The 144,179-nt window shown below is 44.0% G+C and overlaps 2 protein-coding genes across 6 annotated transcripts; one reads left to right on the forward strand and one right to left on the reverse strand.

Moving 5' to 3' along the window:
• Positions 1-21,360: 21,360 nt before the first annotated feature.
• PRNP (prion protein (Kanno blood group)) lies at positions 21,361-41,651 on the reverse strand. 2 transcript variants are annotated; one of them, XM_086333505.1, is made up of 3 exons: positions 41,602-41,651; positions 39,063-39,160; positions 21,361-25,469 (listed from the first exon to the last, which is right to left on the reverse strand). In XM_086333505.1, exon 3 carries the CDS (start codon positions 25,457-25,459, stop codon positions 24,665-24,667), a length of 795 nt encoding a protein of 264 aa, XP_086189631.1. In that variant the 5' UTR covers positions 25,460-25,469; positions 39,063-39,160; positions 41,602-41,651; the 3' UTR covers positions 21,361-24,664. The 2 variants fall into 2 exon arrangements, with proteins under 2 accessions (XP_086189631.1, XP_086189630.1); XM_086333504.1 differs by having other exon boundaries at positions 41,487-41,651.
• LOC147360745 (uncharacterized) lies at positions 40,158-48,629 on the forward strand. 4 transcript variants are annotated; one of them, XR_015139395.1, is made up of 4 exons: positions 40,831-40,994; positions 41,391-41,665; positions 46,437-46,508; positions 48,138-48,629. XR_015139395.1 is itself a non-coding variant. In XM_086333506.1 (2 exons), the coding sequence occupies exon 1, from the start codon at positions 41,013-41,015 to the stop codon at positions 41,658-41,660; it is 648 nt and encodes a 215-aa protein (XP_086189632.1). In that variant the 5' UTR covers positions 40,158-41,012; the 3' UTR covers positions 41,661-41,665; positions 48,138-48,629. The 4 variants fall into 4 exon arrangements, 1 of the variants encoding a protein (XP_086189632.1); XR_015139394.1 differs by having other exon boundaries at positions 40,158-41,665; XR_015139396.1 differs by lacking the exon at positions 46,437-46,508 and having other exon boundaries at positions 40,813-40,994.
• The last annotated feature ends 95,550 nt before the right edge of the window (positions 48,630-144,179 follow it).

Genomic DNA, 144,179 nt, shown 5'->3' on the forward strand with positions numbered 1-144,179 from the left:
AGTTTTCATCCCAAAGCCAAAGAAGGGATATGCTAAAGAATGTTCAAACTACCTTACAGCTGCATTCATTTCACATGCTAGGAAGGTTATGCTCAAAAACCTTCAAGCTAGGCTTCAGTAGACAAGCTGGGCTTAGAAAAGGCAGAGGAACCAGAGATCAAATTGTGGACATTCATTGGATCATAGAGAAAGCAAGAGAATTCCAGAAAAACATCTACTTCTGCTTCATTGACCACACTAAAGCCTTTGACTGTGTGGGTCACAACAAACTGTGGACAATTCTTAAAGAGATAGGAGTACTAGATTACCCTACCTGTCTTCTGATAAACCTGTATAAGCAACAGTTAGAACTGGACATGGAACAACTGACTGGTTCCAAACTGGGAAAGGAGTACGACAAGGCTATATATTGTCACCCCGCTTATTTAACTTCTATGCAGAGTACATCACGCGAAATGCCAGGCTGGATGAAGCACAAGCTAGAATCAAGATTGCCAGGAGAAATATCAACAACCCCAGATACGCTGATGATACCACTCTAATGGGAGAAAGTGAAGAGCCTCTTGATGAGGACGAAGAGAGTGAAAAAGTTGGCTTGAAACTCAACATTCAAAAAACTAAGATCAGGGCATCCGGTCCCATCACTTCACGGCAAATAGAAGGGGAAAATGTGGAAGAAATGACATATTTTATTTTCTTGGCTTCCAAAAATCACTGCAGTGATTTTTAGTGACTGCAGACATGAAATTAAAAAACACTTGCCCCTTGGAAGAAAAGCTGTGACAAACCTAGACAGCATAGTAAAAACCAGAGACACCACTTTACCGACAAAGGTCTGTATAGTCAAAGCTATGGTTTTTTCAGTAGTCATGTATAGATGTGAGAGTTTGACCATAAAGAAGGTTGAGTACTGAAGAATTGATGTTTTGAATTGTGGTGCTGGAGAAGACTCTTGAGAGTCCCTTGGACAGTGAGGACATCAAACCTGTCAATCCTAAAGGAAATCAACCCTGAATATTCATTGGAAGGACTGATGCTGAAGCTCCAATACATTGATTACCCTATGTGAAGAACTGATTCATTGGAAAATACTCTGATGCTAGGAAAGATTGGAGGCAAAAGGAGAAGGGGGTGACAGAGGAGGAGATGGTTGGATGGCATCATTGACTCAAGGGACGTGAACCTGAGCAAACGCTGGGAGATAGTGAAAGACAGGGAAGCATGGCATGCTACAGTCTATGGGGTCACAAAGAATCGGATATGGTTTTGTGATTAACAAACAACAGCAACAGAAAATACTGGAGTGGGAAACAGCTGAAACTTCTAACCGAAGATTCAAAGAGGGGCAGAGAATGCCGGAAGAGGATACCATGTTGAAGTTCCTCATTTAGTTTCCCACCACTTTTCTAATGTCTCTTATGTTTTTGTAAAGCATAATATTTAAAGCATAATTTGATCTGTGGTTTTCTTCTCTCCCTAATATGCAGGGAAATGTCCAAAAAGAGAAAGTCTTCCCCAGAAATCCAGCCCTTCACTTCCCCTGGATTTCTTTCATACTTTTACCTGAAACAGGTGAGAGGGACCATCATTGTGTCAGGGTAATGAAAATTTCATTTATCCACAGTGCCCCTCATTTTCAGGGGAAGCCTTAGGGATGCTGCCAAGACAGCTAGTGTGAACTCAAGACCTGGGTTTTAATTCCACTGTGCCATTCTCTGCCTTTAGTGACTTCAGTTATCATCAGAGGAGAGCTTAGCCTTCTTTGTCATGTAAGTAGCTTTTTTGTCTCAGAAAACAGACAATATATTTACTGAGCATCCGTGGGGCAGGTGGAAGTTCACCCTGAGAGTCAGCTTTCACAACTGTGTAAGAGGTATCACTCATTGTCCCCCACCAGTCAGTCAGTCAGTTCAGTCGCTCAGTTGTGTCAGACTCTTTGCGACCCCATGAATCGCAGCATGCCAGGCCTCCCTGTCCATCACCAACTCCCAGAGTTCACTCAAACTCACGTCCATCGAGTCGGTGATGCCATCCAGCCATCTCATCCTCTGTCATCCCCTTGTCCTCCTGCCCCCAATCCCTCCCAGCATCAGAGTCTTTTCCAATGAGTTAGCTCTTCGCATGAGGTGGCCAAAGTACTGGAGTTTCAGCTTTAGCATCATTCCTTCCAAAGAACACCTAGGGCTGCTCTCCTTTAAAATGGACTGGCTGGATCTCCTTGCAGTCCAAGGGACTCTCAAGAGTCTTCTCCAACACCACAGTTCAAAAACATCAATTTTTCAACGCTCAGCTTTCTTCACAGTCCAACTCTCACATCCATACATGACCACTAGAAAAACCATAGCCTTGACTAGACGGACCTTGGTTGGCAAAGTAATGTCTCTGCTTTTCAATATGCTGCCTAGGTTGGTCATAACTTTCCTTCCAAGGAGTAAGCGTCTTTTAATTTCATGGCTGCAATCACCATCTGCAGTGATTTTGGAGCCCCCAAAAATAAAGTCTGACACTGTTTCCACTGTTTCCCCATCTATTTCCCATGAAGTGATGGGACCAGATGCCATGATCTTCGTTTTCTGAATGTTGAGCTTTAAGCCAACTTTTTCACTCTCCTCTTTCACTTTCATCAAGAGGCTTTTTAGTTCCTCTTCACTTTCTGCCATAAGGGTGATGTCATCTGCATATCTGAGGTTATTGATATTTCTCCTGGCAATCTTGATTCCAGCTTGTGCTTCTTCCAGCCCAGCGTTTCTCATGATGTACTCTGCATATAAGTTAAATAAGCAAGGTGACAATATACAGCCTTGACATACTCCTTTTCCTATTTGGAACCAGTCTGTTGTTCCATGTCCAGTTCTAACTGTTGCTTCCTGACCTGCATACAGATTTCTCAAGAGGCAGGTCAGGTGCTTGGTATTCCCATCCTTTCAGAATTTTCCACAGTTTATTGTGATCCACACAGTCAAAGGCTTTGGCATAGTCAATAAGGCAGAAATAGATGTTTTTCTGGAACTCTCTTGCTTTTTCCATGGTCCAGTGGATGTTGGTAATTTGATCTCTGGTTCCTCTGCCTTTTCTAAAACCAGCTTGAACATCAGGAAGTTCACAGTTCACATATTGCTGAAGCCTGGCTTGGAGAATTTTGAGCATTACTTTACTAGCGTGTGAGATGAGTGCAATTGTGCAGTAGTTTGAGCATTCTTTGGCATTGCCTTTCTTTGGGATTGGAATGAAAACTGACCTTTCCAGTCCTGTGGCCACTGCTGAGTTTTCCATATTTGCTGGGGCTTATCAAACATTGCTTGGTGCTGTTGGAATCACAGAGTTCAATACAAATCTTACAAATCTCTCACCTGAAATACAAAAAGATTTGTATTCAGTTCTATGATTCCAACAGTGTCAAGCAATGTCCATGGGGCCACATGTCCATGAGGCCACAAAAGGGTCAGATATGACTTAGCTACTAAATAACAAGCTAAGCTCTAAATGCAGCTTTGAGTGCATGGGCATGTGTTAGCCTGTTAATTACTGGCCTGTTAGAAATACTAATGAAGGATTTACTAATATGAAGATATCTAACAAAGGCTGAACGACAGAATATTTCCAAATAGGAAAAGGAGTACGTCAAGGCTGTATATTGTCACCCTGCTTATTTAACTGATATGCAGAATACATCATGAGAAACTCTGGGCTGGAAGAAGCACAAGCTGGAATTAAGATTGCCAGGAGAAATATCAATAACCTCAGATATGCAGATGACATCACCCTTATGACAGAAAGTGAAGAGGAACTAAAAAGCCTCTTGATGAAAGTGAAAGAGGAGAGTGAAAAAGTTGGCTTAAAGCTCAACATTCAGAAAACGAAGATCATGGCATCTGGTCCCATCACTTCATGGGAAATAGATGGGGAAACAGTGGAAACAGTGTCAGACTTTATTTTTGGGGGCTCCAAAATCACTGCAGATGGTGATTGCAGCCATGAAATTAAAAGATGCTTACTCCTTGGAAGGAAAGTTATGACCAACCTAGGTAGCATATTGAAAAGCAGAGACCTTACTTTGCCAACCAAGGTCCGTCTAGTCAAGGCTATGGTTTTTCTAGTGGTCATGTATGGATGTGAGAGTTGGACTGTGAAGAAAGCTGAGCACTGAAGAATTGATGCTTTTGAACTGTGGTGTTGGAGAAGACTCTTGAGAGTCCCTTGGACTGCATGGAGATCCAACCAGTCCATCCTAAAGGAGATCAGTCCTGGATGTTCATTGGAAGGACTGATGCTAAAGCTGAAACTCCAGTACTTTGGCCACCTCCTGCAAAGAGCTGACTCATTGGAAAAGACTCTGATGCTGGGAAGGATTGGGGAAGGGGGAGAAGGGGATGACAGAGGATGAGATGGCTGGATGGCATCACTGACTTGATGGATGTGAGTTTGGGTAAACTCCGGGAGTTAGAGCCCTGGCTTGCTGCAATTCATGGCGTCGCAAAGAGCCAGACATAACTGAGTGACTGAACTGAATTGAACTGAACAAAGGCTGAAGAGGTTGGTTCCAGAGGCTGGGTCTGTGATGGCCTTCAGCCAGGAGAAAATTGAAGCACCATCAGGACAATTCATATTCGGTGGGAAAATTGGTGGTCAAGCTGCAGAGCCAAACAAATTAACCATGCAGGGAGAGGTCACTTGATGTCAGTGGCTTTATTGGGATGAGATTCACCAGTAGGTGGGAATGCTTTTCCAACATTGTAAACAAACGCTTTTATTGAAGCACAACATGCATATGGCAAAATGTACATTCCATAAGTGCAGGGTTCAATAAATCTTCACAAAGTACAGAACCTTATGTAGCCTGCAGAATATTCTAAACCCTTACACCCACACCCACCCACCCATCCAACGGTATGCTGTCCTGACTTCTGATGCTCAAGCTAGTTTCACCTGCTTTTGTATTTTGCACAAATGGAATCATGCAATAAGTGCTCTTTTGCTGCTGGCTTTTTTGCTCATCATCATGTTTGTGAGATTCATCAGTGTTGTTGCCTAGAAGTGTTATTTTTCAGTTCTCATTCCTGCATGATATATGATTATATGAGTAAATCACAGTTTATCTCTTCACCTCTTGATGGATATTTGGGTTGATTCTCACTTGGACCTATTATAAATGCAGGTGCTTTGAAAATTCTTATGTACATCTCTTGGTGAACATAGCTCTCATTCTTGTTGGGTAAAACCCTCAGGGGCAGAGAGGCTTGGTCATCAGATACGTGTCTTTCCAGCTTTAGTTTTTACTAAAACTGCAGCTAAGCAGTTTTCCAAAGTTGTTCAACAAATTTAGATACATCTGCATGAGAGGTCTCCAAGGTTCCTCATGCGTCTGCTGCATGCTGGCCCCACTGTACAGAAGACTTCCTTTAATTCTTCCCACCATTGTGGGAATGATGCTCAATGGAGAAGTTTTGCTGCATTGTTTAAATAAACAGTAACAACAGCTTGGTAAGTTGTAGCAGAGTTAACAAAGTATAAAGGTTAGGGGAGATTAGGCCTGACTTTGTCCTGCTAGTTGCAGGGGTTCTTAAACTGGCAAGGCAGTCCATGGATAGAATTTGGAAGATACATGAACTTAGGAAAACCATCACATCTTTATTTCCACTAACTTCTACCTGAAGGTGAAGGCACCCCACTCCAGTACTCTTGCCTGGAAAATCCCATGGACGGAGGAGCCTGGTGGGCTGCAGTCCATGGGGTCGCTAAGTGTCAGACACGACTGAGCAACTTCACTTTGACTTTTCACTTCCATGCATTGGAGAAGGAAAAGGCAACCCACTCCAGTGTTCTTGCCTGGAGAATCCCAGGGACGGGGGAGCCTGGTGGGCTGCCGTCTATGGGGTCACACAGAGTCGGACATGACTGAAGCGACTTAGCAGCAACAGCAGCAGCAGCTACCTGAAATGCAGATTTTCCTCCCTGAAAAATGCAGGTAGCATGTCACCATTTTCACTTCTTCCCCTTAGAAAAAAAAAAAAAAAGAAAAGAAAAATGCAGGTAGCAGACACAGTATCATTAGCTATACCTGTGACCATAACCGGCTAGAATCACAGATGTTTTCAGGTCACATTACAGGAAGGGTGACCAACTGTCCTAGTTTGCTAGGGAGTGAGGAGGCTCCTGGGACATGGGATTTTTCAGTGCTGAAACGAGAAGTATGAGGCACACCAGAACAAGTTGATGACCCTGATTCCAGGTTTAGCAAATCTCAAAATATCGTCTCTACTTACACTTATCACTTGAGGTCATTAGGCCTGCTAGTAGATCTTATTTAGTGACTTTATAGATATTTACATTTAATCAGTGTAAAAATGTTTTGATAACTCTATTTCAGCATAATTGGTTTCCTGTGTAACCTCTATATTTTATGAATTTAAAAACATTATTCTGAGTAAGGTCCATAGGCTTCATCAGACTCACAAAGAGGTCTGGCAGGGAAAGACATTTCAGCTGGGTCTTGATGTATAAACAGGAGTTTGTCAGATGGAGAGGGGGCCAGGTGGAGGGAACAACATAAGAAAAGAAACAGAAGGCTTCCCTGGTGGCTCAGTGGTCAATCCCTGATCCGGAGGATCCTACATGCTGTGGAGCACTTAAGCCCATGTGCCACAACTACTGGGCCTGTGCTCTAAAGCCTCGGAGCTGCAACTACTGAGACCATGTGCCTCAACTACTGAAGCCTGCCAAGCCCTAGAACTTGTGCTCTGCAACAGGAGAAGCCACTGCAAGGAGAAGCCCATGCACTACAACTAGAGAGTCTCCTCCTGCTCTCCACAATTGTAGAGAAAAGCCTGTACAGTCAAACATAAATTACAATAAAAAATTTTTAAAGGAAAAGGAAGGGAAGCATCTTAGGAGTGCCTCTAAGGTACAATAAGGTAAGAATTCATGATGTGTTTGAATACAGTTTTTAAAATTAGGCTTGGGGAAGTGATGGTAGTTGGTTGTGATTGGTAATATTTGTAATACACAAAACAGTCCCTTGGCTCAGTTTATACGATGCTAGGTACCAGGCAAAGGTTATCAGAGTGTAGAGGAAGTGGTGATCATTTTGGTGGAGGTCTGCAGAGATAACGGCTTAGAAGGAAAACAATGAGACTAGTTTTGGGAAGGAAGTGAGGATGGGCAAGACAGTGTCTTATTTTAGGTGTGCTTATGACATCACCCTTATGGCAGAAAGTGAAGAGGAACTAAAAAGCCTCTTGATGAAAGTGAAAGAGGAGAGTGAAAAAGTTGGCTTAAAGCTCAACATTCAGAAAACAAAGATCCGAGTCATGGCACCAAAAAAAAAAAAAAAAAGAAAAGAAAACAAAGATCATGGCATCTGGTCCCATCACTTCATGGGAAATAGATGGGGAAACAGTGGAAAGTGTCAGACTTTATTTTTCTGGGCTCCAAAATCACTGCAGATGGTGACTGCAGCCATGAAATTAAAAGACGCTTACTCCTTGGAAGGAAAGTTATGACCAACCTAGATAACATATTCAAAAGCAGAGACATTACTTTGCCAACCAAGGTCCGTCTAGTCAAGGCTATGGTTTTTTCAGTGGTCATGTATGGATGTGAGAGTTGGACTGTGAAGAATGCTGAGCGCCAAAGAATTGATGCCTTTGAACTGTGGTGTTGGAGAAGACTCTTGAGAGTCCCTTGGACTGCATGGAGATCCAACCAGTCCGTTCTAAAGGAGAGCAGCCCTGGGTGTTCTTTGGAAGGAATGATGCTAAAGCTGAAACTCCAGTATTTTGGCCACCTCATGTGAAGAGTTGACTCATTGGAAAAGACTCATGCTGGGAGGGATTGGGGGCAGGAGGAAAAGGGGATGACAGAGGACGAGATGGCTGGATGGCATCACCGACTCAGTGGACGTGAGTCTGAGTGAACTCCAGGAGTTGCTGATGGACAGGGAGGCCTGGCGTGCTGTGATTCATGGGGTCACAAAGAGTCGGGCACGACTGAGCGACTGAACTGAACTGAATGGCAGGCCAGATAGCCACTGAGAGGGCTGTAGGGAGGAAGGCACAGAGAGGGATAATTGACATCTTTAGTGTTCTGCTGGATTTCTTTCACAATTGTTTCTGTGCTGCAAATTTTTCCATATGACTCAGTTTTGTGGTCTGTAGGAAAGGCTAACACTGAACAGTGCATTCTCCTTTCTAGCCCTGAATGGTGGTCATTGTAAGGGGAATGATTCATCCTGCAGATATGTCTCTACTAGCAGTTCACAGACCACATCCACCTCTACCATAGATGTCCTTGATTTCAAGGGTTTTTCAAGGGTTGGAAAAGATCTTCTCAGCCATTCACTTTAGCTGCCATATGGAAACATTTAAAACTTTTCAACTACATGAACCAGTGCCCCTCTTCCATCTTTTCTGATCTCCTGACCTCAAGTGGTCAGGAGAATTGAAGAACCAAAGAACTGATGCTTTTGAACTGTGGTGTTGGAGAAGACTCTTGAGAGTCCCCTGAACTGCAAGGAGATCCAACCAGTCCATCCTAAAGGAAATCAGTCCTGAATATTCATTGGAAGGACTGATGCTGAAGCTGAAATTTCAATACCTTGGCCACCTGATGCAAAGAACTGACTCCTTGGAAAAGACCCTGGTGCTGGGAAAGATTGAAGGCAGAAGGAGAAGGAGACGACAGAGGATAAGATGGTTGGATGGCATCACCAACTCGATGGACATGAGTTTGAATAAGCTCCAGGAGTTGGTGATGGACAGGGAAGCCTGGCGAGCTGTAGTCCATGGGGTCGTAGAGAGTTGGACACGATTGAGCGACTGACTGAACTGAACTGACCTCAAGTGGAAGTGACATGTAGATATGAAATGACACACAGGGAAGGAGAATCAGATATAAACTTGGGAGGAAAAACCAAATGAAATGAGCACCAATAGAGGAAAAGCCAAAATATCACATGCTTTACTCAGATGGGTTCTTAAATGGTATAGCAAGGCCCCTGAACAAGGAAAGCAGGTCAAAGTAAATAAAACATGGAGGTACAGAAGGGTGGGTCCTTAATCATCTGTGTAACTTCTCTACTAGGTGGAAAAGAAACAACAGGGCTACCTCTGCTGGGCAGATTGAGAAGTCCAGAGAAATGCCATCTTTGGGGAAAAGGGTAAAGTTTCCACCAGGTGGATGAAAGTTGTTGCAATAGTTTGCTGGAGGAGTGACTTGTAATCTAATAGAAAAGGCAGTCATCACAAAACTGGTGCATGAAACAACTTCCAGGTCCTCCAATCGTTTATCAAAGACCATAGTTTTTCTTGAGGAAATTTTAGTATTTAACGTTGAATAAAGGGGGTTGAGCTTTTGGCACATTATTTACCTGGTAACAGGTTTATTTTACCTGGTAACAATTCTGTCACCTCTTGACACCAGCATGTCCTCTAATATAACATATTGCAGGAGAGGCAAGCAGGTTTTAAATTCAACCACTCTGTGGTTAAATATTGTGGTGCTCGCCTTTTTAGAGGGAGAGAATTTTGTATAACATTTTTCAACTTTCATTTAATAGGCTTTGATTCTATGGCTAGAAAAGGCTTTGGACTCAAGGCTTTTAGGAGAAAAACAAGTGGGCTGAAATATTCTTATAACAGATTAAATTTCAAACAAATGCTCAAATCTCCCTCTACCCATTCCTCACTTCTATTCTTAGGTAGGTAATTCTATGTTTAAAATTTTTTTCATTTAAATATAATTCAAATACCATGAAATTCCCCGTTTCACACTGTACAATTCAGTGATATGTAGTCTACTCACAAAGTTGTTCACTATCTCTTATTCCAGAATATTTGTGTCATACCAGAAGAAAAGCTCACATTCATTCAAAGTCACTTCTCATTACCCCTTCTTTCCAATTGCTGGCAATGAATAATCTACTTTCTGTCTCTATGGATTTGACTCCTCTGGATATTTCATATGAATGGAATCATGCAATATTTACCCTTTCGTGTCTGACTTTTTTTCACTTTAGCATCACGTTTTCAAAGTCCGTTTATATTATAGCACAGATCAGAACTTCATTCAGTTTTCTGTGGTTTACACTTGTCACTGTGGAGGGCATAAATGCTCCTCAATCCGATGTTATGGTTTGATAATTGCAAACTAGGAGACACTGAATAAGATAATGTCTCTGTTGTTCAAGTACCCTTCAGGTGATTTTGTCAAAAGCAAGGTTGTAGCTTTCACAGGGCATTTCCCATAACTTGGCAGGACAGAGCCAAACAACCCAACCTGGTTTATTTATTAAGCTCATCTTCTGGCAGGTTCTGAGGAATGTGGCTGCCCTAGCTGTGGGAGTCAGATGTGCAGCAGAGCCAGAGTGGGCCTCCTCCATTGGTGGCAGTGAAAAACCATTCTCCTAAAGTTCTCAAAGCTGAGAATTCTGGTACATTAACCCGGGAGGGATCTGGGCTTGTCTGAGTATATCCTCATTCATCAAAGGTCCAGAGATGTTTCTTGAGGAAACATTAGCCCTGCCTGATGGTTTTAATTGGAGGTGGGAAACCTTTCCTTTGGACTTTCCTGATGGCTCAGCAATAAAGAATCTGCCTGCCAATGCCGGAGACACAGTTTTGATCCATAAATCAGGAAGATCCCCTGGAGAAAGAAATGGCAGGCACTCCAGTATTCTTGCCTGGAAAATCCCATGGACAGAGTACCCTGGCACTATAGTCCATGGGGCTGCAAGGAGACACAGCTTAGCAACTAAATGATAACAGCAACAACCCTCTTAGGCTAGTCTGGTCCACAACATTAGCCTCAGTGTTTGCCTGATGCCATGGAAATAGCAAATGCACGATGTTTTGTCACCTCCTGGAAGGCAGTATGGAGAAGGCAATGGCACCCACTCCAGTACTCTTGCCTGGAAAATCCCATGGATGGAGGAGCCTGGTGGGCTGCAGTCCATGGGGTCACGAAGAGTCGGACATGACTGAGCGACTTCCCTTTCACTTTTCACTTTCATGCATTGGAGAAGGAAATGGCAACCCACTCCAGTGTTCTTGCCTGGAGAATCCCAGGGACAGGGGAGCCTGGTGGGCTGCCGTCTATGGGGTCGCACAGAGTCGGACATGACTGAAGCGACTTAGTGGCAGTAGCAGGAAGGCAGTATAGAGAAAAGATTCTTCAGATTGGTTGGAGAGAAAAGACATAGTTGGAGAGAAAAGGCCCCCTTGGAGGGTTGGAATAAAAGGATATTCAGAGACATGCAGGGGATGGGGGAAACATGGTTGGACAAAGAAGAGAGTGTCTCCTTTCTTACTGAGTTCCTAGTCTAGACAATGGGAAGACCACCTGGGTGAGCCTGGAATCTGTGGGGTTCTCCCTGCACATTGAATCTGGGGCCTTGGGAAGATGAGCTGGGCCTAAATAAAACCTGAGTGGGAGCATTCCATATGTGGGCAGATACCATAAGCATGGTGACGGGCGAGCATAGCATTCAGAATTTGGCAGCATGAGGGAATAGAATCTTGCCAACTTTCTATAGTATCCCTTCAGTTCAGTTCAGTTCAGTTCAGTCGCTCAGTCGTGTCCGACTCTTTACGACCCCATGAATCACAGCAGCCAGGCCTCCCTGTCCATCACCAACTCCTGGAGTTCACTCAGACTCACGTCCATCGAGTCAGTGATGCCATCCAGCCATCTCATCCTCTCTCCTCCCCTTCTCCTCCTGCCCCCAATCCCTCCCAGCATCAGAGTCTTTTCCAATGAGTCGACTCTTCGCATGAGGTGGCCAAAGTATTGGAGTTTCAGCCTTAGATAATTCCTTCCAAAGAAATCCCAGGGCTGATCTCCTTCAGAATGGACTGGTTGGATCTCCTTGCAGTCCAAGGGACTCTCAAGAGTCTTCTCCAACACCACAGTTCAAAGGCATCAATTCTTCGGTGCTCAGCTTTCTTTACAGTCCAACTCTCACATCCATACATGACCACTAGAAAAACCATAGCCTTGACTAGACGAACCTTGGTTGGCAAAGTAATGTCTCTGCTTTTGAATATGCTATCTAGGTTGGTCATAACTTTTCTTCCAAGGAGTAAGCATCTTTTAATTTCATGGCTGCAGTCACCATCTGCAGTGATTTTGGAGACCAGAAAAATAAAGTCTGACACTTTCCACTGTTTCCCCATCTATTTCCCATGAAGTGATGGGACTGGATGCCATGATCTTCATTTTCTGAATGTTGAGCTTTAAGCCAACTTGTTCACTCTCCTCTTTCACTTTCATCAAGAGGCTTTTTAGTTCCTCTTCACTTTCTGCCATAAGGGTGGTGTCATCTGCATATCTGAGTCTATTGATGTTTCTCCCGGCAATCTTGATTCCAGCTTGTGCTTCTTCCAGCCCAGCGTTTCTCATGATGTACTCTGCATATAAGTTAAATAAGCAGAGTGACAATATACAGCCTTGATGAACTCCTTTTCCTATTTGGAACCAGTCTGTTGTTCCATGTCCAGTTCTAACTGTTGCTTCCTGACCTGCATACAGATTTCTCAAGAGGCAGGTCAGGTGGTCTGGTATTCCCATCTCTTTCAGAATTTTCCACAGTTTATTGTGATCCACACAGTCAAAGGCTTTGGCATAGTCAATAAAGCAGAAATAGATGTTTTTCTGGAACTCTCTTGCTTTTTCCATGATTCAGCGGATGTTGGTAGTTTGATCTCTGGTTCCTCTGCCTTCTCTAAAACCAGCTTGAACATCAGGAAGTTCACGGTTCAGGTATTGCTGAAGCCTGGCTTGGAGAATTTTGAGCATTACTTTACTAGCGCATGAGATGAGTGCAATTGTGTGGTAGTTTGAGCATTCTTTGGCATTGCCTTTCTTTGGGATTGGAATGAAAACTGACCTTTTCCAGTCCTGTGGCCACTGCTGAGTTTTCCAAATTTGCTGGCATATTGAGTGCAGCACTTTCACAGCATCATCTTTCAGGATTTGGAATAGTTCAACCAGAATTCCATCACCTCCACTAGCTTTGTTGGTAGTGATGCTTCCTAAGGCCCACTTGACTTCACATTCCAGGATGTCTGGCTCTAGGTCAGTGATCACATCATCGTGATTATCTGGGTCATGAAGATCTTTTTTGTACAGTTCTTCTGTGTATTCTTGCCACCTCTTCTTAATATCTCCTGCTTCTGTTAGGTCCATACCATTTCTGTCCTTTATCAAGCCCATCTTTGCGTGAAATGCAAAAAAGCAAAATGGCTGTCTGGGGAGGCCTTACAAATAGCTGTGAAAAGAAGAGAAGCGAAAAGCAAAGGAGAAAAGGAAAGATATAAGCATCTGAATGCAGAGTTCCAAAGAATAGCAAGAAGAGGTAAGAAAGCCTTTCTCAGCGACCAATGCAAAGAAATAGAGGAAAACAACAGAATGGGAAAGACGAGAGATCTCTTCAAGAAAATTAGAGATAGTACCCCTTAAATTATAGCTAACACTCAGTTTTATATCAATTAACTCATAATCAGTGTAACTCTAAGCCAGGTGTGTTTGCAGTGTATTTGTGTGTGGATACAAACCAAAGGGCAAATTTGTTTGGTTATGAAGCTCTTTGTGTGAGCCATGGGGGCATGGTGGCTGGGTTTCAGGGTCTGTATCCAGAATGGAAGCATTTCTGTTTGCTCTGCAATGGGCACTATGAGATAGGTACCCTTGGCAATTCTAAGTGGATTGGTGGGCAGTGGCTCAGTCTATTGAAGGAATAGTGTGATCCTGATAAGGGAATAGAATGTGACTGTGAGGCTGCCATTAAGGTTGTCTTAGTCCTGGGACTGCCTTTGAGCGCTCTTGAGACTGACACTAACATACTGCTATGACATTTCTTGATAGGTGTTGGAGTCATAGTCCTTAATACCTCAAAATGACTGTATTTGGAGTTAGGGCCTTTAAAGAGTTAAAGTTAGGTTAAAATGAAGCCATTAGGGTGAGCCCTAATTCAATTTGAGGAGTGGTGTCCTTACCTCAAATCCAATTTGAGGAGTGGTGACTTCACTTTCACTTTTCACTTTCGTGCAGTGGAGAAGGAAATGGCAACCCACTCCAGTGTTCTTGCCTGGAGAATCCCAGGGACAGGGGAGCCTGATGGGCTGCCGTCTATGGGGTCGCACAGAGTTGGACACGACTAAAGCGACTTAGCAGTAGCAGTAGCAGTCCTCACCTCAAATACAATTTGAGGAGTGGGTTACCATTCCCTTCTCCAGGGGATCTTCCTGACCCAGGGATCAAACCCTGGTCTCCTGCATTGCACGTGTATTCTTTACCGGCCGAGCCACAAGGGAAGCCCAGTCCTTATAAAAGGGCTTCCCCAGTGGCTCAGCGGTAAAGAATCCATCTGCAATGCAGGAGATACAGGACACGTGGGCTTAATCCCTGGGTCAGAAAGATTGCCTAGAGGAGGAAATAGCAACCCACAGTATTCTTGGCTAGAAAACCCCATGGACAGAGGAGCCTAGAGGGCTATAGTCCATAGGGTCTCATGATAGAGCATGAACTGGTCCTTATAAAAAGAGATTAGGACACAGAGACACAAAAAGGGACGACTGTGGGAAGACATAGGGAGGCCATCTACAAGTCAGAGAAGAAACCAACCCTGATGATACTTTAATCTCAGACTTCCAGTCTCCAGAAGAGTAAGAAAGTAAATATCTGTTGTTTAAGCCATTCAATCTGTGGCACTTTTTTTTTTTTTAATGGCACCCCCAGAAAACTAATCAAGATGGTATATTCAACAAGAAAGGCAATGAAACAAGGGCCTGTAAGGTTTTCTTAAATGATTAGGTTGAGTAAGGGTGCTAAAGAATAGAGTTACTGAAAACTTTTATTTTTACTCGATATAAAGATTAAGATAATGATCTTGATTTTGTTTGTTTACTGTTTGTTTTTAGAGAAGGAGGAAAGGGGCAGATTTGCCAGGACAGTTAGGGAGAAAGAAGCCCCCAGTCCCAATCACCCTGGTGGCCTCCAGCCTAGGGGCTCTGGCACGAGGTGACATGTATGTGTTCTAGGGCTTAGGGAACTATGGTTTGATTAGAGAGGGCTACTAATCTATGGGCCCTGGCTACAGGTCACTTCTAAAATAATATGAGAGAAGTGTGTATGGGACAGTGAGTGATGGAGGAATCAAATAGGGTAGGAGGTATTTTAGGCTGAATTTGCTTTTAGGATTTCTGACCCTTCCTTCAGGTTCCCCTTGGATTCAACTGAGTCCCCTCAAGCTGGAGCCCTGCAGAAGACTAGGAGGCACCCTTGACAGAGGCCATGAGTTGTGCACAGTGCCTGAGGTGTCGGATCTTTGAGCCAAACCCTTATATATAAACACAAACCAAGGCAAAGAGTTTCCACAATGTGCTTCGGTGAACATACTATTTGTGTGGGCTTCCCTGGTGGCTCAGACAGTAAAGAATCTGCCTGCAACAGAGAGAGGGTTTGATCCCTGGGTCCAGAAGATCCCCTGGAGGAGGGTACGGCAACCCACTCCAGTATTCTTGCCTGGAGAATTCCATGGACAGAGGAGCCTGGCAGCTATAGTCCATAAGTTTGCAAAGAGTCAGACATGACTGAGCAACTAACATTTTCACTCACTATTTGTATGACCTTGAAAAACTGACAGAGTGTCTCTGGATTTGATATTTCCCATGGGCAGCTAACTAATTCAGCTTGTTTCAGAGATAATACACAAGCTGACTTCACTGCTGCCGGCAGGAGGTTGATAGGTAAGAGGAATGTGCTCTCAAAGCACGAGAGGCAAAACTTAGGGCTAAATCAAGAGAAGGTAAAGACTCTCTATTGGTTACTCCCCACCTCCCCCCAGCTCCTGAGACTTCAATGCTTATTTAAAGTCTTGGCCATGGTTAGAAGAGATGACTTAGGCTTCTAGGTCCTTGTTTCTTGGTGTGGTCCTGGGACCACTGGGACCACACATCACCTGGGAGCCTATAGAAATGACAAATCTCCAAGCTTACATCAAACATATGGCCTCAGAACTGCATTTTGACAGGGTTCTCGGGTGATTTGTGTGCACATCTGAATTTGAGAAGTGCTGCATTTGTGGCCTGGCTACTATTCCAAGTTTAGCTGAATCTCTCACTAGTGGTTGGCCTCAGGACTCACCAGTGCTTCCAGTTTTTCAGGCAGCAGGTATTAACTACTTCCTTACATCTCCTTTGCTTTTCATCCCTAGAGCTCTCAGCTCTCTCCTCCTCAGGGAGCATTCCAATTAGATTTTTAGTCTCCTAACTGCTCTATTTTTCAGGGCCAGGTTGCCTTCTATTCCATGTACATCTTCCTGTAGAGCAGTGGAGCTCCATTTGCAATCTCCACATCAACAGCAGCATTGCCAGGGAGTGTGTTAGAAATGTAAATTCTCTGGTCCTACCCTGCACTCTGGAATCAGAAACTCTGGGGTGGGATGCAGCAACTTGTGTTGAACGTCAGGTGGTGCTGGTAGAGGCTCCAGTGTGAAATCCTGAGGGAGCTGTTCCAGTGAAGTTTCACAGAACCAGCATGGCATCATCTGGGAACCTGTAAGAAATGCAGAATCTTGGGCCCCTGTCAGGTGCACATTCAAGTTTGAGGCACACTACTCCAGGGAAAGAACAGAACACCAGCTCTCCAGGAAGGGGAAATTGTAGCAAGGCAGAGTTGAAGCTCATAGGCTGAATGTGTGTAGCAGAAGGTGTGGCTTCTTGGATAACAGGGGTAGGCCTCACAGGAGTGGGGCAAAGGATGGGTTTAGTTCCTCCAATTAATGCAGGAGAAGCTAAATCCTCCAGGAGTTTCAAAGAGCCAGAGAGGAACTGACCATTCTCAAGTGGAAATGAACTATGTAGGTCAGTTGCTTAGACCAATGGAAGGTCAGGGCCTGAGCCTGGGGAAGCTCAGGTTCTGGCCATATTAAGGTTCCCACTAGAGTGAGAAGCAATACAGACCCAAAATTTCTTCCAAGGCAGAGGACACTTCTTTGGCTTTAATTCCAGAGAGAGAGGAAGGGAAAGAAAGTTTGACACCTGACACTTCTCCAGAAAAACCTTCTGTAAGAGTTAGACTCAGTTATTTAAAATTGATATTTTAATTTTTTAGTAAAAATCCTTTAACACAAGGATCCAGATTGGAAAAGAAGTAGTAAAACTCTGTTTGCAGATCATGTGATCCTCTATATAGGAAACTCTATAAAGAGGCCACATAAAAATTACTAGAGCTAATCAATGAATACAGTAAAGTCACAGGATATAAAATTAATACACAGAAATCCCTTGCATTCCTATAAACTAACAATGAAAAATCAGAAAGAGAAATTATGGAAACAATCCCATTCACCATTGCAACAACAACAACAAAAATACCTAGGAATAAATTTACCAAAAGAGACAAAAAAAAAAAACAAAAACAAAAACAAAAAAACCCGCATGCAGAAAACTATAAGACACTTGAGAAAGAAATCAAAGACAACACAAACAGATGCAGAGATATACCATGTTCTTGGATCGGAAGAATCAATATAGTGAAAATGAGTATATTATCCAAAGCAATCTATAGATTCAATGCAATTCCTATCAAACTAATAATGGTATTTGTCACAGAACTAGAACAAATACTTTCACAATTTGTATGGAAACACAAAAGACCCCAAATAGCCAAAGCAATCTTGAGAAAGAAGAATGACACTGGAGGAATCAACCTTCCTGACTTCAGACTATACTACAAAGCTACGGTCATCAAGACAGTATGGTACTGTCACAGAAATGGAAATATAGACCAATGGAACAATATAGAAAGCCTGGAGATAAATCCATGCACCAAAGCCTCTTGATGAAAGTGAAAGTGGAGAGTGAAAAAGTTGGCTTAAAGCTCAACATTTAGAAAACAAAGATCATGGCATCCGGTCCCATTACTTCACGGGAAATAGATGGGGAAACAGTGGAAAGTGTCAGACTTTATTTTTCTGGGCTCCAAAATCACTGCAGATGGTGACTGCAGCCATGAAATTAAAAGACGCTTACTCCTTGGAAGGAAAGTTATGACCAACCTAGATAGCATATTCAAAAGCAGAGACGTTACTTTGCCAACAAAGGTTCGTCTAGTCAAGGCTATGGTTTTTCCTGTGGTGATGTATGGATGTGAGAGTTGGACTGTGAAGAAGGCTGAGCACTGAAGAATTGATGCTTTTGAACTGTGGTGTTGGAGAAGACTCTTGAGAGTCCGACTGCAAGGAGATCCAACCAGTCCATTCTGAAGGACATCAGCCCTGGGATTTCTTTGGAAGGAATGATGCTAAAGCTGAAACTCCAGTATTTTGGCCACCTCATGCAAAGAGTTGACTCATTGGAAAAGACTCTGATGCTGGGAGGGATTGGGGGCAGGAGGAGAAGGGGACGACAGAGGATGAGGTGGCTGGATGGCATCAGTGACTCGATGGACGTGAGTCTCAGTAAACTCCAGGAGTTGGTGTTGGACAGGGAGGCCTGGCATGCTGCGATTCATGGGGTCGCAAAGAGTCAGACATGACTGAGCGACTGATCTGATCTGGACCTTATCTTTGACAAAAGAGGCAAAAATATACAATGGAGAAAAGACAGCCTCTTCAATAACTGGTACTGGGAAAACTGGTCAGCTACATGTAAAAGAATGAAATTAGAACACTTCCTAACACCATACACAAAGATAAACTCAAAATGGATGAAAGACCTAAATGTAAGATCAGAAACTATAAGACTCTTAGAGGAAAACATAGGCAGAATAGTAAGATCCTCTTTGACCCCCTTCCTAGAATAATGGAAATACAAACAAAAATAAATAAGTGGGACCTAATTAAACTTAAAAGTTTTTTCACAATGAAGGAAACCATAAGCAAGGTGAAAAGACAACTCTCAGAATGGGAGAAAATAATAGCAAATGAAACAACTGAAAGGAATTAATCTCCAAAATACATAAGCAGCTCAGTAACAAAAAACAACCAAATTTAAAAAATGGGCAGAAGACTCAAACAGACATTTCTCCAAAGATGACAGATGACTAATAATTACATGAAAAGATACTCAACATCACTCATTTTAGAGAAATGCAAACAAAACTACAATGAGATGTCATCTCATATTGGTCAGAATGGCCATCATCAGAAAGTTTACAAAAAATAAATGCTGGAGAGGATGTGGAGAAAAGGGAACTCTCTGACACTGTTGGTCATAATGCAAACTGATACAGCCACCATGGAGAACAGTATGGAGTTTCCTTAAAAGACTAGAAATAAAGTTACCATAGGTGAGTGAAAGTTGCTCAGTCGTGTGCAACTCTTTGCAACTCCATGGACTATACAGTCCATGGAATTCTCCAGGCCAGAATACTGGGGTGGGTAGCCATTCCCTTCTCCAGGGGGTCTTCCCAGCCCAGGACCAAACCCAGGTCTCCCGCATTGCAGGTGGATTCTTTACCAGCAGAGCCACAAGGGAAGCCCAAAGTTACCATATGACTCAGCAATCTCACTACTGGGCATATAGCCTGAGGAAACCAGAACTGAAAAAGATGTATACACCTCAATGTTTATTGCAGCACAATTTACAATACCTAGGACATGGAAACAACCTAGATGTCCAACCATAGACAGATGAATGGAAAATGAAGTTGTGGTACATATACACAATGGAATATTACTCAGCCATAAAAAGGAACATATTTGAGTCTGTTCTAATGAGGTGGATGAACCTAGAGCCTATTATACAGAGTGAAATAAGTTAGAAAGAGAAAGACAAATATCATACATTAACACATATATATGGAATCTAGAAAGATAGTCCTACTTGCAGGGCAGCAAAGGAAACACAGACATTTTGGACACAGTAAGGGAAGGAGAGTGTGAGATGATATGAGAGAATAGCACTGAAACATATACCATATGTAAAACAGCCAGCCAGTGAGAGTTCAATGTATGATGCAGGGAAACCAAAGCTAGTACTCTGCAACAACCTAGAGGGGTGGGTGGGGAGGGAGGTGGTAGAGGGGGTTCAAGAGGGAAGGGGCCATATGTATGCATGCATGCTAAGTCACATCAGTTGTGTCCGACTCTTTGCAACCTTATGGACTGTGGCCCACTGGGCTGCTCTGCCCATGGAGATTCTCGAGGCAAGAATACTGGAGTGGGTTGCCATGCCCTCTTCCAGGGGATCTTCCTGACTCAGGGATTGAACCCACATCTCTTATGTCTCCTGCACTGGCAGGTGAGTTCTTTACCGCTAGTGCCACTTGGGAAGCCCTATGCTGACTCATGCTGATGTATGGCAGAAACCATCACAATATTGTAAAGTAATTATCCTCTATTTAAAAATACATATAAAATATAAAAAAATTTCTTTAGCACAACTCAAAGGAATTAGAAGTAACAGGAAGAAAACATGGTAGCCTGAGAAAAATACAGATGTGTATCATTCACTTCGGCCCTGTAAATACCTTGCTTTGTATAACTGACATCTTTTCAGTGGGGTATTCTTGGGAGATTATGATTGGCAGATAATGAATAGTCTATTTTTAAATAATCTTACATATGGCCAAAAGGACAGCATGAAAATAGTCCTAGCACTTCTTATGTTAAAGATTAACTTTGAGTAATGCTTTTGAGGATTTTATGTCATTTTTATTTTGTGAATTATGGGATATCAAGATGTTGATTTTTAATCTTTTCACTTTTAATGCAAAGTTGATCCTCTGTTCAGATACTGAAGGACACTGGCATTTGCTAAAGTATTAATAAATGTTATGATTTCAACCACTATCATTTATTATTTCTTCCGGCTGTTAGTGAACTACAGTTGCAGAAGAAAACCTCTGTGAAGGAAAACTGGGAGCTGGCACCTCATACTTGGGAAGGAGGAAACATATGAAGAACCATTTGAAAGCCTGTAACAAAGCAAAGTAGCCATATTGACCGTACAGTGTTGAATTTCAATTCAATGGGTGTTGTCACCAGGCCTCACAGTTTATGACCTGAAATGGTGTCAAGGGTGGGTACAGGCATAAGGTAGATACTTTGTTAAGTCTCATCTTAATCACGAAAATCCTCTATTTCAAAATCCTGGTCAGAAAAAATCTTCCAGAATGCAAGGACTGTTTTCCTCCGCTATAGTAGTAACTTTGACAGGTATTCGTGGAAAAATATGAAAAGGTAGCAGAGAACAGCTGGCATGTGACTGGGAGTAAGGCTGAGGCAGCATCAGGAGAAGCCCTCCTGCCGCAACTGGCAGTGTGAGGACTGAATGTGCCACTTTTCTCATATTAACCCCCCAAATGAAGCTGCCAATATGGTGTGCACACTGGTGAAAACAGCCAGACACTCCGTGGAAGATACTCCTTTTAGCTCCTGTTTAATTTTAGTCAGATATTAAATATTTATAAACTTTTAACACAAAACAAGTACATGCAAAGTTACAAATATAGAAAATATAAGCACATGCGTATTTCAAATATCACTCTGGATTCTTATACAAAACTATTCAGTGCACACTGTAAGGCTAAGGACAACACGGAAAAGTTTCCTTTAAGTATTCAGTATTGGGTTGGCCAAAACGTGCCTTTAGTGTTTAAATAAAAATAAAAGACACATTTGCACCAAGAACTTTACTGAACAACATAGTCACTACCTTCTGCCATTTTTCAGGCAACTTCATAATTCTGTGTTCACAAAACTTTTTATCTTTTTGTGCAAAGAAGTTTTCCAGATGCACTTTACAATCTTCCAGGGAATGGAAATTTTTTTCATGATGGTAATTCTGTAGACTGAAATAAATGGAAATCCAAAGATGCAATGTCTGAATACAGCAGGTGAATCAGAACCTCTCAGCCATGCTGGGTCATCAAAGAAATGTAGTCTTGTGTTATCCAGATGGAAGATTATATGTTTTCTATTGACTAATTCTGGATGCTTTTCATTGAGTGCTGCTTTCAGTTGGTCTAATTAGGAGCGGTACTTGTTGGAATTGATTTTTTGGTTTTCCAGAAGAATCCCATAATAGAGGATTACTTTCCAATCCCACCATACACACATCTTCTTTGGATGAAGCCTGGCCTTTGGTGGTGCTGGTTCATTTTGCTCACCCCACAGTCTTTTCCATTCTACGTTATTGTATAGTATCCACTGTTCATCAAAATCTGTTTTTAAAAACAAAAGTGTTTTCATTCATTTCAGTAGAGAACTGCATGTGCAAATATGGTCAAGGTTGTGTGTGTTGTTTTTTTTTTTTTTTTTTTGCTTAATTTATGTGGAACTCAAAGTTATTAACATAACTGAGATGGTGCAAATGGGTTTCAAGGTTCTATTTGGATATTTTGAGTATGTCAGCTATCTCCCACGTGGTATAACATTGATTGTTCTCAATATCTCAATTTGATCACTATCAACTTCAACTGGTATACCCGACTGTGGAGCATCATCCAGTAAGAAATCTCCAGCACAAAACTTCACAAACTACTTTGACAAGCTTGATCAGTTGCAGCACCTTCTCCATACACTGCACAAATACATTTTCGCATTTTGGTTGTGTTACCTTTCTTGAAATAATACAGCATGATATGCTGAAAATTTTGCTTCTTTTCTTCCATCTTCAATAGTAAAACGGCTATACAAAAATTCACCAATTTTGGTAAGTTGTTTTTTTTTCAAATGCATGCTGATACAAGAGCTGTCACATACAATCTAACAAAATTGTTTCGAATGAAGTTAAAGACAGCCATCTTACAGAAAAAAACCCTAATGAACCTTTTAGCCAACCCAGCATTTATTGTTGTTATTGTTTAGTAGCTCAAGTCTTGTCTGACTCTTTGCAACCCTATGCATGGACTGCACCCTGCCAGGCTCCTCTGCCCATGGGATTCTCCTGGCAAGAATACTGGAGTGGGTTGCCATTTCCTCCTCCAGGGGATTTACATGACCTAGGGATTAAACCCACATCTCCTTAGTACCTTACAAAAAGTACCTTACAAAAACAGGTAATGCATTAGATAGTTCAGATGTTAATTGCTCTAACAGAAATTCTTAAGTCTGTCATATGCAATATATGTATTTTTACATAGGATACCACAAAGTGCAAGCCAGTAATAACAGTGCAGAATAATAGTGTCTATCTGCTAGGTGACAATACTGAACAACCCAGGAAATAATTTTACCTTCTTAAATAATCGTAATAGAATTTCTTTTTCCACTCTGAATGTATCAGATTTCTATTGTCTCTAATTTATTTCTTTAAATGCCTCCCTGTTGATTCAAAAGTTAATTTTACAGAAACCAAGGACCTAATTTTGTTTTTTGACAATTATGAGATAGCAATAAAGAAATGCACATATTTCTTTTCTTTGTACACTATTCTCTTCATCACATAACCTATATTTGTTACAATCTTACCAGTTCAATACTAGCACTGGTTAAGGAAAAGATTCAATCAAATGAGTATGGAGTTTTTATATCTGCATTCTCTATGTTAAAATCTGGGTTCAGCTCAGTTCAGTCACTCAGTCATGTCCAACTCTGCGACACCACGGACTGCAGGACGCCAGGACTCCCTGTCGATTGCCAACTCCTGGAGTTTACTCAAGCTCATGTCCATTGAGTCCATGATGCCATCCAGCCATCTCATCCTCTGTTGTCCCCTTCTCCTCCTGCCTTCAGTCTTTCCCAGCATCCCTCCTGCCTTCAGTTCTTCCCATCAGGTGGCCAAAGTATTGGAGTTTCAGCTTCAGCATCAGTCCTTCCAATGAATATTTAGGACTGATCTCCTTTAGGATGGACTAATTTGATCTCCTTGCAGTCCAAGGGACTCTCAAGTTTTCTCCAACACTAGAGTTCAAAAGCATCAATTCTTCAGCACTCAGCTTTCTTTACAGTCCAACTCTCACATCTCTAAACAATGTCAAAATCATCCTGGGTTCCAGATAAACAACAGATTTGCTCTCAGTGTCTAGAAGGTAGTTTAATTAAATTAAGGTAACTTAATTATCTATACTTTGTTACTAAAGAAAGGAATACCACTTGAAGGTGCTTTAAACATACAAAATGGAAGGCTGCCACCAAGGGCACCTCTCCCACATGTTGGAATTTTTTAGTCTCAGAAGCCTTTCGTATTATGTTCATTCCTTGTGAAAATGTCCTCTGCCCATAAGTCAAAGGTTGCATGAATATCCATTCTTGATGCAATAGCTGGCTCTGTTACCTGCAAATGTAACCTGCAAAATGCAGAATATCCTTTATAGTTCTCTGCAGACACAGGACACAAGCTCTCAACCAGGTGGACCCTGGGTCTATGAACTAAGGATTTCCGGTTTGTTTTTTTGAATGAATATTATGTGGCCTCCTTCCAGACTTGGCAGAAATGCTATTCCAAAAGGGAAATGTAGTCACGTGTTCTTGAAACAAATGAGAAAATTGCTACAAAATCACTGCTAAGATGGGGCATTAGCATACTGAGCTAACGGGACTTGAATAAACAGCATCTCATGTCTGCTCTTCATTTCCCAGTGCTATAAGCGCCAAGGGTATTAGCATACAGGTAACAAAGAGAGAAGCAAGAAATGAGACACCACCACTACGGGGCTGCAGGTAGATACTCCCTCTCCCAACCTGGTAAAGATTAAGAAGATAATGAAAACAGGAAGGTTGCCCCTATCCTACTATGAGAAAAATGAGGAAAGAGATGAGGAGGATCACAGGAGGGGAAGAGAAGAGGATCACACTTGCCCCTCGTTGGTAATAAGCCTGGGATTCTCTCTGGTACTGGGTGATGCACATTTGCTCCACCACTCGCTCCATCATCTTGATGTCAGTTTCGGTGAAGTTCTCCCCCTTGGTGGTGGTGGTGACTGTGTGTTCCTTGACTGTGATGTTGACACAGTCATGCACAAAGTTGTTCTGGTTACTATACTGATCCACTGGCCTGTAGTACACTTGGTTGGGGTAACGGTGCATGTTTTCACGATAGTAACGGTCCTCATAGTCACTGCCAAAATGTATAAGAGGCCTGCTCATGGCACTTCCCAGCATGTAGCCACCAAGGCCCCCTACCACTGCTCCAGCTGCAGCAGCTCCTGCCACATGCTTCATGTTGGTTTTTGGCTTACTGGGTTTGTTCCATTGACCGTGGGTACCACCTTGACCCCAGCCTCCACCACCATGTGGCTGTCCCCAGCCACCACCATGGGGCTGACCCCAGCCACCTCCATGAGGTTGGCCCCAGCCACCTCCATGAGGCTGGCCCCAGCCACCTCCATGGGGCTGACCCCAGCCACCCCCTCCCTGAGGTGGATAACGGTTGCCTCCAGGACTGCCCTGTCCCGGGTATCGGCTCCCCCCAGTGTTCCATCCTCCTCCAGGTTTTGGTCGCTTCTTGCAGAGGCCCACGTCACTCCACATGGCCACAAAGAGAACCAGGATCCAACTGCCTATGTGGCTTTTCACCATGATGACTTATCTGCAAAATAAAGAGGGTGTCAGCATCATATGCCCATGTAAAAATCACTTAAAGTCTGTAGCATAATGACTGCATAGCAGTGGCATCAGCTATAAACATTCTAGGTCATAAATATTCTTCACATTCCATACATCTCACGAAAGTAATTATAGGTAAAGTGTTAACACAACTCTTCCTTCTCTAAGGACAAAGTTGACCTTAAAATAATTCCTGGCTCTGTTTCCTAGTAACTTGATAAATGTAGAATGCCAGCAACATTGCTTATGATAAAAATAACCTCTGATTGGTACACTGTATCATAAATTGGAAGAAACTATAAACATCTGGTAGGTTTACCATAGCTTTGAACTTCTTTAAAGTAGTGATTCTTGCAACTGGGCTTGTTCTTGTGGGGACCCTAGAAGCTCTGCCTATTGGGTTGTTATAAGGGATATTAGTTCCTGGAACCTTCTGAACCCTGGCATGGGCCCTATGGAAGTGATTCTAATGTCCAGTTGGGAAGACCCCAAGGTAGGTGCTGAGATCATTAAATACTTTTCTGAATAGCTGGTTCATGTCCTCTTTCCTCATGTGAGAATGTAAGCAGGGAATGAGCCTCTTTTGTTTGCTGCTATCTTCTTAGTGGGCCAGGGCAGAGCCTGGCACAGAGAAGGTACACAATAGATATCTGTTAAATGAAGGAATTATCATCTTCTGAACATATAAATCCCAACAAGAATTTTCTCAAAGGAATTCTCAATACAATAACTTTTGGAAACAGGAAACAGGCAAGATTTTGCAAACACACCTATAAAGTAATTTTTCTTTCTATAGACAGACAATGGGGCTATTCAAAAAGGGGTAAGAAAGGCTGTGTTCATAGTATTTGCAGTTACTCACTCACTGAATGAGTCTTAGTTCAGCATTTAATGGTTCATAAGTGACTTATTTTCTCTTAATTTTTGGTACAAAAGACACATATCTTACATGTAAGGGCAAGCACAGTTTGGGAACAAAGTATCCTGCATGATAACCTATGAACCTTTGTGAATGTACATTCATCAAATTATAGATGAATGAATTGAAGATTCAGATCTTTCAGAATGAATATCTCACTTACCCTGGGTGGTTCCAAGGGCAGAAATTAAAGATGCACAGTAGAATGATCATTAAACACTTTCTACTGTACCCCACATCAAACTACATGTTCCAAAATACCATTTGCCATAAAACCAAAAATGGCATATGTTGTAATGCTGACATTAGTCATCCCCAGCACTGGGACATCTTCAAATAAAAGTGGCACCAAATATTATAAAATTATTTTTCATGACCTTCAGAACTAAAGACTAACTTGGATAATATTCAGAGGAAGGATGACTAAACAATGAATTAACATCCCATTTATGTTTCTACTATCATTATTAAAATGCCTGGGTATAAATAAAAATATATTTGAAAGTTATAAGGCCAGTTAAACTGCTCAGACTATGTCTACTAGAATTTTTGGAGTCTGTTTTGGGTAAAGGCCAGAGGAACAGGGTCCTGGGATATGCCAAATGGCCTCATTCTTGCACCTGGTCTTTTGCAGGCCTGCTTCCCTGATCTCTCCATTTGCTCATGGGGCTCAGATCTTGGCTTCCATGCTGCTCACAATTCTGCTCAAACACCTCAGGGAATTGAACATGAGAACTTTCTGGAAGGCTTGGTGTTTGACATGGAAGATGAAAGACTAGAAGAATTGAGGTGGCACCCAGATTTCTGGATTGGACAATTCTGTGGACAGAAGACGGAAGGTGGAGCAAGACCATAGGAAGACAAATGAGGAGTGTCTCTTTGACAATGCCATTATCAAGCTACACGTGGGACAAGAGATACCAGTCAGTCTGGTAAGCTTGGTGAGTCTGGAGGTGAGGAATGACCATGGACTGGAGATACAGGCAATAGGACATAAGGCCACGGGCATATGTTGCTGATCATTACTTTAAAATTGAATATTAGAATAAAGTTGGATGATTGTAAACTATATTAAGACAAAATCATTTTAAAATCAGTTGAGAACACAAAAGCAACACTTAATTATGAAAATCATAAAAAATTTTTTTGAAGTAGAGAATCATTTCTAAAAATAAGAAGAACTCAAAACTTAATGAGACCTTGGAGAATTTTCTTTCTGTTTGTGACAAAATAAAGAAGATCTTGTATTATTTAATCCAAAATCTCTCACTGTACAAATTATGCTACAAAGATTAGCAAATTCAAGAAACATATCTGTGATTACAGTAAAAGTACTAGGAATGCACATTAGGTTTCTGAATGTCTGGCTGTGTTATAACACTTCATATAAGATGTTCTCAGAGAATAGTCAAGTTGCTGCCTAATCCTTTAGCACATCAAGATACTAAGTATTTGATAATAGTCAATACCTACCTTTATTTTGGGGGCTCCAATATCACTACAGATGGTGATTGCAGCCATGAAATTAAAAGACGCTTACTCCTTGGAAGGAAAGTTATGACCAACCTAGATTTTGAACTGTTATGTTGGAGAAGACTCTTGAGAGTCCCTTGGACTGCAGGGAGATCCAACCAGTCCATCCTAAAGGAGATCAGTCCTGAATATTCATTGGAAGGACTGATGCTGAAGCTGAAACTCCAACACTTTGGCCACCTGATGTGAAGAACTCACTGGAAAAGACCCTGATGCTGGGAAAGATTGAGGGCAGGAGAAGGGGATGACAGAGGATGAGATGACTGGATGGCATCACTGACTCAATGGACATGAGTTTGAGTAAGCTCTGGGAGTTGGTGATGGACAGGGAAGCCTGGCATGCTGCAGTCCATGGGGGCCACAAAGAGTGGGACACAACAGAGCGACTGAACTGAACTGAATACCTATCACTAAGAAAAATACTCTTAGCAGACTAGGAATAGGAGGAAACCTGCTTAACTTAATAAAGATTATATAACAGAAATGGTAAACATAATTAATAGATAATTTTTGAATGCAGTCCCTTTATGATCAGAAACAAAACAAGGACGTCCCCTGTCACAGGACTGGAGATCCTTCCAGTGCCATTATTGTTATTTTAGTTGCTAGGTTGTGTCCGACTCTTTTGTGACCCCATGGACTGTAGTTCTCCAGGCTCCTCTGTCCATTAGATTCCCCAGGCAAGAACAATGGAGTGGGTGGCCATTTCCTTCTCAAAGGGATCTTCCTGACCCAGGAATCAAACCTGGATCTCCTCATTGATAGGTGGATTCTTTAACATTGAGCCACTTGGGAAGCCCTCTTCCAATGCCATATGCAAGGACAAAGACTGGTGCAATAACTGTAAGAAAAGAGCTCCAGCTGTCATTATTTGGAATTAATGTGATCATATACATAGAAAATTCCACACACTTGGCAGAGGTAACAGGAAACTCAACTAGAGTTCAGCAAGGCTATGGATTGGTTTTAAAAAATCAACAGCATTTCTCTATATCAGCAATAATTGACTAGAAAAAAATTAATAAATAAGACAGTAATAATTTCAACTCATACTGTAAAGTGGGCTTCCCTGATAGCTCAGTTGGTAAAGAAACCACCTACAATGCAGGAGACCCCAGTTTGATTCCTGGGTCAGGAAGATCCACTGGAGAAGGGATAAGCTACCCACTCCAGTATTTTTGGGCTTCCCTTGTGGCTCACCTGGTAAAGAATCTGCCTGCAATGTGGGAGACCTGGGTTTGATCCCTGGGTTGGGAAGATGCCCTGGAGCAAGGAAAGGCTACCCACTCCAGTATTCTGGCCTAGAGAATTCCATGGACTGTATAGTCCATGGGGTCACAAAGAGTCAGATACAACTTTCACTTTCACTTTCATACTGTAAAGTATCTAGGATTGACTTAATTCAAGAGAAAGTAAGACTAGGGGAAAAAGAAATTGAACACTACTAAAGAACAAAGAAGATGATCTGTAAAAATGGAAAAGTCTCAGTGGAACCACCTAGTATTATAAAGATGTCAATTTCCTACAAATGAACTTATAATATGAATAATAATGACAATCAAAATTGTAGCTGGATTTTTTGAGGAATTCAATAAAGGATGAAGAAATGTCCACAAATAACAAACTCAACCTTAAAAAGGAAATGAGGTGAGAACCTACTGTTATCAAACATTAAATCCTAGTATAAAGTCATAGTAATAAATATGGTAACAACCTAGAAATGAACATATAGATCAAAGGAAGCAGAATAACAAGTTCAGAGATAAAGCCACATACATTGACTTTAGTCCAAACTGGATAAATGATAAATTGACAAAACAAATCAATGAGAAAGGAAAGTTTATTTAGCAGAGACTTCTGGGACATTGAAGGAAAATAAAAATTGGAGCTTAATGCTACATGCAAAAGCAGGCTCTAAATGGATTAGAGACCTAACTGTGAAAGTTAAAAGTTTTATGAATTAAAAAACTGTGTGGGGATTCCTAGAGATGTTTTGCAAGACTGATGGCCCAAGACTCATTGCCTCTCCCTCTCTATTCTGCCTTTTTCCTTTATTTCCTCACTTCCCCTCATTTCTGTTCTATAAAGAACCTGGCATCCAGAACCCAAGAAGATGGTTATTTTGAGATGTTAGTCTGCCATCTGACCGAGAACGGTCAGCCAGCTTACTGAATAAAATCACATTCTTTCCCTCAACATCTCATCTCTGATTCACTGGCCTGTTGTTCACTCAGTAGAGCAAGCCTGGATTCGGTAACAAATTTGACTTGCTGCTTGTGTTTAGCCAGCTCCGTTAGGGAATATTAGGGCAAGGCTCCAGCAGCTGCTGGGACCATTTGTGCTGAGGATCTCTCCTTCAAGATTCCCTGAAGTGGTATCAGTGGTCCCAGGGCCTGGCAGTTGAAGCAAAGAATCAACAAACTTCTACAAGTTGACAGACCCAATTTCATAGCATTAGTTATCTTCATTCGATAGCTGGCTCATTTGTTTGTGGTTTTGTGTGCCCTTTTCTATTACGAGTTGACAAACTTGATTTTGTAGGGTAAGTTGCTCTGCACACTGAGAACATATTCCCCTCTAAATTTGGGCTTTTCCTTTACAGGACTAGTCAATTTGGTTGGGGTACCCTGTTGGAGATGGGAATTGTTGTTGGACTCTACCTGAGTTGGAACCAGTTTATTGGGGAACTAGTTCTTGTGTGCTTGTTTTGTGCTATGTCATTTCAGTCGTGTCCTACTCTTCGTGACCTCATGAACTGTAGCCTGTCAGTCTCCTCTGACCATGGGATTCTCCAGGCAAGAATAATGAGTATACTGGAGTAAAAGAATACTGGAGTCTATCCAAGGGCATGGCAGTATTCTTGCCTGGAGAATGCCATGGACAGAGGAGCATGGTGGGACACAGTCCAAACAGCTGCAAAGAGTCAGACACAACTGAAGCGGCTTAGCAAGCATGCGTCCAGAGGGAGGGCACAGAACAAGCACACAGTTGGGATTAGTTCATTTGTTTTGTAGGGTAAATTTATTTACCTGAGCTGGAAACTGGTTCATCTATGTATTGGTACTGGAATTTGTGTCATTTATGTTGGAATTTGCCTATTTTTGTGTGTGTTTTGGTGCTATGAAACTTATAAAAATGGGAAATATTTCATCTATCCTGAAGAAAAGCTTTGGGGGACATATATTAGATATGTTAAGATCAGAAGAGCAATGGGCCTAAATGGCTCACAATTACACACTCTTGCAATTAGAAGTGTTTTGCAAAGGAGAGGAACACTCTTATATAAGTGAAGAGGCCTGGGGACTCCCCTGGACTTGAGGCATCTGATTCTAATTTCCCTACGGGAGCCCTGGGTAACTTTGACAGTGGAGAGCTTCAGCTTCAGCTTGGGAAGCACCCCTGTGAAGGAAAACTCCATTTATAAAGCATTTTGGACAAAGGTCACAGGTCTAATGAAACTGGGAAGTCATGTTAATGTGACTCTCTAGCTGGCTAGATTTTGGTTTATTCCGGATACTTTGGTAACATATAGACATCTGATACTAATTGCTTGAGCTAAAAGGAGAAGTACTTCCTTTAAGGTCTCCACTCTCCTCACACTCCCTCATCCCTTTCTCCTTAAACCCTCTGCAAACAGACTAATAGCTATGGAACTCTAGCTAGGGTTATTCTCTGGGGTGTTCTGAAGGCCTAATAGCCCACTGTGCCCCGGTAGCTGCCTCCCAAGCAGGTCAGGGCTCTCCTTACCTCCTTCTCCCTTAGGCTGAGTACCAGGCCAATTAATATTGTGAGGGCATGGGTCAGGCACTTAAAAGCCATTAAGGTGCCTGTCGCTTGAAGTCTCTTGTGACAGGCTAAGTGGGTAACAGAATGGACCAGGCTATTAGAGCATCTGACTCTGAAGGAAGAAACAGACAGAACAGGCTCCATCTTGAAAGCAGGACTCCATGTTGGGCTGGACTGTGGACTTTGAGCTATATGCCCAGTATCTATGGAAATGACATACTAACTGGAAAACCAGACCCCCCCCCCCAGATGGAAGAGCCCCAGGGCTCATACCTAGACTCTCAGTAGCCTAAAAGAATACCCTAATTATCTGTGTCACTGAATAGAATCATAAATTCTATTATGCTTATTGGGGTATGACCACAGGCCTATTGATAATTGTCCACTGTTAACTACCTAGGCTTAAGGCATATGAATCACAGGTTAACTTTGATTGTATCTTTCTTTTCCTTTGTTCAGACTAGTTTCAGGGAATTCGGGGAGGTGGGTTTGGGCACGTACACTTAGGATATATAAGGTTTTCACAAAAACTGGTCGGGGTCCTTGGCTAAGAGGAGACTCTGCCTTAGGCCCGCAGGTGTAATAAACTGCACTCCACTATCTGCATTGTCCTTCTGAGTGAGTTTGTTTCCCGGAACTTGTGGCTACAACAACTCCAGCAAGACAGCTTCTGTGCACTGTGAAGCACACATTGGTTCAAGCAAAACACTGACCCATTCGCCCTGGCCACGATCTTCCTGGTAGGACTATGAGGCGGATTCCTCAGCCTGTCTTTCTTATCTTCACCTCGTTCCCCCCTCAGTCCAGACTGGTTTACAGGAGCCTAAATTGTTGCCTCTGTGTCTTCCCAAGAGCTAAGCTAAATGAGGAAAGATAAAACTTTCCAACATAGGTAAATGGGTATGTCAATCCTTCAGTATCACTCAAAAAAGAAAAACAAAACTGTGTTTTACAAATGTAGTCTTTACAGCACCACAAGTGTGGTTCCAAAAATAATCCAAATCCCATAAATCCTTTTACTACTCCCCAGACCTTCCCTGGTTATCTTAAGAGGCCTGTAAGTATTAAAAGGGAACCAAAGTCATTTTTGGAAAAACTTGCCTGTATCTATGAGATGCAAATGTCTTTGAGATGCAAATGTCCTCTCAGGAACCCTCATTATGCTGTCTTTTTAAAATGCAAATTTTAGAGAAGGTAAAGTAATTTATAAGTTGGGTTGGCCAAGATAATGAGAATTCCTAAGTGCTTTTTCTGCAAATATTTAGCTATCTAGCCAAGTGAGCTTGACTTATTCCATCTATGAGAAATCCAATTTTAATTCAACCTCGTATGTAAACTGATGGGTTTTACATTGCCTGACTCAGGACTGAAATCTTGAAATAAGAACTGAGGCCTCTCTGTTTGTGTGTTTGTATGTATCTTTGTCTTTGGATAATATTGCTGCAGTTGATTTATAAAAGAGCTCTATTTAATTGGTTTAAATAAAAGTAAGTGCTTACAAACCAAACAATTCTAAATACAATTAAGCTAAATGAGCTCCAGGTTCACGTGAACTGGGAAATATTTAATATTAAATTATATTTGGTATTTATGGTTGTTGATACAATTTGTCAGCAAGGAAAGGGACTTGATGTGAATAAACTGTTAAGCAAAGAAAATGCAAATGAAGATAAAAGCTTTGAGTGAACTTTCAGAAATAATTATATTTTAGGATATCTCCAGATATTCAACAACTTGAAAGTTAAAATTGTGCTAAAATAAATTAAGTGATGGAAAATTCGTGAAACATGGACCCTGAAAAAGTGTTTTGTACATGATCAGGACTAAGTTTAAAAAATTTTAATTGACTAAATGAATCTTGAAAGTAACCTGGTACAAAACAAATTTGGCTTTCCTCTCCTTTGATAACAGATTATTTCTACCTTTTAATAATCTGTTCTATATTTGCTTTTGAAATCTTTTATTGTCATTTTGGCTAAGTAAATAACTATTGTTTCACAGTGACCTATGATCCTGTTGTGTTTTAAAACATTTTTTCTTAATGCTCTTTTGACAAGACTTCCCAAATCAAGTTACAATAAAGTTCCTTTGATCTTTAGCTAACTTTGGGGTGCTTCAAAGGGCCCCTGAGACACACCAAAGGGAGATATTAAACTAATTAGATTCACTTGGTATGTTAAACTACATGGCAAGTGTTGTCCAATGAATAATATATCTTAAATTATATGATAAATGATACTGATATTCTAGAGATTATATGGAGTTCCTAAAAATGTGATATGTCCTGGTAGAATATTATCAGTCATGATTCTACTTCTACTACCTGAAACTGTTGTATGTCACAGCAGTAACCAGGTTACTTTGTCAATTGCATCATAATCAGATTTAAAGTGCCTTCTTAAGTCTTTGGTCATTATGGACAGTTATGGTTTCACTCTGTTGCCTCTGTAAAAATGTCTCCTCTTTAAGAAGATTTATAAAAAGGACTTTTGGATAAATCCAAGTTTCTGACTTTTAGACCATAATGCTGAACTAGTAACACATTGAAGAATTCTAATGGGAAACCTGATGGCTTCATAAAGCTGTTAACAAAAAGGATTAGTTACATAGGACTGAGTGAACTGAACTTGTTATAATTTTTATGGTTTCTATCTAAAAATAACTGGTTTAAATCTGTTTTTCAGGTGTAAGGAAAACTTCCTTAACCTCTGACTTACAGTAACTTGGTAAATTATATCCTTTGTAAGCAAAAGTAAAACTTAAATCTTCTTCTATCTGGTTGATCCTGCCAGTAGCATATGCTTGTCTCAAAGATTAAGCTATGGCATGGCTGGTACAATGAAACTGAAGATAGATCATTAAATCAGTTATGGCTCCTTTGGTCACTAGATTATTCCAACTGGACTACAACTAGTTATACTAATCATTGCTTTACTTTATTCTTTGTTTTTAGATTGTGCTTTGTACACCCCTGTTGCACTATGTCATTATCAGTGTTACTAGCTGCATTACTTATATCCTGACTAATTTATAAGATAGTTGTCTCTTGCAGTAACCAATGTGTAATCAGGCCTCCAACAAAACTTCTACAGATAAACATCTTGAGAAAATAGATCACATTTATAACATAAAATAATTATAATAGTGTGATTCTAGGTATGGGAAGAAGCAACAATGGAAAATGTCTCCTGGATGACAATTAGAATCCAGAGAATCTTTAATTATTCATGGGGGTCTAATCCAAAATTTAGCACCTAGAGTGGTACATCAAGAAGTTTTGCCTGATCTGGGATGAACCTCACAGCACCGTGAAGCAAAGTTTGACCATGAAATGTCTCCCAAATATTGGTCAAATTCCTGACCAAGGGAAGACCTGAGAAATGGAATTAACAATTGACGCCCTCTAATGTGAGCTGGTGAACCCCAAGTCAACTCAGGAAGGAGAAAACTCAGGAAGGAGAATACCTGCCATCCAGCAGTCATCAGATTGCACCCACTCCCTATGGTGAACCTTGAGGAAACTCTTGAGAATACAGGATCACAGGCCCCAGACAGCTGAATTACACATCAAGGAAATAATTTTAATGAACCCCGACGCTTGCATCTTCCCATACACAGAAAAGTGCAAAATTTCTTAACTTGAGAAACCCTCCTGGGTTTGAAGTCCAATATTTCTAAGTTGACAAGTATAAAGTAGACACTTTCCAAGGAGGAACAAAAAGAAAACAAATCTCAATATTTGGAACACTGGCATCAAAGGCAGACACTCCCAGAAAGATTCATCTGACAAACAGAAAGATCACTGTCCCCTTTTCCTACAAGATTGTCAAATGGACCTTGACAGTGGGGAACTGTTGCTGAGAAGAACCAATTCTGACTCCATATTGGAACTGTTTCTTTGACTTGCTTTTTGTTGCTGTTGTTGTTACAATCATATATAATGGCCTGCCTCAGAAAACCCAGTCCCTCTCTCTAACTGTTGGACTGAAGTGCCTTTGTTCAGCTTACAGGGAGATAATTTGACACTTCACACCTGTGAATGGTTGCAGGCAAGAAGAGATTAACACATCCCTTCCACAGGGTGGCCTTTCTGGAAATGTCTTGCAGGACGTGGGCCTTTTTTACTTTACTTCCACCCCACTTCTCCCTCTCTATTCTGCCTTTATTTCCTCATCTTCCTGCCATCTCTGTTCTATAAAAGAACCTGGCATCTAGACACTGATACTTGTTTTAAGACATTAGTCTGCCATTTTCTCTGGCAGCCAGCTTTCTAAGTAGTCATATTCCTTGCCTCATAAAAAAAAAAAAAAAGAAAGAAAGAAAAATCTGTGTGGGAGGGATTACTTTTCTATTCAATTATAAAAACTGATATTGAATTCATTCAATTAAATAAATATTTATGGAACAGCTAGTATGTACCAGTTTTTAAATAGAAAACTTGACCATATATCATAAAAGAAATGGAGAACAAAGATACTGTACAATAACTATTGATTACTTAACAAATATTTATTACATGTCCTCTAATATTACTGTTCTGTGGCTGAGGACACAGTGGTAAGATATTTAGTTTGTGGGTTTGAGGACTACAGGGAGATACGTGTCTGGAGCCTGAAACAGTGCAAAGCCATTAAAGTGGCTTAGGAGAATCACATCACAGATTTTTTTTCTTTTTTTTTAAAGTTCACCCTTACTGCTGTGTTAAAGAGAAAAATTTGAGGGATAAGAAAGGAAATGGTGAGACCACTTAGAAAATGATTAAAGGAAGATGGTGGTGTAACCTGGGACTGTGACAAAGCAGCACGGAGCTGTGAAAAATGGGAAGTATTTTGTAGAAAAAAACGATTACGCTGATAGAGTGGATGGGAGAGTGAGAGTTGAGCAGGTTTGTGGCTTTTGGAACTAGGTAGATGGTGGTGATGCCACCTAATGAAAACAAGAAAACTGATGGAGGGCCAGGCTTGTGAGAAAAAATAAAGCTATAGTTTGGATATATTAACTTTGCTATATCTATGAGCCATTCAAGTGAGAGTATCAATTTAGGCAATTGTTATAAGAATCTGGAACTCTTACTCAGTAGAGATAAACATTTGGGCAGTTCACCTGAGATGTAGTATTAAGAGCCACAGGGAGTGAAGGGCTCACACTCTTAGCTACCCAACCTTTAGCAATGGGTGCCAAAATCCAAAAGTAAATACCACCAAGTTGATTTTGATATTTTAGTGAAAGAATACACTGTGACAATAAGGATTATTTTAGGAATACAAGAATGGCTCAAAATCATGAAATCAATTAACCTATTAGTAGGCTAAGGAGAAAAAAAAAAAGATTCTCTGATGTTGCAAAGTTTTCAATTAAAATCAAAGTTCTCACTTAAACTCAGGAATCAGTGCTTTCCTGACTTTTTAAGTTTAAGATGTTGAAAAAATTTCTATAGAACTAGAAGTAATACACATTCCACACCCTATCTTAACAGAAAGAGGAAAAGCATTCTCATGAATGAGATTAACAAGACAAGAATGTAAGTGATTGCTGCTATTTTAGACCGCTATGGAGAAAGCCAGGTATGATTTTTCTATCTGGAAAATCCAGGACAATCATTCAAAAATGCCCTCAAATAAATCAATGAGCTTATTTATTAGGGTGGCAGTTTTTGAACTCAACATATAGAAAAGAGTGAATACTCCAATTAGTTGTAATTATTAGAAGATTTAGTGTGAAAAAAAAAAATTCCACTCATTAATGGCAACAAAAAATTCAAACTAAGATTTAACCTAATAATAAATAGTAGAACTTAGACGAAAAAAGCTGGAAGACTGGAAAGAAAAGAAAGACAGGCAAGGTTTATGGTTGGGAAAATCAAGATCGAAGATTTTGAAAGATACCAATTCAACTCCAATTAATCATTAAGTCAATACAATTTCAGTCCTAATTCAAAGAGGATTTTAAAGAATATAATGATACTCAAAATTAAGAAGACTGAAGAAATTACTGAACAGGAAGAACATCTAAGGTACACTTGGCCTGCCAAGTATCAGAATGGATTGGAAAACTATAATAAATACGATCTCGTGGCATTAGTGCATAAGCACAAAGGCAGAGCGATGGAACGAGAGAGAAGGAACAACAACAACAAAATCCATATATTGTCCCATTCATCTTATTCCCTTTTATACATGGGGATTGAGAATCAGAGCTGGTAGGAACTTATGTCCAGTGGTCATGTGCCAGGGGCCACACTTTTGATACTCAAAATATGTTATACCCTTGAGACTTATTTAAATTGGAAACTGGCACCAAACAGTCCCTCTACCCATCCTTGCCCTGGGGAAATTTCCAATTTTTCATAAGCTAAGTGGAACTCATTTGTCATATTTTCATCTTTTGAGGTCACTGTCCCTTAACAAGAGTCTAATGCAAACTATACAAAAATCTACAAACCATTTTGAGGTGGAGGTTTTTCTACTGACACTGAGGCCTAGCCCTGGACTGAAATGGGCAAACGGTCCCCAGTCTAGTCCATCCTCAGAGTGATGTGAAGAGCTTTAAGAAAAGCAACATAGCTAGAGTCTGCATCAGGCCAACAGCCTGGGAGTATCTAGTGATGAGATTTAGGAACCTATAATAAGGCTTCCCACGGAACTGCACTCCTAGCCAATCTTCGGAGCTTGGTCTCGGGAAGAAAACATTTAACATAATGTTTTGCATAAAAGGGAACACCTCCCTTGACATGATCACACAATATTAGAACAGCAATAAGCAGAACACGGTTAGGAGAAAAAGGATGAACAAACTGAGAAAAAATTCTCCCAACTGTAAGAACTGCTAAACATACTATTCACTCAAAGATGATTGTGCTGTAGCCATCACAGCTTTAGACACAGTCAGGTTTTGAATGCTTCATATGCAGCAGTTCACAGTTGATAAACTGGCTGCCTTGGAAAAGGAAATAAGATCTAAAAAGGGAGAATGGAATAGGTAAATTAAAACTAAAGCTTAGAAAAACTGTTACCTCATAAACCTTTTGTCTGTTGATAGTCACCTTCAGTGTTGATTTGGTGCAGAAATGTTAGGTAATTGCTTTTATTATACTATTTTTTAAATGGCTGCTTCTTACATAACTCAGAATGATTCCAGAGAAAGCTATGTCCCTTTCCCTACAAAATCAAGATGCTTTTACAAGAAAGAGTGATATAATAGGTGTGGGTTACATATATAGATTCCAGTGGCCTCCAGAGCAAGGATTTGTGATCCCAGCCTTTCAGTCCCTTATCTTCTGTGAAACAGTTGGGCACTTTCAACCATCACAAGACCAAAGAGATTCTGCAGGGTACCTACATCTGCTGTGATTCAGCTCAAGTTGGATTTGTGTCTCTGGGAAGACAGATGCTTCGGCTTGGTTGAAACTGTTCAGTTTTCAAATATATTCAGAAGTCCTTAAAAAAAAAAAGAAAAAACTATAATTGATAAATCTAAGAACGGATTATTTAACAGAATAACAGTATATAAATTATTAAACCACTAATGAATCTACTCAAGGAAAAAATATGATAGTATTTTTAAAAAAGAGATGATGCTAACTTAAAAAAAGCAGCAAACGTGACACTGAACTCTCCTCCCATACACAGAAAACTGTGGATTCATTTTTCATTCAGATTTTCCACAAACGCATCCATGTCTGAGTAATCTTACTTTGACCTGTCAGTTTTTTCCTGTATGTCACAGAGAGGCTCTAAAATTATGACTCGTGATGGTTACACAATGTTCCTTTCAGTTAAAGTGCTATGATTTTCTTAGCTGCTGCCCTGCTATTTTATTAATACATTTAGGTTGTCTCTGGACTGGATCTAATTTTAGATCATTCTGAGTTCTGTGGGTGAATGCAGCTTTTCTTCTTCTTTCCTGGTTTCTTTCATTACAGGTAAGTTCCCAGGAGTGGGGTTTTAGGGGGTTGGCTTAAAGGATCACCTGACTGTTTTTCACAAATTTCATACAGATTCACAATGTCCCCCAGTGCAGTGTGACTAGGAAAAGAATAAAAGTATACACACTAAAGGTCAGTTTTACACAGTTAATCTTGGCAAACTCCTGAAGTAGGTATAATTTCCTCTATTTTATGAATGTCCAAAAGGAGGATGAGGAAATTAGGTCCCAAATTGTAAAATTAGTTGCAGAGCCATATTTCTAACTCCAAAGCCTTGCCACCTCACATACTGAATATGCAAATTTCTAGGTAACTTTCCAGAAGTGGTTGCTGTTACTGTTGTTTTTACTAGTAGTTGTAAATCCAGACTTGCTTTGATTTGTATTTTATTTCATAAATGATTGTTCATTTCACCATTTATCTTTTTATAATCTTGATATTTTCCTTTCACAAGTATGAAAAATTTGCATCAGATACAAATCATATACAAATCACATCCTAACTCTGTTTTTTTCCTTTTCTGATTCTTTTTCATTGTTAGAGCACCTCAATGTTTCCGTAGGAAAACTGTTCCTTTTCATAGGTTAATTTTCAAATCTGAGAGAGCTGTTCATTTTCCAGAGGTCTGACATTTTTATACAATTTTCTGTTCCTATTTTTCTCTGACAACTTGTGAAAAGTTTTAATCCTATTCTATGTGGTATCTTTTGTAAGGAAAGGTAACACTTCAAAGGTTCAGCATTCGGGGAACTGCTTAATAAAACGTGATTGCTCTTAAGTACAAGAAAATAACCCGGCCATGAGATAAGGATAACCATGATCAGGGAGGTGAAACTGCTTTGTTGTTAAGAATCTGGAGACGAGGAAACTGAAAAAAAGATGGTGAGGGTGGTGGGCTTATGATTTTAAAAAATCTATCTGCTACATATGGTACCAAAAGAAAAGGGAAAAAAAAAAAAAAAAAAACAACGAAAAAGGACAGCAAGTTTAATAATCAAACGTGTGAGGGGGGGAAAAAAAAAAAATCAAGCGTGAAGGTGCCACCCTTACTGGCAGATGAGGGTGGTTCTCTGAGAGGCGCCTGATCCCCTCCCCTCAGTCTCCTGACGGCCGAGTTCCCTCCTTCTGGAGGATCAGTCGAGACAGGGAAAATTTCGCTTTGCTTTTGGGTCCACCACATCAGAGCTCCCAGCAAACATTGCTCCCGGTACCTGGATTTCTCTGGCCTGGAGATAGCGCCGGGTCGCCCATGACTCCCCGCGCCGAGGCTGAAGGCCAGGCCACGCACGCCCGCCAGAGCCGATCCCCGGGGGGTTGCCAGAGACCCACCCGCTGCGGCTACCCAGGTACCTCCCAGCCGCGTGATGGCAGGCAGGGCCGCCTCTCGGGAGGAGTTCGGCAGCAGCGGCTGGGGGCCCACGGACGCTCCGGCACTCCTCACCGCCGAGGTCGGGCCCCGTTGGGCGCCCGTTTCTTCCCCACCACCCCCACCCCCAATTCCGCGACTCCTCTGGGCTTCGGGAGGGCCCAGATCCCGGGGCCTCGCCCTTGTTCTTCTGAGCTCCCCAGCGGTTCCTCGGACCTGCGGCCCCTCTACCGGTGCGATTCGCCCATCCCACTCCCGCAGTGGACGAGCGTGGGAGGGGGCTAGATTCCTACACACCACCCACATACCTCGGGAGGGGGACCAGCCAGCCGCGGCCCCCGCCCACATTCCGAGTAAATGGAGCTCTCCTAACCAGGAGGGTAAAACCGAGCGGCGGCTGGCAAAAACCAACGAGCAAGCTCAACAGGCCCGACGTTCCCCGCGCCCGCCGCAAGCCCCCAGCCCTACTCACGGTCAAGGTCTGCCTCCCACCAATCCGATTCGGCTGGGTGCCCTGGGGCCTCGTCCGCAAGACCCAGGGTTGGGCGTCCTCCGCTGGGAGTTTAAAGGACTACGCGGCTATTTACCTGCTTCTGCGAGAGAGAAGACGCTCTCAGCTCTGCGGCTGTCAGCGACTGGCAACTAGGGCGGGTGAGTCGCCGGGCGGAGGAGGAGGGGCAGGGGCGGGGAGGCGACGGCGCGCGCGCGCGCGCACGCTCAGGCACATCCGCTGCCGGCGCCCGGGGTTTACTGGCAGACCCAGGAATCTAAGTCCCTGGGAAAAACGAGTTGAGACTAGCTTAAACGCTAGCATCAGCTGATACCGCTTCCCCGGCTCATCACTCCCTGAAATTGCTTGTTGACGATAAAAATCATCTTTAAAGGGAAAATCGGCCAAAGCCCCAGCTTCTCGTTACGTAATGGAGAAAATGAAAGATTAGGGAATGAGAAAGCAATTTCTGGAACTTTGGTAACCAGAAATTTCTAAAAGGGACAAAAATTCTATTGCCCTGGATTGAGCCCAATGTTTGTGAATTTTCAGATTAAAATTTGAGGCCTAGAAAGTATATTAGCCATCACCTGCCGTCATTTACTCAGTTCCTGCTCATTATCTACAAAATAAATGATTTAGATTATGATATTCATAAATGAGGGAAATGCGCTCCATTTAACAAGTCCATTCTGCACATTACCTGAGGTTTCTTGTATAAAACATGGTGTGTACTTGATCATTATTACTGCCAAAATTTTATGTAGGTGTTTGTCTCATGTGAAGGATGGCAAGTGATAGAAGACATGTGTTAGGGTTAGAGGGATCATACATATTATTACCCAAATTTGGGCACTTTTGAGAGTACCAATATTAATTATGCCAGGGCAATGGGTATAAACCTGGGAAAAATGAAATATCTAGTCCCCTTGTTATGGGCAAAAGGCTCCACTAAGCTTGCAAGGAAAGAGGTTTAAAAATATTGAGACACCCATTAGGGTAAATATCTCAGGGTGGATCTCTCAAATAGGATGGGGACAAGTGAGGGAGGGGAGAGGCCAGGAGAATTGTGTAGAATGAGGTGATGAATACATGAATGTGGATGGGGGCCTGAAAGTTCTGCTGGGAAGGAGAAATGAGAGGTCTATAAAACATGACGATGGGATGATGATTCAGTAGCAGAAATGGATTGTGGCCAGCTAGAAATGAGTATTAGGCAGCAATGCCAGGGCTGTTTTCTATCCAGTCAGTCTTACATAATGATTAAGTTAACACTACTTTTAGAGCCTTACCTTCTTTCCTCAGAGATTGTTTATTGTGAGGCACATTATGGGCAGTGAAGCATCTCTTTGAGTCTTGAGCTGGGTGGAGCTGGGAGTGAGTGATCAGATCAGGCTGGGCAAGGGACTGACTTTCCCCTGCTAGGAGGGGCAATGTACAGCTCCTTTAGAAGATGCCAAAACTCAGCCTTTTTTCCTCAAAAGAATCCAATGTCAACTGGCTGAATGATTTCCTTCCCTCCCCCAACCAAGAAAATGCTCAAAAGGCAATATAGTTCGTGAGGGTTTGAGGGAACGAAATGACATTACCTTTTGTCCTATTCTGGCTATTGTTGCCATGTAGCAACTACTCCAAAACTTAGTGGTTTAAAGAAACCACCATTTTATTATGCCCATGAATTGTGTAGGCCAAAGAGTTGGACAGGCACAATGGGGACTTGACTCTGCCCCATGACATCTGAGGCTTGACGTGATAGCTAGGAGTTGGAATTAGTTCAGTCACTTACATGGCTGGCACCTGGGCTGGGAGGACTTGAAAATCAGGTGTACTCATTGAAGTGCCTTCACGTGACTTCCCCACGTGGCCTGGCTTCCTCCCAGCATAGTAGTCTCAAGTTTGATGAGCTTCTTACCTGGCTTAAGAAGTCCCAAGAGGACCCAAGTGTGAGACTGTCAGTAAACAACATGGAAGCTGCATTGCCGCTTCTCACATAGTCTCAAAAGTCACATAATATCACATAACATCACTTTCACTATATGCTATTGACCAAAGTAGCCATATGCCCATGCAGATTCAAGGGCAGGAATCATGGACCCCATCTCTCAATGGGAAGAGTATCAAAGAATTTCTGGCCATTTTTGAAAACTGCCATTATGGGGTTGTAGATTCTTAGGGGCTTTCACTAGCCTCATGAACAACATCACGTTGGTCAGCCCACAGGAGAAACCTTTTGCAAATGGCCCTACATCATTCCTCATCTTAGTCTCTACCATCACCACAACTACTATATCCCATTATATATAAGGAAGGCTACATTCTGAACTGAATGACAAGCATGTTTGGGGGTTTGTCCTCTGGAGCCTGGCTGTGCTGAGGTTATGGCACCATGAAGACATTCTTTGAAAGTCTCCCTTCACATCTCCTGTGTCCTGGCTCAATTGAAGTTACCTGTCAACATCACATAGATCCTCCTCAGCAAATGTGGAGAAGCTAACGAAGTAAACTCTATGTTTCTCTTATTTTCAAAAGAAGAAATATTTTGTTCAGCAAATAATTTATAGAGAACCTAGTGTGAATTAGATAGTTATAGTTTCTGACATTAGACAACAAAGGGAATACAGGAAGCCACATAGAAAGTGACCAGGTCATGTAGGGCCTAACAGCCAATGACCAGGTCTTTAGATTTTAATTAAATGTGATAGGAAGCCCTTGAAGATTTAAGCAGGGTGGTGACCTGACCTGATTTCAAAGACCATTCTGATTGTTGTGTGGGGCCTGAGGGGCAATGATGGGACTTGGTGGTAGAGGATGTATTCGGAAATGGTGAGAAATGGAGGAAGACCAAGTTTTAGACGCAACCATTTTTAGAGAAGTTTCTTCCATTTGGGGTATGTTGAATTTTAATGTAATCTCCAGATTGGGAGGGTTGGTGCTGAAGATGTGCATTTAGAAATTGTCAGTAAGAATCTGCCTGCATTACAGTAGACCCGGGTTTGATCCCTTGGTCGGGAAGATCCCCTGGAAAAGGAAATGGCAACCAGTATTCTTGCCTGGGAAATCCCATGGACAGAGGGGTCTGGGGTTGCAAAGAGTTGGACTGAGGTGACTAAACCACCACCAGTATTTAGATGATTTTCAAAGTTGTGGGCTTAGATGATAACATCAAGAAAGAAAGTGTAGCCAGAGGAAAGAAGAGGAATCAGGACTGAATGGTAAGAAACAGACAGTTTTAGATCATGGTGCTTAGCTTTCAGTGTGCATCACCTGGGGTCTGGATAAAACACAGATTCCTGGGCCCACCCTCAGTTCAATTCAGTTCAGTCGCTCAGTCGTGTCCGACTCTGCGACCCCATGGACTGCAGCACCCCAGGCCTCCCTGTCCATCACCAACTCCTGGAGTTTACCCATTGAGTCGGTGATGCCATCCAACCATCTTATCCTCAGTCGTCCCCTTCTCCTCTTGCCCTCAATCTTTCCCAGCATCAGGGTCTTTTCCAATGAGTCAGCTCTTCACGTCAGGTGGCCAAAGTATTGGAGTTTCAGCTTCAACATCAGTCCTTCCAATGAACACCCAGGACTGATCTCCTTTAGGATGGACTGGTTGGGCCCACCTTAGAGATTCTGATTTAGTAATTCTGGGATGAAGTCCAAGAATCTGCATTTCTCCTGGGTTCCTAGATGTTGCTGATCTGCTGAGTCACACTTTGAATTAGAGAAAGAGAAGATAGCAAGACAGACTGAAAAGTGACAGCCAGTGAAGTAGGAGGATATCGAGAGTGTGAGAGAGGAGGTGCCTTTCAAGAAGGCAGGAGTCAGCTATAGAGAGACCAAATAGAATGGAGGTGGGAAAGAGCTCACTGGATTTGGTGACGTGGAGGTCGTTACTGGGGCCTTGAAGGGATTAGTTTCAAGAGAGTGATAAGAATAGACAGAGTAAATTGATGAAGAAATGGAAGGTGAGGGAGTAGAGACAATTCTTCTGAGAAGTTTTGTCCTGGGAGGAACAGAGAAATAGGTATTAGCTGGAGGAGAGTATGGGTGTAATGGAGAGTATTTTAAACTTTCTCTAATAATGAGGGTCCTCTTTAGGATGGGCCCATTCATTGAGGGTATTCATGTCCTCAAAGACCTCATTCCTCCCCCTTTCTCCCCTCTGACTTTCTCAGTTCAGCAATTTAAGCTATTGCATCAGAAATTACATTTTTTCTAAGGATGAATGATTGTGAATTTAAAGAGAAACCATCATGGTGCAGATGTATTACAGGCGGCTATATCTCTCCATTCTTTAAACACATAAAATGATTCCTTAGTGGCTAGACTCCAGAGTCTGGGGTTCAGACTGTGTGAAAAAGCCCAGACCATGTTTCTGACAACCTCTCTCCCTGAATCCCCGCTGGGATTCAGTCCTGCGAGGCCAGTTGCTCCTTCTTTAATTGCCTTGGCTGAAGCTCTGCTCAAGCAGTTTCCTCACCCCGAATTCCTTCACACCCCTCTCTTCTGTGAAGCTGTCCATATTTCCCCAACAAAACTCAACTGTCTTCCTCCTGCTCCAGCAGCAACTGGCTGGTATCATCCAGCACCATTTTAAGCTGTTCTGTCCGTATTTAACTAGGTTATAAATTGCTTGGGAGGAGAGCCTCAGGACCTTGCAAATGAGAGTCTACCAGGAGAATCAGTTAAACAATGTCCTGAGTGTGGTTACCTATCCCATGTCCTCATCTTGCTGTGCCTATTTCCCCCTTGGTTCCCACAGAATTTGTCCTTTTCTCTTTCTGTCTAGCCATGTGTGAAGTTCCCAGCTATGCAAAACAAAGTTTAGTGTCACCCTGAACCTTTGCCACACTTGGGCTCTTCACTTAATTTCTTCCTGGTCCCAGATTTTCGAAACAAACTGTCTGATTTTTGTCATCATTTCTTTGTTTCTCAACCCAGGTTTGGCTTCTGATTTGCTCTGTTTTGGACTCAGGAGACTTTGTGTTTCCACTGGCAGTTCCTGCACCATTGGTAATCTTTCTTATCACTGGTTAAAATGATTCTAACACTCAAACCCAATGTGTGTGTGTGTGTGTGTGTGTGTGTGTGTCTAGGAGTGGTGGTGGTTTCCCTGCCACGAGCAATTTTCCAACATTATTGCAAGTCCTACAATTCAACTCAATTCTGACACTATCTACCCAGAGATAGTATCAGATCCTACAGGTTAAGGATTTAGTCTCATAAGATAGCCCCTCTTCCTGACTCAGATGCCAGTTGTAAGTTCAGGCTGTCATCTGTGCTTCTGACTGATCTGCTATAGACTGGAGGTTCCAATGACTCCTTCCTTTCCTGTGATTAACTTGCTAGAGTGGCTCATCAGTTCAGTTCAGTTCAGTCGCTCAGTCATGTCTGACTCTTTGCAACCCCATGAACCGCAGCATGCCAGGCCTCCCTGTCCATCACCAACTCCTGGAGTCCACCCAAACCTATGTCCATTGAGTCGGTGATACCATCCAACTATCTCATCCTCTGTCGTCCCCTTTTCCTCTTGCCCACAGTCTTTCCCAGCATCAGGGTCTTTTCCAATGAGTCAGGTCTCCACATCAGGTGGCCAAAGTATTGGAGTTTCAGCTTTAACATCAGTCCTTCCAACGAACACCCAGGACTGATCTCCTTTAGGATGGACTGGTTGGATCTCCTTGCAGTCCAAGGGACTCTCAAGAGTCTTCTCCAACACCACAGTTCAAAAGCATCAATTTTTTGGTGCTCAGCTTTCTTTATAGTCCAACTCTCACATCCATACATGACCACTGGAAAAACCATAGCCTTGACTAGACGGACCTTTGTTGACAAAGTGATGTCTCTGCTTTTTAATATGCTGCCTATAGAACTCATAAAAACACATTTTTGTGAGTTCTATAGCTCACTAGATCACTGTTTTATTATAAAAAGTTGTAATTCAGAAACAGTCAGATGAAGAGATGCATGGAGCAAGGGATGAGGGACCGTGTGGAGTGTCCATGTGACTGAGTCTCTATGCTCACAACTGGGATGCTCCAAAGCCATCCTTTGGGGGTTTTATGGAGGATTCATTACATAAAGTTGATTGATTAAATTATTGGTGGTTGGTAATTGATTCAACTTCTAGTATCTCACCCCTCCCCAAAAGTCATGGGCTAGAACTTAAGTTCCATCTGTCAATTCTGCCAGGTTGTCCCCCCTGGCAACTGGCAATTAGCCACCCATCCTTAGGTGCTTTCCAGAAGTCATTGTGGTGATTGTGGTTCAGTCGCTAAATAGTGTCCACCTCTTTGTGACCCCTATGGACTGTAGCCTGCCAGGCTTCTCTGTCTATGGGATTTCCCAGGCAAGAATACTGGAGTGGGTTTCCATTTCCTTCTCCAGGGGATATGACCTGGGGAACAAACCCAGGACTCCTGCATTACAGGTGGTCTCCTGCATTGCAAGCAGATTGTTTGCCAACTGAGTCACCAGGGAAGCTGAAAAGTGATTATACTAACATAAATTCAGTAGTTGTGGAAAGGGACTTGCATTAATAACAAGACACCTTTATGGCTCTGAAGTGATTTTAGGAACTGAGGGAAGAGACCCAGTATTATAACAAAAGATACTCACATTGTTCTTGCTCTTATTGCTCAGGAAATCCTGCAGATTTTGGGAGCTGTGAATCAAGAGCAGTGGATGACTAAATATATATGAGAAATGTATTGTGATCTTCTGGATGACTGTTGTAAAGCACAGTGTCACATTGGTGAACAGTAAGCTGCTACCCTACTTGGTGGATATACCTGCTTTCTTTTTACATAGCTCCACAATTAATCAGAGTAATTCAAGTTGTTACAACTGGAGGAAGGGGTGCTACATGAGAAGAGGTTTGTTTCCTCATGCTCTAGGAAACCCACATAAATACTAATACATGAAGTGGGTAAAAGCTTTATCATATGCCTCAGTACTTGATGGGACTAATATCAACCACTATCCTCTCTTTGCTTTAGAATCTCTCTAATATTCTTAGTTTTTCTGTCCAGGTTAATTATATAATTCTGTTGAATTCCAAGAAACCTGTAGTTGGAATTTTTATTGGAATGGCATTGTATTTAGAAATAAATATGTGCAAGATTGACATCTTTATGTACTGTGGACTGAATGTTTGTGTCCCTCCCGAATTTACTCATTGAACCCTTATCCCCAGTATGAAAATGGGACCTTTGGGAATGATTAGATCGTGAGGGTAGAACCCTCATGGATGGGCTTAGTGTTGATTTCAGATGCTAGCATCAGTAAGCAACCCCTTGCAGCAAGCAGCAGAGAGCAGTAGCAGGGAGCAAGATCTTAGTTCCCAGATCAGGAGTCCTAACCGTTAGACCACAAAGGCCAGTTGGCTAGAGCCTGGGTCGATAGTCCATGCCTGTCTCGTCAAGAAAGAATTCAGGTGAGGAGGCAGAAGGTAATGAGAAAAGTAAAAATTTTATTGGAAACATACATGTGAAAAGATGCACAGGGAAGCTCAGAGAAGAGTCATGCCTTTGGGAAGTTTAAATCCTTTATAAGGGGGCAGTTTTCCAGGTCTTTTTCTTCCTTCAGGCTAATCATCTTGTTTTGTCCCCCCAGCTAATTTGTCTCAGGACCCTCCCCTTACGTGTGCATGCACCCCTCAGCCAAAATGAACTGACTTGAAAGCATTTGGGAGGGGAAACTCATTATGGCCTGGCATTTCCTCTGACTTTTGTCTCCCAAGTAGCCTTTCTGTGCATGTGTAGTGTCTCCCTTGTCCCAAGAAGGAGGGGAACAGAGAGCCTTTAATCCTTTACTCAAATAGGATTTTACCCCTCTTTGTTCTTGCCACGACTGTTGTTTTAAGATATTGACAAGAGACAAAATCTGGCTATTTACTCTGTTTCTATTGTTACTTCCATTTTGGAGAGCAAACAGAAGGCTGGTTGTAAGTGCCTTACCCAGAGCCCATCTATCCTTGTCCAGGAAATCCAAAGAGAAGGCTAGTTGTAAGTGTCCAGCCTGAAGCCCACTTTTTTCTGCCCCATAAAATGCAAACAGGAGGCCAGTTATAAATGTCTAAACTGGAGCCCATCTATCTCCTGTATCAGTGTCATTATGAGAAGAGACATGAGAGATGATTGCTGTCTCAGCCAAATGAGAACATAGCAAGAAGGCAGCTGTCTGCAAACCAGGAAGAGAGTCCTCACCAGGAACTGGATTGACCAATACCAAGATCTTATTTTTCCCAGCCTCCAGAAAAGCAAAGTGAGGAAGTAGGAAACATGAGACAAGGAAGGGAGCAAAGTCAGGAAAAGTGGGCCGATTGCCATGGTAGGTGAGTGGAGCTTGATGCCACAGGGACCATCTGTGAAATAATGGGAATACACCTCAGATCATCCAGCTGCAAGAAGGGGAAGCTGAGGCATTGATCCACCAACTCACATCTCCCATTGTCTCATCCTTTGGTACATCCAAATGAAGACACAGTTAATGTACCTATTAAAAAGATAAGCACTGCATTCCCCTCAAACATTGCACAAATAGAATTCAAAGCATGATAAATACTGAGAAATGTTTGTGTTCTTTAAGCCACTCAGTCTGTGGTACTTTGTCATAGCAGCCTGAGCTAAGACATTGTTTGCGTATCCAGGAAAATAACATGAATCAGCTTACTCAGATTGTTTTGTGTACCTCTCAATAGACTTGGAACAGATGCTGTTGAGACCTCGTCTTGCATTTTCTTGGCCCACTTGAGTTCACCTGTTGCAGGCTTCCAGAACACTGACACCTTCCCACCTCAAGGCCTGCATCTCTTGTCTCTGCCTCAGGTCTTTCTCTAGCTATGTCTCAACTTGCCCTGTCTCTGACAGGAGCACCCACAAAGCGTGGAGAGTCACGGCTCCTGGGGCAGTTCTCCATAATGGTCTTCATAGAACCGTTCAACATCAGCTTCTTCAGCATTACTGGTTGGGGCATAGACTTGGATTACTGTGATAATGTTTACCTTGGAAACAAAGAGAGGTCATTCTGTTGTTTTTGAGATTGTACCCAAAAACTGCATTTTGGACTCTTTTGTTGACTATTAGGGCTACTCCATTTCTTCTAAGGGATTCTTGCCCACAGTAAGTAGATACAATGGTCAACTGAGTTAAATTCACCCATTACAGTCCATTTTAGTTCACTAACCCCTAAAATAATTGATGTTCATTCTTGCCATCTTCTTTTTCACCATTTCCAATTTACTTTGATTCATGGACCTAAAATTCCAGGTCCTAGGCAACATTGTTCTTTACAGCATTGGACTTTACTTCCATCACCAGTCACATCAACACCTGAGTGTTGTTTTAGCTTTGGTTATGGGCCTTAGAAAGCATCACTACGAACAAAGCTAGTGGAGGTGATGGAATTCCAGTTGAGCTATTCCAAATCCTGAAAGATGATGCTGTGAAAGTGCTGCTCTCAATATGCCAGCAAATTTGTAAAACTCAGCAGTGGCCACAGGACTGGAAAAGGTCAGTTTTCATTCCAATCCCAAAGAAAGGCAATGCCAAAAATGGACTGATGATCTAAATAAACATTCCTCAAAAGAAGATACACAGATGGCCACTAAAGATATGTAAAGATACTGAATATCACTAATTAATCAGTTCAGTTCAGTCGCTCAGTCATGGTCAACTCTTTGCAACCCCATGGACAGCAGCAAGCCAGGCTTCCCTGTCCATAACCAACTCTCGGAGCTTGCACAACCTCATGTCTGTTGAGTCGGTGATGCCATATCCTCTTTCACTTTCATCAAGAGGCTCTTTAGTTCCTCTTCACTTTCTGCCATAAGAGTGGTGTCATCTGCGTATCTGAGGTGATATTTCTCCCGGCAATCTTGATTCCAGCTTGTGCTTCCTCCAGCCCAGCATTTCTCATGATGTACTCTGCATATAAGTTAAATAAGCAGGGTGACAATATACAGCCTTGACGTACTCCTTTTCCTATTTGGAACCAGTCTGTTGTTCCATGTCCAGTTCTAACTGTTGCTTCCTGACCTGCATACAGGTTTCTCAAGAGGCAGATCAGGTGGTCTGGTATTCCCATCTCTTTCAGAATTTTCCACAGTTTATTGTGATCCACACAGTCAAAGGCTTTGGCATAGTCAATAAGGCAGAAATAGATGTTTTTCTGGAACTCTCTTGCTTTTTCCATGATCCAGAGGATGTTGGTAATTTGATCTCTTGTTCCTCTGCCTTTTCTAAAACCAACTTGAACATCAGGAAGTTCACAGTTCACATATTGCTGAAGCCTGGCTTGGAGAATTTTGAGCATTACTTTACTAGCGTGTGAGATGAGTGCAATCGTGTGGTAGTTTGAGCATTCTTTGGCATTTCCTTTCTTTGGGATTGGAATGAAAACTGACCTTTTCCAGTCCTGTGGCCACTGCTGAGTTTTCCCAATTTGCTGGCATATTGAGTGCAGCACTTTCACAGCATCATCTTTTAGAAATTGAAATAGCTCAACTGGAATTCCGTCACCTCCACTAGCTTTGTTGGTAGTGATGCTTCCTAAGGCCCACTTGACTTCACATTCCAGGATGTCTGGCTCTAGGTGGGTGATCACACCACCGTGATTATCTGGGTCATGAAGATCTTTTTTGTACAGTTCTTCTATGTATTCTTACCACCTCTTCTTAATATCTTCTGCTTCTGTTAGGCCCATACCATTTCTGTCCTTTATTGAGCCCATCTTTGCTTGAAATGTTCCCTTGGTATCTCTAATTTTCTTGAAGAGATCTCTAGTCTTTCCCATTCCATTGTTTTCCTGTGTTTCTTTGCATTGATCACTGAGGAAGGCTTTATCGCTCCTTGCTATTCTTCACTGGGCTGGAAGAAGCACAAGCTGGAATCAAGATTGCTGGGAGAAAAATCAGTAACCTCATATATGCAGATGATACCACCCTTATGGCAGAAAATGAAGAAGAACTAAAGAGCCTCTTGATGAAAGTGAAAGAGGAAAGTGAAAAGGTTGGCTTAAAGTTCAACATTCAGAAAACTAAGATCATGGCATCCGGTCCTATCACTTCATGGCAAATAGATGGGGAAACAATGAAAACAGTGAGAGACTTTATTTCTTTGGGCTCCAAAATCACTGCAGATGTGACTGTAGCCATGAAATTAAAAGACTCTTACTTCTTGGAAGGAAAGTTATGACCAACCTAGGCAGCATATTAAAAAGCAGAGGTATTACTATGTCAACAAAGGTCCATCTAGTCAAGGCTATGGTTTTTCCAGTAGTCATGTATGGATGTGAGAGTTGGACTATAAAGAAAGCTGAGCACCAAAGAATTGATGCTTTTGCACTGTGGTGTTGGAGAAGACTCTTGAGAGTCCCTTGGACTACAAGCAGATCCAACCAGTCCATCCTGAAGGAAATCAGTTCTGGGTGTTCATTGGAAGGACTGATGTTGAAGCTGAAACTCCAATACTTAGGCTACCTTATGCGGAAGGGCTGACTCATTTGAAAAGACCCTGATGCTGGGAAAGATTGAGGGCAGGAGGAGAAGGGGACAACAGAGGATGAGATGGTTGGATGGCATCACTGACTCAATGGACATGAGTTTGGGTAAACTCCGGGAGTTGGTGATGGACAGGGAAGTCTGGTGTGCTGTGGTTCATGGGGTTGCAGAGTCAGATATGACTGAGCGACTGAACTGAACTGAACTGAATAGTCCGTTTTTGATTGTGTTGTTTTGTTTTCTGTTGAGCTACATGTGCCCTTTGTATATGTTGGAAATTAATCTCTTATCAATCATTTGATTTACAAATATTTTCTACATTCTCTGGTTTGTCTTTTCACTTTATGGCTTCCTTTGCTTTGCAAATGATTTTAAGTTTCATTTGGTCCTGTTTGCCTGTTTTTCTTATTTTCATTTCTCCAGGATACATATCTAAATATAGATATTGCTGCAATTTATGTTCTACCTGTGTTTTACTCTAAGATTTTTCAAGTATCTAGCCTTATACTTAGGTATTTGACCCATTTTGACTTTATTTTTATACATGATGTTAGAGAATATTCTAATTTTTTCTTTTGCATATAGTTGTCAATTTGTTCCAGCACAACTTATTGCAAATAGTGTCTTTTCTTCATTGTATATTCTTGCCTTCTTTGTCATAGGTTAATTGGCCGTAAGAATGTGGGTTTATTTATGGGGTCTCATCCTGTGTCATTGATCTATATGTCTGTTTTTGTGCCAGTATCATATAGTTTTGATGACTCTTCTTTTGTAGCATAATTTGACGTCAGGAAGCTTGATTCCTTCAGCTCCTTTTTTTCTCTCTCAAGATTGGTGTGGCTCTTTGGGTTCTTTTGTGTTTCAATACAAAGTGTAAAAAATATTTTGTTCTAATTGTGGGATAAATGTCACTGGTGATTTGACAGGGATGGCATTGAATCTGTAGATTTCTTTGGGTAGTACAGTCATTTTAACAGCATTGATTCTTCCAACTCAAAAACTTGTTATATTTCTCCATCTGTATCATCTTTGATTTCTTTTATCAGTATCTTATCATTTTCTGAGTATAGGTCTTTTGCCTCATTAGGTAAGTTTATTCCTAGGTGTTTTATTCTTTTTGATATGATGGTAAGTGGAATTGTTACCTTAATTTTTTATGGATCTTTTACTTTTCATGTATCAGAATACAAGAGAAATCTGTGTATTAATTCCATATCCTGAAACCTCACTGAATTCATTGATTAGCTGTTTTAGTTTTCTGGAATTGTCTTTAGTATTTTGTATGTATAGTATTTGTCTTCCCAGGTGGCGCTAGTGGTAAAGAACCTGCCTGCCAATGCAGGAGATGTAAGAGAGGCGAGTTCAGTCCCTAGGTCATGACCATCCCTTGCAGAAGGTTTCAGCAGCCCACTCCAGTGTTCTTGCTTGGAGAATCCCATGAACAGGGGAGACTGTTGGGATACAGTCCATAGGATCAAAAAGAGTCAAACATAACTGAAGTGACCTAGTACACACACATGTATAGTATCATGTCATCTACAAACAGTGATTGTTTTACTTACTCTTTTTTTATTTTTTTATCTTTAAACTTTACAAATTGTATTAGTTTTGCCAAATATCAAAATGAATCTGCCACAGGTATACATGTGTTCCCCATCCTGAACCCTCCTCCCTCCTCCCTCCCCATACCATCCCTCTGGGTCATCCCAGTGCACTAGCCCCAAGCATCCAGTATCGTGCATCGAATCTGGACTGGCAACTCGTTTCATACATGATATTATACATGTTTCAATGCCATTCTCCCAAATCTTCCCACCCTCTCCCTCTGCAACAGAGTCCATACTTACTCTTTTTTAATTTGCATTCTTTTTGTTAATTTTTTTCTCTGATTCCCATGACTAGAATTTCCCAAACTATGCTAAATAAAAATGGTGAGAATGAACATCATTGTCTTTTTCCTGATCTCAGAGGAAATGCCTTTTAATTTTCAGCATTGAGAATGATTTTTGCTGTGAGTTTGTTGTATATGATCCTTATCATATTTAGGTAGGTTCCCCATATGTCCTTTTATTGGTTTTTTTTTTTAATCATAAGTGGGGATTGAATTTTTTAAAACCTTTTTTTTTTATCTCACCTATTGAGATAATCAGGTTGCTTTCATTTTTCAAATTTGCTAATGATTGATTTGTAGATATTAAAAAATCCTTGCATCCCTAATATAAATCCCACTTCACCATGGTGTCTGGTGTTTTTAATGTATTGTTGGATTTGGTTTGCAAGTATTTTGTGGTGGTTTCTGTGTATATGTTCATCAGTGTTGCTGCTGCTAAGTCACTTCAGTCGTGTCCGACTTGTGCGACCCCATAGACAGCAGCCCACCAGGGTCCCCCGTCCCTGGGATTCTCCAGGCAAGAACACTGGAGTGGGTTGCCGTTTCCTTCTCCAATGCAGGAAAGTGAAAAATGAAAGTGAAGTCGCTCAGTCGTGTCTGACTCTTAGCGACCCCATGGACTACAGCCTACCAGGCTCCTCCATCCACGGGATTTTCCAGGCAAGAGTACTGGAGTGGGGTGCCATTGCCTTCTCTGTCATCAGTGTTACTGGACTGTAATTTTATTTGTTTTTGTGGCATATTTCTGATTTTAATATCAAGGTGATGGTGGCATTTAGATTGTGTTTGGAAGTGTTTCTCTCACTGTAATTTTTTGAAATAGTTTCAGAAATATAGGTGCTAACTGTTTGTTAAATTGATAGAATTCACCTGTGAAGCCGTCTTGTCCTGGACTTTTATTTTTTGGGGAGTGTTAAAATTACTGATTAATTTCATTACTGGTAATTGGTCTGTTCATATTTTCTATTTCTGACTGGTTTAGTCTTTGGAGATTGTATATTTCTAAGAATTTGTCCATTTCTTCTAGGGTTTTCATTTGATTGGGGGTATAGTCCACTGGTTTCTGTTATATCTGTTGTACCTTCTCCTTTTTCAATTCTGATTTTATTCATTGGGTTCTTTTCCATCTCTTTTTTTTTCTTGATGAGTCTGGCTTAAAGTTTATCAATTTTGTTTACCCTTTGAAAGAACTGGCTTATAGCCTTTAATTTCAAGGGCTTTAAGAAAAATAAGTTTAGTGCTTTAGTGCACAGAAGGTATTTTTTAATTGTGAGATAACATTTGCTAGGTGATTTTAATGTTTATATCTTTCTTCTCATTGTAGCCCTTTGTTCTCCATTTTTATATGTTAAACTTATAGAAATTGACATCTGTATTTGACAATACACAATCCTCTATAAACTTCATCAGATTTACCATTTCCTTTATATCGATATTTTCCCTAACTATTCCTTTAATGTATATCAACAATATTTAGCATGTCCCTCTGTGATGCACGTATGTTGCTTCCCATCATGCCTACTGCAGTATCAGGCACCTAGTAAGTGCTTTGATGACTGAACAGTTTGTGCATTTGGCTGGATTCACATATTATTGACTTATACACAAGGAAGAAATATAATAGGAAATGCTGAGGTAAAGTTTTGAACTTTTCTGTGGTTACCATAGATACAAAGTTGAGGTGATCATAAGAAAATAATTGACGGACATTTCTTTGAATTAAAAGTAGTCTACAAAAAAAAAGATCAGTCTCTCAGTCATGTCCGACTCTTTGCGACACCATGAATCACAGCACGCCAGGCCTCCCTGTCCATCACCAACTCCCGGAGTTCACTCAGACTCACATCCATCGAGTCAGTGATGCCATCCAGCCATCTCATCCTCTGTCGTCCCCTTCTCCTCCTGCCCCCAATCCCTCCCAGCATCAGAGTCTTTTCCAATGAGTCAACTCTTCACATGAGGTGGCCAAAGTACTGGAGTTTCAGCTTTAGCATCATTCCTTCCAAAGAACACCCAGGACTGATGTCCTTCAGAATGGACTGGTTGGATCTCCTTGTAGTCCAAGGGACTCTCAAGAGTCTTCTCCAACATCACAGTTCAAAAGCATCAGTTCTTCAGCGCTCAGCCTTCTTCACAGTCCAACTCTCACATCCATACATGACCCAGGAAAACCATAGCCTTGACTAGACGAACTTTTGTTGGCAAAGTAATGTCTCTGCTTTTGAATATGCTATCTAGGTTGGTCATAACTTTCCATCCAAGGAGCAAGCGTCTTTTAACTTCATGGCTGCAATCACCATCTGTAGTGATTTTGGAGCCCAGAAAAATAAAGTCTGACACTGTTTCCACTGTTTCCCCATCTATTTCCCATGAAGTGGTGGGACCGGATGCCATGATCTTCGTTTTCTGAATGTTGAGCTTTAAGCCAACTTGTTTACTCTCCACTTTCACTTTCCTCAAGAGGCTTTTTAGTTCCTCTTCACTTTCTGCCATAAGGGTGGTGTCATCTGAATATCTGAGGTTATTGATATTTCTCCTGGCAATCTTGATTCCAGCTTGTGTTTCTTCCAGTCCAGCGTTTCTCATGATGTACTCTGCATAGAAGTTAAATAAGCAGGGTGACAATATACAGCCTTGACATACTCCTTTTCCTATTTGGAACCAGTCTGTTGTTCCATGTCCAGTTCTAACTGTTGCTTCCTGACCTGCATATAAATTTCTCAAGAGGCAGATCAGGTGGTCTGGTATTCCCATCTCTTTCAGAATTTTCCACAGTTTATTGTGATCCACACAGTCAAAGGCCTTGGCATAGTCAATAAAGTAGAAATAGACGCTTTTCTGGAACTCTTTTGCTTTTTCCATGATCCAGCAGATGTTGGCAATTTGATCTCTGGTTCCTCTGCCTTTTCTAAAACCACCTTGAACATCAGGAAGTTCACAGTTCACATATTGCTGAAACCTGGCTTGGAGAATTTTGAGCATTACTTACTAGCGTGTGAGATGAGTGCAATTGTGTGGTAGTTTGAGCATTCTTTGGCATTGCCTTTCTTTGAGATTGGAATGAAAACTGACCTTTTCCAGTCCTGTGGGACTGCTGAGTTTTCCCAATTTGCTGGCATATTGAGTGCAGCACTTTCACAGCATCATCTTTCAGGATTTGGAATAGCTCAACTGGAATTCCATCACCTCAACTAGCTTTGTTCGTAGTGATGCTTTCTAAGGCCCACTTGACTTCACATTCCAGGATGTCTGGCTCTAGGTGAGTGATCACACCATCATGATTATCTGGGTCGTGAAGATCTTTTTTGTACAGTTCTTCTGTGTATTCTTGCCATCTCAAAAAAAAAAAAGTAGTCTACAGTAAAAAGTTATGACCAACCTAGATACCATATTGAAAAGTAGAGACATTACTTTGCCAACAAAGATCCGTCTAGTCAAGGCTATGGTTTTTCCAGTGGTCATGTATGGATGTGAGAGTTGGACTGTGAAGAAAGCTGAACTCCGAAGAATTGATGCTTTTGAACTGTGGTGTTGGAGAAGACTCTTGAGAGTCTCTTGGACTACAAGGAGATCCAACCAGTCCATTCTGAAGGAGATCAGCCCTGGGATTTCTTTGGAAGGAATGATGCTAAAACTGAAACTCCAATACTTTGGCCACCTCATGAGAAGAGTTGACTGATTGGAAAAGACTCTGATGCTGGGAAGGATTGGGGGCAGGAGGAGAAGGGGATGATAGAGGATGAGATGGCTGGATGACATCACTGACTCAATGGATGTGAGTCTGGGTGAACTCCGGCAGTTGGTGATGGACAGGGAGGCCTGGCGTGCTGCGATTCATGGGGTCGCAAAGAGTCGGACACGACTGAGCGACTGAACTGAACTGAACTGAACAGTAAAATTATTATGTCAGTTTGTGAAAATTATTACAAAATCATGAATATCCTTTATATATAAAGAAATATTTTGAATCTTTTAGAAACAAAAGGAACTCTTCTACATCTGTTAAATGTATCAATGAATAAACAGACAAATTACACTTAGAATCTAGCTGAGGGGAATAAATAGAATGCATTAAAAAGAAAGTAATTCTAAGAGCTTCCTGTCCCTTCATGGATCACAGCACTGTCGCGGCAATGGGTCTCGCATAACTCAATTAAGCTATTAGCCATGCCATGCAGGGCCACCAAAAATGGACAGGTCATTTGAAGTATTCTGGCAAAACATGGTCCACTGAAGGAGGAAATGGGAATTTCCTCCAGTATTCTTGCTGCCAAAACCCCATAAATGTTATGAAAAGGCAAAAATAGATGACACTGGAAGATGAGCCCCTCAGGTCAGAAAGTGTCGAATAAGCTACTGATAAAGAGCAGAGGGTAATTACTAATAGCTTCAGAAAGAATGCAACAGCTGGACCAAAGTATAACAACATTAAAAATGCAGTCATTAAATTAAAAAAAAAGATGTTCCTTGGGAAGAAAGCTATGACAAACCTAGACAGCATATTAAAAAGCAGAGACATCACTTTGCCAACAAAGGTCTGTATAGTCAAAACTATAGTTTTTCTTGGAGAAATATCAGTATCCTCCTATTGAAAGGTTGTTGCTGAGCAATGAAAGACACCAGGGTTCTTGGCCTCCAGAGGAAAAGAGAAGGGGGCAGGAAGAGTGCCCCCCTGCTAGTCTTCAGCAGTAAGTTATATACATATCAGCAGGCTACTAATTAGAGAAAGGAAATGTATCAGAATTCAGAGAGTGGCTGCAGGCCACTCAGCCACAACATGCATTTTGAGATAACATTGGCACAAGGTGAATCTTCCTGGGCCATAAGACGATTGGCATGAAGAAAGGCAGGTTTCCAATCAAATACACAGTCTCATTAACATAGATTAAGAGAACAACTGTATAAGTAAAACATACTGGTTTGTTGAGTCATTATCGGTTCTGAGTCTTAGGTGAAACCGACTTGAAGAAACACGGAGTCTAGGGGTTAAATACATAGTTCATTAACATAGCTTAAGAAAAACATTTCCATAAGAAAAATGCATTGGTTGGCTCAAGATTTGAGAAAAGTTAAGTTCAGGTGGAACCAGGTGTCATGGCAACACAGAATTTTAAAAGAAAGCATCTTTTAATTTTGTATAGAGAAGGGAAAAGAAATCTGACACTTGTAGTTTGTTTCCTCCTGCCACTTGAGAGAGAGATGAAAAATGTCTGACATTTGCAGCCTATGACTCTTGAGAGTCCTGTGGACTGCAAGGAGATCCAACCAGTCCATTCTAAAGGAGATCGGTCCTGGGTGTTCATTGGAAGGACTGATGCTGAAGCTGAAACTCCAATACTTTGGCCACCTCACGTGAAGGGTTGACTCATTGGAAAAGACTCTGATGCTGGGAGGGATTGGGGGCAGGAGGAGAAGGGGACGACAGAGGATGAGATGGCTGGATGGCATCACCGACTCGAAGAACATGAGTTTGAGTGAACTCCGGGAGTTGGTGGTGGACAGGGAGGCCTGGCATGCTGCAATTCATGGGGTCGCAAAGAGTCAGACACGACTGAGTGACTGAACTGAACTGAACTGAGCCTTCCTGCCTGTTACCGTCTTATTTCTCCCTTTTCTTTTAGGAGAATTATGTTTCCTAGGGAAAGGGGCATTGTTCTCATTCTGTAACTGCTTCCAAGCTGATAAGGGGCATCGTCCCTAAATTGGTGAGGCAACATACTCTCCTAACCCTCATATTGAGGGTCTCTGATCCAGGGGCCCCAAGTAGGTAGTTGGAGGAAGCTGCCACAGTGGCAGGAGTTTGAGCAACCATTTGTCACTTAAAATCCTTCATGCAGCTAGAAACAAATCCAGCCACACTCTTACAGATGCGGGGAGCAAACAGCAAAAACAGAACAATCAGCAAAGTTAAAAGTCTCATAGTGCCCATAGTTAAGGTACAAAGTGTTGCACCAGTCCATCTTAGGATTGTTAGATGTTATCATATTAAGAAGAGGCATCACATATTATTGTCTTTGTAGAAAGATTTGCAGACTTGGAGAAAGTCCTTTCCTTCAAGTGGAGATGCCCACCACGGAAGCCTTCCACTGATGAAGAAGGGAGTGCTCCACAGACCCAGTAATTAGACTGAATGTGAAATGCAGCATAGGAGTGATCCCAGGACAGGAGGGCATTGTCTTGAGGGTCAAACGGCAGACACTGGATTTTTGGAGTCAGCAGAAGCAAGCTCACATAGATTATCAGGCTGATCTGAAAAGTACAAAGTAAGAGTGTAGAGAATAAAGACATAAAGTGACATCATTTAGTTCTGGTCAGGATGCCAACTCTTAAGTGTGGTGTAAAATGATCAATATCTGGCACTTTGACAGCTATGGGAAAAGATAGAATAACCTGGTAAAGGCCTTCCCAGAGGGGCTCCAGGGATTGCCCCCGAGATCCCAATATTTTTATCAGGACCTCAGTTCCTGGCTCAGACAGTGTCTTTCTTGACTTAGAGTCTGGGTCATGAGTCACATCAGAGTTCCTTTAATGCCTGTTGAAAAGCTGAGTGCTGAGTTACACAGTTAGATAATTCCAAGGCTTCAAGGTCTATAACAATGTCTGTGGGTAAGAAGGGTCTTCCATAAATGCACTCAAAGGGGGACAGTCCCTCATTTTGGGGGGCAATTCGAGCCCTCATTAAAGCTATGTGTAGAACTTTACACCAATTGTCATGCCTCTCTTGAGTTAATTTGCACAGATGTCTCTTAATAATGTCATTAGCTTTTTCAACCTTTCCTGAGGATTGGGGTCTCCAGGAACTGTGTAAGTGATATTCTATTCCTAGAGCTTTTGACATCCCCTGAGTTACAGTGGCTTTAAAGGCAAAGCCATTGTCACTCTGAAGGCTCCACGGCAGCCCAAGCCTGGGAGTAATTTCATGGATTAAAATTCTTATAACCTGCTTAGGCTGTTCACTATGACAGGGAAAAGCCTCAATCTGTCCAGTAAATTTATCCACCCAAACTTGTAATCAAGAACATCCATTTGCCTTTGGCATATGAGTAAAATCAATTTGCCAGTCCTCTCCAGGATATTTTCCACTTCATTGTAACCCAGATTTTGCTAACTTTTCAGTCTTTGGGTTATTTTTCTGACAAATCTCACAGTTTTTGATAATGTTCTCTAAAGTTTCCATTACATTTTTCCTTTAAAGAAATGAGAAGCCATCTGGTAAGTGCTCTCAACACCTAAATGAAAACTCTGGTGTAAACTCTTAAGAATTTTCCATTGAGAATTTTCAGTAATTATTCATCATCCATCCTTGGACTATAAGCATCCTTTATTGATAATGTTTGCTCCTACTTTCTCATATCTTTCTAATTCTTCCTCATTGTAATGTTTTTCCTATTCCACAGGACCTGTCTAGTTCAAAGGCATCTGCAGTGAAGGGGTTTCTTAAACTGCTGGTTTTCTGGCTTGACAGTCAGCCAGCTGATTACCCTCAGCTACTTATTCCCATCCCTACTGTGTCCTTTGCAGTGCACAACAGCTACTTCTGTAGGACAATTTATAGCAGTTAAAAGTCTCTCAATCTTTTGAAATGCTTAATAGGTTCTCCTGTTGCCGTTTTAAACTGTCTTTCTTTCCGTATCACAGCATGAACAGGTAAAGTCAAATAAGCATACTTAGAATCACTGTAGATATTGACTTGCTGCCCTTTGATTAACTCTAGAGCTCGGGTCAGAGCCACAAGCTCCACTACCTGAGCACTCATTCCCTGGGGGAGAGACTTTGCTTTTAAAATCTGTCCAGTCGCATTATAGTGTAACCTGCTTTAAGTTTCCCATCCCGAACAAAAGAACTGCCATCTGTAAATATTTCCATATCAGGATTGTCTAATGGGGTATCCATCAGGTCTTCCCGAGCTGAATAGTTTAAAGTTAGAAACTGGGAACAATTGCTATCAGGTGTTTCATTTTCCTTGTCAGGAAGGAAAGTGGCAGGATTTAAGTTTTTCAGGTATCCTATATATAGCTGATGAGGCCCTCGGGGTTGTGTCAAAACTCCCAAGACCATACCTTTTCTTTCAGTGACAAACAAATTAAATTCTGACCCTGTGGGCAAGCTTAAAGCAGGAGCTGGCAGGAGAGCAATCTGAAGAGCTTTAAAAGCCTTTTGAGTATCTAGAGACTGAACCAGTTTGTCAGTTTGGGCTTGTTGAGTTTCAGTTGTAAGTTCATATATAGGCCAGGCAAGTTCCCCATAACCCAGAATCCAAATGAGGCAGTAGCCTATGATTCCCCCAAATCCTCTCAATTGTCTGAAAGTCATAGGTAGGGGATGACATAGTATAGATTTAACTCTAGAAAGCATGCTGAAAAATATTTCTCTTGTTCAGTGATTTTATACAATAGAGTATAAGGATTAGGCACCATGGGGTGTAAAGGATGTACAGCCTCATTTATTATTTGTAAATCTTGAACTAGTCTCCACTTATAATTTGACTTCTTTATACCCAAAATAGGAGTGTTGCATGGACTGTTACAGGGAATTAATAGCCCCTGCTCCTTTAAAATCTCGATGATGAGTTTTAACCGTTCTTTAACCTTGGGTTTCAGTGGATACTGCTTTTGATGGGGAAATATGAGTGGGTTTTTGAGCTTCACAACTACAGGAATAGCATTTTGTGCTCGACCCACAGATTTTCCATCAGCTCACACTTTAGGATTTACATTTTGTTCAATTAAAAGGAGAGAAAGAAAGGGCTCCATATTCATGAAACAGAGGCATGGACTTTGCTCAGTATATCCCTCCCCAAAAGGGGTGAGGGAGACTCTGGCACAATCTGGCACTCTGTAAAAATAGAGTCCCAGTTGCAGCTTAGAGGATGACCAAAATATTAATGTTTGGCTCGTCCAGACAGTCCCATTATGGAAGCGGATGGGGAGAAAGTGGACCAGGGGCTTCAGTAAGCACAGAGTAACTTGCCCTGGTGTCCACAAGGAAATTGACAGATTGGCCACCCACAGTTACTAATACCTGGGGTTCCTCAGCTGTAATTAGGGTGGGAGTTTGTGTGGGGACCCCTGGGCACATTCAGTCCTGGTTGTCTTGAGAATCCCACCACTGGGACCTACGCGTCTGGGGGCAGTCTCTCCTCCAGTGTGGCCCCTTACAGACAAACATGGAGCTGGGGACCCCTTAGATGCCTGAGGGCAATCCCGCTTGAGGTGCTCCTCCTTTCCACAGAAATAGCAAGCCCATCCCCTTTCACCTGGGTCTCTCCTGAAATTTTTCTCAGGCTGTTTAAGAACAGTCCTGACAGCCATTACAAGGGCTTCTGCCAGTACCTTGGTCTTTCTCTGCCTTTCTTTCTTCCCTCATACTCTCTGCCATAATAGACTGACTGAGCCAGTTGCAACAGATTATCTAAAGACTGATTTGGTCCATACATGTGTTTCAGTGGATATCTGGAGCTGACTAGGATCAATCTCAGTGAATCTGCAAAGGGCTTCCCTCAGTCTATCTAGGAATTTACCAGAAGCTTCCTTCTCTTCCTGTTCTATGTTTGCCAAATTAGGATCATTTAAAGTCTTAGCATGAGCTTGTCTGAGTCCTTCAAGAACACATCTGACAAAATGACTCTTATCCCATCATCCTTTAGCCTTTTAGTCCCGATCTGGTTCTATAGTTGGGACTGCCTGATCCCCAGTGGGGAGGGCAGCTATCTCATCCTCCCTCTTCCCTAATGATTCCTTGCCAAGCCATTCATCTCCATAGGCAACAGCTTTCCAAACTCAAGTTGTTGATGCAGGAGTTAGCGCCTGTCCCAGGATATACATCACATCCTCCCAAATAGGGTCATATAGCAGAATAGGGAGCTGAAAATTTCATACCCTAATATATACCCTTAGGACATAAATCTGACATGTCTCACAGAGAGAAAAAGGGCAGTACATATGCTACTTCTACCCATTTCCTCGTTCTCTACAGGACTAGTTTATTTGTAAACCAATATTATAATTAAGAGACCCTCCAACCAGCCACCATTCACTATCCTCCAATGGATACTGTGGCCATGTAGTATCACATAGGAAGATCAGGCATGTCTTCATTAGGCTCTGGGGATCAAATCTATCCCAGTTTTTCAGAGGAGTGAGGCTGGAATGGTTAGCTCCCATCTCTAAGAGAAAAACACTGACCAGCACTGTCTTTCTACTGGAGGCGTCCCTCCCTGCTCTAGATGGGGGTGGAGACAGGTCTTCCACCTAAGCTTCCTTCCCTGGCTGGAGTTAACCTGTCTCTTACCACAGGTATTCCACTACTGCCCCTCCCCATTCTACCACTGCGGTGGGGTGGAGATGCATCAGGGGTAGACCTGATGGCATCCCAGACTAATACCCAGTTCCTCACCATTAAAACTTTTGCTTGCCTCTGATGCCACCCGAGGTGCAATCAGAGTAACCTTCCAGAATGCCTCCCAAGCTAAGACCGCTAAGGGAAACATTTGTCTCCTGAGTGCCTATGCACAACCCTGAGTACATTCCTGACCACAATAAGACCAGCAAATCATAAAGGACAAACATAAAACCAAGATGTTCCTTCTGAGTCTTACCACACCAATATAAGTGATAGCAAAAGAGACGGTGAGGGGCTGGCCACTGAGGAAAAAGTGATTTTTGTCCTCAAGTTATTATGGCCAGTCCTTCCAGTTCATTCCCACAGATTCCACAGGAAGAATATCTAAGGAGTTGAGACAGAAGCAACTGGAGATCCTCCTCTGGTCCACTAAGAGCTAGTGTTACCAAAGGAAGAAGACTGCTGTATTTCCTGAGTAATCTTTAACCTGAGAGATGTTCTTGGAATTAGAACTCCATCTAGCTTCCAAACTATTGACTCCTAGTGAGGCTAGGCAATTTGTGAATACAAAAAAAAAAAACAAAGTTTGGAACCTAAGTGACAGTACACAGTAACAGCATAGATAACAAGTCCCTTGAAAGTCTATGATCCCACTGATTAGGTTAGTAGTTCTAATTCCCAGGAAGTTATGAAATGGTCAAAGAGACCAGAAAGTTTGGCCAAAAAAGGAGAGTTCCATCCACACGTTTTATCCACCTTGGTCTGTTTCCCTGGAGGAGACATTGGGTGCCTCTTGACATTAGCAGGTCAGTATAATCCCCCAACAGGGTTCCTGCCATAAGTGGTATGAGGTCACCACAGAACCAAAGATTTGGACCCAGATCTTGCTTCACACATGTGTGCATCTTTCAATCACACACACAAGCACACCATAGAGTTAGTAAAGTACAGCAGAAAATGTGTTTGCCAGGAGAACAAAGAACTAGAGCTCCAAGTGTCCTTACCTTGTCCTGAAGAATCCCAGATGAGCTCCCAAGGTGAAAGGTTGTTGCTGAGCCATGAAAGATGATGGGATTCTTGGCCTTTGGAGGAGAATTCAATCTGGGGCCAGTGATGAGACTTGATCACTCCAAGCTTTTGTGTAATAAAGTTTTATTAAAGTATAAAAGAGAGAGATTAAGCTTCTGACATAGACATTAGAAGGGGCAGAAAGAGTGCCCCCCCCTGCTAGACTTTAATGGTAACTTATACACCTATCAGAAGGGTACTAATTAAAGAAAGGAAATGTCTCAAAACTCAGAGAGTGGCACCAGGGCCCCTCACCCACAACATGCATTTTGAGGTAACATTGGAACAAGGTGAGTCATCCCAGGCCATAAAATGATTGACATGAATTTTGAAGAAGGCAGGTTTCCAAGCAAATACATAGTCTCATTAACATAGATTAGGAGAACAATTGTATGAGAAAAACATACTGGTTTGTTGAGCCATTATCAGTTCTGAGTCTTAGGCAGAACCTAAGTGAAGAAACACAGAGTCTAGGCTAAATACATAGTTCATTAACATAGCTTAAGAGAAACATTTCTAAATGGAAGGGGGCTTCCGTGCGGGGATGGCTCTGCACTGTCCCTTTGTTTGTCTCAGGCTCCTCTGAGAAGGAGACACCCCTTCATCCAGGTAATGAACAAAATGACGTCAGATGGCCTCTGCTGGGCAGCTGCCACAGAAAGCGGGGACAGATCAAAGCAGAAGAGGAACAACATCTGCTGCAACCAAGGCATGGAAGAGTTTCCACTGGGTCAGAGATCTCCACTGTGTTCTTGTGCACTGGCCTCTGGATTTCAAGTAAAGTCCCTTTCATTTCGAGTGAAATTCCTCTTGGTAGTTTGGACCTAGGCTGGTCTTTGGAGAGAAATCAATCCCTAAGCGTTTGGAGTGGGAGCACTAACTCCAAGACCCTAGACAACCAGAGAACTAATCCTAGAGAGTATCAAATAGTGTGAACTCACACAAAGGAAACCACTTGAATACAAGCCCTGGCATCACCAGACCACCAGTAGCACCCTGTGCAGGACTCCTCATCTAAACAACAAACAAAACAAAAGTACAAACCCAATCACTCAGCCTTGCCCAGCAGAGGGAAAACAAACAAAAACTCAGCATAAGTCTCAGCCTATACAAAGCTTACACAAACCGCTGGACCAACATTAGCTTTCTAAGGACAGGGACATTTGTTTATGTTTACTTAGGGTTCTGAGCCTAATGGCAGAAGCAGCACTTCGTGTCACTGCAGGGTGGTTGCAATCTTAAGCCTGAAAGAAATGCACATGGGTTCATTTGCCTCTTCCTTATGACCACAGTTCTGCTTAAGTATCTGTGTTTTCTGAAGGCAAGGTGCTTGCTTACTAATGTTAACAAGTCACCAGACAGTGTAATTCTGCCCACTCAGGGTAAAAAAAGGGTATGGCAGAAGCACTCACAGAACACACTTCCCTGAACTCTTCTAAGGAAATGATACAATGTGTCTGTCCTAGGAGTGTCTTTGCACAGCTCTGAAGCTGTGGGGAAACAACTCTCTGAACCTAGAACTTGTGGGCTGAAATGAAAGCAGCATTTGCACCTAGCGAACCTGAAATACTTGCAATCTCCAGCCTGATAGAAAAGCACACGGGGACATTTTTTGCTTCATCAGGACCACAAGGCTCCTCAAGTACTTGTGTTTTCTGAAGAAACATGCTGCTTACCACTTCTTGATGGGAAGTCCTCTGACAGTACAGTTTTAGCTGATCAGTGCAAAAACAGATATGAAAGTCAACATTCAAGGATAGCACATTGTGTCCTAGGATGCATTTACACAACTTTGAAACTGCAGGGAGACATCTTTTTGTGCACCTGGAGTTGGGGTCTGATGTCCCAAAGAAGTAATTTCCCCATGGGAAACCTGCGTAGTTGCAGCATCCCACCTGCCCAAAAAGGACAACAGGCTCAGTCTATCTTCCATTCCAGAAATCTTTGGCTAAGTAGTTGAATTTTCAATGAATCTGGCTGGCTTCCCTGGTGGCTCAGAGGAAAAAGCATCTGCCTGCAACCTGGGAGACCCAGGTTTGATCCCCGAGTCGGGAAGATCCCCTGGAGTAGGAAATGGAAAGCCACTTCAGTACTCTTGCCAGGAAAATTCCGTGGATGGAGGAGCCGGTAAGCTACAGTCCATGGGATTGCAAAGAGTTGCACACGACTGAGCAACGTTAATTCTCATGAAGCAGGCTGCTTGCCACTTCTGGCTGTGAAGTCACCTGACAGGACTTTTCACCTCATCATGGTAAAGACAGGCCTAGCCACCCACATTCACAGAGCACTCTCCACTGCTGCCTTTGCTCCACAAATGGTAGAGTGTGTACACTAGGAGTGTCTTTACACAGCTGTAAATGTGCAGGGAGATGTGTTATCTTGAAGCCGCAAATCCAGATAATACGGCAAAATCAGTATATTCCTCCTGTGAAAGCTGCATAATTGCAGCTTCCAACCAGACAGGAAGAAACGCACTGGCTCATTTGTCTGGGCATTAAAACAACAGCATTGGTTCATTACTTAATTCTTCCAAAAGGAACATGCAACTTGCCACTTCTTACTGGGAAGCCATCACCCAGTCCAGTTTCACCAAATTAGGCTGCTGACAACAGGTATGGCAGTCAACACTCCCAGAACATTCCCTTCTGAACTCTTTACTCATGAAATGATGCAGTCTGTCCTTGAGTTCTCTTACACAGCTTTCTAATGACAGGGACATTTGTTTATGTTCACATGGGGTTTGGAGCCTAATGGCAGAAGTAGCACTTCCATCACTGCAGGGTGGGTGCAGTCTTAAGCCTGAAGGAAAACCACATGGGTTCATTTGCCTTTTCCTTACAATGGCAACTTTGCTAAAGTGTCTGCGTTTTCTGAAAACACAGGCACTTGCTTATTAATGCCTCAAATCACCCGACAGTGTAATTCTGCCCACTCAGGGTAACAACAGGTATGGCAGAAGCACTCACAGAACACTCTTCCCTGGTCTCTTTCCTAAGAGAATGATACAGTGTGTTCTAGGGGTATCTTTGCCCAGCTCTGAAGCTGTGGGGAAATGTTTCTCTGAACCTAGAACTCGGGGTCTGAAATGAAAGCAGCATTTGCGCCTAATGAACCTGGAATACTTGCAATCTCCAGCCTGATGGAAAAACACACAGGAGCAGTTTTCCCTGCTCTAGGACCGCAAGTCTCATCAAGTACTTGTGTTTTCTGAGAGAAACACACTGCTTGCCACTTCTTGATGGGAAGTCCTCTGATAGTACAGTTTTAGCTGATCAGTGCAAAAACATATAAAAGTCACCATTCACGGAGAGCACACTGTGTCCTAGGAATGCATTTACACAGCTTTGAAACTGCAGGGAGACGTCTGCTTGTGCACCTGGAATTGGGGTCTGATGCCCCAGAGCAGTCGTTTCCCCATGGGAACCCTGTGCAGTTGCAGCATCCCTCCTGATGTAATTTCGAGAGTCACAGCCAGTTTATTTCCCTGCCCTTTCTGAGCCTTGTGAACACATGCCTAGGTCATACTGTGACATCCCTGAGGAAACAGTCTGTGCGAGAGTATCTGAGAGTGCTGGGTGCCATACCACTGTTACCTAGATTAGCTGATATCCCAAAGGAAAGGACCTTGACGCAAGGAGTTGCAAGCCCCCTGCTTGCTTCAGAAATCCCAATTTTTGACCAAAGCTATTGGTGTCAAAAGTAGGGGGAAAAATTTATGGATTTTCAGGCAGTTGCTAGGCTGCACCATTTCAGGGCCATAAGAGAGAAAACGCTAATTTTGCCAGCAAGGTTCAGTATCCAGGTTCACACACAGTGTGTGTCCCTGCAGTATCCAAGAATATTCCAGACAGACCTAGGATCACTGGATCTTTTCTACAGAGGGAATGTAAGGAACTTGAGTTTTTTTGCTTGTTTGTTTTTCCCTGTAAGTAGGCAGTCCTTCCCTACTGTGACACACATGATGGGTAATTGTTAGTTAAAATGACCTCCAAGCACAGATTTGCAAGTAGTGTTGTTATTCTCAGCAAACAGAATGTTGGGAAACCTATGTTTCTTTGATGAATGAAAGGCAAAAAAAGGGAGTGTTTTCCAGGCACCTACCTGTTAGCAACTGTCTAGATTCTATGATATGAGAAGACCACGTTTGCACAAAGGCCCTAATTTGGACAGTCACAGCTGGTATGTTTCTCTGCACTTTCTGAGCCTGGTGAATACATTCCTAGGTCATCCTGGGACTGCCCATGAGGAAACAGTTTGAGCGAGAGTGACTGAGAGTGCTGAGTGCCATACTGTTGTTACCTAGATTCGTTGACATTCCGGTGGAAAGGACCTTGACACAAGAAGTTATAAGCTGCCTACTTGCTTCAGAAATCCCAATGTTTTTAACCAAAGCTATTGCTGTCAAAGTACGAAAACAACGTTGGATAGATTTTCAGGCAGTTGCTAAACCCCAGCCTTCTAGAGTCAACCAAGAGACAATGCTAATTTTGTCATCAAGGTGCAATATCCAGGTTCACACTCAGTAGGTATCCCTGCAGTATCCAAGAATTTTCAAGACAGACCGAGGATCACTGGATCCTTCCTACAGAGAAAAGTTGTTGGAACTTGGGGTTTTTGTCTTGTTTTTCCCTGTGATTATGCTTTGGAGAAGAAGTGGCAACCCACTCCAATATTCTTGCCTGGAGAATCCCAGGGACAGAGGAGCCTGGTGGGCTGCTATCTATGGGGTTGCACAGAGTCAGACATGACTGAAGCGAGTTAGCAGCAGCAGCAGCGATTATGCTTTCCTTCCGTACTGTGAAACAGGTGAGGGGAAATTGTTACCTCCAAGCAAGGATTCACAAGTAGTGGGTTACTCTCAGCAAACAGAATGCTGGGAAACGTACATTGCTTTGATGCATGAAAGGCGAAAAAAGAGTGATTTTCAGGCATCTCTCTCTCAGCAACTGTCTAGATTTTATGATGTGAGAACACCACATTTGCACACAGGCCCTAATTTTGAGAGTCACAGCCAGTATGTTTCCCTCCACTTTCTGAGACTAGTGAACAGATTCCTTGGTCATACTGGGACTGCCCATGAGGAAAATCTGTGGGACAGTATTTGAGAGTGCTGAGTGCCATAGTGTTGTTACCTAGATGAGTTGACATTCCAATGGAAAGGACCTTGACGCAAGGAGTTGCAAGCCACCTGCAGTCACACAAAGAAATGCTGCTTCTGCCATTAGGCTCCAAATCCCACATTAACACTCCTAGTGTACAGACACTGTACCATGTGCTGAGCAAAGATTTAAGTGGAGAGGGCTCTGTGAATGTGGATGGCCAAGGCTGTTTTACTCTGATTAGGTGAAATGTACTGTCAGATGAGCTCACAGCAAGAAGTGGCAAGCAGCCTGATTCATGAGATATGAAGCTGCTAAGTTGTGTTCGACTCTTCCCCATGGACTGTAGCTTCCAGGCAAGAGTACTGGAATGGGTTGCCATTTCCTTCTCTGGTGGGTGGAACTTCCCGACCCAGGGATCAAACCCAGGTGTCCCGCATTGCAGGCAGATGTTCTACCCCCTGAGCCACCGGGAAGCCCGCCTGATTCACTAAAAACTCAGCTCCTTAACCAACGCTGTTCTAGGACTGAAGAATAGAATGAGCCTGTGGGTTTGCTGGCAGGTTGGTTGCTGCAATGATACAGGTTTCACAGAAGATGACTGCTGTTTGATGCCCTAAGCCAATCCCAGGTCGTAAAACACACGTCTCCCTGCAGTTTCAAAGCTGAGTGGGTCCGTTCCTAGGACACAATGTACTATCCGTGAATGTTGACTTCTCTGCCTATTTTTATCCCGAACAGTTAAAACTGTACTGTCAGAGGACTTTCCCACAAAAAAAGGCAAGAAGCGTGATTCTCCCAGAAAACACAAGTACTTGATGAAACTTGCTGTCATGAAGAAGGGGGAAATGCACCAGTGTGGTGTTCTGTCAGGTTGGAGACTGCAAGTATTCAAGTTTTGTTAGGGGAAAAGGTTGCTTTCTCTTCAGGCTCCGAGTTCTAGGTTCAGTAAGATGTTTTTCCCACAGCTTCAGAGCCAGGGAAAGACACTCCCAGAACACACTGTACCATTCCCTTAGAAAAGAGTTCAGGGAAGAGTGTTCTGTGAGCCCTTCTGCCATACCTCTTGCTACCCTGAGTGGGCCAAAGGACCCTGTCCAATGACTTTGTAGCATTAATATGCAAGTGCCTATGTTTTCAGAAAACGCAGATACTTTAGCAAAGCTCCGGTCTTCAGGAAGAGAAAAATGAACTCATGTGTGTTTCTTTCAGGCTAAGGACCGCAAGCACCCTGCAGTCACACGAAGAAATGCTGCTTCTGCCATTAGACTCCAAATCCCGTTTTAAGAAGACAAATGTCCCTGTAGTTAGAGAGCTGTGTCACAGAGCCCAGGGACAGATTGCACCATTCCAAGAGTTAAGAGTTGAGTGGGGAGGGTTCTGAGAGTTCAGTGGGGCGGGTTCTGTGCCTGCTGACTGCCATACCTGTGGTTAGCCTATTTCTTTGAGAGTGGACTGGGTGATAACTCCCAGTAAGCAGTGGCAAGTAGCATGTTCCTCTCAGCAAACTCAAATAATTGACCAAAGCTGTTGTCATAATGAGCAATGGAATGCCCTGGGGTGCTTTCGTGGCTGGTTGGAGGCCACAACTCTCCTGCTTTCCCAGGAGGAACATACTGATTTTTCCCTATTTGCAGGGACATTTGGTTCACATGGGATTTGGAGCCTAGGGAGAAGCAGCATTTCTTCGTGTGACTGTAGGGTGGTTGCAATCTTAAGCCTGAAAGAAACGCACATGGGTTCATTTGCCTCTTCCTTACAAAGGCAACTTTGCTAAAGTGTCTGCATTTTCTGAAATACAGGCGCTTGCTTATTAATGTCACAAAGTCACGTGACAGTGTAATTCTGCTCACTCAGGATAACAACTGGTATGGCAGAAGCACTCACAGAACACTCTTTCTTCCCTGGTCTGTTTTCTAAGGGAATGGTACAGTGTGTTCTAAGAGTGTCTTTGCACAGATCTGAAGCTGTGGGGAAACGTTTCTCTGAACCTAGAACTCGGGGCCTGAAATGAAAGCAGCGTTTGTGCCCATCAAACCTGAAATATTTGGAATCACCATCAGGATGGAAAAGCACTCGGGGACATTTTTCCCTGCTGTAGGACCACAAGTCTCATCAAGTACTTATGTTTTCTGAGAGAAACACGCTACTTGCCACTTCTTGATGGGAAGTCCTCCGATAGTACAGTTTTAGCTGATCAGTGAAAAAGCAGATAAAAAAGTCAGCATTCACGGAGAGCACATTGTGTCCTAGGATGCATTTGCACAGCTTTGAAACTGCAGGGAAATGTCTTGTGCACCTGGAATTGGGATCTGATGTCCCAAAGCAGTCATTTCCCCTTGGGAAACCTGTGTAGTTGCAGCATCCCACCTGCCAGAAAAAGACTACAGGCTCATTCTACTCTTCCATTCCAGAACAGCTTTGGTTAAGTAGCTGAATTTTCAATGGACCCATGGCTCAGAGGGTAAAGTGTCTGTCTGCATTGTGGGAGACCCGGGTTCAATCCCTGGGTCAGGAAGATCCCCTGGAGAGGGAAATGGCAAGCCACTCTAGTCTACTTGGAAAATTCCATGGACAGAGGAGCCTGGTTAGCTACAATCCATGGGATTGCAAAGAGTTGCACACGACTGAGAAACTTCACTTCTCATGAAACAGGCGGCTTGCCACTTCTGACTGTGAGGTTATCAGATAGTACTTTTCACCTCATCATGGTAAAAACAGGTTGGCCATCCACCTTAATAGAGCACTGTCCACTACTGTCTTTGCTCCACATCGGTACAGAGTTTGTACATTAGGAGTGTCTTTACACAGCACTAAATGTGCAGGGGAATGTGTTATCTTGAAGGTGCAAATCCAGATAAAATGGAAAAATCAGTATATTTGTCCTGCGAAAGCTGAATAGTTGCAGCCTCCAACCAGCCAGGAATAAATGCACAGGCTCATTTGGGCGTTATGACAACAGCTTTCGGCCATTCTTTGAGTCTTCCGAAAGGAAGGTGCAGCTTGCCACTTCTTACTGGGAAGTCATCACCCAGTCCAATTTTATGAAATTAGGCTGCTGACAACAGGTATGGCAGTTAACAGTCCCAGAACACTCCCCACTCAACTCTGAGAACATATCCCACTGAACTCTTTTTCCATGGAATGGTGCAGTGTGTCCCTGGGGTCTCTTACACAGCCTTCTCACAACAGGGACAATTTTTAATGCTCCCATGGGGTTCAGAGTCTAATGGCAGAAGCAGCACTTCTTCATGTGACTGCAGGGTGTTTGCAGCCTTAAGCCTGAAAGAAATGCACATGGGTTCATTTGCTTCTTCCTTAGGATCACAGCTTTGCTAAAATGCAGATTGTGTCTGCATTTTCTGAAAGCACAGCGGCTTGCCTATTGTTGCTACAAAGTCATGTGACAGTGTAATTCTGCCCACTCAAGGAAACAACTGGTATGGCAGAAGCACTCACAGAACACTCCTCCCTGGTCTCTTGTTTAAATGAATGATACTGTTTGTTCTAGGAGTGTCTTTGCAGAGCTTTGAAGCTGTGGGGAAATGTTTCTCTGAACTTAGAACTCGGGGCCTGAAATGAAAGCAGCATTTGCGCCTAACAAACATGGAGTACTTGTTTCTCCAGCCTAACAGAAAAGCTCACAGGGGCACATTTCCTTTCTTTAGGACCAGAAGTTGGCTTACCCCTTCATGATGGAAAGTTTCTAACAGTACAGTTTTAGCTTATCAGTGCAAAAAGAGATACAAAAGTCAACATTCATGGAGAGTACATTGTGTCCTAGGAATGCATTTACACAGCTTTGAAACTGCAGGGAGATATCTTCTGGTGCAACTGGAACTGGGGTCTCAAGTCCCAGAGTAGTCATTTTCCCTTGGGAAACCTGTGTGGTTGCAGCATCCCACCTGCCAGAAAAACACAACAGGCTCATTCTGCTCTTCCATTCCAGAACATCTTTGGTTAAGTAGTTGAATTTTCACTGAATCTGGCACACTTCCCTAGTGGCTCAGAGGGTAAAGTGTCTACCTGCCACATGAGGGACTTGGGTTCTATCCCTGGGTCAGGAAGATCCTCTGGAGAAGGAAATGGCAAGCCATTCTAGTACTCTTGCTTGGAGAATTCCGTGGATGGAGGAGCCTGGTAAGGTACAGTCCATGGGATTGCAGAAAGCCACATGACTGAGCAACTTCACTTCTCATGAAGCAGGCAGCTTGCCACTTCTGGCTGCAAGGTCACCCGACAGTACTTTCCACCTCATCAGGGTAAAAACAGGCCTGGCCATCCACATGCACAGAGCACTCTCCACTACCGTCTTTGCTCCACAAACGGTACAGAGTTTGTATACTAGGGTGTCTTACACAGCTCTAAATGCTGGGAAACGTATTATCTTGAAGCTGCACATCCAGGTAATATGCCAAAATCAGTACATACCTCCTGTGAAACCTGGATTGCAGCCTCTAACCAGCAAGGAAGAAAGGCACTGTCTCATTTGTCTGAGCATTATGACAGATTTGTACCATTATTTGAGTCTTCTGAAAGGAACATGCAGCTTGCCACTTCCTACTGGGAAGTCATCATCCAGTCCAGTTTCACTGAATTAGGCTGCTGACAACAGGTATGGCAGTCAACAGTCCGAGAACACTCCCCACTAAACTCTTTACACATGGAATGGTGCAATCTGTCCTTGGGCTCAGTTGCATAGCTTTCTAATGACAGGGACTTTTGTTTGGTTCACCAGGGATTTTTAGCCTAATGGCAGAAGCAGCACTTCTTTGTGTCACCTTAACCCTGAAAGAAACATCCATGGGTTCATTGCCTCTTCTTTATGACCGCAGCTTTGCTTAAGTATGTGCATTTTCTGAAAGCACAGGTGCTTGCCTATTAATGTTACAAAGTCACCTGATAGTGTATTTCGGCCCACTCAGGGTAGCAATAGGTATGGCAGATGAATCACAGAACACTATTCCTTATACTCTTTTCTAAGTGAATGATGCAGTGTGTTCTAGGAGTGTCTTTGCACAGCTCTGAAGCTGGGCAAACCGTTTCTCTGAACCTAGAACTTGGGGCCTGAAATGAAAGCAGCATTTGCGCCTAAAGAACCTGGAATACTTGCAATCTCCATCTTGCTGGAAAAGTTCACAGGGGCATTTTCCCCTACTTTAAGACCAAAGTCTGCTTGTCACTTCTTGATAGAAAGTCTTCTGACAGTACAGATTTAGTTGATCTGTGCAAAAACAGATGCAAAAGTCAACATTCTTGGAGAGCACATTGTGTCCTAGGAATGCATTTACACAGCTTTGAAAGTGCAGAGACATTGTCCTGTCCACCTGGAAATGGAGACTAACGTCCCAAAGCAGTCATTTCCCCTGGTACACCTTTGTAGTTGCAGCGTCCCACCTACCAGAAATACACAGCAGGCTCATTCTGCTCTTCCATTCTAGAGCAGCTTTCAGTAAATGGCTGACTTTTCAATGAATCCGGCGGGTTCCTCTGGTGGCTCAGAGGGTAAAGCGTCTGCCTGCAATGAGGGAGACCAGGGATCCATCCTGTGTCGGGAAGATTCCCTGGAGAAAGAAATGGCAAGTCACGCCAGTCTTCTTGCTTAGAAGATTCCATGGACAGAGGAGCCTGGTCAGCTACAGTCCATGGGATTGCAAAAAGCCAACACGACTGAGCACCTTCACTTCTCATGAAGCAGGTGGCTTGCCACTTCTTGATTTGAGGTCACCTGACAGTACTTTTCGCCTCTTCAGGGTAAAAACAGGCCTGGCCATCCACAGAGCATTCTCCACTGCTCTTTGCTCTGCAAATGGTACAGAATTTATACACTAGGGGTGTCTTTACATAGCACTAAATGAGCAGGGAAATGTGTTCTCTTGAAGCTGGAAATCTGGGTTATATGGCAAAATCAGTATATTTCTACTGTGAAAGCTGGATAGTTGCAGCCTGCAACCAGCCATGAAGAAACGCACTGGCTCATTTGCCTGGGCATTATGAAAACAGCTTTGGGAAATTCTTTGAGTCTTCCAAAAGGAACCTGCAGCTTGCCACTTCTTACTGGGAAGTCGTCACCCAGTCCAGTTTCACCAACTAGGCTACTGACAACAGGTATCCCAGAACACTCCTCACTGAACTCTTTACTCATGGAATGGTGCAATATGTCCCTGGGCTGTCTTACACTGCTTTCTAGGGACAGGGATATTTGTTTATGTTCACCTGTGATTTTTTGCCTAAAGGCAGAGACAGCATTTCTTCGTGTGACTGCAGGGTGCTTGCACTTTTAACCCTGAAAGAAACACTCATGGGTTCATTTGCCTTTTCCTCATGACCGCAGCTTAGCTTATATATCTGTGTTTGGTGAAAGAACAGGCACTTGCTGATTAATGCTACATAGTCAGTTGACAGTGTAATTCAGCCCATGAGGGTGACAGCAGGTATGCCAGAGGCACTCACATAGCACTCTTCCCTAACTCTTTTCTAAGGCAATGATACAGTGTGTGATAGGAGTCTCTTTGCACAGCTCTGAAGCTGGGGGGAAACGTTTCTCTGAACCTTAGAACTCAGGCCCTGAAATGAAAGCAGCATATGTTACTAATGAACTTGGAATACTTGTAATCTCCAGCCTGACAGAAAGCTCTCGGGGGCATTTTCCCCTTCTTTAGCACTGCAAGTCTGCTTGCCACTTCTTGATGGGAATTCCTCTGACAGTACAGTTTTAGAGGATCAGTGCAAAAAGGGATGCAAAAGTCAACATTCACGGAGAACACATTGTGTCCTAGGAATGCATTTACACAGCTTTGACTCTGCAAAGAGACATCTTTTTGTGCACCTGGAATTGGTGTCTGATGTCCCAAAGCAGTCATTTCCCCTTGGGTAACCTGTGTGGTTTCAGCATCCCACCTGCCAGAAAAACACAGCAGGCTCATTCTACTTTTTCATTCCAGAACAGCTTTGGTTAAGAAGTTGAATTTTCTGTAAACCCCAGCGGGCTTTCCTGGTGGCTCAGAGGGTAAAACGACTGCCTGCAAAGTGGAACACCCGCGTTCAAAACCTGGGTCAGGAAGATGCCCTGGAGAAGGAAATGGCAAGCCACTCTAGTACTGTTACCTGGAAAATTCCGTGGACTGAGGAGCCTGTTAAGGTACAGTCCATGGGATTGCAAAGAGTCAAACATGACTGAGAAACTTCACTTCTCATGAAGCGGGCGGCTTGCCACTTCTTGGTTCAAGGTCACCTGACAGTATTTTTCACCTCATCAGGGTGAAAACAGGCCTGGCCATCCACATTCACAGAGCACTCTCCACTGCTGTCTTTGCTCCACAAACGGCACAGAATTTGTACACTAGAAGTGTCTTTACACAGCACTAAATGTGCAGGGAAATGTGTTATCTTGAAGCTGCAAATCCAGGTAATATGGAAAAGTCAGTATATTCCTCCTGTGAAAGATGTATAGTTGCAGCCTCCAAACAGCCAAGAAGAAACACAATGGCTCATTTGTCTGGGCATTATGACAACAGCTTTCGGCCATTCTTTGAGTCTTCCAAAAGGAATGTGCAGCTTGCCGCTTCTTACTGGGAAGTCATCAACTGGTCCAGTTTCACCAAATTAGGCTGCTCACAACAGGTACGGCAGTCAACAGTCCCAGAACACTCCTCACTGAACTCTTTACCCATGGAATGATGCAATCTGTCCTTGGGGTCTCTTACACAGCTTTCTCACAACAGGGATTTTTTTTTTTTTTTTTTTATGCTCACGTAGGATTCAGAGACTAATGGCAGAAGCAGCACTTGGTGTGACTGCAGCGTGGTTTCAGTCCTAAGCCTGAAAGAGATGCACTTGCATTCATTTGCCTCTTCCTTATGATGGCAGTTTTACTTATGTATCTGTGTTTTCAAAAAGAACACCCCCTTGCTTTTTAATGCTACGTAGTCACTTGACACTGTAATTCAGCCCACTCAGGGTAACAACAGGTATGGCAGAAGTACTCACAGAACACTCTTCCCTGAACTCTTTTCTTAGGGAATGATACAGTGTGTTCTAGGAGTGTCTTTGCACAGCTCTGAATCTGCGGGGAAATGTTTCTCTGAACCTAGAAATGGTGGCCTGAAATGAAAGCAGCATTTGTTACTAATGAACTTGGAATACTTACAATCTCCAGCCTGATGGAAAAGTTCATGGGGTCATTTTTCTCTTCTTTAGGACCATGGGTCTGCTTGCCACTTTTTGATGCGAAGTCCCTTGGCAGTACAGTTTTAGCTAATCAGTAGAAAAACAGATACAAAAGTCAACATTCACAGAGAGCACACTGTATCCTAGGAATGCATTTACACAGCTTTGAATCTTCAGGGAGACGTCCTGTTGTGCACCTGGAAATGGGGTCTGACATCCCAAAACAGTCATTTCCCCTTGGGAAACTGTGTGGTTGCAGCAGCTCACCTGCCAGAAAAACACAACAGGCTCATTCTGCTGTTCCATTCCAGAACAGCTTTAGTTAAGTAGTTGAATTTTCAATGAATCCGGCAGGCTTCCCTGGTGGCTCAGAGGGTAAAGCATCTGCCTGCAACATGGGTGACCTGGGTTTGATCCTTGGATCAGGAAGATCCATTGAGAATTAAATGGCAAGCCACTCCAGTAGTCTTGCTTGGAAAATTCCATGGATGGAGGAGCCTGGTAAGCTACAGTCCACGGGATTGTAAAGAGTCGCAATGACTGAACAACTTTACTTCTCATGAAGCAGGCGTCTTGCCGCTTCTGGCTGCAAGGTCACCCGACAGTACTTTTCACCTCTTCAGGGTGAAAACAGGCCTGGCCATCCACATTCACAGAGCACTCTCCACGCTATCTTTGTTCCCCAGGTGGTACAGAGTTTGTACACTAGGAGTGTCTTTACACAGCTCTACTTGTGCAGGGAAATGTGTTATCTTGAAGCTGCAAATCCAGGTAACATGGCAAAATCAGAATATTCCTCTGCTGAAAGCTGGATAGTTGCAGCCTTCAACCAGCAAGAAATGCACTGGCTCGTTTGTCTGGGCATTATGACAACAGCTTTTGGCCATTCTTTGAGTCTTCCAAAAGGAACATGTAGCTTGCCACTTCTTACTGGGAAGTCATCACCCAGTCCAGTTTCACCGAATTAGGCTGCTGACTACAGGTATGGCAGTCAACACCCAGAGAACACTCCCTGCAGAACTCTTTACTCATGGACTGGTGCAGTCTGTCCTTGGGTCTCTTACACAGCTTTCTAACGACAAGGGCATTTGTTTGGTTCACGTGGGCTTTTTAGCCTAATGTCAGAAGCAGTATTTCTTTTTTGACCACAGGGTGATTGCAGTCTTAAGCCTGAAGGAAATGCACACGGGTTCATTTTCCACTTCCTTACGAAGGCAGCTTTGCTAAAGTGTCTGCTTTTTCTGAAAGCACAGACTCTAGCTTATTAGTGCTACCAAGTCACCTGACAGTGTAATTCTTCCCACTCAGGGTAACAACTGATATCGCAGAAGCGCTCACAGAATGCTCTTCCCTGGTCTCTTGTCTAAGGGAATGATACAGTGTGTTCTAGGAGTGTTTTGCACAGCTCTGAAGCTGTGGGGAAATGTTTCTCTGAACCTAGAACTCAGGGCCTGAAATGAAAGCAACATCTGTGCCTAAGGAACCTGGAATAATTGCAGTCTCCAGACTGACAGAAAACACACGGGGGCATTTTCCCTTCTTTAGGGCCGCAAGTCTCATCAAGGACTTGTGTTTTCTGAGAGAAACATTCTGCTTACCACTTCCTGATGGGAAGTCCACTGACAGTACAGTTTTAGCTGATCAGTGTAAAAACAGATGCAAAAGTCAACCTTCACGGATAGCCCATTGTGTCCTAGGAATGGATTTACACAGCTTTGAAACTATAGGTAGATGTCGTTTTGTGCACATGGAATTGGGGACTGATGTCCCAAAGCATTCGTTTCCCCTTGTGAAGCCTTGTAGTTACAGCATCCCACCTGCCAGAGAAATACAAGAGGCTCATTCTACTCTTCCATTCCAGGACAGCTTTTGTTAAATCAGTGAATTTTCAATGAATCCAGCCGGATTCTGGTGACCCAGAGGGTAAAGCATCTGCCTGCAACATTGAAGACCCGGGTGTGATCCCTGGGTCAGGAATATCTCCTGGGAAAGGAAGTGGCAAGCCATACCAGTACTTCTTGCCTGGAAAATTCCGTCGAAAAAGGAGCCTGGTAAGCTACATTGCATGGGAGTGCAAAGAGTCGCATACAACTGAGCAACTTCACTTCTCATGAATCAGGTGGCTTGCCACTCTGGCTGTGAGGTCACCTGATATTACATCTCACCTCATCAGGCTAAAAACAGGCCTGACCATCCACATTCACAGAGCACTCTCCACTGCTATCTTTGCTCCACAAATGGTACAGTTTGTTCTCTAGGAGTGTCTTTACACAGCTCTAAATGTGCAGGGAAATATGTTACCTGAAGCTGCAAATAATGTAATATGGCAAAGTCAGTATATTCCTCCCCTTAAACCTGGATAGTTGCAGCCACCAACCAGCTAGGAAGAAACGCAGTGACTCATTTGTCTGGGCATTATTACAACAGCTTTGGGCCATTATGAGTCTTCTGAAAGGAAATTGCAGCTTGCTCCTTCTTACTGGAAAGTCATCACCCAGTCCAGTTTCACCAAATTAGGCTGCTGACTACAGGTATGGCAGTCAACACTTCCAGAACACTCACTATTGAACTCTCAGAACACTCCCCACTGACCTCTTTACTCGTGGTATGGTGCATTCTGGCCTGGGCTCACTTACACAGCTTTCTAATGACAGGGGGATTTATTTCTGTTCACATGGGATTTGGAGCCTAATGGCAGAAGCAGCACTTTTTCGTGTAACTGCAGGGTGGTTGCAGTCTTAAGCCTGAAAGAAATGCACACGGGTTCATTTGCCTGTTTCTTATGACCGCAGCTTTAGTATCTGCCTTTTCTGAAAGCATAGGCACTTGCTTTTTAATGCTAAAAAGTCATCTGACAGTGTAATTCCACCCACTCAGGGTAACAATTATGGCAGAACCACTTGCAGGACATTCTTCACTGAAGTCTTTTCTGAGAAATTGTACAGTGTGTTCTTGGAATCTTGGCACAGCTCTGAACCTGTGTGGAAATGTTTCTCTGAACGTAGAACTCGGGGCCTGAAGAGAAAGCAGTATTTTCACCTAGCAAACCTGGAATACTTGCAATCTCCAGCCTGACGGAAAAGCACACGGGTCATTTTTCCCTTCTTTAGGACTGCAAGTCTCATCAAGTACTTCTGTTACCTGAGAGAAACACTCTGCTTGCCACTTCTTGATGGGAAGTCCTCTGACAGTACTGTTTTCGCTGAATAGGGTAAGAACACATACAGAAGTCAACATTTACAGAGAGCCCATTGTGTCCTAGGAAGGCATTTACACAGCTTTAAAACTGCAGTGAGACAACTTTTTGTGAACCTGGAATTGGGATCGGACGTTCCAAAGCAGTCATTTCCCCCTGTGAAACCTGTGTAGTTACAGCATCCCACCTGGCAGAAAAACACAGCAGGCTCATTCTACTCTTCAATCCCAGAACAACTTCGGGTAAACAGTTGAGTTTTCAATGAATCTGGTGGGCTTCCGTGGTAGCTAAGAGGGTAGTGTCTGCCTGCAATGTGGGACACCCAGGTTTGATACCCGGGTCGCGAAGATTCCCTGGAAAAAGAATTGGCAACCCACTTTAGTACTCTTGACTGGAAAATTCCATGGACAGAAGACCTCCATAGGCTACAGTCCATGGGATTGCAAGGAGTCGCACATGAGTGGGCAACTTCACTTCTCATGACAGGCAGCTTGCCACTTCTTGCTGTGAGGTCACCTGACAGTACGTTTCACCTACTCAGGGTAAAAACAGACCTGGCCATCCACATTCATAGAGCACTCTCCACTGCTGTCTATACTCCTCAAACTGTACAGTGTTTGTACACTAGGAGTGTCTTTGCTGCGGCTGCTGCTAAGTCGCTTCAGTTGTGTCCGACTCTGTGCGACCCCATAGACGGCAGCTCACCAGGCTCCCCTGTCCCTGGGACTCTCCAGGCAAGAACACTGGAGTGGGTTGCCATTTCCTTCTCCAATGCATGAAAGTGAAAAGTGAAAGTAAAGTCACTCAATTGTGTCTGACTCTTCGTGACCCCATGGACTACAGCCTACCAGGCTCCTCCATCCATGGGATTTTCCAGGCAAGAGTACTGGAGTGGGGTGCCATTCTCCAGGAGTGTCTTTACCCAGCTCTAAATGTACAGGGAAACATGTTATGTTGAGGCTGGAATCAAAGTAATATGGCAAAATCTATATAATCATCCTGGGAAAGGTGGATAGTTGCAGCCTCCAACCAACCATGAAGAAACACACCAGGTCATTTGTCTGTACATTATGACAACAACTTTGGTTCATTATTTGAGTTTTCTGAAAGGAACATGCTACTTGCCACTTCTTATTGGGAAGTCATCACCCAGTCCATTTTTCACCCAATTAGGCTGCTGACAGCAACAGCCAGCTGGTTGTTGTAGGCTGGTAGTCAACACTCCCCACTGAACATGGGGTCCCATGTGCAGGGTTTGGGGGCTGGGTTCGCCTAGCAGACTGTGAATGTGTGACTCCAGATACATTGTCTGGAGAGGGGTGTCACCCTGAAGACTGTGGACCTGTGACCACAGCTACAGGTTCGGGAGGCAGTCACCCTGGAAACTCTGGACATGTGACCCCAAGTGTAGAGTCTGGGAGGGGGTCACCCTGGATACTGGCAATGTTCGATCCCAGATGGAGGGTCTGAGAGGTGGGGACACTCTGGAGTGAGACCCAAGGAACAGGGTCTGGGAGGTGGGGTCATCCTGGATAATGTGGACATTTACCCCAGGAACAGCATGGGATGTGAGTTTACACTGGAGACTGTGGGCATTTGACTTCAGATGCAGGGTCCGGGAGGTAGGGTCACTGTGAAGTCTGTGGATGTGCAACACCAGGCACAGGGTATTGGGGGGTGTTACCTGGAGACTTTGTATATGTGACCCCAGGTGCAGAGTTGAGAGAGGATCATCCTGGAGACTATGAACATGTGACTCCAGGTAAAAACTCTGGGAGAGTATCACTCTTGAGGCTGTGGTCTGTGACCCTATGTACAGGGTCTGGACTGTGGGGTCACCCTGGAGACTGGACATGTACTCCAGGTGCAGGATATGGGAGGTGGGTTTACACTGGAGACTGTGGTCATATGACTCCAGGTAGAGGTTCTTGAGGGTGGGGTCAACCTGGAGACTGTGGACATTTGAACCCAGATATAGTGTCTGGGAGGGGACACCAAGGGGACTGTAGATAGGTGTCCCTAGGTACAGGGTCTGGAGGGTGTCACCCTGAAGACTGTGGACATGTGAACCCAGGTATAGTGTCTGGGAGGGGACACCAAGGGGATTGTAGATAGGTGTCCATAGGTACAGGGTCTGGGAGGGTGTTATCCTGGAGACTGTGAACCTGTGAACCCATGTATGTGGTCTGGGAAGGGTCGTCACCCTGTAGACTGTGGGCATGTGACCCCAGGTTCAGGGTCTCAGAGGCTGTCACCCTGGAGACTGTGGATGTGTGACCCCAGATTCAGTGTCTGGGCACAGGGTCACCCTGGAGACTGTAGTTTTGTGATCCCAGGTACAGGGTATGGGGGTGATCACCCTACAGACTGGACATGTGACTCCAAGTTCAGGGTCGGGAGGAGGTCACCCCGGAGACTGTGGACATGTGAGCCGAGGTGTAGGGTCTGGGAAGGGTTCACCCTGGACAACGTGGACAAATGATCTCAGGTACAGGGTCTGGGAGTGTTAACCCAGGGGACTGTAAATATGTGACCCTGGGTACAGGATCTGGGAGGGTGCCACCCTGGAAACTGTGGACATGTGGTCACAGCTGTGCAGTCTGATGTGGTAGAGTCACCCTAGAGACTGTGGGCCTGTGAACCCAGGTACAGTGTCTGGGAGTTGTCACCCTGGAGATTGTGAATGTGTACCCCAGAGGCAGGATCTGGGAGGGGGAGTCACCCTGGAGATTGTGGATGTGCCACCCCAGGAAAAGATCTGGTGAGGTGAAGTGAAGGATCCAGTTATCCTGGAGACTGTGGACATATGCCCCAGGTACAGGGTCTGGGAGGTGGGGTCACCTTGGAGACTGTGAAAGTTTGACCCCAGGTACAGGGACTGGAGGGTGGGGTCACCCTGGAGACTGGACATGTGAACCCAAGTGCAGTGTATGGTCACCCTGGAAATTGTGGAACTGTGAACCCAGGTATAGTGTCTCAGGAATCTGGGAACAGGGTCACCCTGGAGACTGTAGTTATGTGACCCCAGGTACAGGGTATGAGGGTGATCACCCTGGAGACAGTGGACATGTGAACCCAGGTGCAGTGTCTGGGAGAGGTGTCACCTTGGAATTTGTGGACATGTGACCCCTGGAGCAGGAGAGGGGTCACGTTGAAGATGTGGGCTTGTGACCCTAGGTGCAGGGTCTGGGAAGATGGTCACCTGGAGACTGTTTCAATGTGACCCCCAAGGTCTGGGGAGGGGTGTCACCCTGGAGACTGTGGACATGTGACTCCAGGTATAGATTCTGGGAGGGGGTTCAGCCTGGAGACTGTGGACATGTGAGGCCCTCTGCAGGGTTTGGGAGGGGTCACCCTGGAGACTGTAGACATTTGAACTCAGGTGCAGGGTCTGGGAGGGGGTCACCATGAAGACTGTGGATGTGCAATCCAGGTGCCGTTACTGGGAAGCAAGGTTACCAAGGAGACTGTGGATATGTGAACCCACATGCAGGTTATGGGGGGGGCGGGGTTTCACCTTGTAGACTGTGGACATGTGGCTCTAGTTACAGTGTCTGGGGAGGGGTGTCACCCTGGAGACTGAAGACGTGTGACCCCAGGGGCAGGGTCGGGTGGGGGTCACCCTGGAGACTGTGGACATGTGACCCCAGGTTCAGAGTCTGGGAGGGTGTCACCCTTGAGACTATGGACGTGTGATGCCAGGTGAAGAGTTTGGGATGTGGATCACCCTGGAGACTCTGGACATGTGACCCCAGGTACAGGGTTTGGGAAGGGTTTACTGTGGAAACTGGCCATATGACCCTAGGAGCAGGGCCTGGGAGGGGGGTCACCCTGTAGAATGTGGACATGTGACCCCAGGTAGAGGCTAAGGTCACCCTGGGACTGTGGACGTGTGACCCTAGGTACAGGGTTTGGGGAGGGGAATTCACCTGGAAACTATTGATATGTGAACCCGGTTTCACAGTCTGGGAAGTGGGGTCACCCTGGGACTGTGGATGTGTGACCCAGGTACAGGGTCTGGGAGGGTCTCTCAGGGAACTGTAGATATGTGACCTTAGGTACAGGATCTGGGAGGGTGTCACCCTGGACACTGTGGATGTGTGATCACAGGTGCGTGGTCTGGTGTGGTGAGGTCACCCTGGAGGAGGTGGACATGTGAACCCAGGTACAGTGTCTGGGGGGATGTCACCCTGGAGACTGTGAATGTGTATCTCAGGTGCAGAGGCTGAGAGGGGAGTCACCCTGGAGACTGTGGACGTGTGAACCCATTTAAAAGATATGTTGAGGTAACGTCACCCTAGAGACTGTGCACATGTGACCCCAGGTATAAGGTCTAGTGAGGTGCAGTGACCCTGGAGACTATGGATGTTTGACCCACGGTACACGATGTTGAGGATTGGGTCATCCTGGAAGCTGAGGATGTTGACCCCAGGTACAGGGTATGGGGAGGGAGATCACCCTGGAGACTGTGGATCTGTGAACCCTGGTACAATGTCTAGAAGATGGGGTCACCCTGGAGACTATGGACATGTGACCTCAGGTACAGAACCTGGGAGGGAACTCACCCTGAAACTGTGGACATGTGACCACAGGTACAGGGCCAGGGTGGGATCACCATGGGAACTATGGATATGTGACCCCAGGTGCAGGGTCTATGAGAAGAGATCTCCCTGGAGACTGCAGATGTGTGACCCTAAGTGCAGGGTCTGAGAGGGAAGTCACCCTGGAAACTGTGGACATGTGATCCCAGGTATGGGGTCTGTGTAGGGTCACCATGGAGATGGTTGACATGTGACTCAGGTGCAGGATCTGTGGCATGGGGTCACCCTGGAGACTGTGGACATGTGACCCCACGTGCAGGGTCTGGGAGGGGGTCACCCTGGAGAGTGTGGAGATTTGGCCCCAGGTAAATGATGTTGAGGGTGGGGTCACCCTGGAGGCTGAGGTCATGTGGCCCAAGGTACAGGATATGGGGCGGGGGGTCACCCTGGAGACTGGATGTGTGACCCCCAGGTGCACAGTATGGGCAGTTGGGTTTCCCTGGAGACTGTGGATATGTGACCCCAGGTACAGGGTCTGGAGTGTGTGATCACCCTGGAGACCGTGGACATGTGTCCCCAGGTTCAGGGTCTGAGTGGGTTGTCACCCTGTAGACTGTGAATATATTACCCCAGGTAGAGTGTCTGTGGTTGGTCACCCTGGAGACTGCAGACATATGACCCCAGGTGCAGGGTCTTGGAGGGGTCACCAGGGAACTAGAGATATGTGACCCTAGGTACAGGGTCTGGGGGCATGTCATCCTGGATGCTGTGGACGTGTGAAGCCAGGTGCACTCGCTGGTGTGGTGGGGTCTCCCAGGAGGCTATCAAACTCTGAATTCAGGTAGAAGGTCTGAGGGGGTGTCACCCTGGAAACTGTGGATTTGTACCCCAAGTGCAGAGTCTGGGTGGGGGGGTTACCCTGGAGACTGTGGAGGTGTGACCCCAGGTAAAAGGTCTGGTGAGGCGGGGTCACCCTAGAGATTGTGAACATGTGACCCAAAGCCCAAGTTCTGGTGAGGTGGGGTCACCCTGGTGATGGCATACGTGTGACCCCAGGTGCAGGGTCTGGGAGGGGTGTCACCCTGGAATCTGCACATGTGACCACAGGTGCAGGAGTGGGGTCACACTGGAGACTGCAGACATGTGAACCAAGGTGCAGGGTCTGGGAGGCAGGTAACCCTGGAGACTCTGAACATGTGACCCCAGGTACAGGGTCTGGTAGGGGTTCACCCTGGAGACTGTGGCCTTGTGACCCCAGGTACAGGTTCTGGGAGGGGTATCTCCCTGTAGACCATGGACATGTGACCCCAGGGAGAGGGTCTGGAGGCTAGGGTCACTCTGGAGACTGTGGATGTGTGACCCCAGGTACAGGCTTTGGGGAGGGGTATTCACCTGGAAACTGTGGACATGTGAACCCAGTTCCACAGTCTGGGAAGTGGGGTCACCCTGGGACTGTGGATGTGTGACCCACGTACAGGGTCTGGGAGAGGTCACCCTGGAGATTGTGGATGTGTGACCCCAGGTGCACAGTATGGAGTGGTGTAGTCACCCTGGAAAGGTGGGTCTGTTAACCCAGCTACAGAGTCTGGGGGGCTGTCACCCTGGAGACTGTGAACATGTACCCCAGGTACAGGGTCTGGAAGTGGGCATCACCCTGGAGACTGGATGTGTGAACACTGGTCAAAGGTCTGGTGAAGTGCTGTCACCCTAGAGACTGTGGACATGTGACTCCAGGTACAAGGTCTGATGAGGTGCAGAAACTGTGGAGTTTCAACACCAGGTACATGATGTTGAGGGTTCGGTCACCCTGCTGTATGAGGACGTTGATGCCAGGTATAGGGTATGGGGAGGGGTTCACCCTGGAGTCTGGATGTGTGACCCCAGGTGCACGGTATGAGAAGTGTCACCCTGGAGACTGTGGATATGTGAAACCTTGTACAGGGCCTGGACGATGGGATCACACTGGAAACTCTGGATGTGAGAATCCAGGTACAGGATCTGGGAGGGGTGTTAGCCTGGAAACTGGACATGTGACCCCAGTGCATGGTCCAAGAGGGTGTGTCACGCTGGAGACCATGGACGTGCAACCCCAAGTTCAGGGTTTGGAAGGGATGTCACTGTGGAAACTGGTTATATGACCCCAGGTACAGGGTCTGGGGGTGGTCACCCTGGAGACAATAGAATGGGAAGAACTAGAGATCTCTTCAAGAAAATTACAGATACCAAGGGAACATTTCATGCAAAGATGGGCACAATAAAGGACAGAAATGGTATGGACCTAACAAAAGCAGAAGATATTAAGAAGAGGTGGCAAGAATACACAGAAGAACTCTACAAGAAAGAACTTCATGACCCAGATAACCATGATGGTGTGATCACTCACCTAGAACCAGACATCCTAGAATGAGAAGTCAAGTGGGCCTTAGGAAGCATCATTATGAACAAAGCTAGGGGAGGTGATGGAATTCCAGTTGAGCTATTTCACATCCTAAAAGATGATGCTGTGAAAGTGATGCACTCAATATGCCAGCAAATTTAGAAAACTCAGCAGTGGCCACAGGACTGGAAAAGGTCAGTTCTCATTCCAATCCCAAAGAAAGGCAATGCCAAAGAATGCTCAAACTACTGCATGATTACACTCATCTCACACACTAGCAAAGTAATGCTCAAATTCTCCAAGCCAGACTTCAAAAGTACGTGAACCATGAACTTCCAGATGTTCAAGCTGGATTTAGAAAAGGCACAGGAATCAGAGATCAAATTGCCAACATCCATTGGATCATCGAAAAAGTAAGAGCGTTGCAGAAAAACATCCATTTTTGCTTTATTGACTGTGCCAAAGCCTTTGACTGTGTGGATCACAACAAACTGTGGAAAATTCTTAAAGAGATGGGAATACCAGAACGCCTGACCTGCCTCCTGAGAAATCTGTATGCAAGTTAGGAAGCAACAGTTAGAACTAGACATGGAACAACAGACTGGTTCCAAATCAGGAAAGGAGTACATTGAGGCTGTATATTGTCACCCTGCTTATTTAACTTATATGCAGAGTACATCACAAGAAATGCTGGACTGGATAAAGCACAAGCTGGAATTAAGTTTGCCAGGAGAAATATCAATAACCTCAGATATGCAGATGACACCATCCTTATGGCATTAAGAGAAGAAGAACTAAAGAGGCTTTTGATGAAAGTGAAAGAGGAGAGTGAAAAAGTTGACTTAAAACTCAACATTCAGGAAACTAAGATCACGGCATCTGTTCCCATCACTTCATGGCAAATAGATGGGGAAACAGTGGAAACAGTGACAGACTTTATTTTGGGGGCTCCAAAATCACTGCAGATGGTGACTGCAGCCATGAAATTAAAGATGCTTGCTCCTTGGAAGAAAAGTTATGACCAACCTAGACAGCATATTAAAAAGCAGAGACATTACTTTGCCAACAAAGCTCCATCTAGTCAAAGCTATGGTTTTTCCAGTAGTCATGTATGGTTGTGAGAGTTGGACTATAAAGAAAGCTGATTGCTGAAGAATTGATGCTTTTGAACTGTGGTGTTGGAGAACACTCTTGAGAGTCATTTGGACTGCAAGATCAAACCAGTCCATCCTAAAGGAAATCAGTCCTGAATATTCATTGGAAGGACTAATGCTGAAGCTGAAAGTCCAATACTTTGGCCACCTGACGCAAAGAACTGCCTCATTGGAAAAAACCCTGATGCTGAGAATGATTGAAGGTGGGAGGAGAAGGGGACGACAGAGGATGAGATGGTTGGATCGCATCACCAACTCAATGGACATGAGTTTGAGTAAGCTCTAGGAGTTGGTGATGGACAAGGGAAGCCTGGCATGCTGCAGTCCATGGGGTTGCAAAGAGTCGACACGACTGACCAGCTGAACTGAACTGAACTGTTGGTGTTAGGAAGTGTTCTAATTTCATTCTTTTACATGTAGCTGTCCAGTTTTCCCAGCACCATTTATTGAAGAGGCTGTCTGCCCCATTGTATATTATTGCTTCCTTTGTCAGGAATAAGGTACCCATAGGTGCATGGGCTTATTTCTGGGCTTTCTGTCTTGTTCCATTTGTCTATATTTCTGTTTTTGTGCCAATACCATACTGTCTTGATGACTGTAGCTTTGTAGTATAATCTAAAGTCAGGATGGTTGAATCCTCCAACTCCATTCTTCTTTCTCAGGACTGCATTGGCTATTCAGGGCCTTTTGTGTTTCCATATGAATTGTGAAATTTTTTGTTCTACTTCTGTGAAAAATGCTATTGGAAATTAGATGGAGATCTCATTGAATCTGTAGGTTGCATTTGGTAATATAGTCATTTTCACAATATTGATTATTCCTACCCAGGAACATGGAGTATCTCTCCATCTGTTTATGTCATCTTCGATTTCTTTTATTCAGTTCAGTTCAGTTCAGTTCAGTCACTCAGTTGTATCCGATTCTTTGTGACCACATGAATTGCAGCACACCAGGCCTCCCTGTCCATCGCCAACTCCTGGAGTTCACTCAGATTCACATCCATTGAGTCAGTGATGCCATCCAGCCATCTCATCCTCTGTCGTCCACTTTTCCTCCTGCCCCCAATCCCCCCCAGCATCAGAGTGTTTTCCAATGAGTCAACTCTTCGCATGAGGTGGCCAAAGTACTGGAGTTTCTCAGCTTTAGGAACATTCCTTCCAAAGAACACCCAGGACTGATCTCCTTCAGAATGGACTGGTTGGATCTCCTTGCAGCCCATGGGACTCTGAAGAGTCTTCTCCAACACCACAGTTCAAAAGCATCAGTTCTTCGGCACTCAGCTTTCTTCACAGTCCAAATCTCAAATCCATACATGACTACTGGAAAAACCATAGCCTTGACTAAATGGACCTCTATTGGCAAAGTAATGTCTCTGCTTTTTAATATGCTATCAAGGTTGGTCATAACTTTCCTTCCAAGGAGTAAGCATCTTTTAATTTCATGGCTGCAGTCACCATCTGCAGTGATTTTGGAGCCCCAAAAAATAAAGTCTGATGCTGTTTCCACTGTTTCCCCATCTATTTCCCATGAAGTGATGGGACCAGATGCCATGATCTTCCTTTTCTGAATATTGAGCTTTAAGCCAACTTTTTCACTCTCCTCTTTCACTTTCACCAAGAGGCTTTTTAGTTCCTCTTCACTTTCTGCCATAAGGGTGGTGTCATCTGCATATCTGAGGTTATTGATATTTCTCCCGGCAATCTTGATTCCAGCTTGTGTTTCTTTCAGCCCAGCGTTTCTCATGATGTACTCTGCATATAAGTTAAATAAGCAGGGTGACAATATACAGCCTTGACATACTCCTTTCCCTATTTGGAACCAGTCTGTTGTTCCATGTCCAGTTCTAACTGTTGCTTCCTGACCTGCATACAGGTTTCTCAAGAGGCAGGTCAGGTGGTCTGGTATTCCCATGTCTTTCAGAATTTTCCACAGTAAAGGCTTTGGCATAGTCAATAAAGCAGAAATAGATGTTTTTCTGGAACTCTCTTGCTTTTTCCATGATCCAGCAGATGTTGGCAATTTGATCTCTGGTTCCTCTGCCTTTTCTAAAACCAGCTTGAACATCTGGAAGTTCATGGTTCACATACTGCTAAAGCGTGGCTTGGAGAATTTTGAGCATTACTTTACTAGCGTGTGAGATGAGTGCAATTGTGCAGTAGTTTGAGCATTCTTTGGCATTGCCTTTCTTTGGGATTGGAATGAAAACTGACCTTTTCCAGTCCTGTGGCCATTGCCGAGTTTTCCAAATCAGTGTCTTATAATTTTCTGTGTATAGTTCTTTTGTCTCCTTCAGTTCAGTTCAGTTGCTCAGCCATGTCCGACTCTTTGTGACCTCCTGAACCACAGCATGCCAAGCCTTCCTGTCCATCACCGACTCCTGGAGTCCACCCAAATCCATGTCCATTGAGTTGGTGATGCCATCCAACCATCTCATCCTCTGTCGTCCCCTTCTCCTCCTACCCTCAATCTTTCCCACCATCAGGGTCTTTTCCAATGAGTCAGCTCGTCACATCAGGTGGCCAAAGTATTGGAGTTTCAGCTTCAACATCAGTCCTTCCAATGAACACCCAGGACTGATCTTCTTTAGGATGGACTAGTTGAATCTCCTTGCAGTCCAAGGGACTCTCAAGAGTCTTCTCCAACACCACAGTTCAGAAGCATCAATTCTTCAGTGCTCAGCTTTCTTTATAGTCCATCTCTCACATCCACACATGACCGCTGGAAAAACCATAGCCTTGACTAGACGGACCTTTGTTGGCAAAGGCAAAGTAATGTCTCTGTTTTTTAATATGCTGTCTAGTTTGGTCATAACTTTCCTTCCAAGGAGTAAGCATCTTTTAATTTCATGGCTGCAATCACCATCTGAAGTGATTTTGGAGTCCAGAAAAATAAAGTCAGCCACTGTTTCCCCTGTTTCCCCATCTATTTGCCATGAACTGATGGGACTGGATGCCATGATCTTAGGTTTCTGAATATTAAGCTTTAAGCCAGCTTTTTCACTCTCCTCTTTCACTTTTATCAAGAGGCTCTATAGTTCTTCTTCACTTTCTGCTATAAGGGTGGTGTCATCTGCATGTCTGAGGTTATTGATATTTTCCCGGCAATCTTGATTCGTCTCCTTAGGTAAGCTTATTCCTAGATATTTAATTCTATTTTTTGCATTGGTGAATGTGATTGATTCCTTAATTTCTCTTTCTAAGTTTTCATTGTTAGCATATAGAAATGCAAGTGATTTCTGTGTATTGATTTTGTATCCTGCTACTTTGCTAAATTCACTGATTAGCTCTAGTAATTTTCTGATACTATTTTAGGGTTTTCTATGTACAGTATCATGTCATCTGCAAACAGTGAGAGCTTTACTTCTTTTCAGATCTGGATTTCTTTTATTTTTTTTCTTCTCTGATTGCTGTAGCTAGGACTTGCAGAACTATGTTGAATAATCGTGATGAAAGTGGACACCCTTGTCTTCTTCCTGATCTTAGGGGGAATGCTTTCAGTTTTCCACCATTGAGAATAATGTTTGCTGTAGGCTTATCATATATGGCCTTTACTATGTTGAGGTAGGTTCCTTCTATGCCCATTTTTGAAGAGTTTTAATCATAAACGGGTGCTGAATTTTGTCAAAGACTTTTTCTGCATCTATTGAGATGATATATGGATTTAATCTTTCAATTTGTTAATATAGTGTATCACATTGATTGATTTGCATATATTGAAGAATCCTTGCATCCCTGGAATAAACCCAGCTCGATCATGGTGGGTTTAATGTGCAGGTCATTTAATGTGTTGCTGAGTTCTGTTTGCTAACATTTTGCTGAGGATTTTTGCATCTATGTTCATCAGTGATATTGGCCTGTAGTTTTCTTTTTGTGTGTTGTCTTTGTCTGGTTTTGGTATCAGGGTGCTGGTGGCCTTGCAGAATGAGTTTGGAAGTGTTCCTTCCTCTACAATTTTTGAAAGAGTTTAGAAGGACAGGCATTAGCTCTTCTCTAAGTGTTTGATAGAATTCTCCTGTGGAGGCATCTGGTCCTGGGCTTTTGTTTTTGCGGAGATTTTTGATCACAGCTTCAATTTCAGTGCTTGTAACTGGGTTGTTCATAACTTCTATTTCTTCCTGGTTCAGTCTTGGAAAATTGACCTTTTCTAAGAATCTGTCCATTTCTTCCAGGTTATCCATTTAATGCCATATAGTTGTCCATAATAGTCCTTTGTATTTCTTCATTGTCTGCGGTAACCTCTCCTTTTTCATTTCTAATTTTGTTGATTTGTTTCTTCTCTCTTTTTTTCTTGATCAGTCTGGCTAAAGGGCTTGTCAATTTTGTTTATCCTCTCAAAGGGCCAGTTTTTAGTTTTATTAGTCTTTACTATTATTTCGTTCATTTGTTTTTCATTTATTTCTGCTCGGATCTTTATGGTTTCTTCCCTTCTACTAATTTTGGGGTTTTTCTGTTCTTCTTCTTCCAGTTGTTTTAGGTGTAAAGTTAGATTGTCTATTCGATGTTTTTCTTGTTTCTAGAATTAGGATTGTATTGCTACAAACTTCCCTCTTAGAACTGCTCTTGCTGTGTCCCATAGATTTTGAGTTGTTGTGTTTTCATTGTCATTAGTTTCTAGAAATTTTTAAATTTCCCTTTGGATTTCTTCAGTGACCTGTTGGGTATTTAGAAATGTGTTGTTTAATCTCCATGTGTTGGTTTTCCTATAGTTTTTTTCTTGTAACTGATATCTAGTCTCATAGCATGATACGATTTCGATTTTCTTAAATTTACTGAGGTTTAATTTGTGACCCAAGATGTGGTCTATGTTGGAGAATGTTCCATGTGCACTTGAGAAGAAGGTGTATTCTTCTGCATTTGCATGGAATGTCCTGAAGATATCAAAGAGATTCATCTCATCTAATGTATCATTTAAGACTTGTGTTTTCTTATTAATTTTCTGTTTTGATGATCTGTCCATTGGTGTGAGTGGGGTGTTAAAGTCTCCTCTATTATTGTGTTATATTTTTTCCCATTCTGAAGGCTGTCTTTTCACCTTGCTTATAGTTTCCTTCATTGTGCAAAAGCTTTTAAGTTTAATTAGGTCCCATTTGTTTGTTTTTGCTTTTATTTCCATTACTCTGGGAGGTAAGTCATAGAGGATCTTACTGTGATTTATGTCACAGAGTGTTCTGCCTATATTTTTGTCTAGGAATTTTATAGTTTCTGGTCTAACATTTACATCTTTAATCCATTTTGAGTTTACTTCTGTGTATAGTGTTAGAAAGTGTTCTGGTTTCATTCTTTTACATGTGGTTGAACAGTTTTCCCAGCACCACTTGTTAAAGAGATTGTCTTTTCTCCATTATATAGTTTAACCTCCTTTGTCAAAGATAAGGTGTCCATAGGTGTGTGGATTCATCTCTGGGCTTTCTACTTTGTTCCACTGATTTATATTTCTGTCTTTGTGCCAGTACCATACTGTCTTGATGACTGTAGCTTTGTAGTATAGTCTGAAGTCAGGAAGGTTGATTCTTCCAGTTCCATTGTTCTTTCTCAAGATTGCTTTGGCTATTTAAGTTTTTTGTGTTTCTGTAAAAATCGTGAAATTATTTGTCCTAGTTCTATGAAAAATACAATTGGTAGCTTTATGGGGGTTGCATTGAATCTATAGATTGCTTTGGGTAGTATACTCATTTTTACTATATTGATTCTTCCAATCCATGAACATGGTATATTTCTCCATCAGTTTGTGTCATCTTTGATCTCTTTCATCAGTGTTTCATAGTTTTCTATATAGGTCTTTTGTTTCTTTAGGTAAATTTATGCCTAAGTATTTTATTCTTTTTGTTGCAATGGTGAATGGGATTGTTTCCTTATCTTTCTGTTTTCTCATTGTTAGTATATAGGAATGCAAGGGGTTTCTTTGTATTAATTTTATATCCTGCAACTTCACTATATTCATTGATTAGCTCTAGTAATTTTCTGGTGGCATCTTTAGGGTTTTCTATGTAGAGGATCATGTCATCTGCAATCATTGAGAGTTTTACTTCTTCTTTTCCAATTGATGCTTTTGAACTGTGGTGTTGGAGAAGACTCTTGAGAGTCCTTTGGACTGCAAGGAGATCCAACCAGTCCATTCTAAAGGAGATCAGTCCTGGGTGTTCTTTGGAAGGAATGATGATAAAGCTGAAACTCCAGTACTTTGGCCACCTCATGAGAAGAGTTGACTCATTGGAAAAGACTCTGATGCTGGGAGGGATTGGGGGCAGGAGGAAAAAGGGACGACAGAGGATGAGATGGCTGGATGGCATCACCGACTCAATGTACGTGAGTTTAAGTGAACTCTGGGAGTTGGTGATGGACAGGGAGGCCTGGCATGCTGCAATTCATGGGGTTGCAAACAGTCAGGCATGACTGAGCGACTGAACTGAACTGAACTGAACTTCCAATATGGATTCCTTTTATTTCTTTCTCTTCTCTGATTTCTGTAGCTAAGATTTCCAAAACTATGTTGAATAGTAGTGGTCAGAGTGGGTACCCTTGTCTTTTTCCTGACTTTAGAGGAAATGCTTTCAATTTTTCACCATTGAGGATAATGTTTGCTGTGGGTTTATCAGAAATGGCTTTTATTATGTTGAGGTGTGTTACTTCTATGTTTGCTTTCTGGAGAGTTTTTATCATAAATGTGTGTTGAATTTTGTCAGAGGCTTTCTCTGCATCTATTGAGATAATCATATGGTTTTATGTTTCAATTTGTTAATGTGGTGTGTCACATGGGTTGTTTTGAAAATATTGAAGAATCGTTGCATCCCTGGGATAAAGCCCACTTGGTCATGATGTATGATCTTTTAAATATGTTGTTGGATTCTGCTTGCTAGAATTTTGTTGAGGATTTTTGAATCTATGTTCATCAGTGATATTGGCCTGTAGTTTTTGTGTGTGTGTGTGTGTGTGGCATCTTTTTCTGGTGTTGGTATTAGGGTGATGGTGGTATCACAGAATGAGTTTGGGAGTTTACCTTCCTCTGCAATTTTTTGGAAAAGTTTAAGATGGATAAATGTTAGCTCTTCTCTAAATTTTTGGTAGAATTCACCTGTGAAGCCATCTGGTTCTGGGCTTTTGTTTGTTGGCAGATTTTTTATTACAGTTTCAATTTCCAAGCTTGTGATGTGTCTGTTAAGATTTTCTATTTCTTCCTGGTTCAGTTTCGGAAGGATATACTCTTCTAAGAATTCATCAATTTCTTCCATAGTATCCACTTTATTGGTATAGTTGCTGATAGTAGTCTCTTATGATCCTTTGTATTTCTGTGTTGTCTGTTGTGATTTCTTCATTTTCATTTCTAATTTTGTTGATTTGATTCTTCTCCCTTTTTCCTTGATGAGTTTAGGTAATGGTTTGTCTATTTTATTTATCTTCTCAAAGAACCAGCTTTTAGTTTTGTTGATTTTTGCTGAGGTCTCCTTTGTTTCTTTTTCAGTTATTTCTGCTCTGATTTTTATTATTTCTTCTAGTAACTTTGGGGCTCTTCATTTCTTCTTTTTCTAGTTGCTGTAGGTATAAATTTAGGTTATTTATTTGATGTTTCTCTTATTTCTTGAGGTAAACTTGTATTGCTATGAACCTTTCTCTTAGCACACTTTTACTGAATCTCATAGGTTTTGGGTTGTTGTGTTTTCATTTTCATTTGTTTCTAAGCATATTTTGATTTCCTTTTTGATTTCTTCTATGATTTGTTGGTTATTCAGAAGTATGTTGTTTGGCTCCATATGTTTGTATTTTTAATAGTTTTTTTTCCTGTAGTAGATATCTAATCTTACCACATTTTGATCAGAAAAGATGTTTGGAATGATTTCAACTTTTTTAAATTTACCAAGGCTAGATTTATGGCCCAGGATATAATTTATCTGGGATAATGTTCCGTGTGCATTTGAGAAAAAGGTGAAATTCATTGCTCTGAAGTTACTCAGTTGTGTCTGACTCTTTGCGACCCCATGGACTGTAGCCCACCAGTCTCCTCCATCCATGGAATTTTCTAGACAAGAGTACTGGAATGGGTTGCCATTTCCTTCTCCAGGGGACCTTCCTGACCCGGGAATCGAACCCAGGTCTCCCCCATTGTGGACAGACACTTTACCATCTGAGCCACCAGGAAATCCCAAAATGTCCTATAGATAACAATTAGGTCTAACTGGTCCATTGTATCATTTAAAGCGTGTGTTTCCTTGCTAATTTTCTGTTTGGTTGATCTATCCATAGGTGTGAGTGGGGTATTAAAGTCTCCCACTATTATTGTGTTACTGTTAATTTCCCCTTTTGTACTTGTTAGCATTTGCCTTATGTATTGAGGTGCTCCTATGTTGGGTGCAAATATATTTATAGTTGTTATATCTTCTTCTTGGATTGATCCTTTGATCATTGTGTAGTGTCCTTCCTTGTCTCTTTTCACAGTCTTTATTTCGAAGTCTATTTCATCTGATATAAGTGTTGCTACTCCTGTTTTCTTTCAGTCTCCATTTGCATGAAATATCTTTTTCTAGCCCTTCACTTTCAGTTTGTATGTGTCCCTTGGTTTGAAGTGGGTCTCATGTAAACAACATATATAGGGGTCTTGTTTTTGTATCCATTTGGCCAGTCTTTGTCTTCTGGTTGGGGCATTCAACCCATTTACATTTAAGGTAATCATTGATAAGTATGATCCCATTGCCATTTACTTTGTTGTTTTGGGTTTGATTTTATAAACCTTTTCTATGTTTCCTGTCTAGAGAAGGTCCTTTAACATTTGTCATAGAACTGGTTTTGTGGTGCTAAATTTTCTCAGATTTTGCTTGTCTGTAAAGCTTTTGATTTCGCCTTGATATCTGAATGAGATCCTTGCTGGGTGTAGTAATCTTGTAGGTATTTCTCTTTCCTCACTACAAGTATGGACTGCCATTCCCTTCAGCCTTGAAGAGTTACTATTGAAAGATCATCTGTTATCCTTATGGGGATCCCCCTGTGTTTTATTTGCTGCTTTTCCCTTGCTGATTTTAATATTTTCTCTTTGTGTTTGATCTTCATTATTTTGATTAACATATGTCTTGGGTGTTTTGCTTTGGGTTTATCCTGTTTGGGTATCTCTGGGTTTCTTGAACTTGGATGGATATTTCCTTCCCCATTTTAGAGAAGTTTTCAACTATTATTTCCTCAAGTATTTTCTCATGCCCTTTCTTTTTGTCTTCTTCTTCTGAGACACCTATGATTCAAATGTTGGGGTGTTTAACATTGACCCAGAGTTTTCTGAGGTTGTCCTTATTTCTTTTAATTCTTTTTTTCTCTGCTTCATTTATTTCCACCATTCTATCTTCCACCTCACTTATCCTCTCTTCTGCCTCAGTTATTCTACTGTTGGTTCCCTCCAGAGTGCTTTTGATCTCGGTTATTGCATTATTTATCATTGATTGACTTTTCTTTATTTCTTCTAGCTCCTCGTTAAACATTTCTTGCATCTTCTCAATCCTTGTCTGTAGTCTGTTTATCTGTAGCTCCATTTTGTTTTCAAGATTTTGGATCATCTTTACTATCATTATTCTGAATTCTTTTTCTGGTAGACTTCCTATCTCCCCTCTTTTGTTAGGTTTCGTGGGTATTCATCATGTTCCTTTACCTGTTGACTATTTCTCTGCCTCTTCATTGTGTTTAGATTGCTGTGTTTGGGTTGCCCTTTCTGCAGGCTGGAAGTTAGTGTTTCCTGTTTATTGTGGAGTCTGCTCCCTGTGGGTGGGGTTGCACTAGTGGCTTGTCGAGGTTTCCTGGTTGGGGGATCTTGTGTCTATGTTCTGGTGGGTGGAGCTGGATCTCTTCTCTCTGGAGTGCAATAAGGTGTCCAGTAGTGAGTTTTGGGCTATCTATGGGCTTGGTGTGGCTTTGGGCAGCCTGTCTTTTAATGCTCAGGGTTGTATTCCTGCTTTGCTAGAGAATTAATGTGGTATGTCTTTCACTGGAACTTGATGGCTCTTGGGTGGAGCTTGGTTTCAGTGTAGGTATGGAGACTTTGGGGTGAGCTCTTGTCTATTAATCTTCCCTGGAATCAGGAATTCTCTGATGTTCTTAAGTTTTGGAGTTAAGCCTACTGACTCTGGCTTTCAGTCCTTCTCTTACAGTAGCCTCAAGACTTCTCCATCCATACAGCACAAATGCTAAAAGATCTAGGTTAATAGTGAAACAGTCCTCCACAGCAAGGGACACTGAGAGAGATCCACAGTTACACAGAGAACAGAAGAGGGAGGAGGAAGATAGAGGTAATCAGGAGGAGAAGAGGGGGAGTCAAAAGAGGAGAGAGAAATCTTGCCAGTTATCAGTTCCCTAAGTATTTTCCACAGCCTGGAACACCCAGAGGGATTCTCAGAGTTAAGTAGATAAGAGGAGGGGGAGGAAGGAGATAGAGATGACCTGGGGAGAAAAGGGAGAGCCAAAATAGGGGAGAGCAATGAAGCCAGTAACCACATCCCTCCTTTTGAAGAGAATGGACTGCCTTTCTGGGTGCCTGGTATCCTCCACCAGCATTCAGAGGTTGTTTTGTGGAAGTTGTTCAACATTCAAATGATCTTTTGATGAATATGTTGGGGAGAAAGTGGTCTTCCTGTCCTGTTCCTCCACCATCTTGGGCCCCTCAATACATTTTAGCCAACATTATAATTGCTATTATTAATGTTGTTGATCTAAAATGTTAAAAGTATTATTTGAGGCTAACTGGTTTGAAAAGTCCTATTCCTATTTGACATGACATCTTTGAAAGATAACATGAAAATAAAAGTGAAGATTTTCTTATCAAAGAAGCAGGCTCTCTCATAGCCTAAAAATCTAAGATGAATTTAACAATTAGTTTTTGATCCCCTCCACTTCTAAGAGGATGAAGCCACAAGAACTCCCCTACAATATTGGTTCCTTCCCCCCACCCCCAAAGTGGGTTAGATTGAGTGTGTCTGAAACTCATGACTCATACTCCAGGCTTCAGTTTCCTCCTTCACTGATATGGGATTTCAGTATACAGAGCTACCCAAGCCCTTGATCCAGGTCCAGCTCACTTTTCTTACATACATTTCTTATGTTGCTTCTTTTTTCTGAGTGTAAGATTGAGTGAATACTCAATCTTCTTTGCATCTACTCCTAAGATTGATTAACTGCTTTGACTGAATTGACTTCCACTTCTTAGCTACTCCTAATCACTACCCTCATTTCCAGCCCCTGGCTTGCACCTGGTTTTGAAGTGTCAAAGTCCTTATTCACTCATGTATCAGCCACCATCCCAGCACATTCCCTTATGCTTATCATCATGGTGCAGGAAACTGTCAACCTGCCACTAAAATCCCTTAGCATCTCCACTCCCTTCCTTGTTCCCATCTCTTCCACTCTCTTCACCAGGAGGGTTCAAGGAAAATCTTTTGTTCTTTCTAATAGATGATGAGATCCATGTATAAGCAAATCAAAGACTTCAGTTCAGTTCAGTTCAGTCCTTCAGTCGTGTCCAACTCTTTGCGACCCCATGAATTGCAGCATGCCAGGCCTCCCTGTCCATCACCAACTCCTGGAGTTCACTCAAACTCATGTCCATCGAGTCAGTGATGCCATCCAGCCATCTCATCCTCTGTCATCCTCTTCTCCTGCCCCAAATCCCTCCCAGCATCAGGGTCTTTTCCAATGAGTCAACTCTTCGCATGAGGCGGCCAAAGTATTGGAGTTTCAGCTTCAGCATCAGTCCTTCCAATGAACACCGAGGACTGATCTCCTTTAGAATGGACTGGTTGGATCTCCTTGCAGTCCAAGGGACTCTCAAGAGTCTTCTCCAACACCACAGTTCAAAAGCATCAATTCTTCAGTGCTCAGCTTTCTTCACAGTCCCACTGTCACATCCATACATGACCACTGGAAAAACCATAGCCTTGACTAGATGGACCTTTGTTGGCAAAGTAATATCTCTGCTTTTCAATATATAGGCTATCTAGGTTGGTCATAACTTTTCTTCCAAGGAGTAAGCATTTTTTAATTTCATGGCTGCAATCACCATCAGCAGTGATTTTGGAGCCCCCAAAAAAGAAAATCTGACACTGTTTCCACTGTTTCCCCATCTATTTCCCATGAAGTGATGGGACCAGATGCCATGATCTTCATTTTCTGAATGTTGAGCTTTAAGCCAACTTTTTCACTCTCCTCTTTCACTTTCATCAAGAGGCTTCTTAGTTCCTCGTCACTTTCTGCCATAAGGGTGGTGTCATTTGCATATCTGAGGTGATTGATATTTCTCCCAGCAATCGTGATTCCAGCTTGTGCTTCTTCCAGCCCAGTGTTTCTCATGATGTACTCTGCATAGAAGTTAAATAAGCAGTGTAACAATATACAGCCTTGACATACTCCTTTTCCTGTTTGGAACCAGTCTGTTGTTCCATGTCTAGTCCTAACTGTTGCTTCCTGACCTGCATATAGGTTTCTCAAGAGGCAGATCAGGTGGCCTCGTATTCCCATCTCTTTCAGAATTTTCCGCAGTTTATTGTGATCCACACAGTCAAAAGCTTTGGCATAGTCAATAAAGCAGAAATAGATGTTTTTCTGGAACTCTCTTGCTTTTTCCATGATCCAGGGGATGTTGGCAATTCGATCTCTGGTTCCTCTGCCTTTTCTAAAACCAGCTTGAACATCTGGAAGTTCATGGTTCACGTATTGCTGAAGCCTGGCTTGTTGAATTTTGAGCATTACTTTACTAGTGTGTGAGATGAGTGCAATTGTGTGGTAGTTTGAGCATTCTTTGGCATTACCTTTCTTTGGGATTGGAATGAAAACTGACCTTTTCCAGTCCTCTGGCCACTACTGAGTTTTCCAAATTTGCTGGCATATTGAGTGCAGCACTTTCACAGCATCATCTTTCAGGATTTGAAATAGCTCAACTGGAATTCCATCACCTCCACTAGCTTTGTTTGTAGTGAGACTTATGAGCTGCCAAATAGCCATGTGTTTCCCTCCCTCTCACCCTTGTTTTAACCAACCAATTTGTCAGTTCATGAGGTCAACAATACAGCATTAAGTAAAAAGGCAAAACTATTAATGATCCATGGTGCTAGAGAGTGGTGGTTACCTTGGTGGGAATGGGGTCTGGATAGTGATTGAGAGGATGCCCAAAAATGGACTCCTGGAATGCAACATCTCTGTTTTTTTTCCCATCTGGTGCATGTGTGTACTCACTTTGTATAAATGGAGATATACTCATATGCATCTTTCTGCATATATATCAAACTTCAATGAAAAGTTTACATTTAAAACTTAAAAAAAATATTTTCAAGTAAAGCACCCTAGAAGAAAAAGGTTTAGTTTTAACATTTGGTCAGCTGATGCTAACCTCAACCTGTTCATAGAAAAGTAGTAACAAGTATGAAAATTTAGAAGAGAATAAGCATCACTGCAGATCAGTTGAGTAATACATGAAAGGCAAAGTTATTAAGTTGGCAGAAGAGTAACTATTATCATTGCAAAGCTCAAATTTTTAATCTTTAAAAGCAGTCATGCAATTATCTTACATGCAAATACATTTGGAATAGGTAATGTTTGCTTTTCTGATTAAAATGTGATTTATCAGATTTCTGACCTTGCTTTGAGTGTGTGTGAAAATAAAAATCCCTTTAATACTCACACATTAGGGTTAGTAAAGACTTTAAAAGACACATTCTCACACACATATTAGTAGAAAAATGCCAATACTGGAGTCACCCAGACCTTGACTTTGTCTATCACCTTATATTTTATAATGGTTCCAAGTGCCTTATTTCATTTGAGTCCTGTGGATGTATAAGCGTGTTATCCAATAAAAGATCCTTCACCCTGGAAAAGTCTCCCTTTCATAAAGGTCACTCTAAAAACCAAGCTGGGACTGGGGACTTCTTCCAAGTGGGGCAGTCTGTGCGAATCCAATTTCCCATAAGGTAACCGGGTGTTAACATTTGACATCTAAAGTCAAAGTGACGGGGGCTGAGGTAGTCTGCTATACTCCAGTTGCAAAGGCCATTCTAATAAACTCCGCTTTTATTATTTTTTATTTTTTTAATATAAATTTATTTATTTTAATTGGAGGCTAATTACTTTACAATATTGTATTGGTTTTGTCATACATTAACATGAATCTGCCACGGGTGTACATGTGTTCCCCATCCTGAACCCTCCTCCCTCCTCCCTCCCCATACCATCCCTCTGGGTCGTCCCAGTGCACCAACCCCAAGCATCCAGTATCATGCATCGAACCTGGAGTGGCAACTCGTTTCATATATGATATTATACATGTTTCAATGCCATTCTCCCAAATCATCCCACCCTCTCCCTCTCCCACCGAGTCCAAAAGACTGTTCTACACATCTGTGTCTCTTTTGCTGTCTCGGATACAGGGTTATCGTTACCATCTTTCTAAATTCCATATATATTCATTAGTATACTGTATTGGTGTTTTTCTTTCTGGCTTACTTCACTCTGTATAATAGGCTCCATAAACTCCGCTTTTAAAAGAAAGCAACAGGACTCTCCCAGAGCAAACTTCCATGGAAAGTCCAAGTGTGCCAGCCAGAATCACTTTACTCTGCCAAGAGAAAAATGCAAATATTACCAACAAGGTCCGGTATGCAGGTTCACACTCAGGATGTGTCCCTACAGTATCCAAGAAATTTCCAGACAGACCTAACAGATGTTTGGATGTTTGTTTGCTTCCCTGTGAGTGTGGGGGCCTTCCCTCTGGTAACACAGTCAGGGGAAATTGTTACTGAAAATGACATCCAAGCAAGCATTTTCAAGCAGTGTGTTACTCTCAGCAAACAGAATGTTGGGAAAGCTAAGTTCTTTCAGTGATGGAAGCAGATCAAAAGAGAGTGTGTTTTCAGGCATCTCTCTATCAGGAACTGTCTAGATTCTAAGATGTGAGAATTCCAGGAGTGCACAGAGGACCTCATTTCCAGAGTCAAGGCATTCTGTTTCCCTGCACTTTCCGAGCCTTTAAACACATTCCTAGATAATACTGGGTCTGCCCATGAGGAAACAGGCTGCGCGAGTGTGTCTGAGAGTGCTGAGTGCCATGCTGTGGTTACCTAGATGAGTTGACCTTCCACTGGAAAAGGGCAAGTGGCTAGGAGTTGCAGCGTGCCTGCTTGCCTCAGAAATCTCAAAGGGTTGACCTAAGCTATCACTGTCACAATTAAGAAAACAACAATTGGATGGACTTTCAAGCAGTTGTTAAGCCACATCATTTTAGGCCCAGCAGAGAGGAAAATGCGAATTTTGCCAACAAAGTCCAGTATCCAGTTTCACACTCAAGATGTGTCCCCATAGTATCCAAGAATTTTCCAGACAGATCTAGGATCACTGGATCTCTCCTACAGAGAAAGCATGATGGAACAGACTTTGGGATGTTTACTTTTCCGTGAGAGTGGGGGGGATCTTCCCTAAGTTAACACAGTCAGGAGAAATTGTTATTGAAAAATGACCTTCAAGCAAGCATTTTCAAGCAATGTGTTACTCTCAGCACACAGAATGCTGGGAAAGCTATGCTCCTTCAATGAATGAAAGGCATCAAAAGAGAATGTGATTTCAGGCTTCTGTCTATCAGGAACTGTCAAGATTCTCAGATGTTAGAACTCCAGGTTTGCACAGAGGACCTAATTTCCAGGTCAGTACAGTATGTTTCCCTGCACTTTCCAAGCCTTTTAAACACAGTCCTAGCTCAAACTGGGACTGTGCATGAGGAAACAGGCAGGGGAGTGTGTCTGAGAATGCTGAGTATCATATTATGTTACCTAGATCCATTGAACTTCCACTGGAAATGAGACAATAGCTAAGCGTGGCAAGCTGCCTGCTTACTTCAGAAATCCCAAAGGGTTGACCAAAGCTATCACTATCACAAGTAAGAAAACAGTGATTGGATGGATTTTCAAGTAGCTGCTAGGCTGCACCATTTTGGGGCCAACCGAGAGAAAACTACGAATTTTCCCACCAAGGTCCTGTACGCAGGTTCACACTCAGGATGTGTCCCTGCAGTATCCAAGAATTTTACAGGCAGACCTAGGCTCTCTGGATCTCTCCTGTAGAGAGAATGTGACGGAACAGTGGTTTGGATGTTGGTTTGCCACTCCCTGTGAGTATGGGGCCCTTCCCTATGGTAACACCATCAGGGGAATTTGCTACTGAAAAATGACCTCCAAGCAAGCAGTTTCAAACAGTGTGACTCAGCACAATGAATGCTGGGGAAGCTAAGCTTCTTTGAGGAAGGAAAGGCATCAACAGAGAGTGTAATTTCAACCTCTATTTGTCAGGAACTGTCTAGCTTCTAAGATGTGAGACCTCCAGGTTTTCCCAAGGACCTGAATTCCAGAATTAGGGCAGTGTGTTTCCCTGAACTTTTCGAGCGTTTTAAACACATTCCTAGGTCATTCTGTGACTGCGCGTGAAGAAGCAGGCTTCGAGAGTGTGTCTGGGAATACTGTGTGCCATACTGTGGGTACCCAGACCAAGTGACTTTCCATTCAAAATAGGCCAGTGGCTAAGAGGAGCGAGCCACCTGCTTGCTTCAGAAATCCCAAAAGGAGAACAAAGCTATTGCTTGAAAAAGAATGAAAATAGCAAAGGGATGGATTTTCAAGATGTTTTTTGGCCATACCATTTTGGGGCCAACGGAGAGAAAAATGCGAATTTTGCCTTGAGGTTCCAGTATCCAGGTTCACACACAAGATGAGTCCAAGCAGTATACAGGAATTTTCCAGACAAACAGGCTCACTGGATCTCTCCTACAGAGAAAACGTGATAGAACAGATGTTTGGATGTTGGTTTGCCTTTCCCTGTGAGTGTGGGGGCCTTACCTCTGGTCAACCAAGATGGGAAATTGGTCCTGAAAAATGACCTCCAAGCAAGCCTTTTCAAGCAGTCTGTGACTCTCAACACACAGAATGCTGGGAAAGATACGTTCTGTCGAGGAAGGAAAGGCATCAACAGAGAGTGTGTTTTCAGGCCTCTATGAACTTTCTAGCTTCTAAGATGTGTGACTTCCAGTTTTTCCCAGAGGACCTAACTTCCACAGTCAGGGCAGTGTGTTTCCCTACACTTTCTGAGACTTGTTAACACATTCTTAGGTCATACCAGGATGGCCCATGAGGAAGCAAGCTGGGGGAGTGTGTCTGAGAGTGCTGGATGCCATACAGACGTTGGTGCTGGTTTGTCTTTCCCTGTGAGTGTGAGGCCCTTCCCTATGGCAACAATGTCAGGGGAAATTGTTACTGAAAAACGACCTCCAAAAAAGCGTTTTCAAGCAGTGTGTGACTCTCATCACACAGAATGCTGACAAAGCTATGTTCCTTTGAGGAAGGAAAGGCAACAACAGAGAGTATGTTTTCAGGCCTCTCTCTATCAGGAATTTTCTGCCTTCTAAGATGTAGACTTCCAGGTGTTCCCAGAGAATGTGAATTCCAGAGTCAGGGTAGTGTGTTTCCTTGCACTATGTTCCTTCGAGGAAAGAAGGGCATCAACAGTGAGTGTGTTTTCAGGCCTCTATCAAGCATGAATTGTCTAACTTCTAGGATGTGAGACCTGCAGGTTTGCCCACAGGACCTAACTTCCAAAGTCACGTCAATGTGTTTCCCTGCACTTTCTGAGACTTGTAAACACATTCCTAGGTCATACTGTGACTGCCCACGAGGAAGCAGTTTGCAGCAGTGTGTCTGGGAGTGCTGGGTGCCATACTGTGGTTACCCAGATGAGGTGACATTCCCCTGGAAATGGACCAGCAGCTATGAGTTGAAACCTGCCTGCTTGCTTCAGAAATCCCAAAGTGTGGACCAAAGGTATCACTGTCAGATATAAGAAACAGAAATTGGAAGGATTTTCAAGCAGTTGCTCTGCTGCACCATTTAGGCCCAACCAACAGAAAAATGCAAATCTTGCCACAAAGTCCAGTATCTAGGTTCAACTCAGGATGTGTCCCCGCAGTATCGTAGACTTTTATAGACAGACCTAGGCTCTCTGGACCTCACCTACGAGAAAACATGACGGAACAGATGTTTGAATGTTGGGTTTCCTTTCCCAACAATGATTGTGGGGATCATTCCTACTGTCTCAGGCTCAGGGAAAATTGCGAGTGAAAAATGACCAGCAAGCAAGCGCCTTGAATCAGTGAGTGTCACTCAGCACAGTGTGCTGGGAGAGGTACCTTCCTTCTAGGAAGGAAAGGCATGAATAGACAGTGTGTTTCTAGAACTCTATCTTGCAAGAACTGTTTAGCTTCTAAGACATGAGACCTCTAGCTTGGCCAGAGGACAAAGCTACCAGAGTCCGGGCAGTGTGTCTCCCTGCAACTTCCGAGTCTTGCAAACACATTCCTAGGCCACACCATGACTGCTCATGAGGAAGCAGGCTGCAAGTGTGTGTCTGAAAGTGCTCGGTCCCATACTGTAGCACCTAGTCGAGGTTACATTCCAGTGCAAATGGAATGGGCCTGCAGTGAGGAGTTGTGATCCATCCACTTCCTTAAAATATCCCAAAGGCTGGAACAAAGTTCAGTTCAGTTCAGTTCAGTCGCTCAGTCGTGTCCGACACTTTGTGACCCCGTGAATCACAGCACGCCAGGCCTCCCTGTCCATCACCAACTCCCAGAGTTCACTCAGACTCACGTCCATCGAGTCAGTGATGCCACCCAGCCATCTTATCCTCTGTCGTCCCCTTCTCTTCTTGCCCCCAATCCCTCCCAGCATCAGAGTCTTTTCCAATGAGTCAACTCTTCGCATGAGGTGGCCAAAGTACTGGAGTTTCAGCTTTAGCATCATTCCCTCCAAAGAACACCCAGGACTGATCTCCTTCAGAATGGACTGGTTGGATCTCCTTGCAGTCCAAGGGACTCTCAAGAGGCTTCTCCAATACCACAGTTCAAAAGCATCAATTCTTCAGTGCTCAGCTTTCTTCACAGTCCCACTGTCACATCCATACATGACCACAGGAAAAACCATAGCCTTGACTAGACGGACCTTGGTTGGCAAAGTAATGTCTCTGCTTTTGAATATGCCATCTAGGTTGGTCATAACTTTCCTTCCAAGGAGTAAGCGTCTTTTAATTTCATGGCAATCACCATCTGCAGTGATTTTGGAGCCCAAAAAAATACCATTAATTAAATTAGGGTAATAACTTGATGGCTGGATGGCATCACTGACTTGATGGACATGAGTCTGAGTGAACTCGGGGAGTTGTGATGGACAGGGAGGCCTGGCGTGCTGCGATTCATGGGGTTGCAAAGAGTCGGACACTACTGAGTGACTGAACTGCACTGAACTAACTGACCACGCCCTCTTTATTGAACTTTTTTTTTAAACTTGGCTTTAGGAAATTATACTATTTTGATTTATCATCTACCTTTCTTCTCAGTGTCCTTGACTGGATTCTTCTTTGGACTTTTAACTGCATTTTAATAACAGAGTTCTCCAGAACTCAGTCCTTTCTCCCTTGGGTTTGCTCAAGTGATTGAAGTGACTGAAACCAGGAGAAATTAATTTCATAGGCTTTTATGAGGCAATTAGAACTGTGTTGTGAAAAAGAAAATAAGCATACTTTGTAGGAAAGTCATTTATGATTATTTTTTGTTAAATTTTATTAATAATCTGATTGTCTGATGGAAGCAATTTTACTGTGATAAATTCAGTTCCACAGTTTTATCTGAGGACTGGCACTGAAAAGGAGAGACGGAGAGGGGCTATGCAAAGATGAAGCAGAAGAGTCCTTGCCAATACAGCCCTGAAAGTGGAACAAAGTTAGCACTATCAGAAGTGAAAAAACATCAGTTGGATGGATTTTCAAGCAACTGCTAAGACGGCCCCCTTTGGGGCCCACCGACAGAAAAATGGAATCTTGAAACCAAGACTGGTATCCAGGTTGACACTCATGGTGTGTCCGCACAGGATCCAAGAATTTTCCGGACAGACCTAGGCTCACTGAACCTCTCCTACAGAGAAACTGTGATGGACAGGCATTTGGATGATGGTTTGCCTTTCCCTGTGAGTGTGGGTTCCTTTCCTTCAGTCTCAGCCTCAGGGGAAATCGCGACTGAAAAATGACCTCCAAGCTAGCATTTTCCAGCAGTGTGTGTGACTCAGCACACAGTATGCTGGGAAAGCTGTCTTCCTTCGAGGAAGGAAAGGCATCATCAGAGTGTGTGTTTTCAGGCCTCTATCTCGTAGGGACTGTTTAGCTGATAAGGTGAGACCTCCAGGCTTGCCAAGAGGAGCTAACTTACAGAGTCAGGGCAGAGTGTCTGCCTGCATTTTCCAAGCCTTGTGACCACATTCCTAGGTTACACTGTGACTGCCCATGAGGAAGCTGGCTGCAAGAGTGTCTCTGAGAGTGCTGGGGCAATACTGTGGTCACCTTGTGGAGGTGACATTCCACTGCAAATGGCCCGCGGAGAGGAGTTGTGAGGTGCCAGCTTCCTCCCAAATGCTGGACCAAACCTTGTGCTGTCAGAAGTGAGAAAACAGTGATTGGATGGATTTTCAAGAAGTCGCTAGGCCGGCCTGCTTTAGGGCCCACCGAGAGAAAAATGGGAATTTTGCCAACAAGGTCCAGAATCCAAGTTCACACTCAGGGTGTATCCCCGCTGAATCCAATAATTTTCCAGACTGACCTAGGGTCAGTGGATCTCTCCTACAGGTAAAACGTGATGTAACAGACATTTGGTTGTTGGTTTCTTTCTCCCTGAGTGGGGGGACCTTCCCTATGGAATCAGTCTCAAGGAAAATTGTGAATGAAAAATAACCTCTAAGAAAATGATTTCAAGCAGTGTGAGACTCTCAGCATACAAAATTCTGAGAAAGCTATCTTCCTTCGTGGAAGGAAAGACATCAACAGAGAGTGTGTTTTCAGGCCTCTACCTAGCAGGAACTGTCTAGTTTCTAAGACGTGAGATCTCCAGGCTTGCCCAGAGGACCTAACTTCCAGAGTCAGGGCAATGTGTCTCCCTGCACTTTCTGAGCCTTGGAAACATATTCTTAGGCCATTCCTTGACTGTTCGTGTGCAAGCAGGTTGCGGGAGTGTGTCTGAGACTGCTGGGTGTCATACTGTGCTCACCTAGTTGAGGTGACATCCTCTGCAAATGGGCCCGAGATAAAGAGTTGTGATCTGCTCGCTTCCTAAAGAAATCCGAAAGGATAGACCAAAACGAGCACTGTCAGAAATAAAGAAATAGCAATTGGATGGATTTTCAAGATGTTTCTAGGCCACCTCACTTTAAGGCCCACTAGGAGAAAAGTGGGAATTTTGCCACGAAGTTCCGGTATCCAGGTTCACACTCAGGGTGTGTCCTCGCAGGATACTACAATTTTCCAGACAGACCTAGGCTCACTGGATCTCTCCTACTGAGAAAATGTGATGGAACAGATGTTTGGATGTTGGTGTGCCTTTCCCTGTGAGTGCTGGAATCTTCACTACTCTCTCAGACTCAGCAGAAATTGCGAGTGAAAAAGGATCTACAAACAAGTGGATTCATGCAGTGAGTGTCACTCAGCACACAGTATGCTGGGAGAGGTATATTCCTTCAAGGAATGCAAGGCATCAACAGACAGTGTGTTTTTAGGACTCTAAATTGCAGTAACAGTTTAGCTTCTAAGACATGAGACCTGCAGGCTGGCCCAGAGGACATAATTTCCAGAGTCAGGGCAGTGCGTGTCTCTGTACTTTCTGAGCCTTGTGAACACATTCCTAGGTTACACCACAACTGCCTATGTGGAAGCAGTCTGTGGGAGTGTGTCTGAAAGTGCTGGATGTCATACTGTGTTCACCTAGTCGAGGTGACTTTTGACAACAAATAGGCCTGTGGCAAGGAGTTGTGAGCCACTCGCTTTCTTTAGAAATGTCAAAGGGTGAAGCAAAGCTAATGTTGTCAGAAGTGAGAAAACAGCAATTGGATGGATTTTCAAGCTGTTGCAAGGTCGAACCACTTGAGGGCCCACCAAGAGAAAAATGGGAATTTTGCCAACAAGGTCTATTACACAAGTTCAAACTCACAGCGTCTATCTGCAGGATCCCAGAATTTTCCAGACAGACCTAGGCTCACTGGATCTCTCCTACAGAGAAATTGTGATGGAATAGATGTTTGGATGTTGGTTTGCTTCTTTCTGTGAGAGTGGGGAGCTTCCCTATGGTGTTAGCCTCAGGGTAATTTGAGACTGAAAAATAACCTCCAAGCAAGCACTTTCAAGCAGTGTGAGACTCTCAGCACACAGAATTCTGGGAAAGCTATCTTCTTTCGTGGAAGGAAAGTCATCAACAAAGAGAGTGTTTTCAGGCATCTGTCTAGCAGGACCTGTTTAGCTTCTGAGATGTGAGACCTCCAAGCTTGCCCAGAGGAGCTAACTACTAGAGTGTGGGCAGTGTGTCTCCCTGCACTTTCTGATCCTTGCAAACACATTCCTAGTCCATGCTGCAACTGCCCACGAGGAAGCGGGCTGCAGTATTGTGTCTGAGAGTGCTGGGTGCCATACTGTGGTCACCTAATTGAGGTGACATTTCCCTACAAATGGGCCTGCATCAAGGAGTTGTGATCTGCCTGCTTGCTTCAGAAATCCAAAAAAGTGGGGGAAAGCTACCAATATCTGAAATGAGAAAACAGCAAGGCTGCACAACTTTAGGGCCTTTGGAGGGAAAAGTGCTAGTTTTGCCATCAACGTCCGATATCCAGGTTGACACTCATGGTGTGCTCTGCAGTTTCCTAGAAATTTCCAAACAGACCTAGGCTCACTGGATCTGTACTACAGAGAAAAGGTGATGGAACAGATGATTGGATGTTGGTTTGCCTTTTCTGTGATGCTGTGGATCTTACCTACCATCTCATTCTCAGCGGAAATTGCGAGTGAAAAATGACCCGAGTAAGGACTTGCCAGCAGTGTGTCTCACTAAGCTCACAGTATGCGGGGGAAAATATCTTCCCTTGAGGATAGAAAGGCATCAACTGAGAGTGTGTTTTCTGGCCTCTAGGTTGCAGGAACTGTTTAGCTTCTAGGACGTGAGACCTCCAGGCTTGCCCAGGGGACCGAACTTCCATAGTTGCTGGGGACCAGCCCCAGCTGATCCAGGGTATTCGAAGGAGAGACGGCCTAGGCGACTATTTATATGCTAATTAGAGATGTAAAGAATAATAGAATGAGGATAGTTCAGTTGGAAAATTCAGTGGAGAGAAGAGGCTGAGTAGCTTGGTTTACGCGGGAGACCAATAAAACTTCAAGACAAGAAGTTTGCACCACTTACGTAGGCCGCAGGCGCCCTCTCGAATAGCGGAAGGTGCCTCACCCTAGACACCTTCTCGAGTGGGTCTTAGAAGCCCAGGCATAATTAGTAAGCGTGGTGGGTTCCGCGCTCCAGATGGAGACTCAGCTGGAAGTTAAAGGGAAGAATGACATGGGGAGACCAAGCGTTGGTGAACAAAGCCCGTAGCTTTATTTTTAACAGGGGCTTTTATACCCTAAGTTACACATAGAGGATAATAGGGGATGCAAAGTCAGCAGTCTTTGATTCTTATCAAAAACCAAGGTTTCTTTCCTGCAAATTTATCGTATACAAACGGTTTAGGTGATTTACATCATCTTCTGGCCAGAAGGCCTACTAACATTTTATGACTCTTGACAAGGACTTATCAACAAAGACTTATTTTCTCTAAGAGTAATTATTTTAAGGTTTGGCACCATCTTCCAAAGATAAAATTGCATTCCTATAGGGCGGATGTGTAATGGGTTTACAACAAAGGAAAGAATTTATTACCTTAAGGGTCTAAAGTTACTAACACCAAGGCCACTACTTATTTTTTTCTATATACCAACTATTAATTAATACATATTCAAGGATACAATTTAGGGGATGTGAAAACTTGGCAACAAACATTGACTCATCAATGAAATCCTTTACTAGTTTATTCTGACAGTTTTTAACTCTCTGAGAGGCTCTAAGCTATTTGAATATCTTAAGCTTCCCGTGCCTCTGGAGGCTAGGAGACTGTAAACAATCGTATGCATAGCTGCAGGAGTCCGGGTAAATTTGTCAGGCGAGTTAGAGAGCCATCTGAGGGGTTTGGATTTAAACACTCCTAATTGCCCAGGAACTTTATTAATTGGAGCTATAAGTTAACTCTTTGACAGAGAGAGAGAGATGGTGGTAGGGGACAGCCCCCAGTAAAGTCAGAGGTGAGAGCACAAAGCAATAAAGTAGGCAGACTCTGGTTTTTTGGGGGGAAAATGCTCGAGAATATCCGGGCGGACTCCTGAGGCTCGATCCCGCCTTTGCGTATGCCGAGCCTCCTTCCTCATGACCTTTGTCACGAGTGGAATGCCTCACCGGCTCCCGGCACATAGTCAGGGCAGTGTGTCTCCCTGCACTTTCCGAGCCTTGCAAACATATTCCTAGGCCACTCCACGACTGCACATGAGGAATCGGGCTGCGGGAGTGTGTCTGAGAGGCTGGTGCCATACTTTAGTCTCCTAGTCAAGGTAACGTTCCACTGTAAATGGATCCGCAGCAAGGAGTTGCAATCAGCCCACTTACTTCAGAAATGCCAAACGGTGGAGCACACCTAGTGCTGTCAGAAGTGAGAAAACAGCAATTGGATGGATTTTCAAGCAATTGCTTGGCCGCCCCACTTAAGAGTAAAATACAAATTTTGCCATCAAAACCCGATATACAGGTTAACACATATGGTGTGTCCACACAGTTTCCAAATTTCCAGACAGACCTAGGCTCACTGGATCTCTCCTCCAGAGAAAATGTGATGGAACAGACATTTGGATGTCGATTTGCCTTTCCCTGTGAGTGCGGGGACCCCCCGAATGCTCTCAGGCTCAGGGGAAATTGCACATGAAAAATGACCTCCAAGCAAGCGCTTTCCAGCAGTACGTATCACTCAGCACACAGTACGCTGGGAACGCTATCTTCCTTTGAGGAAGGAAAGGCATCAACAGAGAGTGTGTTTTCAGGCCTCTATCTTGCAAGAACAGTTTAACTTCTAAGACATAAGATCTCCAGTCTTGTCCAGAAGAGCTAACTCTGGACAAGTCCAGAGGAGCTTGTCCAGAGGAGCTAACTCTGGACTCTTGAGGAATCAGGGCAGTGTGTCTCCCTGCATTTTCAGAGCCTTGTAAACTTATTCCTAGGCCACACCGTGACTGCCTATGAGGAAGCAGGCCACGGAAATGTGTATGACAGTACACGGTGCCTCAGTATCATCACGTAGTCGAAGTGATATTCCACAGCAAATGGGCCTGCAGCAAGGACTTGAGAGCCGCCCGCTTGCTTCAGAAATCGCAAAGGTTGGAGCAAAGTAAGTGCTGTCAGAAGTGAGAAGACAGCAATTGGATGCACTTTCAAGCTGTTGCTAGGCTGCACTGCTTTTAGGCCCACTGAGAGAAAAATGCGAAATTTGCCAACAAGGTCTGATATTCAGGTTGACACTCATAGTGTATCCCCACAGTTATCAAAAATTTTGAGACAGATCTAAGCTCACTAGATCTCTCACACAGAGAAAACGTGACTTAAATGTCATTTGGATATTGGTTAGCCTTTGCCTGTGAGTGTGGGGACCTTCTCTACTGGCACAGACTCAGGGGAAATGGGGAGTGAATAATGACCTCCAAGCAAGCACTTTCCAGCAGTGTGCTGCGCTCAGCACACGTTAGGCTGGAAAAGCTATCTTCCTTCGAGGAAAGTAAAGCATCAAAAGAGAGTCTGTTTTCAGGCCTCTATCTCACAGGAAATTTTAGGTTCAAGGATGTGAGACCTCCAGTCTTGCCCAGATTAGCTAACTTCCAGAATCAGGGTAGTGTGTCTCCCTTCACTTTCTGAACCCTGTAGACGTACTCCTAGGACACACCGTGAATGCCAGTGAGGAAGCAGGGTGCGGGAATGTGTCTGGAAGTACAGAGTGCCACAGTGTGTGTCACTCAGCTCACAGTGTGCTGGGAAAGCTGTCTTACTTCAAGGAAGACAAGCCATCAAAAGAGAGTCTGCTTTCAGGCCTTTATCTTGCAGTAACAGTTTAGCTGTAAAAATCAGAGACCCCTAGTCTTGCCCAGAGGAGCTAACTTCTGGAATCAGGGCCGTGTGTTTCCCTGCACTTTCTGAGCCTTGTCAACCTATTCCTAGGCCACACCATGACTATGAGGAAGCAGGCTGTGGGAATGTGTCTGAGAGTACAGGGTGCCGCGATGTGGTCACCTTGTCGAGATGACATTCCACTGCAAAAGGGCCCATGGCAAGGAGTTGCGAGCCACTCGCTTGGTTCAGAAATTCCAAAGATGGAGCAAAGCTAGCACTGTCAGATGTGAGAAAACAGCCATTGGATGGGTTTTCAAGCAGTTGCTAGGCTGCATTGCTTTTAGGCCCATCCTCAGGGCAAAGTGTGAGTGAAAAAAGACCTCCAAGCAAGCGCTTTCCAGCAGTGTGTGTCACACAGCCCACTGTATGCTGGGAAAGATATCTTCCTTCGAGGAAGGAAAGGCATCAAAAGAGAGTGTGTTTTTAGGCCTCTACCTAGCAGGAACTGTTTAGCTTCCAACACAGGAGACCTTCAGACTTTCGCAGAGGACCTAACTTTCAAGTCAAGGCAGCGTGTCTCCCGGCACATTCCAAGCCTTGTAAACACATTTTTAGGCCACACTGCAACTGCCCATAAGGAAGCAGGCTGCAGAAGTATATTTGAGAGTGCTGGTTGCCATACTGTGCTCACCTAGTTGAGGTGACATTCCACTGCAAATGGGCCTGAGGTGAGAGGTTTCAAGGCTCTCTTTTCCTTCAGAAATGCCAATGAGCAGAGGAAAACTAGCCCAGTCAGAAGTGAGAAAACACCAATTGGATGGATTTTCAAGCAGTTGCTAGGCCGCCACGCTTTATGGTCCACCGAGTGAAAAATGCAAATTTTTCCATCAAGGTCGGATATCCAGGCTGACACTCATGGTGTGTCCTGCATTTCTACAAAAGATCCAGACAAACCTAGGCTCGCTGAATCTCTCCTACAGAAAAAAACGTGACGGAACAGATGATGGGATGTTGCTTTACCATTCCCTATGAGTGTTGGGACCTTTCCTATGGTCTCAGTCTCAGGGGAAATTAAGACTGAAAAATGACCTCCAAGCAAGCACTTATAAGCAGTGTGAGACTCTCAGCACACAGAATGCTGTGAAAGCTCTCTTCCTTCATGGAGGAAGGACATCATCACAGAGTGTGTTTTCAGGCCTCTACCTAGCAGGAAGAGCCTAGTCTCTAAGACGTGAAAACGCCAGGCTTTCCCAGACGTTCTAAATTCCAGATAGGGCAGTGTGTCTCCTTGCACTTTCCGAGCCTTACAAACACGTACTTAGGCCATTCCACAACTGCCCATGAGGAAGCAGGCTGCGGGAGTGTGTCTGAGAGTGCTGGGTGCCAGACCGTGGTCACCTAGTTGAGGTGACATTCCACTGCAATGGGTCTCTGGTGAGGAGTTGCGAACCACCCTCTTGCTTCAGAAATTCCAAAGGGTGGATCTAACCTAGCACTGTCAAAAGTGAGAAAACAGCTGTTGGGTGGATTTTCAAGCAGGCCACCCCCTTTAGGGCCCCCCAGAGAAAAATGCTAATTTTGTCATCCAGGTATGATATCCATGTTGACACCTATGATGTGTCCACACAGTTTTCAGTAAATTTCCAGACAGACCTAGACCTGGAAGATCTAGGATCTTCCAGAGCTGCATCTCTCCTCCAGAGAAAACGTGATGGAACAGACGTTTGGATGTTGGTTTGCCTTTCCCTGTGAGTGTGGGGACTTTCCTTACAGCTCAGGCTCAGGAAAATTAGAAAGTGATAAACGACCTCCAGCAAGCACTTTCCACCAGTGTGGGTTACTCAGCACACAGTACGCTGGGAAAGCTGTCTTCTTTCGAGGAAGGAAAGGCATCAACATAGAGTGTGCTCTCAGGCCACTATCTATAAAGAGTTGTCAAGCTTCTAAGATGTGAGAATTCCAGGATTACCCAGAAGAGCTAACTTCCAGAGTCAGGGCAGTGTGTTTCCCTGCACATTCTGAGCCTTGTAAACACATTCCTAGTAATACCGGGACATCCCATGAGGAAGCAGGCTGTGGGAGTGTGTCTGGGATTTCAGGGTGCTTTACCATGGTTTCCCAAACGAGGTGCCATTCCACTGGAAATGGGCCTGGAGTTGCACTAGCAGTGGCTAAGAGTTTCACGCCACCCGCTTGTGTCAGAAATCCCAAAGGGTGGGTCAAAGCTATCTCTGTAAGAAGGAAGAAAACAGCAATTTGCTTGATTTTCAAACAGATGCTACGGCACACAGTTTTAGGCCTAACCTGGAGAAAAAGGCAAATTTTGCCACCAAGGTCCTGTATCTAGGTTCCAACACAGGTTGTGTCTCCACAGTATCCAAGAAATTTATAGAGAGGCCTAGGCTCTCTGGATCTCTTGTAGAGAGAAAACGTGATGGAAAGGACATTTGGATGCTGGTTTCCCTTTCTCTGTGAGTGTGGTGGCCCTCCTTACATCAACATCATTAGGGGAAGTTGCTTCTGAAAAATGACCTCCAAGCAGGCGTTTTCAAGCAGTGTGTGACTGTCAGCACACAGAATGCTGGGAAAGCTGTGCTACTTCGAGGAGGAAAAGGCATCAACAGAGAATGTGTTTTCAGGCCTCTATCTAGCAGGAACTGACTTGCCTTGAAGATGTGAGAGCTGCAGACTTACCCAGAGGACCTAACTACCAGAGACAGGGCAGGGTGTTTCCTTGCCCTTAGGGCGCCTTGTAAACATTCCTGGTCATGCTGGGACTAGCCAGAGGGAGCAGGCTGCGGGAGTGTCTGGGAGTGCTGGGTGCCATGCCGTGGTCACCCAGAGTAGGAGACTTCACTGGATATGGCTCAGTGGCTAGGAGTTGTGGGCCGCCTGTTTGCTTTAGAACTCTCAGAGGGTGGACCGAAGCTCTCTCTGACAGATGGACGAAAACAGCAATTGGATGGATTCTCAAGCAATTGTTAGGCCACACAGTTTTAGGGCCCACCTAGAGGAAAATGCGAATTTTGCCCCCAAGGTCCTGGATCCAGGATCACACTCAGGATGTGTCCCCATAGTATAAAGACTTTTCTAGACAGACCTGGGCTCCTGGGATCTCTCCTACAGAGAAAATGTGGTGGAATGGATGTTTGGATGTTGGTTTGCTTTTCCATGGGAGTGTGGAGGCCATCCCTATGGCCACACCATCAGGGTGAATTGTTACCAAACATGACCTCCAAGGAAGCGTTTTTAAGCAGTGTGTGACTCTCAGCACACAGAACACTGGGAAAGCTATGTTCCTTCAAGGAAGGAAAGGCTTCAACAGAGAGTGTGTTTTCAGGCCTCTATCTATCAGGAACTCTAGCCTCTAAGATGTGAGACCTCTAAGTTTGCCTCGAGGACCTAACTTCTAGGGTCAGGGCAGTGTGTTTCCCTGTACTTTCTGCGCCTTGAAAACACATTCCTAGGTCATACTGGGACTGTCCATGAGGAACTAGGCTGTGGGAATGTGTCTGGGTGAGATGGGTGCCTTATTGCGTTTACCAGATGAGGTGGAATTCACTGGAAATGGGCCAGAGGCTAGGAGTTGCGAGCCACCTCCTTGCTTCAGAAATCCAAAAGTGTGGAGTAAAGCTATCGCTGTCAAAAGTAAGAACACAACAATTGGATGGATTTTCAAGGAGTTGCTAGGCCCCACCACTTTAGGGGCCACTGAGGGAAAAGTGCGAATTTTGCCACCAAGGTCTCGTATCCAGCTTCCCATGCAGGGTGTGTCCCCGCAGGATCCAAGAACTTTCCAGACAGATCTAGGCTCACTGGATCTCACTGGATCTCTCCTACAGAGAAAACATGATGGAACAGATGTTTGGCTGTTGGTTTGCCTTTCCCTGTGAGTGTGGGGCCCTTCCCTACAGTCACATCCTCAGGGGAAATTACAACTAACAAATGACCTCCAAGCAAGCACTTTCAAGCAGTGTGTGACTCTCAGCACACAGAGTGCTGGGAAAGCTATCTTCCTTTGAGGAAGGAAAGCATCAAAAGAAAGTGTGTTTGCAGACCTCTATCAAAGAGGAACTGTCTAGTTTTGAAGATGTGAGAACTCCAGGCGTGCACAGAGGACCTAACTTTCAGAGTCAGGGCAGTGTGTCTCCCTGCACCTTCTGAGCCTTTTAAAGAGATTCCTAGTCCATGCCCATGGGCCAGGTGACTGCCCATGAGGACACAGGCATCAGAAATGTGTCTGAAGAGTGCTGGGTGCCATTCTGTGGTCATCTAGTCAAGGTGACATTCCAGTGTAAATGGTCCTGTGGCAAGGAGTTGCAAGCCACCCGCTGCTTCAGAAATCCAAACAGTGGAGCAAAGCCAGCACTGTCAGAAATAAGAAAACAGCAATTTGATGGATTTTCAAGCAGTTGCTAGGCCTCCTTGCTTTTGGGCCCACTGAATGAAAAATACAAATATTGCTACCTATGACCGGAATCCAGGTTTACACTCAGGGTATGTCCCTGCAGGATCCTACTGTTTTTCAGGCAGACCTAGGCTCACTGGTCCCAACACTTCATGGGAAATAGATGGGAAATCAGTGGAAACAGTGTCAGACTTTATTTTTGGGGGCTCCAAAATCACTACAGATGGTGATTGCAGCCATGAAATTAAAAGACGCTTACTCCTTGGAAGGAAAGTTATGACCAACCTAGATAGCATATTGAAAAGCAGAGACATTACTTTGCCAACAAAGGTCCATCTAGTCAAGGCTATGGTTTTTCCAGTGGTCATGTATGGATGTGACAGTGGGACTGTGAAGAAAGCTGAGCACCGAAGAACTGATGCTTTTGAACTGTGGTATTGGAGAAGACTCTTGAGAGTCCCTTGGACTGCAAGGAGACCCAACCAGTCCATTCTGAAGGAGATCAGTCCTGGGTGTTCTTTGGAAGGACTGATGCTGAAGCTGAAACTCCAATACTTTGGCCACCTCATGTGAAGAGTTGACTCATTGGAAAAGACCCTGATGCTGGGAGGGACTGGGGGCAGGAGGAGAAGGGGACAACAGAGGATGAGATGGCTGGATGGCATCACCAACTCAATGGACATGAGTTTGAGTCAACTCCGGGAGTTGGTGATGGACAGGGAGGCCTGGCATGCTGCGGTTCATGGGGTTGCAAAGAGTTGGACACGACTGAGTGACTGAACTGAACTGAACTGAACTGAGGCTCACTGGATTTCTCCTAAGGAGAAAACGTGATGGAACGGACATTTGGATGTTGGCTTGCCTTTCCCTGTGAGTGTGGGGGTCTTCCCCATGGTCACACTCTGACTGGAAATTGTGACTGAAAAATGACCTCCAAGCAAGGGCATTCAAGTAGTGTGTGACTCTCAGCACAGAGAATGATGCGAAAGCTATCTTCCTTCGAGGAAGGAAAGGCATCAACAGAGAGTGTGTTTTCAGACCTCTGTCTAGGAGGAACTGTCTAGTTTCCAAGATGTGAGACGTCCAGGATTGCACAGAGGACCTAAATTCCAGAATCAGGGCAGTGTGTCTCCGTGCACTTTTGGAGCCTTGCAAACGCATTCCTAAGCCATACCACGACTGCACATGAGGAAGGAGGCCGTGGGAATGTGGCTGAGAGTTCTGGGTGCCTTTTTGTGGTCATCTTGTTGAGGTGACAGTCCACTGCAACTGGGCCCTCGGCTAGGAATGTGAGCCGACTGATGGCTTCAGAAACCCCAAAGGGTGAAGCAAAGCTAACGCTGTCAGAAGTAAGAAAATAGCAATTGGATTGATTTTCAAGCAGTTGCTAGGCTGCACCGCTTTAGGGCCCACCGAGAAAAATAAGAATTTTAACACCAAGGTCCAGTGTCCATGATGACACTCATGGTGTGTCCCCGCAGTTTCCAAGAAATTTCCAGACAGACCTACATTCACTGGATCTCTCCTACAGAGAAAACTTGGTAGATCGGACTTTTGGATGTTGGTTTTCCTTTCCCTGTGAGTGTGGGGTCTTCCTTATGGTCAAACCTCAGCTGAAATTGCGACTGAAAAATTATTTCCAAGCAAGCACTTTTAAGCTGTGTGTGACTCAGCACACAAAATGCACGGATAGCTATCTTCCTTTGAGGAAAGAAATGCATTAACAGAGAGTGTGTTTTCAGGCCTCTATCTATCAAGAATTGTCTAGCTTCTAAGATGTGAGACTCCAGGTTTTCCCAGAGGACATAACTTCCACAGTGAGGGCACTGTGCTCCCCTGTACTGTCCAGGCATTTTAAACACATACCTAGGTCATACAGGGCCTGCTCATGAGGAAGCAGGCTGTGGGAGTATGTCAGGCAGTGTTGTGTTCCTTACTGTGGTCACCTGGTCAAGGTGACATTCCACTGCAAATGGGCCTGCTGTGAGGAGTTTGCAAGCAGTCTTCTTACTTCAGAAGTCTCAAAAGGTGGAACAAGACTAGCATTGTCAGTAGTAAGAAAACAGCAATCGGATGGATTTTCAAGTAGTTGCTAGGCTGCACCACATTAAGGCTCCCGAAGAGAAGAATGAGAATTTTGCCACCAAGATCTGGTATCCAGTTTTACAATCAGGGTGTATCCCCATAGGATCCAAATTTCCAGAGAGACCTACGCTCACTGGATATGTCCTACAGAGAAAACATGATGGAACAGATGTTTGGATGTTGGTTTGCCTTTAGTCACAGCCTCAGGGGAAATTGAGACTGACAAATGACCTCCAAGCAAGTGCTTTCAAGCAATGTGTGACTCTCGGCACACAGAATGCTGGGAAAGCTATCTTCCTTTGAGGAAAGAAAGACATCAAAAGAGAGTGTGTTAAGGCCTCTATTAAGCAGGAACTCTCTAGTTTCTTTTTTTTAATATAAATTTATTTTAATTGGAGGCTAATTACAATATTGTAGTGGTTTTGCCATACTTTGACATGGATCCGCCACAGGTGTACATGTGTTACCCATTCAGAGCCCCCCTCCCACTTCCCTCCCTATCCCATTCTTCTGGGTCATCCCAGTGCACCAGCCCCGAGCACCTTGTCTCATGCATCGAACCTGGACTGGCAATCTATTTCACATATGATAATATACATGTTTCAATGCCATTCTCCCAAATCATCCCACCCTTGCCCTCTCCCACAGAGTCCAAAAGACAGTTCTATACACCCGTGTCTCTTTTGCTGTCTCGTTTGTAGGGTTATCATTACCACCTTTCTAAATTACATATATATGTGTTAGTATACTGTATTGGTGTTTTTCTTTCTGGCTTCACTCTGTATAATAGGCTCCAGTTTCATCCATCTCATTAGAACTGATTCAAATGTATTCTTTTTAATGGCTGAGTAATACTCCACTGTGTATATGTATATGCTTTCTTATCCATTCATCTGCTGATGGACATCTAGGTTGCTTCCATGTCCTGGCTATTATAAACAGTGCTGCGATGAACATTGGGGTACACGTGTCTCTTTCAATTCTAGTTTCCTCAGTGGGATTGCTGGGTCGTATGGCAGTCCTATTTCCAGTTTTTTAAGGAATCTCCACACCGTTCTCTGTAGTGGCTGTACTAGTTTGCATTCCCACCAACAGTGTAAGGCGGTTCCCTTTTCTCCACACCCTCTCCAGCATTTATTACTTCTAGTTTCTAAGGCATGAGACTGCTAGGTGTGCCCAGAGGACCTAATTTCAGGAGTCAGGGCAGTGTGTCTCCCTGCACATTCTGAGCCTTGCAAAGAGGTTCTAGTCCATACTGTGAATGCCCATGAAGAAACAGGAAGCAGAAGTGTGTCTGAGAGTGCTGGGTGCCATTCTGTGGTCACCCAGTTGAGGTGAGATTCCAGTGTAAATTGGCCCCCTGCGAGGAGATGGGAGCCAAATGCTTGCTTCAGAAATCCCAAAGGGTGGAGGACCTAACGTCCAGAGTCAGGGCAGTGTGTCTCCCTGCACTTTTTGATCCTTGTAAACACATTCCCATAGCATACAGTTACTGCTCATGAAGAAGCAGGCTGTGAGAGTGTGTCTGGGAGTGTTGGGTGCCATACAGTGCTTACCCAGAACAGATGACATTCCACTGGAACTGAGTCAGTGGTTAGGAATTGCGAGTCACCGTCTTGCTTCAGAAATCCCAAAGGGAAGTCCAAAGCTAAAACTTTCAGAAGTAAGAAAGCAGCAATTGGATGGATTTTCGAGGAGTTGCTAGGCGGCACCATTTTAGGTCCAACCAAGAGAAAAATGTTAATTTTCCCAGCACATCCAGTATCCAGGTTCACACTCAGAATGTATCCCCGCAGTATTGTAGAATATTATAGACAGACCTAGGCTCTCTAGATCTCTCCTACAGAGAAAACGTAATGGAACAGATGTTTGGATGTTGGTTTATGTTTCCCTGTGAATTTGGGTGCCTTCCCTATGTCCACACCAACAGCAGAAATTGTTAGTAAAAAATGACCTCCAAGGAAGTGTTTTCAAGCAGTGTGTGACTCTCAGCACACGGAATGTTGGGAAAGGTATATTCCTTCAGAGAGAGATAGTCTTGAACAGAGAGTGTTTCCAGGCCTCTATCTATCAGGAACTGTCTAGCTTCTAAGATGAGAGAACCAACCTCCGGGTTGGCCCAGAGGACCTAACTTCCAGAAACAGGGCAATGTGTTTCCCGGCAGTTTCCATGCCTTGTAGATAGATTCTAGTTCATACCATGACTGACCATGAGGAAGCAGGCTGCAGGAGTGTGTTTGGGACTGCTGAGTGCCATAATGTGGTTTCCAAGATGAGGTGACATTCCAGTGGACACGGGCCAGCGGCTAGGTGTTGCAAGCCGGTTGCTAGGTTCAGAAACCCATAAGGGTGGATCAAAGGTCTTGCAGTGAGAATTAAGAAAACAGAAATTATATGGATTTCCAGGCACATTCTGTGGCTACCCAGACGAGGTGACATTCCAAGGATATGGGCCACCCGCTTGGAATTGGGAGCCATCTACTTTTTTCAGAAAAACCTTAGGGTGAACCAAAACTATTGCTGTCAGAAGTAAGAAAACAGCAATTGGATGGACTTTCAAGAAGAAGCTAGGCCGCCCCACTTTAGGGCCCACCGAGAGAAAAATGGGAATTTTGCCACAAAGGTCCGGTATCCAGGTTCATACTCAGGGTGTGTCCCTGCAGGATCCAATAATTTTCCAGACAGACCTAGGCTCACAGGATTGCTCCTACAGAGGAAACATGATGGAAAAGACATTTGGATATTGGTTTGCCTTTCCCTGTGTGTGTGGGGGGGGGGGAGAGGGGGGTGGCAGCCTTCCCTAAGGTCTTGGTCTCAAGGGAAATTGTGACTGAAAAATGACCTCCAAACAAGTGCTTTCAAGCAGTGTGAGACTCTCAGCACACAGAATGTTGGGAAAGCTATCTTCCTTCGTGGAAGGAAAGTAATCAAGAGAGAGTGTGTTTTCAGACCTCTATCTAGCAAGAACTGTCTAGTTTCTAAGACGTGAGACCTCCAGGTCTGCCCAGAAGACCTAACAACCAGAGTCAGGGCAGTGTGTCTCCCAGCACTTTCCGAGCCTTGTAAACACATTCCTAGGCCACACCTCGACTGCCTATGAGGAAGCAGGCTGCAGGAATGGTTGGGTGCTGGGTACCAATCTGTGGTCACCAGGTCGAAGTGATTTTCCACTGCAAAGGGGCCCACATCAAGAGGTTGGGATCTGCCCACGTCCTTAAGAAATTCCGAAGAGTAGACCAAATCTAGCGCTGTCAGAAGTAAGAAAACAGCATTTGGATGGTTTTTCAAGCAGTTGCTAGGCCACGCTGCTTTAGGGCCCCCCAAGAGAAAAATGGGGATTTTGCCACCAAGGCCCAGTATCCAGGTTCACACTCAGGGTGTGTCCCTGCAGAATCCAAGAATTTTCCAGACAGACCTAGGCTCATGGGATCTCTCCTACAGAGAAAATGTGATGGAACAGATGTTTGGATATTGGTTTGCCTTTCCCTGTGAGTGTGGGTTCCTTCATATAGTCTCAGGCCAGGGGAGATTGCCACTGAAAAAGACCTACAAACAAGAGATTTCTAGCAGTGAGTGTCACTCAGCACACAGTACACACTGGGAGAGCTATCTTCCTTTGAAGAAGGAAAGGCATCAACAGTGAGTGTGTTTTTAGAACTCTATCTTGCAGTTACTGTTTAGCTTCTAAGACATGAGACCTCCAGGCTTCGACAGAGGACCTAACTACCAGAGTCATGGCAGTGTGACTCCCTGCATCTTCCAAGCCTTGTAAACACATTCATAGACCACACTGCAACTTCCCATGAGGAAGCAGGCTGCGAGAGTGTATCTGAAAATGCTGGGTGTCATACTGTGGTCACCTAGTTGAGGTGACATTCCATTGCAAATGGACCCACGGCGAGGAGTTGCATGCCACCTGCTTCCTTAAGAAATCCCAAAGGGTGGACCAAAGCTAGCGCTGTCAGAAGTAAGAAAACAGCAACTGGATGGATTTTCATGCAGTTGCTAGGCCACTGGCTTGAGGGCCCACTGAGACAAAAATGTGAATTTTGCCATCAAGATCCGATATCCAGGTGAACTCTCATGATGTGACCCCATAGATGCTAAGAAATTTCCAGAAAGATCTACGCTCACTGGATCTCTCTGACAGAGAAAACGTGATGGAACAGACATTGGGATGATAGTTTGCCTTTCTCTGTGAGTGTGATGACCTTCTCTACTGTCTCAGCCTCAGGGGAATTGTGCCTGAAAAACGGACTCCAAGCAAGTGCTTTAAAGAAGTGTGAGACTCTCAGCACACACAATGCTGGGAAAGCTATCTTCCTTTGTGGAAGGAAAGGTATCAACAGTGTTTTCAGGCCTCTATCTAGCAGAAACTGTCTAGTTTCTAAGATGTGAGACCTCCAGGCTTGCCCAGAGGACCTAACTTCCTGGGTCAGGGCAGTGTATCTCCCTGCACACTCCGAGACTTGCAACATATTCCTAGGCAACAGCACACTGCCCATGAGGAAGCAGACTGCAGAAATGTGTCTGAGCATGTTGGGTGCCATACTGTGGTCACCTAGTCGAGGTGACATTCCACTGCAAATGGGTCCATGGTGAGGAGTTGAGAGCTGCCTGCTTACTTCAGAAATGCCAAGGGGTGGAGGAAATCTAGCGCTGTCAGTTGTGAGAAAACAGCTATTGGATGGATTTTCGAGCAGCTGCTAGGCTGTGCCAAATTAGGGTATACCAAGAGAAAAATGTGAATTTTGCCATCAAGGTTCGATATCCAGGTTCACACTCATGATGTGTCCCTGCAGTTTCCAAGAAATTTCCAGACAGACCTAGGCTCCCTGTATCTTTCCTGCAGAAGAAACGTGATGGAACAGATGTTTGGATGTTGCTTTGACTTTCCCTGTGAGTGGGACACCTCCCTACAGGCAGGGCCTCAGGAAACATTGCCACTGAAAAATGACCTCCAAACAAGTGCTTTCCAGCAGTGTGTGACTCAGCACGCAGGAGGCTGGGAAAGTTATCTTCCTTCAAGGAAGGAAAGGCATCCACAGAGAGTGTGTTTTCAGGCCTCTATCTTGCAGCAAATGTTTGGCTTCTAAGACCTGAGACCTCCAGGCCTGCTCTGAGGACCTAAATTCCAGAGTTAGGGCCGTGTGTCTCCCTGTGCTTTCCGAGCCTTGCAAACATATTCCTAGGTCATAGCAGTACTTCCCATGAGGAAGCAGGCTGCGGGAGTGTGTCTGAGTGTGCTGGGTGCCATACTGTGGTCACCTAGTTGAGGTGATATTCCCGTGCAAATGGGCCCATGGAGAGGAGTTGCGAGCCACCCACTTTCTTCAGAAATGCCAAAGGGTGAAGCAAAAAACTAGCACTGTGAGAAGTGAGAAAACAGCTATGGATGGATTTTCAAGCAGTTACTAGGCTGCACTGCTTTATTGCTCACTGAGAGTAAAATGCAAATTTTACCATCAAGGTCGATATCTAGGTTGACACTCATGGTGTGTCCCCACAGTTTCCAAGAAATTTCCACAGAGACCTATGCTCACTGGATCTCTCCTACAGAGAAAACCTGATGGAACAGATGTTTGGATGCTGGTTTTCCTTTTCCTGTGACTGTGGGGCTCTTCCCTATGGTCACAGCCTCAAGGGAATTTGCAACTGAAAAATGACCTGCAAGCAAGCGCTTTCAAGCCTTGTGTGACTTCAGCACACAAAATTGTGGGAAAGCTATCTTCATTAGAGCAAAGAAAACCATCAACAGAGAGTGTGTTTTCAGGTCTCTATCTATCAGGAACTGTGTAGCTTCTAAAACATGAGACATCCAGGCTTGCCCAGAGGACTGAAATACCAGAGTCAGGGCAATGTGTCTCCCTGCACTTTGCAAACTTTACAAACACAGTCCTAGGCCATACCATGACTGCCCATGAGGAAGCAGGCTGCGGGAGCGTCTGAGTGTGCTGGGTGCCATACTGTGGTCACCTAGTCAAGGTGTCAGTCCACTTCAAATAGGCCCACACTGGGAATTTGGGAGCCACCTGCTTGCTTCAGAAATCCAAAAGTGTGGAGCAAAGTTAGCACTGTCAGAAGTAAGAAAACAGCAATTGGATGGATTTTCAAGCATTTGCTAAGCCACATTGAAGGCTCACAGAGTGGAAAGTGCGAGTTTTGCCAACAAGGTCCGGTATCCTGGTTCACACTCAGGGTGTGTCCCTGCAGAATGCAAGAATTTTCTAGACTGACCTAGGCTCACTATATGTCTCCTACAGGGAAAATGTGATGACCAGACGTTTCGATGTTTGTTGCATTTCCCTGTGATTGTGGGGCCCTTCCCTGTGGTCAGACCCTCAGAGGATATTGCAACTGAAAAACTCCCTCCAAAAAGTGCTTTCAAGCACTGTGTGACACTCAGCAGGCAGAATGCCATGAAAGCTATGTACCATCTAAGAAGGAATGGCATCTAGAAAGAGTGTGTTTTCAGGCCTCTTTCTAGCAGGAACCGTTGCGCTTCTAAGATGTGAAACCTCCAGGCTAGCCCAGAGGACCTAACTTCATGAGTCAAGGCAGTGTGTCTCCCTGCACATTCTGAGCCTTGTAAACACATTCCTAGGCCACACCGTGACTGCCCATGAGGAGGGAAGCTCCGGGAGTGTGTCTTAAATTGCTGGGTGCCATGTGTGGTCACCTAGTCAAGGTGACATTCCACTGCAAACGGGCCCACGGTGAGGAGTTGTGAGCCAACCGCTTGCTTAAGATATCCCAAAGGGTGGACCAAAGCTAGCACTGTCAGAAATGAGAAAACAGCCATTGGATGGATTATCAAGCCGTTGCTTGGCCGCACTACTTTAGGGCCCACAGAGAAAAAAATGGGAATTTTGCCACCAAGGTCTGGTATCCAGGTTCACACTCTGGGTGTGTACTTGCAGGATCCAAGTATTATCCAGTCATACCTAGGCCCGCTGGATCCCTCCTACAGAAAAAACGTGCTGGAAGAGACGTTTGATGTTGGTTTGCCTTTCCCTGTGGGTGTGGGGACCTTCCCTACAGTCTCAGCCTCAGGGGAAATTGTGACTGAAAAATGACCTATAGCAAGAGGTTTCAAGCAGCGTAAGACTCTCAGCACACAGAATGCTGATAAAACTATCTTCCTCCATGGAAGGAAAGGCATGAACAGAGAGTGTGTTTTCAGGCCTCTATCTAGCTTGAACTGTCTAGTTTCTAAGACATGAGATGTCCAGGCTTGGCCAGAGGACCTAACTTCCAGAGTCAGGGCAGTGTGTCTCCCTGCACTTTCCGAGCCCTGCAAACATATTGCTAGCCATTCCCTGACTGCCTGTGAGGAAGCAGCCTGCGGGAGTGTCAGAGATCACTGCGTGTGATACTGTGGTCACTTAGTCGAGGTGTAATTTCACAGCAAATGGGCCCACAGCAGGGATTTGGGAGCCGCCTGCTTGTTTCAGAAATCCTAAAGTGTGGAGCAAAGCTAGTGCTGTCAGAAGTAAGAAAACAGCAATTGAATGGATTTTCAAGCAATTGCTAGGCCACACTGTTTGAGGGCTCACCGAGATAAAATTGCGAGTTTTGCCACCAAGGTCCGGTATTCAGGTTACACTCAGGGTGTGTCCCCGCAGGATCCAAGAATTTTCCAGACTGACCTAGGCTCACTAGATCTCTCCTACAGAAAAAATGTGATGGAACAGATGTTTGGATGTTGGTTTGCAAACCTTGTGAGTGTGGGGACCTTCCCTATGGTCTCAGCCTCAGGGGAAATTGCGAGTGAAAAATGACCTCCAAGCAAGTGCTTTCAAGTAGTGTGAGACACTCAGCATGCATTTGCTGGTAAATCTATCTTCCTTCATGAAAGGAAAGGCATCAACTAAGTGTGTTTTCAGGGCTCTATATAGCAGGAGCTGTCTAGTTTCTAAAACATGAGAACCCAGGCTTGCCCAGAGGACATAACTTCATGAGTCAGGGCAGTGTATCTCCCTGCACTTACCGAACCTTGCAAACACATTCCTAGGCCACACCGCGACTGCCCATGAAGAAGCAGGCTGCAGGAGTGTGTCTGAGAATGCCGGGCAACATACTGTGGTCACCTAGTCGAGGTCACAATCCACTTCCAATGGGCCCGCGATGAGGAATTGTGTGCTGCTCACTTCCTTCACAAATGCAAAAGGCTGGAGCAAATCTAGGGCTGTCACACCTGAGAACACAGCAATTGGATGGATTTTCAAGCAGTAGCTCAGCTGCACCACTTTAGGGCCCACCGAGAAAAAAATGGGAATTTCACCACCAAGGTCTGGTATCCAGGTTCACACTCAGGGTGTGTTCCCACAGGATCCAAGTATTATCCAGTCAGACCTAGGCCCGCTGGATCTCTCCTACAGAGAAAATGTGATCGAACAGATGTTTGGATGTTGGTTTGCCTTTCCCTGTGAGTGTGGGGACCTTCCCTACAGTCTCAGCCTCAGGGGAAATTGGGAGAGAAAAATGAACTCCAAGCAAACCCTTCAAGCAGTGTGTTTCTTTCAGCACACAATATGCTTGGAAAGCCATTTTCCTTCATTGAAGAAAATGCATCATCAGAGAGTGTGTTTCAGGCATCTACCTTGTAGGGATTGTTTAGCTTCTAAGATGTGAGAACTCCATAATTGCCCAAAGGACCTAAGTTCCATAGTCCGGGAGTGTGTCTCCCTGCATTTTCCGAGCCTTGTAAACACATTTGTAGGCCACACCACGACTGCCCATGAGGAAATAGACTGTGGGAGTGTGTCTGAAATTGCTGGGTTCCCACTGTGGTCACCTAGTTAAGATGACATTCCACTGAAAATGGCCACGCAGTAAGGATTACAAGCCGTCCGCTTGCTTCAGGATTGCCAAAGGGTGGAGCAAACCTAGTGCTCTCAGATGTGAGAAAACAGCAGTTGGATGTATTTTCAAGCAGTTGCTCAGCTGCCTCGCATTAGGGCCCACTGAGAGTAAAATGCAAATTTTGCCATCAAAGTCCATCATACAGGTTAACACTCATGGTGTGACCCTGCAGTTTCCAAGAAATTTCTAGACAGACCTAGGGTCACTGAATGTCTCCTACAGAGAAAACGTGATGGAACAGATGTTTTGATGTTGATTTTCCTTTTCCTGTAGTATGCGTAACCTTACTGTAGTATGGTCTCAGGGTCAGGGGAATTGTGAGTGAAAAATAACCTCCAAGCATGGCCAAGATCCACTGGATCATGGAAAAAGGAAGAGAGTTCCAGAAAAATATCTATTTCTGCTTTATTGACTATGCCAAAGCCTTTGACTGTGTGGATCACAATAAACTGTGGAAAATTCTGAAAGAGATGGGAATACCAGACCACCTGACCTGCCTCTTGAGAAACCTATATGCAGGTCAGGAAGCAACAGTTAGAACTGGACATGGAACAACAGACTGGTTCCAAATAGGAAAAGGAGTACGTCAAGGCTGTATATTGTCACTTTGCTTACTTAACCTCTATGCAGAGTACATCATGAGAAACACTGGGCTGGAAGAAGCACAAGCTGGAATCAAGATTGCCAGGAGAAATATCAATAACATCAGATATGCAGATGCTACCTCCCTTATGGCAGAAAGTGAAGAGGAACTCAAAAGCCTCTTGATGAAAGTGGAAGAGGAGAGTGAAAAAGTTGGCTTAAAGCTCAACATTCAGAAAACAAAGATCATGGCATCTGGTCCCATCACTTCATGGGAAATAGACGGGGAAGCAGTGGAAACAGTGTCAGATTTTCTTTTTTGGGGGCTCCAAAATCACTGCAGATGGTGATTGCAGCCATGAAATTAAAAGATGCTTACTCCTTGGAAGAAAAGTTATGGCCAACCTAGATAGCATATTGAAAAGCAGAAACATTACTTTGCCAACAAAGGTCCATCTAGTCAAGGCTACGGTTTTTCCAGCGGTCATGTATGGATGTGAGAGTTGGACTGTGAAGAAAGCTGAGCACTGAAGAATTGATGCTTTTGAACTGTGGTGTTGGAGAAGACTCTTGAGAGTCCCTTGGACTACAAGGAGATCCAACCAGTCCATTCTGAAGGAGATCGGCCCTGGGTGTTCTTTGGAAGGAATGATGCTGAAGATGAAACTCCAGTACTTTGGCCACCTCATGCGAAGAGTTGACTCATTGGAAAAGACTCTGATGCTGGGAAGGATTAGGGGCAGGAGGAGAAGGGGATGACAGAGGATGAGATGGCTGGATGGCATCACCGACTCGATGGACGTGAGTCTGAGTGAACTCCATGAGTTGGTGATGACCAGGGAGGCCTGGCATGCTGTGGTTCATGGGGTCGCAAAGAGTCGGACATGACTGAGCGACTGAACTGAACTGAACTGAAGCGCTTTCTAGCAGTATTTGTCACTTAGCACACAGTATGCTTGGAAAGCTCTCTTCCTTCGAGGAAGGAAAGGCATCAACAGAGAGTGGGTTTTCAGGCCTCTTTCTTTGCAGGAACTGTTCAGTTTCTAAGACGTGAGACCTCCAGTCTTGCCCAGAGGAGCTAACATCCAGAATCAAACAGTTTGTCTCCCTGTACTTTCCAAGCCTTGTAAACCTATTCTGAGGCCACACCGCAACTGCCTATGAGGAAGCAGGCTGTGGGAATGTGTACGAGAGTACAGGGTGCCTCAGTGTGGTCACCTAGTGGAGGTGCCATTCCACTGCAAATGGGCCTGCAGCAAGGAGTTGTGAGCTGCCCATTTACTTCAGAAATGGAAAGGATGCAACAAAGTTAGCGCTGTCAGAAGTGAGAAAACAGCAATTGGAAGGATTTCCAAGCAGTTGCTAGGCTGCACTGCTTTCAGGCCCGCTGAGAGAAAGATGGGATATTTGCCACCCAGGTCCGATATCCAGGTTGACACTCATGGTGTGTCCCTGCAGTTTCCAAGAAATTTCCGCACAGACCTAGGCTCACTAGATTTCTCATATAGAGAAACGTGATGGAATAGATGTTTGGATTCTGGTTTGACTTTCCCTGTGAGTATGGGGACCTTCTCTATGGTCTCAGGCTCAGGGGAAATGGGGAGAGAAAAATGACCTCCAAACAAGTGCTTTCCAGCAGTGTGTTTCTCTCAGCACACAGTATGCTGGGAAAGCTATCTTCCATTGAGGAAGTTAAGGCATCAACAGGGAGTGTCTTTTCAGGCCTCTATCTAGCAGGAACTATTTAGCTTCTACGACGTGAGACCTCCAGTGTTGCCCAAATGACCTATCTTCCAGAGTTAGGGCAGTGTGTCTCCCTGCACTTTCCAAGCCTTGTAAATACATTCTTGGTCACACTGCAACTGCCTAAGCGGAAGTAGGCTGAACGCACGAGTCTGAGAATCCTGGCCATACTGTGGTCACATAGTCGAGGTGACATTCCACTGCAAAAGGCCCCATGGCAAGGAGTTGCGAGCTGCCTGCTTGCTTCAGAAATGCCAAAGGGTGGAGCAAACCTAGCCCTGTCAGCAGTGAGAATACAGCAATTGTATGGATTTTCAAGCAGTTGCCTGGCCACACCACTTTATGGGCCATCAAGAGAAAAATGCAAATTTTGGTATAAAACTCTGATATCCAGGTTGACATTCATGGTGTATCCCCGCAGTTTCCAAGAAATTTCCAGACAGACCTAGTCTCACTGGATCTCTGCTACAGAGCAAGTGTGATGGGAAAGATGTTTGGATATTGGTTTATCTTTCCATGTGAGTGTTGGGATCTTCCCTATGGTCTCGAGCTCAGGGAAATTTCAAGATAAAAATGACCCCCAAGCAAGCGTTTTCCAGCACGTGTGTCACTCAGCACACAGTATGCTGGGAAAGCTGTCTTCCTTCGATGCAGTTAAGGCATCAACAGAGAGTGTGTTTTCAGGCCTCTATTTAGCAGGAACTGTTTAGCATCTAAGACATGAACCTCCAGGCTTGCCCAGAGGATCTAACTTCCACAGTCAGGGCTGAGGGTCTCCCTGCACATTTCGAGTCTTGCAAACACATTCCTAGGCCACACCACAACTGCACATGAGGAAGCAAGCTGCAGGAGTGTGTCTGACAGTGTGGGTGCCATACTGTGGTTACCTTGTTGAGGTGACATTCTACTGCAAATGCGCCCGCGGCGAGGAGTTGCCAGCCGCCCACTTGCTTCAGAAATGCCAAAGGGTGGAGCAAACCTTGCGCTGTCAGAAGTGAGAAAACAGCAATTAGACGGATTTTCAAACAGTTGTAAGGCCATCCCACTTTAGGGCCCACCGAGAGATAAATGCAAATTTTGCCACCAAGATCCAGTATCCTGGTTCACACTCAGGGTGTGTCCCCACGTTTCCAAGAAATTTCCAGACAGACATGGGTCACTGGATCCCTCCTACAGAGAAACGTGATCGAACAGATGTTGGAATGTTGTTTGCCTTTCCCTGTGAGTGTGGGTACCTTCACTACGGTCTCATCCTCAGGGGAAAGTGTGAGTGAAAAAAGACCTCCAAGCAAGCGCTTTCCAGCAGTGTGTGTCACTCAGCCTACTGTATGCTGGGAAAGATATCTTCCTTTGAGGAAGGAAAGGCATCAAAAGAGAGTGTGTTTTTAGGCCTCTACCTAGTTAGCTTTTAACACAGGAGACCTTCAGACTTTCCCAGAGGACCTAACTTTCAAGTCAAGGCAGTGTGTCTCCCTGCACTTTCCTTATAAACACATTCTTAGGCCACGCTGCAACTGCCCATAAGGACGCAGGCTGTGGGAGTGTGCTTGAGAGTGCTGGTTGCCATACTGTGTTCACCTAATTGAGGTGACATTCCACTGCAAAAGGGCTCAAGGTAAGGAGTTTCAAGGTGCTTGTTTGTTTCAGAAATGCCAATCAGTGGAGCAAAACAAACACTGTCAGAAGTGAGAAAATACCAGTTGGATGGATTTTCAAGCAGTTGCTATGTCTCACCACTTTTAGGCACACCAAGAATAAAACGTAAAATTTGCCCTCACGGTCCGATATCCAGGTTGACACTCATGGTGTGTCCCGCATTTCTACGAAATTTCAGACAGACCTAGGCTCACTGGATCTCTCCGACAGAAAAAACTTGACGGAACAGACATTTGGATGTTAGTTTGCCATTCCCTGTGAGTGTGAGGACCTTTCCTATGGTCTCAGCCTCAGGGGAAATTGAGATTGAAAAATGACCTCCAAGCAAGCGCTTATAAGCAGTTTGACAATCTCAGCACACAAAATGCTGGGAAAGCTGTCTTCCTTCCTGGAGGAAAGACATCATCACAGAGTGTGTTTTCAGGCCTCTACCTAGGAAGAAATGCCTAGTCTCTAAGACATGAAAATACCACGCTTTCCCAGACAACCTAAATTCCCGAGTCAGGGCAGTATGTCTCCTTGCACTTTCCAAGCCTTGCAAACACATTCCTAGGCCATTCCACGACTGCCCATGAGGAAGCAGAATGTGGGAGTGTGTCTGAGAGTGCGGGGTGCCATGCTGTGGTCACCTAGTTGAGGTGACATTCCACTGCAATGGGCCCTTGGTAAGGAGTTCGAGCTGCCCACTTTCTTCAGAAATGCCAAAGGGTGGATCTAACCTAGCACTGTCAGAAGTGAGAAAACAACTATTGGATGGATTTTCAAGCAGGCCACCCTGCTTTAGGGCCCATCGAGAGAAAAATGCTGATTTTGTCATCAAGTTCTGATATCCAGGTTGATACCCATAATGCGTCTGGGCAGTTTCCAAGAAATTTCCAGACAGACCTAGGCTCTCTCTGCTACAGCGAGAACATGATGGAACAGACATTTGGATGTGTTTTGCCTTTCCCTGTGAGTGTGGGGACCTTCCCTACGGACTACTCAGGATCAGGGAAATTTGTGACTGATAAATACCCCCAGCAAGCACTTTCCACCAGTGTGTGTCACTCAACACACAGTATGCTGGGAAAGTTATCTTCCTTCAAGGAAGCAAAGGCTACGACAGGGAGTGTGCTTTCAGGCCTCTTTCTTGCAGGAACTATTTCACTTCTAAGACATGAGACCTCCAGGCTTGCCCAGAGGACCTGACTTTCAGAGTCAGCACAGGGTATCTCATACCAGGTTTCGAACCTTGCAAACATATTCCTAGGCCACATGGGCGACTGCCCATGAGGAAGCTGGCTGTGGGAGAGTGTCTGAAAGTGGTTATTGCCATTCTGTGGTCACCTAGTCAAGGTGTCATTGCACTGCAAATGGGCCAGCGGGGAAGAGTTGCGAGCCACCTGCTTGTTTCAGAAATACCATAGGATGGCACAAAGCTAGCCATGTAGGAAGTGAGAATACAGCAATTGGATTAATTTTCAAGCAGCTGCTAGGCCGCCCCACTTAGGGCCCATCCAGAGAAAAATGCGCATTTTGCCATCAAGGTCCAATATCCAGGTTCACACTCATGGTGTGTCCCCAGAATTTCCAAGAAATTTCCAGACAGACTTAGGCTCACTATATCTCTCCTACAGAGAAAACTTGTTGGAACAGCCATTTGGATGTTGTTTTGCCTTTCCCTGTTAGTGTATGTACCTTCTCTGTGGTCTCAGCCTCAAGGGAGACTGCGACCGAAAAAAGACCTCCCAGCAAGGGATTCCAAGCAGTGGAGGACTCAGCACACAGAATGCTGGGAATGCTTTCTTCCTTCACGGAAGAAAAGGTATCAACAGAGAGAGTGTTTTCAGGCCTCTATCTAGAAGGAATTCTCTAGTTTCTAAAATGTGAGAGCTCCAGGCTTGCCCTGAAGCCCTACCTTGCAGAATCAGGGCAGTGTGTATCTCTGCACTTTCCGAACCTTGTAACAATAACCATAAGCCATTCTGTGACTGCCCTTGTGGAAGCAGGCTGCGGGCGTGTGTCTGAGACTGCTGGGTGTCATACTGTGGTCAACTATTCAAGGTAACATACTACTGCAAATGTGCGCACCCAGAGTCGTTGCGAGCCAACTGCTTCCTTTAGAAATGCCAAAGGATGGAGCAAAGCCAGTGTTGTCAGCACTGACAAAACAGCAATTGGATTGATTTTTAAGCAGTTGCTAGGCCAGACCTCTTTAAGGCCCACCAAGAGGAAAATGCAAATTTTGCCATCAAGGTTCGATATCCAGGTTAACACTCATGGTGTGTCTCTGCAGTTTCCAAGAAATCTCCAGACAGACCTAGGCTCACTGGATCTCTGCTACAGAGAAAAGGTGATGGAACAGACGTTTGGATGTTGCTTTGCCTTTCCCTGTGAGTGTGGGGACCTTCCTTCTGTTTTAGTCTCAGGTGAAATCACGAGTGAAAAATGACCTAAAAAAGCGCTTTCCAGCAGTGTGTGTCACTCAGCACACAATATGTTGGGAAAGCTATCCTTCGAGGAAATCAAGGCATCAACAGAGAGTGTGTTTTCAGGCCTCTGTCTAGCAGAAACTGTTTAGCTTCTAAGGCTTGAGACCTCCAAGCTTGCCAAGAGGAGATAACTTCCAGAGTCAGGGCAGAGTGCCTACATGCATTTTCCGAGCCTTGTGACTATATTCCTAGGCAGCACCATGACTGCCCATGAGGAAGCCGTCTTCGAGAGTGAATCTGAAAGTACTGCATGCCATACTGTGGTCACGTACTTGAGGTGACAATCCACTGCAAATGGCCCCGCAGCAAGGAGTTACGAGCCGCTCACTTCCTTAAGAAATCACAAAAGGTGGACCAAAGCTAGTGCTGTCAGAAGCTAGAAAACAGCTCATGGATGGATTTTCAATCAGTTACTAGGCTGTCCTGCTGTAGGGCACACCGAGAGAAAAAAGGGACTTTTGCCACCAAGGTCCAGTATCCAGGTTCACACTCAGGGTGTGAACTTGCAGGGCCCAAGAATTTTCCAGACATGCCTAGGATCACTGAATTTCTCCTACAGAAATAAGTGATGGAATAGATGTTTGGAGGTTGACTTACCTTTGCTTGTAAGTGTGGGGACCTTTCCCACGGTCTCAGCCTCAGGGGAAATTTTGAATAATAAATGACCTCCAAGAAAGTCCTTTCCAGCAGTGTGTGTCACTCAAAACACAGTATGCTGTGAAAGCTATCTTCCTTCAAGGTATGAAAGACATCAACAGAGAGTGTGATTTCAGGTCTCTACCTTGCAGGAACTGTTTAGCTTTCAACGTGAGAACTCCAGGCTGGCCCACCAGTCCTAACTTCCAGTGTCGGGGTAGTGTGTCTTCCTAGAAATACTGAGCCTTGCAATCTCATTCCTAGGCCATTCTGCAACTGCCCATGAGGAAGCAGGCTGCAGGAGTGTGTCTGAGATTGCTGGGTGCCATACTGTGGTCACCTAGTCGAGGTGACATTCCACTGCAAATGGGCCTGCAGCGAGGAGTTGTGAGCTGCCAGCTTGCTACAGAAATAAAAGAGGGTGGAGCAAAGCTAGTGCTGTCAGAAGTAAGAAAACAGCAACAGGATGGATTTTCAAGCAGTTGCTAGGCCGCCCCGCTTTAGGGTTCACTGAGAGAAAAATGCAAATTTTGCCACCAAGGTCTGGTATCCAGGTTCACACTCAGGGTGTGTCCCCGCATTTTCCAAGAAATTTCCAGACAGACCTAGGCTCACTGGATCTCACCTAAAGAGAAAACGTGATTGAACAAACTTTTGGGTGTTGGTTTGCCCTTCCCTGTGATTGTGGGGCGCTTCCCTATGGTCAAAGCCTCAGGGAAAATTGCCACTGAAAAGTGACCAGCAAGCAAGCGTGTTCAAGCAGTGCATGACTCTCAGGATACAGAATGCCTAGAAAGATAGGTTTCTTTGAGGAAGGAAAGGCATCTAGAGAGAGTGTTTTCAGAGCTCTATCTAGCATGGGCTGTCTAGTTTTTAGACATGAGACCTCTAGGCTTTCCCAGAAGACCTAACTTCCAGAGTGGGTGCAGGGGGTCTCCCTGGACTTTCCAACACTTGCAAACACATTCGTAAGCCATTCCATGACTACACATGATGAAGCATGCTGTGGGAGTGTGAGTGCTGGGTGCCATTCTGTGGTCACCTAGTCAAGGTGACATTCCCCTGCAAATGGGCCCGTGGCGAGGAATGGTCAGCCGCCCGCTTGCTTCAGAAATCCAAAATGGTGGAGCAAAGCTAGCACTGTAGAAGTAAGAAAACAGCAATTGGATAGATTTTCAAGCGGTTGCTAGGCTGCATGCACCACTTGAGGGCCTGCCGAGAGAAAAATGCGAATTTTGCCACCAAGGTCCAGTATCCAAGTTCACACTCAGGGTGTGTCCCCGCAGGATCCAAGAATTTTCCAGATGGACCTAGGCTCACTAGAACTCTCCTAGAGAGAATAAGTGATGGAACAGACTTTTGGATGTCGGTCTGCCTTTCTGTGTGAGTTTGGGGCCCTTCCCTATGGTCACACCCTCAGAGCATATAACAACTGAAAAATGACCTCCAAGCAAGTGCTTTCGAGCAATGAGTGTCTCTCAGCACTCAGAATGCTGGGAAAGCCATCTTCCTTCATGGAAGGAAAGGCATCTATAGAGAGTGTGTTTTCAGGCCTCTAACTAGCAGGAACGGATGAGCTTCTAAGACGTGAGACCGCCAGACTTGCCCTGAGGACCTAACTTCCAGAGTCAGGGCAACATGTCTCCCTGCACTTTCCGAGCCTTGTAAACACATTCCTAGGCCACACTGCAACTGCCCACGAGGAAGCAGGCTTCAGGAGTGTGTCTGAAACTGGTGGGTGCCATACTGTGGTCACCTAGACCCGGCTGCATTCCACTGCAAATGGGCCCGTGGTGAGGAGTTGCAATATGCTGGCATCTTTAAGAAATCCCAATGGGTGGACCAAAGCTCGTGCTGTCAGAAGTGAGAAAACAGCAACTGGATGGATTTTTGTGCAATTGCTAGGCCACACTGCTTTAGGTCCCGCCAAGAGGAATATGGGATTTTTGCCACAAGTTCCAGTATAAATGTTAACACCCAGTTTGTGTACCCGCAGAATCTAGAACTTGTCCAGACAGACCTAGGCTCGGTGGATCACTCCTACAGGGAAAACGTGATGGAACAGACGTTTGGATTCTGGTTTCCCTTTCCCATGAGTGGCAGACCATCCCTATGGTCTCAGTCTCAAGGAAAATTGCGACTGAAAATAACCTCCAAGAAAACGCTTTCAAGCAGTGTGAGACTCTCAGCACACAGAACACTAGGAAAGCTATCTTCCTTTGTGGAAGGAAAGTCATCAACAGGGAGTACGTTTTCTGGCCTCTATCTAGCAGGAACTGTCTAGTTTCTAAGATGTGAGACCTCCAGGCTTGACCGGAGGACCTAACTTACAGAGTCAGGGCAGTGTTTCTCACTGAAATTTTCGAGCCTTGCAAACACAAGGCTTGCGAACACTAGGCCTTTCCTCGACAGCGCGTGTGGAAGCAGACTACGGCAGCGTGTCTGAGAGTGCTGGGTATCATACTGTGCTCACCTAGTCGAGGTGACATCCCCTACAAATGTGCTCGCAGCAAGGAGTTGCAATCAACCCGCTTCCTGAAGAAACCCAAAGGGCAAACCAAAGCTAGTGCTGTTAGAAGTAAGAAAACAGCATTTGGATGGATTTCCAAGCAGCTGCTAGGCCAGTCCACTTCGGGCCCACCGAGAGAAAAATGGAAATTTTCCCACCAATGTCCAGTATCCAGGTTCACACTCAGGGTGTGAACATACAGGGTCCAAGAAATTTTCAGACAGACTTAGCTTCACCGGATCTCTCCTACAGGGAAAACATGATGGAATCCACATTTGGATGTTGGTTTGACTTTCACTGTGAGTGTGGGGACCCTCTCTATGGTCTCAGCCTCAGGGGAATTGGCAAATAAAAAATGACCTCCAAGAAAGCCCTTTCTAGCAGTGTGTGTCACTCAGCACACAGTATGCCGGGAAAGCTATCTAACTTCATGGAAGGAAAGGCTTCAACATAGAGTGTGTTTTCAGGCCTCTACCTAGCAGGAACTGTCTAGTTTCTCATACGTGAGACATCCAGGCTTGCCCAGAGGACCTAATTTCCGCAGCCAGGGCAGTGTGTCTCCCTGCACTTTCTGAGCCTTCTAACCACATTTCTCAGGCACACTGCGACTGCCCGTGAGGAAGCAGGAGTGTGTCTGGGAGTGCTGGGTGCCATACTGTCGTCACCTAGGTGAGGTGATATTCCACTGAAAAAGGGCCCAGCACACGGGGTTTTGAGCCATCCGCTTGCTTCAGAATGCCGAAGGATGGAGCAAACCTAGTGCTGTCAGTGGTGAGAAAACAGCAGTTGGATGGATTTTCAAGCAATTGCTAGGCAGCCCCGCTTTAGGGCCTATTGAGTGAAAAATGCAAGTTTTGCCATCAAGGTCCGTTATCCAGGTTCACACTCATGGTGTATCCCCATAGTTCCAAGAAATTTCCAGACAGATCTATGCTCAGTGGATCTCTCCTACAGAGAAACCGTGGTGGAACAGACTTTTGGATGTTAGTGTGCCTTTCCCTGTGAGTCTGGAGATCTTCACTATGGTCTCAGGCTCAGGGGAAACTGCAAGTTAAAAATGACCTCCAAGAAAGCACCTCCCAGCAGTGTGTGTCCCTCAGCACGCAGTATGCTGGGAAAGCTACCTTCTGATGAGCTAGGAAAGGCTTCAACAGAGAGTGTATTTCGGGTCTCTGTCTAGCAGGAACTGTTTAGCTTCTAAGACGTGAGACCTCCAAGCTTGCCCAGAGGACCTAACTTCCAGTCAGGCCAGTGTGTCTCTCTGCACTTTCCGAGCCTTGTAAACACATTCCTAGGCCACCCCACAACTGCCCATGAGGAAGCAGGCTGCGGGAGTATGTCTGAAAGGGCTGGGTGCCATACTGTGGTCACCTCTGTGAGGTAACTTTCCACTGCAAATGAGCCCGTGGTGAGGAATTACGAGCCACTCTCTTCCTTAAGAAATCCCAAAGGGTGGACCTACGATAGTGCTGTCAGAAGTGAGAAAATAGCAATTGGATGGATTTTCAAGCAGTTGCTAAGCTGACCCCCTTTAGGCCCCACAAAGAGAGGAATGGGACACTTGAAACCAAGGTGGGTATCAATGTTAATACTCATGGTGTGTCCCCTCAGGATCCGAGAATTTTCCAGACAGACCTAGGCTCACTGTACCTCTCCTACAGAGAAACCGTGATGGAACAGCCATTTGGATGTTGGTTTGCCTTTCCCTGTGAGTGTTGGGACCTTCCCAACAGTCTCAGCCTCAGGGGAAATTGCAACTGAAACAAGACCTCCTAGCTAGTCTTTCAAGCAGTGTGGGAGACTCAGCACACAGAAGCGGGGAAAGCTACCTTCCTTCGTGGAAGGAAAGGAGACATAGAGAGTGTGTTTTCAGGCCTCTATCTAGCAGGAACTGTCTAGTTTCTAAAATGTGAGACCTCCAGGCTTGCCCAGAGGATCTAACTTCCAGAGTCAGGGCAGTGTATCTCCCTGCACTTTCCAAGCCTTGCAAACACATTCCTCGACCATTCTACGACTACCCATGAGGAAGCAATTTGTGTGAGCATGTCTGAGAGTGCTGGGTGCCATACTGCGGTCACCTACTAGACGTGACACTCCACTGAAAATGGGCCCCCAGCAAGCACTTGCGAGTCTCCCACTTGCTTCAGAAATGCCAAAGGATTGAGTAAAGCTAGCACTGTCAGAAGTGAGAAAACAGCAGTTGGATGGATTTTCAAGCAGTTGCTAGGCCGCCCCAGTTTAATACCGACAGAGAGAAAAATTTTGCCATCAAGGTCCTGTATCCAGGTTGACACTTATGGTGTGTCCCTGCAGTTTCCCAGATATTTCAGGACAGGCCTACATTCTCTGAATCATTCCTACAGAG

Source organism: Bos grunniens, chromosome 13 (genome assembly GCF_055505025.1).
Source record: "Bos grunniens cultivar Pamir isolate PY7600 chromosome 13, Bosgru_T2T1.0, whole genome shotgun sequence".
NCBI lineage: Eukaryota > Metazoa > Chordata > Mammalia > Artiodactyla > Bovidae > Bos > Bos grunniens.

Excerpts from the sequence above, each read along its gene's own strand:
- PRNP (XM_086333505.1), bottom strand. The coding sequence starts at position 25,459 with ATGGTGAAAAGCCACATAGGCAGTTGGATCCTGGTTCTCTTTGTGGCC.
- LOC147360745 (XM_086333506.1), top strand. The coding sequence starts at position 41,013 with ATGGCAGGCAGGGCCGCCTCTCGGGAGGAGTTCGGCAGCAGCGGCTGG.